A 144179-nucleotide genomic window follows, 5' to 3' on the forward strand; every position below is an offset into this window, starting at 1 on the left:
GTGTGACAGTTATCTAACTACAGCATTTGGAAAGGGAGAGTCATGTTGGTGTTAGAGGAGAATGGGATCTAGGAGTTTTCATATCAGACTCAAACTCCTACTGATGCAACACTAATGGCCACCCATAAGAAGGATGTGAAATCCAAGTGGATTATCTTCGACAAAGTGAAGGATCACATTGTTCATCATGTGTCCGAGAAGAAATCCATCAGAGAAATGTGGGGGGATTTGACCAAGCTATATCAAAGTGACAAACAGAATGAGAAAATGGTGTTGGGAGAGCCTTTGGAGACTGAGATAGTTTCTTTTTATCTCACTCATATATCTCAAGTATGAGATGAGTTTGTTGTAGTATGGGAGATAGTGTCAGACTCAGAAATGGTAAGGAAAACTCTAAACAGGTTCACAGAGTGATGGGATACCTTCGTTAATGGAGTAATGGCACCAGAGCATCTCCCAGCCTGGGATAGGTTGTGGGATAACTTCACCAAGGAGGAGACTCGTGAGGAGGCTCTGCATGGAAACTAGGTAAAAGGTGAAGAGTATGAGAAGAATGTTGCTCTTTTAGGTCATGCAAGAAAGACAAGGGAACTCCCAAAATAAAAAAGGAAGGGGAAGAATCCTCCCATGATGGGAAGAAGAAGGACATGAGAAATTTCAAGTTCTTTAAATGTCACCAGCTACGACATTATGTAATCCAGTGTCCAAACAAAAAGAAAGACAAAGGGAAAACACGTTGCAGCATCAACAGAGATTGATGAGTTTGTAGCAAAATTTGGAGAGTTCTCATTGGTGGTTGTTTATCTTTCTGACACTATTGCTAGAAGTGCCCGCTTTATTAACAGTAATGCATGGTTCGTGGATATTAGAGCATCTCACCATGAGGGGAATGAGGGAAATTTTCCTTAGTGTTTCAAAGGCAGATTCAATCATGCATGTGAAAAATTGTATGAGTGCCATAAAAGCAGTGAAAGGGTTTGGAACAATGTTATTCCAGCTAGAATCAGGAGGATCTTTAGAGGTGGCAGAGGTATTATATACCCCAGAGTTGAAGAAAAAATCTCTTAGTCTCATCTCTAGAGGATGAAGGGTATGATGTTGTGTTTCAAAAAGGAAAAGTATTCATACATTCAGAGGGAGCTACCTAGGACATAACATTAAGGCTTGGTGTCATGAAGGGTAAGTTATACATCTTGCAAGGCCAACCTATAGGTAGATTTAAGGGGATCTTGGATCAAGGATCAATGTTAGTGAAAAATAATGAGCGAGAAGCTCTAAAGATTGAGTTGAGATTGGGGACTCAATTTTCTAATCTGGAAAATGGGTAGGATTCCTCTTCCAGATCTGTTAAAACCAGTGGGTATGAGATAACATTGATGGATGCTCAAGAGTAGGTTAAGACTCATAGGAGGATGGTTTGGCGAAACAAGTCTTCAGTACATATTTCAAAGCAAGTAGCGAGAAATTCTTCTAGTTCAGAGGGAGTATTTATAGCAATGGATGACATGGTGGGAATGGAGACAAATCTAGGACAGGTACTTCTACAGTGGATTTGTGTCTAACATGTGGAAGTGTTTGAAAAGGTACTCTCTAGATATTATATTTATTGTATAATGTTAAAGTGATTTAATTACTTTATGATGACTAAAAGGTGGCTTAAGTTGTGTCAATGAGAGATTAAGTCACAACCATTGATCTCAAGTGATCAACATTAGATCTTAATTGTCAATCACTTTAGAGATAGGGTTTTCATCATTGGAAAGTTATAAAAGCCAATCTAAGGAGAGGAAGAGATTCACATTGTATAAACAAGTGATGGCTTGGGCTAAAGAGGAACACGGAAAAATATTACAGTAGGAAAAAATTATAGGGGCAGCGAGGAGGAAGAGTTAGGGCATTCATTTCAAGGCAACCGTACAAAGATTTTGGGAAAAAAGTTCTAAGCAGTGCAGAATAATTTTTAGGTAGCAAGCAGCAAAATATTATTGTATTGTATCATATGGATATGTATAGTTCATACATTCATACAAACATGCCATATAGGCCTCAAAAACTACAATGTGAATAGTTGTTTTAGCACATAGTTCGAGGCAAATTTATGTGGGTGAACTTCCCATATTTTTGGGCCAAGTATAGGTTCATAAATTGGTGTAATAATTTATAGATTTATTTCCTTTATGGGATAAAATAAAAGAATCAATTGTTTATTGGTTTTCCCCACTAGGGTTTCTAGGGCAAATCATTCTGTCAAATTTTTTGTGTAAATGGTTTCTGTTTTCGTTGCATTTTAAAGTTAGTGAACTCAATGTATTACTATTCATAAAATTATATCTGGAAAATATTTTATTTTCTGAGTTTAAATTTTGGGTATAAATTTTTATTGGAATAGTATATCGGATCCGGGTTTAGGGGAAAAAACTAAGAACTTTGAGGTAGAAAGCAACAAATAAGAATCTTCTTGTCCTTCCAATAGGAATCAACAAATAATTGAAGAACAGTGATATGAGGAGAGCCTTGATGTCAAGATATTTCAGTAACCCACACTCCCTCCTCCAAATGAAAACATTAGTTTAACAAGTTATCTCCCTTTCCAAGTAATTGATCTTCATGATACATCTACTAGTGACTTGGAGGAAGAGGATTCAATACATAGGCCTATTAATGAAGAAGAAGGGGTGCACAAAGAATCTAAGTCTATTAATGAATTCCTTAATTTTAACAAATGTAAATGTGACTTGAGTTATTTTTTCTCAAAGGTGATCCTACCTATGACAAACACTAAAGAATGCCATATTATTGAATGTTGGTTGCATGAGAAACCACGTTATTCCATTGATATGAGCAGCCATATCAACTCATACAGGAGTTGACATATGTACATGTATAGAAAGGATACTTCTACATGTTAGCTACAAAGAATACTTTTCATTAGTGGATAGGAAGGGCATTAAACTTGCATCAGGTGTATGAAGATCAATTTGATATCAGGTGTATGAAGATCAATTTGATAGGAAGGGAATTAAACTTGCAGTGCTCGGAAAACCATAGCATTTCAAATTCAAACACACTTTAGAATCTTTCAACATCCCTTTCTGAAACAGTGAATTGTAAGTTGTGGGTTTCAAGATATTTTGGATTTTTCCTGTTGAAATGTAACTAGTATCGGTCTTCATAATTGTACTTGAGTCATGACTTGATGTAATTATTAATGTACTTTTCAAAAGGAAAAAGAAAAAAAGTAAATTTATTTGTAAAAATAAAAGATTATTTTACTGAAATGGGTTCCTTGCCCATCATGTTGTGGTCCTAGGTCAAAGCACCCATTACATGATCTAGAGGTCTTGTTGACAAGTCAATAGGTCAAGGTCACGATGTACCATCCTTCGAGGGCTCATGTAACAAAATAAGGAAAATTAATAATGTAATATTTCATGTCTAGAAGCCTCCAAATGATGAGTTGGCTTGCCGCCTTGAAGTGGGCCTAGGGAGGCCTAATTCTCTCTCATGAAGGCTTATATAAAGGAAAAACCTCACCTCATTTGATATATACATCGATCAAGAAGTGATATATGAGCCTAACGAAGAGAAGAGAATTCGGATCCAACGAAATAGTGTGAGAAGGAAAACAAAATTGTTGGGAGGCCAATGAATTTGCAGAAGGAAGCAAAACTCGGTCTTTGTTGCTTACACATGTGAGTTTGAAGGAAGAACTAGGGTCTCTTCAGTTTGGTTTTTGTAGAGACATCTGGTGGGGTTTGGTTGGCTCATCATTTGGAGGTTTGATCAAGGTCAAGGTCAAGGTCTTGGAAGTCTTCATTGAACAGATTCTATAAGAAGAGATTTTGTGGGTTTTCCTCTCTAGGAGAGGTTTTGGCCCTGACTTGCAATGTAATTCTGGTGTTCTTGTGTTTGCATTATGATCTTCTATTGGCATTTGTCTTGATGATAAAATAGAACTAAATAACAATGCTAAATTCTCTAAGTTAACTCACAAGAAAATGTCAGGAATCGTTGAGAAATGAAGTAATAAATTCTATAACTATTTACCCTAGATTTCTCAACATTTCCAAATCGACTTATCATATTTGTTTGCATGTGATTGGGGGTGGATAGGAAGGACAACAGTGTTTGCACAGGTTCCAGTTGGAGCAGCCATCACAACATCCCTTACTTAAACATTAATGAGTGACTTTATTCATGCGATGAAAAATGTCATCATATTAGTTCTATCAAGTTGTGGATCAAAGAAGCTTGCAATAACACAAGGAAACCTTGGTTCTTCTTTGATTTCCTTCCGCAAGACAAAGATTCCCTTGCAAGTTTGGAACAAATCTTGAAAATTTTCCAACATAACATTCGTTATGTTTGATGTTTCACTGTTTTGGTTAGCAAACAAACACAAAATTAAAATCAATGGTATGAATAAAATTCATTTTTTGATTGCATTGTTTATATGATTTCATCTAACATGTTTTTTTTTAAGAAGTATGAATAAGCTATTAGCATAAGCATTAGATTAGATTAAATATTGAGTAGTTTCAACTTGTACTTGTGTGATTTCATTTCATTGATGTGATGTTTTTATATATTTTTGTCTTGTCATATTTCCATTACTGCTCTATATTCATTATTTAGACGTTATTTCATTTCCTATATTAGTTTTCATTTCAGTTTGATTTTTATTACCATCTAAGGAAATGATAGGACTTTGATCCAATTGTATCCCTCCATTTGATGTTGTATTAGAGAGCTTTCAAGTGACAGATGGAAGATTCTAAGGTTCTCACATCCTCCTAAGTACAGAACATGTACACAGTGGGAGTCAATTATTACCCTACATGTTAGCAAGGGTGAATAAATATCAGTGCAACATTTTTCATCACCATTGTAAGCCCAAGGTCACAAGTCAAAATTGATGTAAGAACCATGTGAGGCCCTGTATTAGGAGTCCTATGCGTATGTCTTCATCATTGAGTCTGTGTTTTGTTATCTTGGCCAAACAATGCCCTATCACTTGAATTTCCACTTAGGGTCACTCTCATCCTATACATGATTAGAGGGATTTAGGTGAATTCCCTTGACGAATTATATTTTTATGGGAGTCTACAATTGTAGGGGTGATCATCAGTGTAGGGGTCAATTCATCCCATGTCAAAGTTTGTCTATGTGTTATGAAACCAGCTGACAAAAAGATAGAAAAGATAGATCAACGCCTTAGAAATAAGCCTCTTCGAGGGGGAAACCTCCTTTACATTACACAAATGAACTATTCTTAGATGATTCAAATGACAAAACCTCCTTTATATATATAGAGGATTCTAAGGGGTCACAATATAATCAAAGTCGACCTAACAATAATAATATAAAGGCACAAAAATAACAATAGTGGGATTCTAAGGGGCATAATAATAACAATATGGGGACAATAGGGGCATAACCATAACAATAAGGGATACAACGATAATAGTAATGGGGGAATAACTAGTATTATAGGGATGTAACATGCCCCTCTCCTTCAAAAAAGTGTTGTCCTCAACGCTTGAGTAGTTTTATATGCTTCTGTATAAAATTTTCATCCTTCCATGTGGAATCTTCAACTGGTAAGTTCTTCCACTTGATGAGATACTTTGAAATTGATCGATTTCATAGCTGTCGAGTTCTTGTTTCTTTGACTGCTTTAGGTTCCAATATGATTTTTCCTTCCTCATCAATTTCTGGTAATATTGTTTGAACTAGAAGCTTGTCACCTATAACCTTCTTTAAGCATGAAACATGGAAAATTGGGTGCACTTAGGAAGCTACAGGAAGCTCCAATTTGTAAGCCATAATACCTATCTTTTGCAACACCTTGTACAGACCATAATACTTTGGTGATAATTTATTATCCTTCTTAGCTTGCTTGAGGGAAATTTGTTTGTATGGTTGTAGCCATAGGAATACCCAATCACCTACATCAAAACTTCTTTCGTTGCGATGTTGATCTGCCTGTTGTTTCATTCTATTTTGTGCCAAGGTGAGGTTATCCTTTAAGAGTTGGAGAACTTGTTGTTGATGCTCAATGTGATCTTCTACTGCTTGAACCTTAGAATTTTCTCTTAAATATGATGTGATGGATGGTGGATGATATCCATAAAGTGCCATAAATAGGGTCATTTTTGTTGCAGTATGGAAGGAAGTGTTATACCACCATTCAGCTAGAGGCAACCATTTGACCCATTGTGTTTGTTTATCAGATACAAAGCAACGAAGATATCCTTCCAAACATTTATTTACTATCTCAATTTGCCCATCAAATTGAGGATGATAAGATAAGCTATGAGCTAACTGAGTACCAAGACAAGAAAATAATTTTGTCCAAAAAATTCCAATGAAAATGCGATCTCTGTTGCTTACAATAATCTTTGGGTTTCCATGTAGCTTTTGAATTATTTCCATAAATGCAATAGAAACTATAATTGCTTTAAATGGATGAGATGATGCACAAAAGTGTGCATACTTGGTAAGTTTGTGAACTACCACCATGATAACACTCTTTTCTTCGGACTTGGGTAAACCTGTGATAAAATCCATTGAAACCTCCTCCCAACGTTGGCTTGGAATGGATAAAGGTTGTAATATTCTTGGGGTCTTAATTGTTTCAACTTTATTTTGTTGGCAAACCAAACATTCCGCCACAAACTTTTGAATATCCGATTTAAGGCCATCCCAAAAAAAATCCTTCTTAACCTTGTGGCAGGTTTTTATAAATCCTAAGTACCCTCCTAAGGGAGAGGTGTGAAATTCCATAAGAATCTTTTGTTTGAGCTGGGAAATCTTACATAGGTATAACCGATCATTGTACCATAACGAATCATTTTTCCAGCTAAATGTATCAGATGTACTGGGATCTTGTTGCATCTTTTGAATGAGTGCCCACACTTCCTCATCATTCTTCCATTCATCCCTTGCTTCGTTTATCCAATCTGGTTGGATAATAGAAATGGCACAAAGAAATGCTTCCACATCCTCATCCTTTCTTGAGAGTGCATCTGCCACAACATTTTGCTTCCCTTTTTTTAGATGATTTCAAAGTCATAACCCAACATCTTTGTGACCCATTTTTGTTGCTCTTCTGAAGATAATCTTTGTTCTAAAAAGTATTTAAGACTATCATGATCTTTTTTTACCTTGAAGTGTCTTCCCATTAGGTAGGGTCGCCATTTCTTAAGTGCATGTCGTCTTGCTAACATTTCCTTCTCATAAATAGCTTTGTGTAAATACTTTCCTTTGATTGGATGACTTTCGAAAGCAATGGGTCTTTCTTCTTGCATTAAAACAGCACCAATTCCATTTCCTGAGGCATCACATTCCACAATAAAGGTTTTTGTGAAGTCCGGTGCAGCTAACACTGATGCTTGGCACATTGCCTCTTTAAGATGTTCAAAGGCCTTCGTTGCTTTTGGAGTCCATGAAAATGTATCTTTCTTCAATAATGTTGTTATAGGTGCTGTTATTCTCCCATAATTCTTAAAAAACTTGCAATAATAACCTGTGAACCCGAGAAATCCTCGTAGATTCTTTATGGATGTGGAAATTTTCCATTCCTTAATGGTTTTAATTTTGCTAGGATCTACCTTAACACCTTCATGAGATACAATATGACCCAAATATTCCACCTCTTGTACTCCAAAGAAACATTTGGAGGTTTTTGCATATAATTGTTTCTCCTCCAATAGTTTGAGCACCATGTCAACATGTTGGACATTATCCTTCCAAGACTTGTTGTAGATTAATATACCATCAAAAATACTAACACAAATTTTCTAAGGAAGGGTTTGAAAATGGAATTCATTAAACCTTGAAATGTAGAAGGTGCATTAGTAAGGCCAAAAGGCATGACCAAAAATTCATAATGACCCTCATGAGTTCTAAATGTTGTTTTGGGAATGTCTTCAATCTTCAATTTGATTTGATGATATATTGAATGAAGATCCAACTTGGTGAAGTAAATTGATCCATGCAATTCATCCAATAATTCATCAATGACATGAATGGGAAATTTATCTTTAATAGTGAACTTGTTGAGCTCCCTATAATCTGGACACATGCACCATGATCCATCCTTCTTGTGAACCAATACTACCGGAGCAGAGAAATAACTTTGACTAGGTTGAACTATACCAGCCTCTAGCATTTCTGCAACCATACGTTCAATTTCACTCTTTTGGACATAGGGATATTTGTAAGGCTTGATGTTTGCAGGAACACTTCCCAGAATCAAATTAATAGCATGATCATGATCATGAATAGGTGGGAGGCCTTTGGGAGTCTCAAATACCTTGGAATCATTGTCCAAGACTTTTTGGAGATATGGAGAAATGGATGATTTCGATGTGGGAACCTCTAGTGAACATAATTGTGCAATTATGCCTCGTTGTTCTTTCTTTAGAAGCTTTGTCATTCCGTTAGAGTTGATTATCTTTCCCGGTTTCCCTACGATACCCCTTAATTCAACTTCATTTCCTTATGAAGAGAATTTCATGAAAAGTTCTTGAAAATTAAAATCTATTGTACCCAAGGGTTGTAGCCATTGGACTCGTAGTACAACATCAGCACCACCCATTGGAATGGAAAGCATTGGGCTATTCAATACATATTCTCCCATGGATAGCTTGATATTATGGCACTTTCCTCAGCAATTTATGGTTCCTCCACTTGCAACCATCACTTGACATTCTGGTGCTGGATATAGGAAGCAATTAAATTCCTTGGCTATCTTACAATGAATAAAATTATGGGTACTTCCCGAATCAATCAACACTATTACCTTTTTCTTCTTGATATGCCATTCTATATTGATAGTTTAAGGAGTGGTAATTCCAGCCAATGCATTACAATATATGGTCGGATTCATTTCTTCTTTTTCTAGGGTTTGTTCCTGGTGTATATCCTCTTCTTTTGATGTTTTTTGTTCCTTTTCTTCCTCCTCTTCACAATCTATGTAAAATAATTTCTTCTTGACACACTTATGACCTTTAGTGTATTTGCTATCACAACTGTAACAAAGCCATTTTTCTCTTTTTTCTTCCAATTGTTGTGGTTTCAACCTTGTAGGTTGTGGATGGTTAGGGGCAGCAACACTTCCATCTTTATGATTGTGAGTGGCAGGCTTCCTTGTTGCCATAATTTTGCTTTCCGTTTTTCTTTCCAACCTGAATGCCTTCTCCAATGAATCTAGTTCCCAAAGGTGAAACTCATGTTGGATGTTATCTTTTAAAGTCCCTATGAACACGTCAATCCTATGCTCCTCTGGAATATCTTTTACCCTTATATTCAATTTTTGGAAGTCCTCAATGTGCTCCATCATTGAACCCTTTTGTTTGAGATTTATCAATTGGCTAAAAGAAGTGTTGCTTTTTGTATCCTCATAATGTGCTATCATTTCATCCGTAAAAATAGCCCAAGTGACAATTTGTTTACGAGAGCAAAGCCATCGATACCATACAAACTGATTTGGTTCCAAATATAAAGTTGCAATGTGTAACTTTTGTGTGTTTTGCACATTATGGAGATCGAAAAGTTGCTCCATCTGTAGTATCCATGTTCCGGGATCCTTTCCATCAAACTTCCTCATATCGATCTTTGGAACATGTTGGTTCTTCGATCCAACGTTAGAGTCTATGAAATCATGATTAACATTTAATTTTTTCTCATCATGAGTTTCCTTTACTACCCTTTTGCCATTAGTGAGAATTTCTTGTAGAAACTTTTTCAAATCTGTCTTCAAATCTTCCATCCCTTTATTTAAATCATCCATCTTAGCTTCCACGCCATCCATATTAGCTTCCACGTCGCCCATCTTAGATTCCATGTCATGCATCTTATCTTCTACGCCTTTCTTTAAACCATCCATCTTAGCTTCCACGTCATACATCTTAGCTTCCACGTCATACATCTTAGCTTCTACATCTTTCTTTAAACCATCCATCTTAGCTTCTGTTACTTTTTGTGCGAGTGAAATTTGTTGCACTTGGTCTCGTAATTTTGATATATCATGTTGCATTTCTTCCTCTTCTTCATGAATCATGCTAGAGCTTTCAGGTTGCTTACTAAGTGTTTCCATTTTCTTTCTTCGGGGCATCAATTACCGATAATAATGTTTCACTATGCCCTTTGAATTCCTTCAAACTAATTTTTCAAACCAAGCTTATGCAAAAATTTAAAAAACTACACACATTTTTTCACTTTGCAGTAGCTCGATATTGAATCTGATGTATCTCTGTAATTTTGGATCTCCAAGGTCTGAAATTTCTTCCTGTGGTAACCCTCTGAGTAATCTTTCTAACCCCGCAAGTCTGATCAAGATTGGATTCTCCAATGAAGAGTTATGCCAAATCTCCCACAATGACCTAAGTATACACTGGTTCAGTAGAGAAAACTTGTACGACATGCCACAGGTCTCTGTTTCAACCTTAGGTTCTGAAAATGCTACCCAAAAAACTACAGTCCGTCCTCTTTCTGTAACTTCTTATGAAAATTCAATCTGATGCTCAGAGCGAAAGTTATGACGATTTTCCCAAGGTCACCTATTTGGAATGTAATTTGGGGGTCTGCAAAAACCCTAACTTCCTCAGATTATATCTCCGAAAATATAGCGATACAAGATCTGACATTCGAGCCCGAGGTTCAAACCAATTCCATCTCAAATGGGTTTCTTTTTTATCTTCTGAAACTTTGTAGCAAAAAAGTTATAGCGAAATGCCACGATGACCTGTTTGGAGTAGCGAAACCCTAGAATCCAAAGCTCTGTTGAACTAGGTTGTCATTGATGTCAATATGGCAATATTCTGGATACTAGAGGATGACATGAAGCCAAGGGGATGCAGAGCAGATTCATGAAGAGACAGGAGCAAAGGCCATCAGGATAGCCGAGCCATATATATATATATATATATATATATATATATATATATATATATATATATATATATATATATATCATATATATATGCGGAAACAAACATATATGCAAGGAGGTGGTCTTTGAAAGACATTGCCAAGCCAAGAGGAGTAGATGGAGACGAGAGGAGCAGACAGAGCCACCAAGCCATCGGAGAGCCATGTCAAAGCAAGAGGAACGCTGCCTGTAAAACAGGCATATCGGAGCAAATGGAGCAAATGGACCGAGAGGAGCAGATGGAGCAAGAGGAGCCAAGAGGAGCAATATATATAGAGCCATCGGTATATGCCAAAGAGGAGGTGCACACAGAGCCATCGGAGGAGCTACAGGAGCAAGAGGAGCCATCGGAGGAGCTATCGGAGCCATACTTATAGACCATACATATATGCCAAAGAAGAGGAGCAATGGAGCAGACAGAGTTAGCGGAGCTACAGGAGCAAACAGAGCAAATGGAACAGAGCATATATATATGCCATATCGAAGGAGTGTCAGAGCAGAGGAGCCATATCGAAGACAATACTTCATATATATATAGTTGTGTTTAAAGCCAAACTTTCATCAAAGCGGGAGAATACATAGGAGCCGTTTGATCTGCCAGATCAATGGTCAAGAAGAAATCGCAGAGGAGCAGAGAATCCTTATCGCATCAGTGAAATCCGGAGCCGAAACTCTTATTAAGCAAAATAGAAAGCATATCGGGTCCGCGAAGGACTTGTATCATTTTGGAGGTAGTGATCAGCGAAATCGCCGAAGAGCCCGGAACCGAAATTAAGTTAGGAAGGAGTTTAAGGAGGTGTCGGGTCCGCGTTCCTTGTAGGAGAACGGAGCAACAGTGTAGTGGACGCGATATGCGACTTAGCGCTGACCGTCCGATCTAAAGGAATAATGGACGGCGGAGATCTAATCGGCAATCGGCATATCGGAGCGATCACGTCGGAAGGATCAGGGGAAGCGATATGTGACATCGCTTATAATTGGAGCCGAAATATTATAAAACAGATCCTAAAGGTGCGTCGAGTCCGCAGACCCTTTGTATTACAAAACTGCCGATGCGAACCTGCCGAAAAGCCAGACCCGAAATCATTAAGAAGCAGAGTATAGAGGGTTGTCGGGTCCGCAGAACTATCGCATCGCAAGAGGCCGATATAACCCCGACATCCCGGACCCGAAGTCATTTTATGAAGGGATGTAATCGGCATATCGGGTCCACAAGGGCGACGGAGGTCGGAGTTAAGGGATTAATTGGGATCGCCGAAATCCGGACCCGCCGATAATTATAAAGGCGGGCGGATAAGATTTGAAATCCGTGAATGTTCATATTGAGCAGAATTACATGGGTTCCCGTGTATTAAAATATATGTGACCGCGGGGTTTTATAGTGTTGGCCATATATTTGTATATGTGCATTTTCGTGGGGCTTTAAAGCTTAGCCCGATAGTTAACACGCGGTTGGGCGATGGCTTCCGATGGGTGATTAAAAGCGCCGATAAAAAGGTGGCTCTGATTCTAAGTAAGTCCAAGGTTTATAGAAGGCACATAGCCTAAGGAAAGCTTTCGATAGACATAAAAGCGGTGATAAAAGGGTGGCTCCGATTCTTAAGTGTGGAGGCGAAAATACTGTGAGGAACAGTCCCGATAGTGCGGGAGACCAAATCATGGAAATTATGATTATGATAAGGACGTGGTTGTCCGTTAAAAAATGCCATCCCTGTGTATGCCCACAATCATTGGCAAAGCAGCGCTGTTACAAGTTTTTGAACTTGTGTTCTCTACGGATGACTCGATCCTTGCTCATTGATTCAACGTGTCCTGTGAAAACGAATGGACAGAGGAAGCTACAGCGACAAACAAGCCAACAAGTGAGGAAGCTGAAGTAGGCGAGAAGGAAGCCAAAGAGCCAACAAGAAAGAGGAAACGAATGGACAAAGACAGGTATGCATAAAACAGTAAACAGAGGACTACATGGTGTGATGGTTGTTGCAAACAAACCAGAATATGAGGTAGCAGAAGCAGCAGAGGTGGTGGAGCATTGTTTGAATTTGCTAGTGAACACTACTGCGACTGTTGAACACTGTTGGAGCTGCTGTGGGGGTGAAGAACCAGAGTGTGAGGTAGTAAAAGTAGCGGAGGCTGTAGAGGCTGCAGAAGCAGCGGAGCTTATAGAGGCAGCAGCAGCAGAAAAGGCTATTGGAGACTATGCGTGGGCAATGTGCAGAGTTGTGAAGACTCATCCATAAGAAGACATGGTTGTCATTGATACTGTAGTTTCGAGACTACAGTGAACCTGTAAATAGACAGAACTCAGCAGAGAAGAGTTCTAAGAGCAGAAGGATTGGAGTCCTTGGGGTTGGAGCCTTAAAAGTGAGAAGGATGAGAGTCCTTGAGGCTGGTGCCTCAGAAGTGAGATTGGATTGGAGTCCTTGGGGTTAGTGCCTCAAAAGTAGGAAGGATTGAAGTCCTTGGGAGTTGGTGCTCTTAAGTCCAAGATTGGTGTCTTGGGAAAATAGAGTTGGTGCTTTGGAGGTTGGAGCCTCACCAAAGTCCAAGTTGGAGCTTGGCAACCGATTGTGACCATCTATATATTGTATTTATTTTACTGCACAGTTATATTAATAAAAGCATTTATTCTTGCTATTCATATTGTGTTCTGAATATATATGTTTTAACTGGTAAAACAATAGTGGGAAAAAGAAATACTGATTCACCCCCCCTCTCAGTATTTCCAACAAGCTCTGATACCAAATGTTATGAAACCAGCTCACAAAAAGATAGATAAATGCCTTAGAGATAAGCCTCTTCGAGGAGGAAACCTCATTTACATTACACAAATGAACTATTCTTAGATGATTCAAATGACAAAACCTCCTTTCTATATATAAGAGTCTAAGGGGTCACAATATAACCAAAGCCGACCTAACAATAATAATATAAAGGCACAAAAATAATGTTGAGATTGCAACAAGATGATGGAGCTTAGTGAAAAGAGTCACCTTCACTAAGTGGGCCCGCAGGCAAATTATGGCGCAAGTTCTATTTTTGATCACAGTGTGGATGATCACAGTGTGGATGATCACAGTGTGGGTGATCACAGTGTGAGTGATCACAATGTGGGTGACCAAAGTGTGGGTGATCAAAGTCTATTTTTAGACTGGCTGTCAAAAATAGAAAAGTCAAATATTATTGTCTCATAATAATATTTGGACTATAAACTTGATCTTATTCTCTTGGAGCACTTCAGTTTGAGCTACAGATGTGGCCCATGCAGCTGTCAGAAGGAAGTACACTTTTCTTATGAGTCAGTTGAGTTTTTGCATGCATGACTTCAGTTAGAACTCAATCAGTTGAGTTTGGTGGAGTTGATTGTGGAGTTGATGGAGTTGTGTTCAGTTTGACTTGGTTAAACTAGTTGTAGTTAGTCTAACTGCAGATAGACTAATGATGAGTTGTTAAACTAATTATTAACTCATAATACAACTATAGAATACATCAGTTAACTCAGTTGCATGTCAGTGCATGTTCAGTTCAGCAGGGACAGGTGTTAGAGAATCAGATTGCTATCAGTTGTGACTATAGTTGTGCATTAGATCTTGCACAATCAAAGGATTGAGTATGCCAATGAGTTTGCTCATGTATTTGCCCAGTTTGTAGCTTCTGCTCACGTCTTACACATTGTGAGTGATTCTTTGGAGGTGAAATACGAGTTTGGTAGACCATTCTCATTCATTCTTGAGCAGGTATTGAGCAGTGGAGGCAGGCAAGCAGTGGAATAGATTTGGAGATCAGATCTTAGCTGTATTGTGTGTAACAGGTGGAGCTGGTACTGGATTGCTTGTGATAAGCATTGTACTTTGTAATGTTACATGGTCTCAATCATTAATATACAGATAGTGTGGGGTTTTTAGCGAGATGCTTTCCCCGGGTTACATACTGTGTTAATGTGTGAATGCTCTTGATGTTTTATTGTTATTGATGCTGCTATATTGATGATCAACGTAGAGGAGCTTATGTATTGTGTATGTATTCCGCAATAGTACATGATCAGGATAATCTTTGTTGAATATGTGTTAAATTATTCAAAATTTCTACATGGTATCAGAGCAGCTTGATTTGTAGAAGAGATTTTTACAGGATATCAAGCGAGGATTGATCATCAGATCTACTATTCAGGAAGTGTTTACATTCTATTTCTTCAGGCAGAGTCTGTAATCGGGCCAGGTAGCCTCTGGATTCATCCTTCCTTTGGAAGGTGAGATATCCGGTGAATGCCCATACAGTCAATCTCTGTACGAGAAATATTGTGTTCTCACGAATTCTAGATCGGAGGCAGTTGAGTTTGGAGCTGGTGGAAAATCGAATTCGCAGCAGTGTTGTTGAAATGTCTTTCAACGGATTACAAATGTTATTCCAAAGCAAGAGCGACCTGGCACTCAAGGATAAACTCAGAAACAATAAAGGTGAGAATGGATCTTCATCAAAGGTATCTAATGAAGAGAATTGTGCTTTGGCTGCCAAAGCAAAGAAAGGGAAGAGCAAGAAAGCTTCTCAGTCTGGTGCGAAAGGAAAGAAGCAGGATATGTCCAAGGTGAAGTGTTTTCACTGTCACCAGCACGGACACTATGCCACTAATTGTCCGCAGAAGAAGAAGAACAAGCAGGTTGTTGGATCTTCAGCAGGAGAGGCTCTAGCCTCATAGTTTGATCTTGATTTTTCATTGATCGCATGTTTGGTTTCAAGTGTGATGGGATCAGTGTGGTTCTTGGACAATGGTGCGTCTTTTCACATGACGGGAGATAGAGATTTGTTCTCTGATCTGGAGGACAAAGATCTTGGAGTGCACATCGAGATGGGCGATGATGGTAGATACAGTGCGACAAGTATCGGTACCATTTCCTTTGAGAGGGAGTCTGGTAAACCCTTCGTATTGAAGGAAGTCATGCATGTTCCAGGATTGACGAAGAATCTCATCTCAGTGGCGATGTTAGAAGACAAGGGGTATGATGTTGTTTTCAGCGAGGGAAAGGCTTTCCTGCGCAGCAAGACAACTGGTGAGACCCGGAAGATAGGGGTTCGAGTGAGGAACCTTTATCAGTTGCATGTAGATGGATGCGCAGCAATGGCGGGCAAGGTAGAAGGATTGGTGAGCCGGGATGATGGCGAGTTGTGGCACAGGAGATTGGGTCACCTTCACCATGGAGCCTTGAAGATACTGCAGCAGATCACTACAGGACTTCCTAAAGGCACACTTGCACAAGCAGATCAGTGCAAGGGGTGTACTTTGGGGAAGTTTATGAAAGCCACCTTTCATGAGAAGGATAGTCGCGCCACGACGATCCTTGAGAGAATTCACACAGACGTGTGTGGACCTTTCTCAGTTGCTTCAACAGCAAAACACAGGTATTATGTGATTTTTGTTGATGATTTCTCTCGTAAGTGCTGGATCTTCTTCATGCAAAAGAAGAGCGAGACATATTCAAAGTTCTGTGAATTCAAAGCACTGGTCGAGAAGGAGTCGGGGAAGAAGGTGAAGGCTCTTAGGAGCGATAATGGTGGTGAATACATCTCGGACGAGTTCAAGGATTTCTGCAAGGCAGAAGGGATTCGTAGAGAGCTCATAGCTCCCCATAACCCACAGCAGAACGGGGTAGCTGAGCGGAAGAACAGAACGATTGTGGGTGCTGCACGGGCAATGTTGCATGATCAGGGCCTACCCCTTCACTTGTGGGCGAAAACATGCAATACAGCAGTTTATGTGCAGAACCGTTGTCCTCATAGGATACTTGGCATGAGTACAACTGAGGAGACTTATTCTAGTAAGAAGCCTGATCTTTCTCATTTGAGGATTTTTGGTGCTAACGTTTACATGCATGTGACGAAGGATGCCAAGAAGAAGTTGGAGCCGACCGCAGAGGTTGGGATATTTGTGGGGTACACTGATACGCCCCACAACTATCGTGTGTATTTTCCAGATAGTGGTAAAACTGTTGTGCGACGGGATATAAAATTTCAGGAGGAGAAAGCCATGAAGTGTTCGCTTGAGAGGGAGCTACACTTGCATGCAGATGAGGAGCTATTAGTTCCTAAGGATGAGCTTCAGGACATGGATCAGCCACAGGACGCGGTTCATGGAGTGGAAGAGACCACTCATGCAACGCCAACCATCAGAGGGCAAAAGCGCTTGACAGAAGCTGAGCGACTGGCTCAAGATGCAGAGAAAGTTGTAGGACCACCTACAGCCCAACGCAGGCAGAGACAGTCACCTGATCGGTACACTGGATACATGGCTCTGATGAGCAAGTGTGTTGTGACTGAGCCATCCTCTTTCGAGGAAGCTGTGGAGGATCCCGCATGGGTAGACGCCATGGTGGAAGAGTATGATTCTATTGTCAGAAACAGTGCATGGGAGATTGTTCCTAGACCGGAATGGAAATCAGTGGTGGGTTCGAGATGGATCTACAAGGTCAAGCAGGCAGCTGATGGGAGTGTGGAGAAGTACAAGGCAAGATTTGTTGCCCGAGGCTTTTCACAGATAGAGGGGATCGATTATGAGGAGACCTTTGCACCTGTCGCAAGGTATTCTTCCATACGGACGATTCTTGCTCTCTCAACACAGATGGGATGGCACATTCATCAGATGGATGTGAAGACTGCGTTCCTCAATGGAATCATTGAGGAGGAGGTGTACATTGAGCAACCCAAAGGCTTTGAGGTCTTCAACAGCGAGTCGCATGTGTGCAGGCTCAAGAGAGCGCTGTATGGGTTGAAGCAAGCACCACGTGCTTGGTACACACGGATAGACAGCTATTTCACAGGACTTGGATTCTCCAAGAGCGAGGCGGATCCTAACCTATACCAGATTGTGGTGGAGGGTAAGTTGCTTATCATTGTACTATATGTTGATGATTTGATTCTAACGGGTGATGAGCTGTTGATACTGTCATGCAAGAAGGATCTTGCTATAGAGTTTGAGATGAAGGACTTGGGCCTCCTTCACTATTTCCCAGGATTGGAAATATGGCAGTGCAGTGGTGGACTGTTTGTTTCTCAGGGCAAGTATGCTCGGGAGATACTGGAGAAGTTCAACATGCATGGCTGCAAGCCTGTTGATACTCCTCTTCCTGGAGGTTGGAGGAAGGAGGATGCCACTTCGGGAGAAGAAGTGGATGCCACTGTTTATCGACAATTGGTGGGGTCGCTGATGTATTTGGTCAATACACGACCTGATATATGCTATGCAGTTAACTAGCTTTCACAAGCTATGGTTAAGCCTACCAAGCTCTTCTGGAAGGCGGGCAAGCATGTATTGCGCTACTTGAGAGGCACATCGGGATATGGTTTGTGGTACAGACAAGAGGATGAGGTGAAGCTATGTGGCTTCACGGATGCAGATTGGGCAGGGAGCCCAACAGACAGAAAGAGCACATCAGGAGGGGTCTTTAGTATTGGATCGACAACAGTTTCTTGGTACAGTAGGAAGCAGAGATCCGTGGCACTCAGTTCAGCGGAGGCCGAGTATATGGCAGCAAGTTTGGCTGCATGCGAGGCTATATGGATGAGGAAGATCCTGGTTGGTTTGTTCGGTTCTCATTTGGATCCTACTGTGATTTACTGTGATAACCAGAGTTGCATTAAACTCTCGGCTAATCTTGTATTTCATGATAGATCTAAGCATATTGACATCAGGTACCATCATATCAGAGATTGTGTGCAGCGGAGGATCATGTTGTTTTCATACATTCCAACGGAGGATCAGGATGCTGATATTCTGACGAAGGCTCTCACCAGGAGCAAATTCGAGTACCACCGAGGCAGGATAGGGGTTGCTGATAATCCATATCTTGTCGAGAGGGAGTGTTGAGATTGCAACAAGATGATGGAGCTTAGTGAAAAGAGTCGCCTTCACTAAGTGGGCCCGTAGGCAAATTATGGCGCAAGTTCTATTTTTGATCACAGTGTGGATGATCACAGTGTGGGTGATCACAGTGTGGGTGATCACAGTGTGGGTGATCACAGTGTGAGTGATCACAATGTGGGTGACCAAAGTGTGGGTGACCAAAGTGTGGGTGATCAAAGTCTATTTTTAGACTGGCTGTCAAAAATAGAAAAGTCAAATATTATTGTCTCATAATAATATTTGGACTATAAACTTGATCTTATTCTCTTGGAGCACTTCAGTTTGAGCTACAGATGTGTCCCATGCAGCTGTCAGAAGGAAGTACGCTTTTCTTATGAGTCAGTTGAGTTGTTTCATGCATGACTTCAGTTAGAACTCAATCAGTTGAGTTTGGTGGAGTTGATTGTGGAGTTGATGGAGTTGTGTTCAGTTTGACTTGGTTAAACTAGTTGTAGTTAGTCTAACTGCAGATAGACTAATGATGAGTTGTTAAACTAATTATTAACTCATAATACAACTATAGAATACATCAGTTAACTCAGTTGCATGTCAGTGCATGTTCAGTTCAGCAGGGACAGGTGTTAAAGAATCAGATTGCTATCAGTTGTGACTATAGTTGTGCATTAGATCTTGCACAATCAAAGGATTGAGTATGCCAATGAGTTTGCTCATGTATTTGCCCAGTTTGTAGCTTTTGCTCACGTCTTACACATTGTGAGTGATTCTTTGGAGGTGAAATACGAGTTTGGTAGACCATTCTCATTCATTCTTGAGCAGGTATTGAGCAGTGGAGGCAGGCAAGCAGTGGAATAGATTTGGAGATCAGATCTTAGCTGTATTGTGTGTTACAGGTGGAGCTGGTACTGGATTGCTTGTGATAAGCATTGTACTTTGTAATGTTACATGGTCTCAATCATTAATATACAGATAGTGTGGGGTTTTTAGCGAGATGCTTTCCCCGGGTTACATACTGTGTTAGTGTGTGAATGCTCTTGATGTTTTATTGTTATTGATGCTGCTATATTGATGATCAACGTAGAGGAGCTTATGTATTGTGTATGTATTCCGCAATAGTACATGATCAGGATAATCTCTGTTGAATATGTGTTAAATTATTCAAAATTTCTACAAATAACAATAGTGGGATTCTATGGGGCACAATAATAACAATGTGCGGACAATAGGGGCACAACCATAAAAATAAGGGATACAGCGACAATAGTAATGGGAGAATCACTAGTATTATAGGGACCTAACACTATGTCATTCCACATGGTTATGGTCTATAGAGTTTGTAGGTGACCTTGGCTTTGGTGCAATATTTTCAAACAATTCTCAGAGCATGGCAGTCTCATTTGACAACTTTTCATATTTCTCAAGGCAATTCACAATTCCAAAAGCAAAGTGATTATGATGGTTAGAAAGTCAACTTAGTCTCAAAATGTATAGTTTGAAGAGAGGAATCCATGCCACCTCATTTTTTTTCAAATGGAGGTGGTTAGTTACAGCTTGGTCAAACTTAATGAACATGTCAAAATAGGCTTCTAGGTGATAGAACAGAGGCCGGAATAGGTTGTTTGTGACATGCATTTTTTAAAACTTGGTCTACTCAATGAGGAAAAAAACTCATGTTTCGGATTTTGAAAATCCTCAAGGGCATTAGAGATCATCCACTTTGGTGTGATGATGTGCTAGGACAGGTTTTAAGAGGCTAAACATGGGTAAATCTTGACATAATTTAACATGTAATATGTCAAAATTGGTCTACAAAATGATAGGAATAAAACCCATGTCTCAATTTCTACAGATTCCCAAGGGCGTTATAACTCCAACAAGGCATGATGACATGGTAAGTAAATGATGATGTGGCAACACTAGGCAAGATATGAAGATTTCAAGAGTTACTCAACTTAGATCCAATTTGGTTCCAGCATACCTAGATGATGAAATTGTCTGAACGTCAAAGACATTGGAGATCTAACTTCTATGTGGCTAAGTCAAATTACTAAAAGGAAAAGTCAAGTCAAAATTAGATGTTAGTGGAGTCAACTACCGATTAGAGGGTCTAACTAGCCATGAGAGACCCAATGGACCAATTAGTTGAGCAATGAACCAAGAAAGTAGTAGTTACAAGATGAATTTCTCCTCCAAGGGACAAAGTTGAGTTTTTCAAGGGTGACCATGTGGAATGTTGAACTATTATTGTTATTATTTTGACTATTGACCATCATGGACCATGAGCAAAGGGAATCTTGAGCTAAATTGTCGAAATTTGTCCAATTCGACCCCTTGTGGACGATTAAATAAATTGCTCATATCCTATGAATTAATTTACTAAGTCTCTAACATGTGGATGGCTAGTAAAACATTCTATTGAGTGAGAGCCCAACTAGCCATTAGCTAGGCGTTTTCTAGCTCATATAATTTTCCCTACAATGGCTAGCCTCCCCTCATTGTATTGTTGTCGTTGTCAGTTGAGACAAATGCTATCATAATAAAGAGTTCATTTTGCAAACCCTTGTGTAATTTTTTTATGAATTATGTGGAATGAATTTTGTTTTCACTCTTTTTCTTGATATTGCTTTGAGGTTTATTTTAATCTAACTATTTTTTGTGAATAATAAAATTACACATCTTCTCCAGATTGTATTATGCAAACCATTAAGGTCTTGAAGGGTTAATTAATAGATGGTATAATCAATTAAATAAAGATGATATATTTCTAATAATCTCTAGGTGATTCGATATCCATGGTATCTATTTCCTGGGGGGTTCGAGGTAGTCTCTAATATGTGGATGGCTAGTAAAACATTTTATTGAGTGAGAGTCCAACTAGCCACTAGTTAGGCATTTTCTAGCTCTTATAATTTTCCCTGTAATGGTTAGCCTCCCCTCATTGTATTATTATCGTTGTCAGTTCAGACAAATGCTATCATAATAAAGAGTTCATTTTGCAAACCCTTGCATAATTGTTTTTATGAATTTTGCTTTCACTCTTTTTCTTGATACTGTTTTGAGGTTTATTTTAATCTAACTATTTTTTTTTAATTATAAAACTACGCATCTTCTCCATATTGTATTCTGCAAACCATTGAGGTCTTGAAGGGTTCATTAATAGATGGTACAATCAATTAAATAAAGCTAATATATTTCTGATAATATCTAGGTGATTCGATATCCAGGGTATCTCTGTCCTAGGGGGTTTGGGGTAGTCTCTGACATGTGGATGGCTAGTAAAACATTTTAGTGAGTGAGAGTCCAACTAGCCATTAGCTAGGTGTTTTCTAGTTCTTGTAATTTTCCATATAATGGTTGGCCTTCCCTCATTGTATTGTTGTCGTTGTCAGTTGAGACAAATGCTATCATAATAAAGAGTTCATTTTGCAAACCCTTGTGTAATTTTTTTTATGAATTTTGTTTTCACTCTTTTTCTTGATATTGTTTAGAGGTTTATTTTAATCTAACTATTTTTTGTGAATAATAAAATTATGCATCTTCTCCAAATTGTATTCCGCAAGCCACTAAGGTCTTGAAGGCTTAATTAATAGATGGTACAATCAATTAAATAAAGCTAAAATATTTTTGATAATCTCTAGGTGATTCGATACCCAAGGTATCTTTGTCCTAGGGGGTTCGGGGTTCTCCCCAATGCTAAGGCTAACAAATTTTTCCATTAAGGAGCTATCTAGTCACGTGGAAAGGGCCAACTAGGGGGAAAACCCACTTGAGTTCTTTTGTTTTGTAGGGAAATTGATACAAGCAATTGGACCATCTCTTATGGGGAGTTTCTACTTGTGTAGGATCTTGTTAAAATTGGAAACTAGGGCCAAACTCCATATGGATCACATTATTTATGGCATCTGATATTTTTCTTGGATTCCTCTCTTCGAGAGGTGTAGGAATGATCTAAAGATCATCCGATTCTGACATGTATATATGGAGATATGAATTTAGTTGTATTATTGACAATATGTCAAGGTCAGCTAGCAAACAAAACAGGCATTTTCACCCCCAGCTCAACCTCAACGTTGCATATAAAAGGAGGAGACATAAACTCATTATTCCATCATCTCATATTCTCTCGTCTATCTCTCCTCACTTGATTGGGTACGTAGGTTGGGGTAGCATCTCTCACATGTGCGAAGAAAGGAGACAGATTTATGTTTAAGGTTGCGTTGACCGAAGCTGCAGGGAGACTATTTTGGACAGTGATGACCAGTATTGACCTCTCCTTGACTGCGGATTGGGTGAGGCTGCTTCTCCTTGGCAGGCCACAGATTTGGGAATGCAAACCGAGGTGATATGACCTCTAGTTTGACCAGCGTTGACTACCCTAGTTGGTTGTAGGTTGACTTTTTTTTACTAGTGTTTCACTGATTTTTCAGACTGTTTTGGGTTGTTTCATCCTGTTGTTGGAGGCCGAGTTGATTGATCTTCAACCGAGCTATTTGGAGGTCAAATCTAACATGTTTGACCAGCGTTGACTTTGTTGGTTAGGGTTTACCACTGTTGTCATAAATTATTAGATTTGTAAATTTTGTACTATCTCTCTCTACTTAACTATTGAAGAATATAAGAAGAATTGATCAAGGGTTTCCCAAAATTGGGGTTTGTTCCTCGCTGGTGCCACATCTTGTGTCCTCTTGTCTTGGAGTCTTCTACTGTTTATGTTTATGTTCTATCTGCATTTTATTATCATGCTGATGCGATTGCTAAACTGGATATTGATATTAGGCTAATTAAGAAATTGAAGTAAATTGCTCTTAAGCATAGAACATACCAAAAATTAACATGGTATCAGAGTTGAGGTGAAGATAAAGCCCAAGCAAGAGTGAAAGAGAAATCACCGAAGACATTTGGACAACGACAAAGGCTCAATGGGTTCCTCATCCCACTTCCCGGCTAAAGACAAGCTCCGTGAGAATTCTGACTATCATGGATGGAAGATGTCTCTTGATCTAACATTAGAAGAACAAGAAGTGTTGGACTATGTGAGGGGTAAAATCCTTGTGCCTCCTTCAAATGCACTGGTTGCTACAAAGAACAAGTACAACAAGGCTGAAGTCAAAGAAAAGAATATTATCAAAGATTCCATTGACAAGCGTCTAGTGGCCTACATCTCCGATCTAAACACCTCCCAGGAAATCTATGACAGGTTGGTCAACGTGTTCAAGGTTAGTGATGAAAATCAAATTTTATTTCTCAAAAATAAATTGAAGGACATTAAGAAGGGAAAGGACGAGGATATCCAATCCTACGTATTAAGGATCATTGAGATCAAGAATGATCTTCTATCGATTGGAGAAGTCATTCATGATCGGGAACTTACTATCACTACCCTTGGAGGACTCCCACCTGAGTGATATATATTTAGAACCATTATTCTCAATAATGATCGAATTTCAGGATTTGAAGAATTGATGTCGAGATGCATTCAAGAACTGACAAGAATGGTGGAGAAAGAAATGCCTTCTAATAGAGGAAACCCCACTGCTTTCTCCGCTTATGCCAAAAGGAGAAATAATGCAAGGTCTAAAGGTCATTTCAATGGAAATCCCAGATCTAAAGGTGGAAGGAAGGGCAGGTGCTTTGTTTGCAATAAGTTTGGCCACGATGCGAGGGAGTGTCCAAATATAAGGGACACATCACATGATGATGATCACAAACACTCCCGGGGAAACTTCAACAACAATAATCAAAGGAATGGCAGGTTCAATGGCAAAGGAAAAAGGAATGTGGGACATCAAGGAAATGGTCAACCCTCCAAGAAAGCAAGGAACTCCATGTATGAATAATCGAATCTTGTTAACAATAATCAAAATGAACACTATCTTATATCGGTCCTCTCCACTACCTCTCCTTCGGACACTTTGGGGAATTGGATAATTGATAGTGGTGCTTCAAGGCACTTCACCAGGTACAAGGAAGCTCTCTCTAAACTGATAGAGAAGGAGACAAACTTGGAAATTATTCTTGGAGACGATGCCACCTATCCCATGAAGGGAAGTAGGGAATGTTACCCTTCAATTGAATCAGGGTAACACGATTCATTTACAAGAAGTTCTATATGTACTTGATCTCAAGAAGAACTTGGTGTCCATTTCGGCAATGGAAGACAAAGGATACAAGGTGGCATTCATCGATGGAAAGGTCCATGTTTGGAAAAGGAATTTTAAATATTCTTTTACTCTTTGACACTTTGTATCAAGTTGGAGGAACTCCATTGGGAGCCATGTCTTGCGACACATCTCTACAATCCGAACTATGGCACCGAAGGTTTGCCCATCTTCATTATAAGGCTCTTCCCGATGTGAGACAAATGGTGACAAGTATGCCTGAGTTCAAAGTAGAGCATGAAGGTATATGTCCAGGATGTGCCGAAGGAAAACTTACAAGGGGAACATTCCCCTCAAGTAATACTAAGACCACCGATATATTGCAGTTGATCCACTCCGACATATCTGGTATGATACATGTAAACTCTTTGGGAGGATACTTGTATTATCTCACTTTTGCAGATAATTATTCTCGCAAGACTTGGATCTACTTCTTGAAAAGGAAGGATGAAGTGTTCACCTAGTTCCTTCACTTCAAAGACATGATTGAAAATCAATCCGATAATGGGACCGAGTATGAATCCAATGAATTCCATGACTATTGCGAAGAAATTGGCATTAAGTGGGAGACCACAACACCATATACTCCCGAGCAGAATGGTGTGGCTGAAAGGAAGAATCGTACTATTATGGAAGTTGTTCATGCCATGCTTCATGATCAAAGGCTTCCAAAGTTTCTATGGCCCAAAGCTGCAAATACCGATGTGTATGTTCAAAACTGATGCCCTCATCAAGCATTGGACTCCAAGACTCCCGAAGAAATGTTCACTGGTAAGAAACCCGATGTCTCTCATTTTAGAATTTTTGGAAGTCTTGTATATTTTCATGTGTCGAAAGAGAAAAGAAGCAAATTGGGCGCATCAGGGAAGAAGGGAATCTTCGTGGGCTACAATGAAAATTCTAAGGGCTATAGAATTTATGTGGTTGGTCAAAGGGAAGTTGAAATAAGTCATGATGTCACCTTTGACGAAGATATGGCTCTCAGCAAGATCAACAACCTTCCTATCCCGAGGAAGGACAAAGAAGCCGACACGGGGAAACAAGGTGCAAAAGAGGATGAGATGGTGTCAGATGTTGATGAACCTATGGATCCTATTGATCCTCCTCCCCAAGAGCCTCCTCCAAGAGGAGACCCTCATGGCTTAGGGAGACTCTCGAAGATTCCGAGAGACATATTGCACCGAGGGGGACTTTCTGTGAGAGCAAGCAGCAAAACAAGTATCAAGGATACTTGACTGCCATGAGCACTATCATTCAAAATGAACCTTCATAATTTGAAGAAGTCATGAAGCAACAAGTTTGGAAGGATGCTATGAATGAAGAGTACGAGTCTAATATGAAGAATGATGTATGGGATGTGGTCCCTAAACCCTCGGACAAATCGGTTGTCACCTCAAAGTGGCTCTACAAAATCAAGCATGGAGCTGATGGAAGTGCAGAAAAGTTCAAGGCTCGCTTTGTTGCCCGGGGCTTCTCTCAAAAGGATGGTGTAGATTATGATGTATTTGCACCTGTTTCCCGATACACCACCATCCGCTCGATCATATCCCTTTCTACCTCACAAGGATGGAACCTACATCAGATGGATGTCAAGACCGCTTTCTTGCATCGTTCGATCAAAGAGGAAGTCTATGTGGAACAACCTGAGGAGTTTAAGGTTCATGATCGAGAATCTCATATATGCAGGTTGAAGAAGGCTCTTTATGGCTTGAAGCAAGCACCCCGAACTTGGTATGAGAGGATTGATAGCTATTTGATGAAGTTGAGATTCACTAGGAGTGAAGTCGATCCGAAAATTTATTTTAAGGTTGAAAATGATAAACCTCTCATACTGGTACTTTATGTGGACGACCTCTTTCTGACAGATGTAGATCCTCTCATTCACAAATGTAAGAGGGAGTTGGCTTCCGAATTTGAGATGAAGGAGGTAGGACTAATGCACTACTTCCTAGGGTTGGAGGTCTAGCAAAAGCTAGGAGAAATTTTCCTATCTCAAGGAAAATATGTTGTGAAGATATTGGAAAGATTTGGATGGTGGACTGCAAACCTGTGACTACCCCTATGGAACTTAACTTCAAGAAGTTATGTGGTAGTGTTGCCAGACATGTATTGGGAAATGCTTTTGATCGTCGTCAACTCATAGGAGCATTGATGTTCTTGGTGAACTATCATTTGGATATATGTTTTGTAGTTAATACATTGAGCCAATATATGGTTGAGCCTCATCACACACATTGGATTGGTGCCAAGAATCTTCTGAGATATCTTCGGGGCACAATCACTCATGGATTGAGATACGCTGCCGAAGATGTGAGGTTGCATGGTAATTCTGATGTTGATTGGGCTGGCAGTGTGGTGGATTGCAAGAGCACTTCTGGGTGTTGTTTCTCTTTGGGTTTTGCTTCCATATCCTGGATGAGCAGGAAGCAGAAGTCGGTTTCTTTGAGCACCATTGAGGCTGAATATATAACTGCGAGTATGGCCTCCTATGAAGTTGTCTGGTTGAGGAAGCTCTTCAGTGAGCTGTTTAGACATGTGTTGGATACCACTGTGATCCTCTGTGACAACTAGAGTGGGATCTGATTATTAGAGAATCCTGCATTTCATGATCGCTCCAAGCACATCGATATCAGGTACCACTTTATCCGAGATATGGTACAACAAGGAGCAATAAGGCTTCATCACATTGGGACTGATGAGCAGGTTGTCGACATTCTGACAAAGCCCCTGGGAAAGGTCAAATTCTTGACTTTCCGAGAACGACTAGGAGTCGTGGAGAGACCCTCTTATGAGGATCCTATATGATATGGACATTGAGCTCTAGGAGCTCCAGGGGGCTTGGGGTACTTCTTGGAGCGATGACAAACCATAGGGTGAGTGGTCCAACCTTCCCCTGTGATACATGGCGACATGTAGGCAGGATGAGTGGTTCATCCTTCTCCTGCTGAGACGTCCAACCCATGCAGTATGGGACTCATGGGAAGTACCTCTCATCTGGACAATGAGGATAGAGACCATAGTACTACCGATGGACGCATCATGTACTACCGTACTCCCTATGCTAGGATGATATTGATCTGGGATCAATTGGAACTGACTTTGGGTCAGTAAGAGTGGTATGACACACTCTTTATTGGAACTAACTTCGAGTCAGTAAGAGTGGTATGGGACACTCTCTTTTATATGGGACTGACTTTGGGTCAGTAGAGAATGGTATGATACATTCTCGATCACTTCTTCTTCTTCATAGTTCAACGAAACAAAGTAGAAAAGTGCATTGATGGCAGAGATAGTACCAACTGTCAAATGGATTAGCAGATGGAGTTCTCCCTAATTGAGAGGGAGTGTTAATATTGGAAAATAGGGCCAAACTCCATATGGGTCACCTCATTTATGGCAACTGATATTTTTCTTGGATTCCTCTCTTTGAGAGGTGTAGGATTTATCTAAAGATCATATGATTCTGACCTGTATATATGGAGATATGAATTTATTTGTATTATTGACAAATTGTCAAGGTTGGCGAGAAAGCAAAATAGGGATTTTCACCACCAGCTCAACCTCAACGTTGCATATAAAAGGAGTAGACCTAAACTCATTATTCCATCATCTCATCTTCTCTCATCTATCTCTCCTCACTTGATTGGGTACACAGGTTGGGGCAGCATCTCTCACACGTGCAAAGGAAGGAGACAGATTTTTGTTTAGGGTTGCGCTAACCAGGTTTGACCGAAGCCACAGGGAGACTATTTTGGACAACGTTGACCAGCAATGACATCTCCTTGACTGCGGATTGGGTGAGGCTGGTTCTTCTTGGCAAGCCACAGATTTGGGCACAAAAGCCGAGGTGATCTTACCTCTACTTTGACCAATGTTGACTGCCCTAGTTGTTGGTTGTAGGTTGACTTTTGTTGACCATCATTTGACTGATTTTTCGAACTGTTTTGGGTTGTTTCATCCTATTGTTGGAGGCCAAGTTGACTGAGCTTTGACTGAGCTGATTTGGAGGTCAAATCTGACCTGTTTAACCAGTGTTGACTTTGCTGGTTAAGGTTTACTGCTACTGTCATAAATTATCATATTTGTAAATTTTGTATTATCTCTCTCTACTAAACTATTGAAGAATATAAGAAGAATTGATCAAGGGTTTCCCCACATTGGGGTTGGTGCCACATCTTGTGTCCTCTTGTCTTGGCTTGTCTTCTACTGTTTATGTTTATGTTATATCTACATTTTACTATCATGTTGATGTGATTGCTAAACTGGATATAGATATTGGGCTAGTTAAGAAATTGAAGTAAATTGCTCTTAAGCATAGAACATACCAAAAATTAACAGATCTCGTATCTATCGCACACAAAAATTGAAGGTTAGTGTCACACAAAAATTGAAGGTTGGAGACACCACTTTAAAGAGAAGTTGCTTCTAAGCAAATTCAATAGTCACGAAGAAGGTTAAGCAATAGTGGAGGTGATTTCTTCCAAGACCAAACCCACTATTGAATTCAATTGCCAATATTGACTTAAAATGGAGTTAACTTTGCATTGTCACAAAGGTGAGGCAAGTAAAGGGCACCGGTATTATACAACAACCATCTCTATATTTAAAATCAAATCTTTTATTTTTCTGCAACTAGTTTAGGTTATTAAGCTTATTGATTTTTCATTCTTATCATTGTAAAAAGCATTTTACTTGGAGATCTTACAGTTTATTGTTAAATCTAACCAAAGATAAGTACAAGTTTTATTTCAAAATAATTTTACACTTGAATCTAGCTATTTGGCACTGCAAATCTGAAAATTAGATTGTCGTACCAAGCTAGATTTGCAAATTTCAAAGTCTTTCAATCATACAAGTAAATCCATCCAAAAACCTTCTCCTTCACTCTATAGTGCTTAAAATAAATATTGTGTACAAGAGAAATTTTCAAGTCATTTTCAGCAACTTTAAAGCTTATAAATATATCTAAAAAAATTATAAGTGAATTAAACAAGAAGGTTTCCACCCAGAATTCTGAAAAAAATAAAAATAAAAATAAAAATAAAATTACAGCTTGTTAGAAATTTACTTTTCAATTAAATTTTGGTTGAGCAGAGGCTCCAAAAGCCTCAATATTGACCCTCACGCTCCTTCCTCCCCTAAACTAATAATTTGGAAGTGCTAAGATACTTGTAAGGTGGCTATCATAATCAAATCATATTGTTCTCCCTGCATTTTTTTTTGGCAAATTTAACACCTTGTTACACAAGCAACAAGTTGTTTTGACTCACAACTCTCTAACTAACAACTTTAATTACAGAATAATTACATATTTGGTTAGAGCTTTTCATGTAGACAAAAATTCATGTTATATGACATTTTTAGTGATTTGATACTATTTGTTTTGCTATCTATTTTTCTTTTGTTACAATCATATATTTTACAACTAGACAATTCCTAAAGTGAACACCCCCACTCTAGGTGACTCCATACATTGATTTCATTTTGAAATTACTTGGGGCTATATTAGGGGCTCCTACATTGGCCATTCAAGGAGTGTTGGACCTAAATAGCAAGGGCTTGGACTAAAGTGACAATGGATTCCTACTCGATGTATTCCCATCCAACGAGTTGTCAAGACCTTAGCAACACTGCTCCACAGATTAGTAATAGGGCCATGCATAATTGGTCTATAATCATCAGAGTCTAGACCACTTGTGATCAGCAAACTCCAAGGAACAAGCAACATTTTCTATGTTATAGCTTCTAAATATTGAATCTGTAAGGAAAATTCCGCCAACAAATACATTGAATACTACCCAATGCAATTGTTATTAAATTAAATCCACATATATGGATGTAAGTAGTTAGTGAGTCCATTTGCTTTTTCACTCCCTTTTTCACATTTTGTTATTCTCCAACTTTTATTTCTCACAATGAGGTTTTAGCCTTCTCTGGGAAAATACAATATCAATAAGATGCATACTTGTCTCCTTATATTGTCTCCTTATATTGATATTGGCATTTGTCCATTCCATGTATTCAAAAGAAATTTATAGATCAGTGAAAAAAATATAGTATTAGTAATATTATTAATTGTGTTGATAAGCGTGTCTATTTTGGAATAAGGTTTTCAAATCAAATGAGTTGTCATTTTTTAGGCATGTGCTATTGATAATCTCAGATATTGGCCGGCCCATGGTATTGTAACAAAGCCTATTTACAAATTAAAAATCTTCATGGTAAAGTGGAGATGAATCTCCATGGTTAAAAATCTTGTTACATTTTTTTTTTTAACAAGAACGGTTGATTTTTATTAAGAAGTAAGGTTGGGCCTAAGCCAAACAACCCCTATTACATTAGGCTTTAGCTGTATGATTCCTGGCGATTCAGAATTGTCAAAATCCGGTTTTATCCATTGGGCCTTCACTGATACAATTGATTTACTTAGAGTTCCTTGATTAGCGCTTCGGGACCTAAGTATACAGGGGAGACATCTAAGGATCCTGTTCAACTTTTCTCTGGCAGGATAAGGCGAGCCTAACATTGCCAAAATCGATTCCAACAGCTCAACAAACTGAATCCTCTACTTATGAAAACGTTGTTGAGTCGATTCATTATCTCACTGTTTGAGAGTTATATGCTTAAGTGATGATCGCACTAGTTGTGTCTAGCCTGTTGTAAGGTTCTTTTTATGTTGTTGTAGCAGCGATGAGTCATTGTCATGCATCGTCTGCGATCATCATCATTTAACCAACGTTTGTCAACATGTAACAGGGCCATGGATCAGCATCGGTCTTCAGCGTTCAGATGAGTTTCAGATGTATGTTGCCTATGCCAAGCTTTGGGCATTCATGGAGACAGAGACATTGCATAGGGAGAGCGAAACATTGGCTGCCCTGACCTTGCACTGTTGGTCTTCTCTGTTAAGGGATTGGATGCCTTTCTATTGCTTCATCATTCTTTGACAGAAAGCCTTGAGCTAATAGACATCCCTTATTTGCCATTATGTCAGCTTCCTTGTTCAGAGTTCGAAGGATATGGTAGAATGAACAGTTAGTGAAATTCTGAAGCAGATTTCTTAGGCTTTCAAGGGTCTTGTTGAGCACTGAGCTATTGAGTTGATCGCCATTGTTTAGGATTTTTATCAAGATTTCCAAATCCCCAAAGACTTGAAGGTTTTCCCCTCTATTCCCCTGAGCAAGCTGACATGCTTTGAGCAGTCCTAGAATCTTGGCCTAGTTATTAGTGCTCTGTCTTAGGCCCCAACTAAAGTTGTCCTTTTTGTGCCCGTCTAAAGAGTAGATTACTCCCCCTACCCCTGATATCCCCGGGTTTCCTTTGGAGGCTCCATCGAAGAATATCGAAACTTTGCCCTGATTTTTCCACCACTTTTGAAAGTCCGACTCAGAGATTCGAAGCCGCCACTCTGGGTTGAGGCAAGGCCAAGAGGGGTTCTTTTTATTGTTGGCCCGCCCCAGGGACTCACCTAGCCAGCTGATCTCTTCGGGGAGGAGAGAATTGTCTGACTTATGAGGTCTATTTTCGTATGTTTCCAGCAGCAGAGCTTTTGCTTTGGCTGTCACTACATTGGTGGATTGTAATCTGTTGTTGAAGATGGCTTCATTCCTAGCTAACCAAATTCCCCAGCAGATGTATTTTGGAATTGCATTCCAGATTTTGGCCCATGTTGATTTGCTCTTCAGAGTGTGAGGATAACGCTCTTTCCATGAGACGAAGAGACTAACTACTGAAAGCTGCACTGGAATTTGGGCATTGAGCCCCAGCATTGCTTGCAACCATACTTCTTGAGTGAAGGGGCATTCGATGAATAGATGTTCAATCGTTTCCTGAGCCATGCAGCAGAGAGGGCATCTATGGGGACCTATAATTCCATGTTTCACTAAATTATCTCCAGTGAGGACCCTTCTGTGCATGAGAATCCAGCAGAAGAAATTGATTTTTGGGAGACCAAAGGGGTCCCAAACATGTTGCCAAAGCATTGTAGAGTGGATCTGAGGTTGTTGTTCTTGAAGAGCTGCAAAGCCCTGCAGTGCTGAGTAAGCTCCAGTCTTCCCCCAGCCCCACTTGTCCCTCGAATGGAGATGCACAGGAGCCAGACCAGAGAGCTTAGCTAGAAAGAGGTGAAGTTGAGGGAGCATCCAGTCAGGGGGGCGATGGAGAGCCCAATTGCTCCAGTTCCCTCCAGAGTCCCAAGAGCATATATCAGCAAGCTTGTGAATACCTTTCTGGATGAGCCATTCACGCAAATCTGCAATTTCAGGGGCAAATTTTAAGGGTTGGAGGCCCATGATCTTGTCTTCCCACAGCCCAATTCTTTTTCTGTTTCCTGGGATTCTGTAGAGATGGTCTTTAAAGAACTCCCAGCCTCGACTGCAAAGCTTCCATAGCGTGGTTCCTTTGTAGGAAGCTCCTTCATCCATATTATTTATTGAGAGTCCGTGCAGATACTTTTTAATTAGAACTTGGCTTACAGGATGTCTTTGATTTGTGAAGATTTTCCAGAGAATCTTGCCTCCCAAAGCCAGATTGGCCAACCTGGGATCTCTTACCTATAGTCTGCCTTCAAATATTGGCCTTTTCACTATGTCCCAGCTTACAAGGTGAAATTTTTTTTGGTTCCCCTTTCCTCCTTGCCATAGGAAATTTCGAATCAACTTAGATAGTTGTTCGGTGATCATTTTTGGAGCTAAAAGAAACGAAGCCTGGTAGATAGGAAGGGAGGAGAGAACAGATTTAACAAGAATGGGCTTCTCGACTATGGTAAGCCACTACCTGCCCCATGCAGTCATTTTTGCCTTGCTTTTGCTGATAATTTCCATCTAATGAGTAGCCTTGTTAGTTCCCAATGTTAAAGGCAGGCCTAGGTACTTGAATTTGTCCCAAGAGACGTAGCTTGTGAAGCCCAAGGCTTGGGAAATCCTGAGAATAGTTTGTTGGTCTACCGCCCAGCGATACACAACACTTTTCCTCTTGTTGACCATAGCTCCGGAGACTCTGCAAAAGCTTTGGATTACTTCATTGAAGGTCGTAGCAATTTTAATGGAGGCTCCTCCCATAAGGATGGAATCATCTGCGAATAAGGCATGATTAATTGGTGTTGCTCCATTTATCGCCCTGATACTTAGAAGTGACCCATTGAGCTTCTCTGTTGTAAGATTTCAGCTCAAGGAATCTGCCATCAGAATATACAGGAAGGGGGACAATGGGCAGCCTTGCCTAATGCCCCTCGAAGCTTTGAAGTGGTTTGTCGGCTTGCCATTTATTAAAGGGGTTATCCAAGGTTCTCCAATACATGCTTTAATCAATTTTATAAAATCAAGATTGAAACCAAATGCAGAAAGAACTTGGAGGAGGAAAGAGTGCCTTACTTGGTCAAAGGTGTTCGCCATGTCCATCTTAATGAGCATACCTTGCTCTTTGCATTGATGGCTGGAATGGATGACTTCCTACACAAGTATCACGTTGTCCAGGATATGTCTGCCTTTGACAAATCCTCCTTGGTTGGGAGAGATGAGTTTTTGCAGTGGCAACTTTATTCTAATTGCAAGTAACTTGGTGAGTATTTTGTAGGACGCATTACATAGCAAGATTGGCCTGAAGCGGTCAAACGCCACTGGGTTCGCTTCTTTAGGGATTAGAGCTAGGAAAGTGGAGTTTGTGCTTCCTCCCATTTTGGCTTTTTGGAGGAAGCCCTTGATCATTCGGTACAAACCAGCGTTGATGGTGTCCCAACAGATTCTATAAAAGTGGATGGAGAACCCATTGAGTCCTGGAGCTTTGTCTGGTTCCATCTTCCATATGACATTGTTGATTTCGTCTTCAGTGAAGGGCTTCAGGAGTATTGAGTTATCCTCCTCATTAACTAGTCTTGGAACATGCTTGAGGAAGTCTTGTGATTCCTCATCATCATACGCACCTTCTTCTTTGTACAGCTACTGGAAGTGAGAGGTTGCAGCCTCTTTTATCAGAGTTGTGCCTTTGAGAACAGCCCCATCCGGTGAGGTGATTTCCGAAATGTGATTTCTGGAAAGTTGAGTTCGGATTTGCTTGTGAAAGAAGGCTAAATTTTTGTCTCCAGACACAAGCCAGAGATTGCGTGATTTGAGTCTCAAGGATTCTTCCTCCTCTCTAAATGATCGGAGAGTGTTGAGTTGGAGTTCTTGATCGATCTGAATTTCTAAGCAAGTAATGTCTTGCAGCTCCAGGCCCCTTTGCAAATCAAGCAGCTGCTTTATATTCTGTTTTCTATGACTAGTGGGGGAGTCAGTGGGCCTTTTTATCCATTCTTTCAAGGTTGTTTTGGTGGCCTTTAGCTTTTGCTCCCACACATAGTTGGGTGATCCAAGAACATGGATGGACCAGGCCTTCTTGACTGTATCCATAAACCCTTCTCTATCTGCCCAGAGAGGGCTGAACCGGAAGGGGATTGGCCCCAAATTTTCCTCTTCTTCTAGCAGAAGAAGAATGGTTTTATGATCTGATGTCAAATTTCGCTGAATTTTTGTGGAGATGATCTTCTTTTCGGAGAGGAAGGTGCTCTGGAGAAGGAATCTATTCAACCGGGCTAAAATGTGCTCAGTCCCAACTCTGTTATTTGTCCATGTGTAAAGCCCTATTTTTGGCTTAAAGTCCAAAAGATCCCATTTTTGAATCAGGGCTTCCACGAAGGGAAGGAAGTGGTCCCTGTTGCTGATTCATCCTCTTTTTTCCTTTGGATCAAGGATTAGATTGAAGTCTCCTGCTACAATTATATTCTTGAGGGAGTAAGCTTCAAGGAAGTCGGTCAAGGTTTGCCAACAGTGTTTCTTTTTTGCATAGAGGATAGGTACATAAAGATTAAAGAGAGCAAAGATAATCTTACTTGTAAAGTGTCAGAGTTCAGTGTAAATCTAGTGCTGCGTCTGAAAGGAGCTCTCAAGTTGAAACTTGTCTTCCTCCTAGAGAGTGGCAAGCCCACCGCATGTACCCCTTGCACTTACTGTTTTTCCGGCTTTTGTTTTCCATTTTACTTTGTTGAGTTCTAGAAGGGCTTCCCCTTCTATTTTAGTCTCTTGGAGCATGAGGATCTCGGGAAATTCTGATTTTAATAGGTTCTTGACTGCTTCAGCTTTTGAGGGATTCCCCAGTCCTCTACAATTCCAAGAGACTAATCACATTATTTACTAGCAGAGGGAGGGGCAATACCTCCCTTGGGAGGCCTGGTTCTAGTATTTCTGTCGATGGACATCTCAATTGTGGGTTCGCTGCCTTGCATTTTTTGTCTCTCTGCCTCTTCTTCTCTGGCCTCTCTGTGAGATTTCCTCCCCAATCTTTTTGAAGGCCTCTCAGTTGTCTCATCTTCCGAGGATCCCGAGATCTCTAGAATCTTCTTCTTATCATATCTACATAGGTTGGGGAGCTGGGGACACCTTTTGGAATTCCGGTTTGGAGAGGGCTTGTTTCCTCCTGCCTTTTGTCTTCTTCCATGATGATGGCCTGTTGTTCAGCCTCTTTATCTACTAGATCTGGGTGTTTTTCTGGTGTACTGAGTATATCAAAGGGATTGGTGGGTATGTCGGCTCTTGGAGGGACTGTGCTCCCCTCCACTTGGACTATGGGAGGAGCACCACTCCCCGTGGACACTCCTTTCCCTTTGTTTCTGTTGTTTTGCTTAGCTGTTCCTGGTTTCTGGACCTGAGTCCATTGATCTCCTTTCGCATTCTCGACCCCCTCCTCTGATTTCTTTTTACAGTGCCTGGCAAAGTGCCCATAGCCATGGCAATGTCAGCATTTAAATGGGAGTTTCTCATAATCTAGCACTTGGATGTGAGACCAGTCAGCCACTATGAGTTTGATTGCTTCAAGGAGGCCTTCCTCCAGGTCAACTTCTACACAAATTCTCGCACAGGAGTACTAGTCCCTCCTTTTTGCTCGATCGATGTATTTGCCAAGTTTATTGCCTATGGTTTCTAAGGATTTGGGGTTCCAACAATGCAAAGGTAAATGAGGCAAGCGCACCCAAACAGGGACAACCAAGGGCACATCCTGTGTTAGATCGAAGTCTGGAGTCCATTGATTCAGGTACAAACCCTGAGGCCCCATGAAATACGGCCCATTTCTGAATATGAGGTTCCTGTCTTCTATCGCTTCAAATACGAATACAAAAAGCCTTACCGACGAAGTGACTTTTGATTCTTTCCTTGACAAGAGATCACCAGTTCCTTTGCACCCAAGCATCTACAGCGTTAGGTGAGGGCAATAGCCCAATGAACTGTCCAATAAGCCCTCTTTCTACTAGATTCAACACCGCTTTGCAGGGTTCTTCAGTGGGCAGACCAACTGTGGGGATGGATTCCATTCTTTTAACAAACTTCTATTGGTTTTCGGTTGCTTGTTGTTTATTGCTTGCCGCTACCAGTTCCCAAAACGCAGTTAGCTCAGGTGGAAGGGGAGGGTCCAATTCGCAGCCCCCTCCTAGGGCCATGGCGTTAGAGCTGCGCGCAGTCTCTCGCTGTGTCTGCTCCTCTCATACACACAGAGCTCTCCGCGCCTAGCAAATTGTACATATTTTTTAACATATATGTTTACTTGTATATTATTTTTTATAAATAATAATAATATAATTTAGTTAATTTTTATGATTTTTTTTATTTTAACCAATCAAGCTATTTAATGTATATGGTTTTGTTATTTAATGAATTTACCTATCCCAAGCTTTTAAAAGCAATTTATATTTCAACAAAAATAACACTTGGCTAAAATGCACATGATTAGAAGTAATGTGTTATACTCTTTCATAATAGGGGATGCACTCAAATTCATTTAATAATGACCCTCGAGATGTAGAGGTTGGAAATACTCTTTGAAGTAAAGAGAACAAGGATATCACATGATGTTCAAAATACATTTGGCATGAGGTAAATTCTATTATCGGTTTTTGTGATTTAATAGTCAAAATATATTATAATCATATTCAATAATGAATCTTGTTTTTATGTAGTGTTAAATAATCTTATTTTTATATTGTGTTAAATAATGTTTATAGTTTTTGTGACCTGTAATTAATATGTATTATAATCTTTGTTCATTTTGCAATAATGAATCTTAGTACTATAATAATAGATAAATAGGATTAAAAAAGACCTGAAGGAAATAGGCGGGAAAAAAGCTCTGCAACAATGGCGACCACTTTTCTTCAGTTTGCAGGGCCATTTCCCCTAGCACACTACATTGCGGTTGAGGGCTATTGTAGGCTAGCATGCGTCCCTTATCAGCTGGAAAAAGAATCACGTCCGGAAGGTGTATTATTACGTTTCTTTCTTCCGCTAAAAATATTTCTTTTTTCACTCCATTACTTGCAAACTCCTGGACTCCTCGGCCAAGTCAATAACCACCAGATCTATTTTCTCGGGCGTGAACCACAATCCTTCTCGCAGCCATTGGACGGTGAGGTGGTGGTTTGGGTTCCTGACTCACCTAGCAACATAGCCGACATATCATGGCCTGTATGGCCAACGACGCTCCATGGCAACAGAACTGCCACCTGCATGCAGAGACGAGTGTGGAAACGAGAAGCGGGGCCTGTAGTATCCTGGTTCTCAACTGGACAGGAGAAGCCCTGTGCAAATGCTAGGGGCCCGACTACAGCGGGCCCAAAAAACCTTAATGCAGTAACAGAGGACTCAAAAAATGACCCTTACAATCCAGTTTTGGAGGCACCATGGAGCGGTCAAAATAAAAAACTCAGAGGTGCTTTGGGGTTTACATAGATAATGCCCAAACCAACGGATCTTGGCTACAAAAATGCTGAATCTAATCGCTTGGGTGAAGAACTGATACAAATCTTCATCAAATTGACAAAGGGCAGCCATCATTGCACGAGGCTCAGAAAGGGGCTAAACATCCAAGATTTAAAGATGGAAATCCAAACCAACTTGGAATACCTACAAAATACCAAAACCCGATATGCACAGGACGTTGTCTACAGGTACTCCATACACTACAGGAATATGGTATCAGCAATGATTCAACCTATTTCTTAATCTGAGACTGCGTGGAGGATGCAATGGAGCCAGCTCAAAGAATCCAGGCTCCTTTCGAGACGCAATCAAGGGAAAATAAAAAATGCAGCACAAATCAGCACCAGCACCAGCACCAGAAGTACCAGGTCCCTATATAGTGGAACAAAAGCTGGATTCCCCAATGCTCCAAGTAACTCTGTCAGAGGTAACTGAACTATCCAAAAATGTTGTCATTTGTAGATTTAATGGATTCTGGCCAAAATCTGATGCTCTACATCAGTGGATTTACTCCTCATGGACACCTAACTGTGATGTACACCTATGCTCAAAAGGATTTTTCATAGTTAGTTTCAACACAGAACAAGAACGTGATAATATTATCAATCAGGGGCCTTGGTTTTGGGGCAATGTTGGCCTCTTCATCACTCCCTGGTTTGCTGATTTTGATGCAAATACTATGAAAATTACAACAATCCCTGTTTGGGTGAGGCTTCATAACCTCCCTCTACACTTTTGGCATCACATAGTCTTATCAGCCATTGGGAATTCCTTGGGGAAATTCCTAAAAATTGATGAAGACAGCGTTAGCAAGGAAATCTTCTCATTCACTAGAATATGCGTAGAAGTGGACCTGAGTCAAGGACTGTCTGATCACATTACATTGAACTACAACAATACACTGAGGACACAACCCCTCGACTATGAGAACACTGCATTCAGATGCCACAGCGGCATGCAAATAGGACACCTCCAATATACCTGCCCACTGGCCAGTAAGGACCCCAAAGGAAATAAGAAACAACAAAAAAAGCCCAAAGGGTGGCAGCATACAGATCTGATGGAAGAAGAGGACATGCAGACAAAACCTACAGGAAACCAAGCAAAATTTGATATATATATGGGACAGCGATGTACTCAGGGGGTAAATCCCACAGATTCTCATCTGGGGCCAAACAATATACATCGGCATCAAGAACCATAGCTGGAAGTCGGTGGCATAAAAAGATCTCATGGATCTGAAGGATCAGAATCCGACAAGGAACTTCCAATGAACACACAGGATATCCAGTTGGCCATCATTGCACCCTCTCCCGACTCTAAGGTTTGGCGAAGGGTGGAGTAGAAGAAGGGCAGAAAAGTTAGGACAGGCAACTGCTTATGCTTAAGCATCTACAACATGTAATTTTTCATTATGAATAAAATTACGTCATTTTTCCACGGGTTAAACCAAAAAAAAAAATAGATAAATAGGATACAGATTGCACAAAATAGGTGTTTGATGGTGAGACCCCTGATTTAATATGTACTATAAGTATAAATAAATAGGATTCATATTGCACAAAATAGGTGTTTGATGGTGAGACCCCTGATCTAATATGCACTATAATCTTTGTTCGTTTTGCAATAATGAATCTTATTACTATAATAATTAATAAACACGTAAGATTCAGATTGCACAAAATAGGTGCTTGATGGTAAGATTCCTGGTTTAGATTAGTTGTGCTTTGTGATGCTTATAATAAAATATTAAGTTATAAAAAAAATTGTAAGCTGATGTAGATAATACTTCAAACATGTATGTTTGAGAAAGAATAATATTATAATATAGTTTAACTATTATTGAAGTTAGTAGTGACTTGATTTGTTTGGAAAAAAGTGGTGAATAAATTAAGTTTCTAAGAAAAGGGGGATTGACAATAGGTTGCATAAAGTGTTAGTTATATCATCCACCATTATTAATTTGTTGGTCTATATGTAAGTAGCATTTCAAATTAGAAAAAATTTGAAGGTTAAAATGGGTCTTTCCAGGAAAATAATAAAACAAGGGTTGTATTTTTAAAAAAGATAATTAAAAAAAAAAAAACAAACAAACAAACTATTTTATCATAAATTCTACTTCTTTCCTTAAATCAAAAATACAATTAAAAAGGTATGTTTTCCTTTCCCCTTCAAAACCATTTACCCTGGTTGGCATCATCACCTTGAATCATATTGGTTCTTTTAAAGTTGATATTGATAGAATAATTTTATTGAGACCAATACTTTCCTTAAATCAAAAACAAAATTAAAAAGGTTTGTTTTCATTTCTGCTTCGAAACCATTTACCCTATAGTTGACATCATCATCTTGAATCATATTGATTCTTTTAAAGTTGATAGTGATAGGATATTTTTATTTTGAAACCAATTCTTTATCTTTAAATTTTTTTGGTGTCAACATTCAACTCTATTGCATGTGACGATATATTTATTCTAATGATTCTTTTCTCTGTCTACATGAATGCTCCATCTTCTCAACCTCCTAAAGTGAAACGCAATTTAGTTACTTATTATTCCAAGGTCACACCAAGATGTCGATCAAATGAAACACACCAGTACAAAAAAATCCACATGTTTTTCATGTGAACCATAACCCAAAAAATGCCCCGAGTGATGTCATTGTGTACAGCGAGATGACATTCCACATCATAAACCATAAAATATTCTTCTTTACAAAAAGCAGACGATGTCATGCTGCCAATAATTGGAAATCCTGTAAATCCTTACCTGGCAATAGCAGCTAGGTTACTCAATTGAGTTTCCACGCATTTAAAAGGCATTTTTTTAAACATTGCAATTAATTGAAATTTGAAAAGAGTAAGCAAAGAATGTTGGAGTATGTATGTACGGATATAAGAGATCTTCTCAAAGTGTTTAGACTAGTTTCACTTGCTATGCTACTTACCTATCTATTGAAGGTCCAAGTAATGAAGCAATACAATGTAAGATAAATGCAATGAGCTAGTATAAAGTTTGATAAATGCAATGAGCAGTATAAAGTTTGAAGATGCACAAATAAAAATTTGGGCAAGAGATAGGTTAACCATCAACGAACTATCAAGTTGTCAAACTACATAGTGGAGAAAAGTTGTTAAAGCTAGCGAAAAGCACCAAACAAAAGTCAAGATGAATTTTCAATGAAAGTAAGCTTAAATTATGCTTTCAAGCTATGTTTGTGATAGAAAGTCTAAAAAATTAAATTAGATATATTCCCATAGGTAAATCCTGTTGATGGTATTGTAATAACATCTAAATGTGTAAATATTGTAGTAGGAGCAAATGTCAATATTTCTTTGTTTGTTTTGCATATGATGTTAGAGTAATTGGAGATACATGAAGCCAAGGTGGCTCAAAGCTATAACTATCTCAAAACAGTCCCACTATTAAACAAGAAGTATCTTGCAAGCACAAAAGACAAAAAATAAAGCACCCGTTTCCAAAAAAAATTGACACAAAGCTATAGCATAGCCCACTCCTTGTTTTATTAAAAAAAACACAGACATGCTGTATAAATATATTTCACGCACAAACACAAAAAAACAGATATGTTGTACAAATATATTTTACGCACAAACAACACATATAGAACAGTAAAGCAAACATCTCTAGAAACAATGTTGTAGGCAATGGAGAATAGCGGCTAATGGTGGTGGTGAATGGTGAATGAATATCCATAAGTTAATTTGTACCAAAGAAGTAATTAATAATAGTTCATGCAGATTAATACAATTTGATCATATTTCATATTTTATTTTTTTTCAATTGTAGTTCACAGTGACCGAGTGGCCGCTACATCCACAGGTAATAATCTGGGCAGATCCACCCGAAGGGATCTACCCGTCAGCTAATCTGGTCGGACCTAACCCCAAGGGCGTCAAGGAGATTTGGCCTTGTGTCCTAATTGGCAAGGTACCTAGCAACGGGAACTCGACCAATTGAGCAATCCCTTGGGGCTATTGATCATATTGAGCATGAAATAATAAAATATTATACTATTTAATATTAATTAATATTATACTCCTAGGTTTTGGATTTGGATTGATAGTGAATGGGAATTTATTAAGACATTCCATAAGAAAAAGATCACCAGTTCAAATCCCTGTGAACGTTTACCCAAAGCAAAAAAATTATCAACCAATATTATGAAATTTGGATTAATATAAGTTTCTCAAAACACTATATAATGGAGAGCCCTTTTCCCATTACTTATCGTGAGGACGGCTAGTACAACCTACAACCAGGCATGGTCGGTTCTACCAGGGTAGTTGTACAACCAGGGATGGTCGGTTGTAAGTTTGAGCTTTACCCTTTGGGCTTTATATTTAGTTCAAGGATACTAATAATGCTTTGCACGATATTTGTCTAGATTAGTAACAATTATTCAATCCTTGATCTGGTCCCATGCAAAGATCTAAATTTGTATAAATGAGATGTGGAAGAGATTGAGAATGGCATTACTGATTACAACTAAAATCATCATGAATAGAGATTTGGCAAATTAATGACTACTTTACAGGACACGGCAGGATCATTTTGGAGTTAAAGTAAGTTTTTTTTGGAGTCCTGGATCTAGGTTTCTTTTGGTATTTTGTGGGAAGTTGCAGGTTATCTGATTTTTGAACAGAGAATTCAGTTCAAGAAATTTGTCTGTTTCCAAATTTATAGAGTTGATTACTCGGATTTTGAGGAGAACCTGCCTATTCTTTTTACCACCTATGTTGTAAAAAAATGAATGAACCGATAGTTGATAACTGTTTTATTTCAATTAATCCAGTGCGACTGAATAGAATTTCATCAAGGAAATATCACCCAAAGAAGATTATTGTGATAGAAAATTTATTCAATGAGGTGACCTCAAGACCGTGATCAAAAGAGAAAAATGATCCAGCAGAATAATGTCTACCAATGGGGATATAACAAGGCTCTTTTCTCATCAAATTAAGTATAAACAATTAAATAGTCATAGTTACAAAATTCACAAGACTGATAGTTACATTGCTGCTCTGTGGCTGGTACAACAGATCTTCTCCAGGGATAATGCCTTATTACATGCTTACTCCGCAGGATATAATATTTAAAAGCTCTCCGTACATCAGACAGTCTCCAAAGGGAAAAATCATTACATGGAGGGAAAGCCACGATGAAGAATCGCCTTCACCGCCAATACTCTTGGCTTTCATGTTTGATGTGTTACTAGTATGCCTATTAGTACAAAAATAGCACAAAACGATGATATGCTTGACCTACCCAATGATATAGAAAAAGCTCCTTTCAGAGTGTTGCCAGACTATCATTATAAATCAACAGAAGATTTACAGAAATCTTACAAGATCTTTGTTGACACTATATGCCTGTGAACTGTTCAGTGACTGTGCTCATCCCTGTTCCGATTTTTCAGCCTCACGAACTGGCTTCCAAATGATGTCCGCCAAATAGGCACAGAAATTTTTGTAGAACTGCATAATAACACAATATAAAAAGAGAAATACCTAGAATTCATTATGTGAAAAATACAATTTGGAAAAATAAAACAAAATTAAAAATAGAAGAAACTGTCTTTGATATCATGCTCAGAAGACCTTGTGATATTCCAGAGTGTCACCAACAGCTTGCGCACTTCAACCATGAAAACAGAAGGAGCAACCTCAAAAACCTATAAAAGAAAGTACTTATTTAGCCACCAAAAGACAATCCAGTAGGATGCATGCAAGAATAACAAACCAACGTAAAATGAGAAACTACCTCTAAAGCAACAGCAATTTGTCCAGTCTTGTTTGAAGTAAGCCCCTCCAGTCTCATCTACAAAGTAAAGACAGAATTTTGTAAAAGAAGAGATGATAAATTCATTTTTAATTATTTAAAGCTAACAATTCTGTTGATTTTTGTAGCTCGAATAGGTACTTCTCCACAGACCTCAGGCAGGTACTTTACTGAGGAAAAGTAAAGTTATTTACTTTAGTGATTTTGTTTTAATCTCAGCCATTGATCTCAAGTGAAGCAAGATCTAATCTCAGCTGTCAATCACTTTGGGGATTAAGGTTACATATTTGGCTCAATGTAAAGTTATCAAAGCAATGCTAAGGAGAGGGAGAAGGCACACCATACGGTGGCACTACCCTTAGGAGTAGTGTGATACTCCAGAGTGCTGGGTCCAAGGAGGTACAAGAGGAAGTCTAGATCCAGATCTGCCAAAGAGATCAACCAACAATCGAGGGCAGATCTGCTGGATCAGATCCAAGACATTTGTATTTGCTCAGTTGGGCCATTATCCCAAGACAAGAGCCCAAGTTCGTTCTAAGTCATTGTTAATGATGAACTGATTTGATTGGGCAGAATCTGTTTGTGTTATTGTGATTGAGATCAGTATATTTGCTTCCACTGAATGTTATTGTGTAGACACCTAGTTGTGCATTTAAATCAGTAGATTAATAACCAGGACGAGTCCAAGATATGTAATCCACGTTATTTGAACTGAAACTGCGTCCCTCTACTCCAGTTATCAAACAAAAAATCTCCTTACAGCAATCCATATCGTATAATACTATAATCCACAGGTTGCTTGCCAATTGATAATCAAGTGATAATATGTAAAAATGACCATTATACAAAATGCATGCCACATAACAAAAGAGGTCTTTATATAGACGTTATTTTCTTATCAATGTCCCCTGAAACATGTTATAAATGATCAATAAATAATACCACAAATACAGACATAACAAGAAAAAATCCGTATTTTAAAATAAAAGTAATGTTGTTAAGCTGCAAATCCATACAGGTTACGAAACTCACTTAACATATGTAACCATGTAAATTCACATTCAATTTCCCTTCACTGTTATTTCCCACCATTCTTATCACCTATCTCAAGAAGATAATGTTACCTTGTAATTGCGAGTCTGATTCCTGAAGCCCAGAGATGCTGCAGCAGATTCCATCTTGGATATAATAACTTTTGCCGGTTTTCTAGAGATGAACCGTGTTTGGCGCTTAACATAATCCTATAAATATAGAAATTGCATCAAGCATGCGTTAGAACCATTTCACTCATTAATCATCGGACTTTAACAGTCAATTCAACTACTACATATGTCAAGGCAACCTACAAAAATAAAAACAATAAAGGAGTCTGAATAAAAACAAAATACAGTTTTTAAAAACTTGTCTGAGCAACCTTTTGGACCATACAAATACAATAATTTGTTAAAATTACCGCAAGCATATTTCAACATTCACTACTGTCCGTAATGCTCCTTGCTTAATTCTATTTGGCATAGAATAAGGAGATTAACCATATATTTGTTGACGTGTTCATGGATTTTAACTGTATAGATGTGGTGGGTATCTATACTTGTGATATGTGGAATGGTTTCTATGTTGATTTTTATGTCATGTATTCCTAATTACCAAGAGTAGGTAGTTGTGTAACATAATGATGATGTGATTGCTTACTATGATGGATTAATGAATGGTAGCTTGGATATTTGGATGATATAATTTTATCATATGCTGATAGATGATTACTAATGCTATTAAGCAAAGTATGAACTAAGATAGGTTGACAGAACTTGCAAGATTTGTAGGTGGAGTTGACTGAATAAGAGGAAAGCTGCAGAAATCAAATAAATGCTACAGAAGATTAAAACCAATTGAATTGCATTCAAAATTATATTCAATTATAACTAATCTCTATGTGGATATGCTATAATATGATTTCTTTTGATTTAATGGGGAAGCTAATGGGTCCTTTGAAGGATGACACAAATGCATATGTCTGTCTGGAGGAACTCCAGGGTGAGATTCTGACAGTAAGAAACATATAGAATATAAAAATGATTGAAATTAATTTTGATTAGTACAGGGCTACAAATTATTCTGAGTAAACCTTGAGAGACTACGAAAGACCACTTGCAAAACTACAGACTTGTAGCTGGCATATCACTTGAAGTTGATTCAGTTATTTTATATTTTGATGTATTTGATATGCATGGGTGCATATTTGTGTAGAGTATAGGGTGAGCCTTGCCAACAGATGGGTGTGGACCATAACCAGTGAATCATCAACAGAGGTGTGGAACCTTTCTTTGAAGAATGTCTGATGATTATGGTTGGGGAGCAAGCAATGAGGTGGGATGACCTTACTTCCCAGTAGCAAATCCTTCTAGAATCTAGATGTGGAACTAAGCTAACGTAACCTAAAAGGAGTCGGGACCCCCTAGATAAATTAATCAAAAGGAGAATTAACTACTTGGAGTGGGTTTTTGATTATACTATTATACAAAATAGAATGAAGAGGAAAAATGCTTAATGTTGCATTAAAGGGTGAGGTAGCTAGCCTCACTAGGTCTATAATAAATGGAAGAATCCATAGCTTTGGGTGTCACCTAGAATGTCAGTAAATGCTGCCAAAATCCTGCTAGAGAACAAAACGCTGAACTCAGATGGTAAATGGGATTTGGAAAGAATAGGGTAATACTAATCTGGATGTTTACCATGGGACTTGGAAAGAATAGGATAATACTAATATGGATGTTTACCTGTGGATGTTAAAATTGCGTCTAAAACTGGTTATGAGCCCACACAGCTCGGGTCAAGACAAGAAGTTGATGGCCGGAGCAAATGCTGAAGCCTGAAACTGATGTTTTTGTAGTATAATGTATAATGTATTTGCTTAATAAATATTTTATTCGTCCATAGCTTTGGTTGTTTTGGTCCTTATAATGTAATGTTGCTAAACTGGCTCTTGGCATGACAGTTCTATCGTGTATTAGCTAAAATTCCTCTTAAGGATAAATATGGGCCTTAAAACGCATTGAAGAATCTGTTGGTATTTACCAAATGCAAAATGTAGAAGCAAGCTTTATTGTAGCATGCCCAACATGCAGAAAAAAGCCTTTGGAGTATTTTGGGTATTTTTCTACATTACAGGAAATGCTGGGCCTGAGCCCGTTTCTGGGCAGAAACGGTACGGAACCACGGAAATGCGTTTGGTACAGCCTGGAAACGTGTTTCACACCGTAATGCCACGTTTCACGTGGGGGAAACGTGGCCCAGTACAGTCTTCCAGGTCATACAGCCACGTTTCAGCGATAAAGCGACTTTTTCAGCATTTTTATTCATTTTTTTTTTTTTTTTGCTCCCTGCCAATTCAAGAGTGACAGAGGGAACTATTGAAGATTGGAAATAAAAAAAATTGAGTGAGGCAGGCTAATGTTCAAGCCTATGGCCTAAGTGTTGACATGCAGTTCATGGTAATCATAGTTTTAAAAACCGGAACCGGTAACTGGACTGGTCCACCTAATAAACCAGGTTTCAAACCGGAACCGGTCAAACTGGGACTGGTTAGATCTCAATGAACCGGTTTTAAAAAAACACATGAAATAATTAATTTTTAATGAAAAAAACAATTTTTAAGATTTAAAACCATGATTCCAAACCAATAGACACAAAATATGCAAAGTTTGCTCATATATATACCATGTAAAGGTGAATATATCAAAATGGTACCAAGTGTAATACATATCAGCGACAAAATCAATGAGGCTCTAAATGGCCTCTAGAGTTCAAAAACAAATCCTACAAACTATAGGGCCACTGGCCTACTACAAATCTACATATATGATATTAGTGATCAACATTATCACTTGAAACTTCTCATCATGATCAAACTCAGTTGGTTGAGTCTCGACTCCCAAACTTTGCAACTGCTTGAGTCACAAACTTCTCTATTGGTTCAGTGACTTGAGTCTCAAACTTTTGAAGGTATTCTTCCCTAATATGCCTTTATACTTCATTTGGTGCTCCACATGGCTTTACATGGCCTCTTATCCCAGCCAAGTGTTGCTTGAACCTGTTAATACCCCCTCTTGCAATAGATTTTTGGCAATATTTGCAGATCATTCTGCCATCAATCATATCACAATGAGCCCATGCAGTATCTTTAGCTTTTGGAGGCATGATGGCTACTACTTAGCTCAAACTTTCTGCTGTTCCACTACTCCAGCAAAAAATCAACACTCTCCATGCTCCCAATCGAACTCACCCAAAGTCCAAATGAGATATGTGAGGCAAATGAGGGGGGTGAGCTCCTTTTAAAAGGTTGGAGAGGGTGTTTTTGGAGGGAAACAAGCCTTACTTTCCCTCCAAAACACCCAAGAAGCTTCCTAAATGACGCCATGTGGGTCCGTCGCGGCCTTGGCAATTAACCGACCGGTATTTAAAACTATGATGGTAATCTTAAATTCTTAAAGTAAAGTGACATTCTCATCACTTTTACTTAACGTTACCATGAAATAACTCAAGATGTTTGAGAGTGGTTTTTTAGCCCTCATTCGATTTCATATGGAGAAAGTAGAATTTTAGATCTCAGTCAAAATCCAGCAGACTTGTCATTTTTTCAAGATTTCAGGATTTCAAGATTGTGGGGATTGCAATGTTTCCATTAGATTTTGTCATGTACTAGGGTATGGGACTTGTATTTAATCAAGAGAACCAAGCCCTCTATGCAAGGGAGATTCCCAATAATAAGAGCACCTAGGGCACTAGGGCAAGGAACTTGTATTTAATCAAGAGCACTAAGGTCGTTCAACATGCAGGAGGAGACTCACACGAGACATTGGATATTGCTATTTTCATTATGTGATCATTCATGAGTAAATTTGATGTAAATTTAGAGACTATAATTTATGCATTGACATTGGACAATTTAATCATAATGTGATAAATTATAATGTATCATGTATGCTTTATTATTGCACATATTTCTTAAATGTCCTATATATATATATATATATGTGTGTTTCCCCGTTTCCAAAATTTGGGGGGTCACATTTCATATTGGTGCCCGTTTCGGAAACTCGTACATGTTTCCCCTTATCGTGCAACTTAGGTATTTTTACATTTAATGTCATGTACTAGGGTATGGGACTTGTATTTAATCAAGAGAACCAAGCCCTCTATGCAAGGGAGATTCCCAATAATCAAGAGCACCTAGGGCACTAGGGCATGGAACTAGCACTAAGGTTGTTCAACTATGCAAGAGGAGACTCCACATCAAGCACGAGACAAGAAATTTGAAATTTATCTTGGCTGATTTTGGATATTGCTATTTTCATTATGTGATCATTCATGAGTAAATGTGATGTAAATTTAGAGACTATAATTTATGCATTGACATTGTGATGAATTATAATGTATCATGTATGCTTTATTATTGCACATATTTCTTAAATGTCCTATATATATATATATATATATATATATATATATATTTTGTTTCCCCATTTCCAAAATTTGGGGGGTCACATTTCGTACTCGTGCCCATTTTGGAAACTCGTACGTGTTTCCCCGTATCGTGCAACTTAGGTATTTTTACATTTAATTAAACTACTGCAGCCTTCTTTCATCATTAAGAATGTCATATATTTAGTTAAATTTCATATGCAGAATCAGAGGGTGTTTGCCAAGTGTTTGGCAGAATCCCTGAATGTAAACGTGGCTGTGATTTGGAGAAAAATTTTAAAAGAAGTTAGGAATTCTAAACTGTTTACTTAATTGTGAATTTAGGAGTGACTCTGTAGGAAATTATTGTTCACGAGTCATTATAAATCTTGATATGATATTTCCATGCATAATGGTACCTTAGAGTTTGGTGGCAAAGTTTTTGCAAATAAATCTCTGAATGAATGATATTATATTTACATGAATTATAAATCTTCATTGCAGCACATATATGATGGAATTGGATAAGGAAGCCATTCAACTACCATGGCAAATGAAACAAATTTGGGTTATTTTCCTCCATGTATGGCTGAAGGTTGGGGTTGCCTGCCAAATGTTTGACAGAATGCTTGAATGAGTTGTGTAATTCTAGGCAAACAAGGGTCTTTTATTGTGGTATAATTTATTTTTTTATCAATCTGATTATGTGGTTTTGGCCTGTAAGCACTCTGATGCAATTAGATTTAGCAACCTGTGTGTTGGTGTAACTTAATAAAATAAAAAGGATTAAGGGCGTTTTACTTTGGTTTTATACCCAACTTCAGGGGGCATCTATACCATTTGAACCTGTAACCCCCACTTTGAGTCCATCTGTGAGGTTTTCAAAGCTCAATTCCGTGAAATATTTCGAGAAGCACTGATTACCCTGTGGAGGTTTTTGCCTATAACCTCCAAAAAAATTCTAAGTTTCTAAGAAAAATATCTAAGAATCTTATACCCTAATTTTTTGTAGGTAGTTGTGTCAAAATTCTTCTATAAATGTTTGCACAAGTGTTTGACAACTTATCATCCAAGAAAATTATATTCATTAAATAACTCGGAAATGGTTGGGTATGAATGAAGAAAGAGCTGGTGATACTCAGTGTTAACACAAGTCTGAATATGGAATCAATCTAAATCTCTCTAAACTTGAGACATAAGACTTGCAAGCAATTGCCAGCAATATGTTTGACAAAATATTTCACTCAATCAATGGAGAGCGCAGGGAAAGGTGAGAGAGAGAGAGATGGATTTGGAGGGGGTGAGAGAGGGAGGGAAAAAAAAGACATAGAGGGATAAAGGTGGAGCGAGAGGGAGTGACAAGGGAGACATGGAGAGAGAGTGAGGGAGAAAGGAGAGAGGGAGGGAAGAGAGAGAGAGACAGAAAAGGGGTAGAGAGAGGGGGGAGAGAGAGATAGATATGGAGGGAGAGTGTGTATGTTTGAAGGGTGAGATAGAGAGACATGGAGAGAGAGTGAGGGAGAAAGAAGAGAGGGAGGGAAGAGAGAGAGAGACAGAAAAGGGGTAGAGAGAGGGGGGGAGAGAGATAGATATGGAGGGAGAGTGTGTATGTTTGAAGGGTGAGATAGAGAGAGGGAACAAGAAAGAGACACATATATACAAATATAGATATTAGATAGTATTATATAACCAGCCTTGATTACATACGCTGATTGTTACATGCTTGAGGAATTGGATGTGCCTGTTGTAATAAGGATTTCATTTGCATACTTAGGATCATGAACCAAAAGGATCATTTACAGACTTGTCTGAACTTTTGTTTCAGTTTCGTGGTTATTGTGCTAAGGGCACTACACTGTTACACGATGCTTTTCATATAAATATTGGCAAAGCCTTTATAAGATGAAACCAGAGAGAAAAACAAATCCATTCTTTTGTTAATAGAAACCTAATTCTCCAATCAGTAAATTCTCAAGGAAATGCCGTCTTATAATGATAAGAACTGATGTGCTCAATTTCACAGATAACAAGTGGTAATTCCAGAACAAGAGAAAACACAGCCTTATCTAACGAGAACCACTATACCCTGTCAGTTTTATTTGCATTAAGGGCCACGACCCATATCAAAAAATAAAAGATACTCGGGATGATACAATATCCCAAATTACTGATTACAATAAACCCATGCGTCAACAACTCATGGCAGGAAGGTTCAACTTCAGACTCAAAGATACTGACCAAATCTTATATCAACTAATCAAAAGTGTTGTATGGGCACTTCAACAGATTAAAAACCTCACATGTTATGTGACAAAATATTATCGGAAGGGGACAAATTTTTTTTCCGTTTATAATCAGTCATCTAAAACCAGAAGACAGGCAGAATCCTGTAAGACACTCTGGACAAAATATTATACATTGGAAATGGAAAGCCCACAACATTAAGTAGCAGGTTATGTTAAAGAACTTAGAACAGATTTTACAATTATATTTATCAAGGGAAATAAAGATTATGCTAATGGAAATCCTAATATTTAGAAGTACCTATTTTTTCTTCAGAATGAAGCTTGAAGGATTGTCTGTTTTTCTATAAATAAAATTACTAATAGAAAACAGGTGCCCAAATTAAAATAAGCTTTGGGAACAAAGGGAAATCTCTAATGCTATAGAAGAGGGAGGACTCAAAACATTATCAACACAGCTACATAGTCTCATCCTTCAGCAGCATATTTACTTCTTTATGACAACTATTAGAGGAGATGACTACATTTAGATTGCAAAATTGAGGATTAGAAAAGCTGGCCATGCACAAGAAAAAATAATGGATAAACTTGAAGAAACATAAGAAATGACATATTCACGTGCCCTCAGGCATTCCAGCAACAAAATCAAAAAATATGTTGCAACACCAAAATTATCATGGATAAGTAGTTCTTTGTAGCTAATATGCAATGTGTTTATTTCTTTAATTGCTTGATCTCACTCACTGGTGGAACCTATCACAAAGGGTACGTTAAAACAATAATATGCATAGCAGTTATCAATTCTGTAACTTTTAGCAAAAAGGACCCTTATCAATGTTAGAAGGTGTACAAGTGGCTAAAATATATACACCAGATAGCTGTGACCTAGCAATGGTGTGAAGCTTTGGAGTTGCAGTGGACCGCTCGGGCTCCCTCTACAGGTCCCTCTTGCTCGGGCTACAGCCCCTCTTGCCTAGCTCTCGTTTTGTTCATCGGGTGGGGAGTTTTGTTCTTTTTACGGGGAATTTGTCTGTCTGTTGAAGTCTTCACGAGGCTCATTCTTGCTCCTCATGGGTTGGGTTGGCCTCCTCAATGGCGAAGCCTGCCCGGCGGCGCCTCTGCTCACAGAAATTATGGCCTTCAACGTTTCGGTTGCACCGGCTGTGAAGTTCAATAGGCAGGGCAAGTCAAATTTTGTGAAGAGAGCAGAGAAGATCCCCAAGATAGAGATATGCACCCCTCAGGCCCACTCTTGAGCCCTGTGACTTGCAGACAAGGGTCTTATTGGCCAGTTTATGGGCCTTTGGCTGTCCCCTAGGACAGTTAAAGCCTGGATTGAGAAGAAATGGAAGCCTCTTATTAAAGGAGAGGTAATCTCCTCCTTCTGTGGCAAAGGATTTTATAATTTTTACTTTGAGAATAGGTTGGATAGAGATTTAGTGTTCAGGAGTGGTCCATACTTTATGGGGGCCCAGGGGTTGTATTTGGATCAATGGAGTCCTAGCTTCAATCCAAAATGTGATGTTCCATCCTTGGTTCCTGTCTGAGTGAAGTTGCCTTACCTCCCCCTTCAATGTTGGAATGATGCAGCTTTCAGGCTCATAGGGAACTCCCTGGGGGAAGGACATTGATTTTTCGGAGCCAAAAGATGGCCTCTTCTCTTGTGCTAGGATCTATGTGGAAGTGGACCTAGAGAAAGGCCTCCTAGCAGTTGTCAATCTATGTATGGATAGTTGGACGCATATGCAGGAAGTTGACTATGACCAACTGCCTTTTAAATGCAAGTTGTGCCATGAGTATGGGCACTTTGCTAAGGCTACCCAAAAAGTTTGGATGTCTCGGACAATCAGTCAAGGGATCCTAAAGAGCATTGGCAGCAAGTTAAAAGAAAGAAGCACTCAAAGCATTTGCTCAACGAGGAAACCCCATGCTCCATTCTAGTCTCCAAGGATATTGTCCCTGTTCAATCCCCTCCCTAAGGCACCCAGTGGTTGGGGGTTCCAGTCTTGTATCAGAGATTCACTTTAGGGTTTTGGGCTCTACCCCTGGAGCTGAAAGTTCCATCCCCTCCCCCACTTCCTCCTCTCAGGAGGTCCTAGCCTCTCTATCAACCCCATAGGCTCTAGCCCCGAAAAGCCATAAGGTTGCAAGCTCTAGCCCGAACACTGACAGTAGCTCTGAAGAATCCTCGGAAGAGGATGAGGACGATGATGGTTTCCTTACATCAAAGGAAGGTCCTGGGCCATCTGCGCAGCAGAGTTCTGCAAATGAGGAACCAGAAAGTACAAGGACAAAGAAGCCAAAAAGAAAAGGGAAAAAAGCAGGAAGAAAGGCAAACAAGTAAGGAGGGAAAAAACCGAAAAAGACAAAGAGTTCGGAGTCCAACACACATCCCTCGTCAACTAGCAGGAGCAGGGAATAAAGGAGGGGGGAAGGAAATAATACAGGCCCAAGTAAGGGGGCGAGAAATACAAAAAAGTGATTAATGAATAATCAAATCTCCTAGAACTGTAGGGGACTGGGATCAATAAAAGAATAATGGAAGTGAAATCCCTAATCCAAAAGGAAAGACCAGATGTCACCTCCCTCCAGGAGGGGATGGGATTCTCATCAAACCTGAAGGAAACATCAAAGACAAATATGCTTAGGGCCTGGGTAGGAAGACAAACAATCAAGTTGAGGCTTATGGTTTGTTTCTAAGACTTTCATTGGCTCAAAAAAAGGGCATCAGAAAGATCCAAGTCTTAGGAGACTCAACGTTGAATATAAAACATATGAAATATAATTCATCAGCAAACAACATGAATCTAAATCAAATCATTCATAAATCCCATGGTAAGATTCCTCTCTTTGATCTGGTGTCATTCTTTCACATCCTAAGAGGGAATAACCAGGAAGCAGATAAGCAAGAAAATTTAGCCTGCCAATTGAATGCAAAAAGAAGTATAGTGAATGAGATAGAGGAAACACTATACATTCCCTAATCATGATCAAGGTTTTCAATCATTGGACTAGGGTAGGCACTCTTGGCTTGACCAAGAGATTAGGAAATCAAAGCAATATGGAAAACTTCGGGTCTTCTCCTCCTCCCCTCATCTCCCATTTCTCTTCTCCTCCCTAACCCACGACACCCTTCTCCATCCCATTCCGATAAGCCTCCATTCCATTTCGTTATTCCTCCATTCCATTATGATATGCCTCCGTTCTCCATTCCATTTCATCTCCCACTCCTCAGTCCTTGTCTCATCGGCCTTTACTCGGCCCGACCCATCTTCCAGCATCGCGGCATTGATAAGCTCGCCTCGCTGCAACAACGTGGTTGCTCCCATCACATATGTACTACACATGGTTCCAGGAGGTCTCACAGCATGAGAACCCAGCCCCCACGGCATAGAAACTGTTGCAATGGTCGACAATCCAGCACAGGAGAAGGTAAGATAATGGGAGAGCATGAGAAACATTTAATCCCTCTGCTTCGAATTGCTCAGACCATGCGTGGGAGGAAGGTGTGGGTAAGGATGAAGGACGAAGTGAAAAGATGGGAAATTATGGTGGAGCATTGGGATCTCAGCTTCATGAGTACCAACTTCCAGTCCTGCATCAAAATCCAGACCTGCACCTTCTATAAATGGGGTAACGGTTTGATCTTTTGTCATGGTTTCTGGTTAATTTATGCTCAAGTGGTCTCTGTGAAGGCCCAGCAGCTGAGGCTGGGGTCATTGAGCAATTGATGGGGGTTTCAGGCCAGGGTGTTGGCCATAAGGGTGGTCTCTGGTGGTGTATGTAGTCGCAAGGGGAAGTTGGGTGCTTACAAGCTACGTGTTGGTATGCCAAGCGCTGGAAAGCTGGGTGATAATAAGCTGAGTTGGGGGGGAGTTTGGGCAGCATAACAAGGGCTTTGGGTTGATTGCCTCGAACAATCCTGAGTGGGGGTCCGCGGTATCTTGGAAATTAGGCACTCTGGTAGCTCCCTAGTGGAGAAAATGAGCATGCAAAGTAACTCGATGGAGGAAGGATCTCTGTCCGATTGTTGGGGCCGTCGCCGACCTAGGACAGGGGGGCAAGGGAGGGCAGAGCTCGGGAAGGTGGCAGCAATATGCATACCTGTAAGGACTGTGTGCAAGAGCATTTGGAATTCAAGGAGGGTCTAGCTATTTTGCAGAGGTGTATCCATCAACAGCAAAAGGAGGCACTGGTTATGCAAGAGCAACAGCTCGAAAAGAAGCGCATCCGACAACTGGAGGACGAGGTGGACACACTGAGACAACAAATTGAGCATCTGAAGCTCAAAATGGAAGAGAACAGCCCGAGGACTGAAGAAGAATATACTGGACTCGATCTTAAGTTTTAACAGTGCAGCATCGATGAAGGAGTAAATTGTTCTCTCTCAGTTTAAAAATGCTTTTTATGGCAAACTATACATGTGAATATTTACTATATCAGTATTGTAGAATGTATAGCCACAGGCTACCAGTTATGGGATATTTTTGTTGGAATTATGGGGAAATTTCTCAGGGAAGGGATGGGGAACAAATGAATTTTCAGAAGCCCTTAGCAGGCTAAAAGAATTTGATGTAAAATCCATATTTTGAACGCAAACAGGCGTGATTTATATATAAATATACTACTCTTTCTGGTTTAAAAAAAATCCTGTATCTAACATGAACAGTAGTCTGACATGAATAATCCAAGGGCCAACATACAGATTCAGAACGACTTTTAAAAGCATGTAATAAGAGCAGCTTATATAATAAATCCTATAATAGCACGGAATTTTTGTATTGTTTGTAGAGCCATACTACAATAAAAAATAAACAATTTACAATTTACAATTTGTATATATGCAGACCAGTTTACTAGAATGTTTACAAATGCTATACTTGCAATTGGTCATTGCATACTTGCATAAACATCTTTCTATCTAGCAAGTGTATTGTCCCGATAAAACAAGAAAAATGGGAACAAAAGTAAACGAAGGTTTAAGAATCACACCTGTCGCCTGTCAAACAATGCTGACAAATTAAGCCCTTGGGATAATGTTATCAACTCGAATGCATTCATCATCAATGGACCTGTGTCTTTTTCCTCTATTTGCTCACTTACATATTGCTCCTGCAAAATCTCAAATACCAGTTCATTCCTCCCCAAGTATGACACAGATGGAATAGCAGTAAGACTTGTAGCTGTGAATGAAATCCACTAATTTGCTTTGGAACTTGAGCATGCAAAACTTAAATCATTGACAAACAAATATTCCTTCAACATATCTCCAGCATATTAGGATCATATCATATCTAACGAAATATATTTTTCCAATGCTTCAAAACACAAAGCAGTTTGCTTAGACTGGACCCTGGCACAAGGAAGCAACCACAGTGCTCTACGATGGAATAAGCTCAAATTTGACAATCAACATCCATTATGTTCTAATCATAAACAGGGCTCTTTAATCTAGATTTAACAATGTGTACTACTATTAATTTCATTAGCTTCCCTCAGCAGAATATCAGCAATAAGTTATAACCAAACTCAAACAGCCCAAAGTAGCCGACAGGAGTAAAGTCTGGCAGCAATCAACAAGTTGATTGGACTTGTATTAACACTGAGACTTGGGTTCAAAATCCCCCAAGTGAGTGCCAATGAGGCCAGGTACAAGTCCTGGGTGATTTTTACAACATGGATACATCCCTCATAGCATGGCAACTTAGCTTTCTATGAACAGTATTTCACAAAAAGAGCCCAAGTAAGCTATCCAACATGTAAAGTTTTGTACAGAAGCCTAAATCAACAACAAAAACAGTGTTTACCAACCTCTGCATCATTAAAAACTGCAAGTACATCATCCAGGTTGATGTTTTCATCTTCATAAAGTTTCACTGGTATATAATTCTTCTTAAACCACTCATTTGCCCGGATTTCTCTGATTTTTATGCGCTGTAACAAATCAGTAACACTGTACTCATTGAAACAATCATAGAAGGGCACAAATACATGGATATAAGAAAAAAAACAAAACAATGACTTAATCAGGAAAATATCCAACATAAGAACAAAACTTACTGTCTGGGGATCTGGATCAAGAATTCTAGATATTAGGGACCGAGCATCAGCAGAGAACCAGTTTGGGCAAGAAAAGTCTGCCGCGTTGATCTACAACATTTGCCCATACAACAATGTGTAAAATTAATAGTACAGGTCCCTTTGAAAATATAATAAAATATCTCATCCCTTGGAAGTTGGGAGTCTCTACACAATTCAAAGCATTGAAATATGGTTGCAACAATTATAAATACTCATCTTGTAGATAAGTTAGCTAAAAAGCTGAACCCTTTTAATCACAACACTTGAACAAAGTGAAAGACCAAGCACACGTCCCAAAGGAAAGTTCTTGGAACACTCAATCACTAACAGGCTATTCTCTTTAATCTTACTATCATTAAGATAGAGTCCAGACTTTAGACAACATTATGAATCAGTACATACCTTTCTATATAGGCTCGTAAGATCAGCCTCATCAAATGGAAGATATCCCGCCATTAACACATAAAGTATTACTCCACAAGACCAGATATCTGCTGCTGCACCATCATAGCCATTGCGCCCAAGAACCTACACCAAACAGAACAAATATAATATTTAGTATAGAAGAAATAATAACACAAAAATAAAAACATCTAAGCCTGCATAGGTTTTCAAACAGAAACATGAGCCATTCAAGTCCATGTCAATTATTTCCAGCTAGTATCTCTAAATTGGTAAAAGATGTGCCAGATCTGAAACACATATCTTGTAACCAGTTATTACTAAAATGATTCAAGTACTCTTAACAGTTCTTCCTGAAGGAGGAAAAGTCCTTAATTATTTGACATGAATTAAAATACACTATGCTATATTGTTTAAGGCCATGGAACATATTCCAAATTCCATGCTAATCATGCCCATTAACATACTGAAGTTAAATGTTGAAACTTGAAACTATCCTGTTGTATCCTGCTAATTTTTAGCAGGATATTGCGTAGGATGCCAAGACAGAGCGGATTGTGAATAAATGTAATATCTTTTGGAAGTTGCAAGGAAGGTAAACAAATGCTTGAAGTAACACTTGTTATTACCAAATGCACTATACATGGATCCCCCAACCAAGTTATGTTCTTTGGTACAGAGGCAGCATCTAGACTTGAGCATAAGAACTTTTCAATGGATAGCCGAATTGAAAAGGGACAATATGGGCCGCAGGCTTGCAGGTATCGGCAGCGATTTCACCCCTTTTTCTCCTGTTTTTTTCTAGTTTCTATGGGGTTTTCAATAACTGCTTTTTTCTCATGGAATTGTGTTAAAATTGGCAACTAGGGACAATTCCACTTTGGACAGCTCCTTTGGGAAACATAATTGCAGCATTGTATTCCTCTTTTCGAGAGGACCAAAATCAATCTAAAGATCATCAAATTTGGACAAGTAGAAGTGGGATTTTGAATTTAAATTATCAAGGTTGGCCTTATCTCTAAGTCAGCTCAATAAGTCCAAAAGACACGTCTCTTCAACCCCATCGACTAGTATTTATTGAGGTGCCCTCAACCTCATTTCACACATCCATATCTCATTATTCTCTCTGCAATAGCCGCAGAAGAAGAAGATATCCAGCGAACGTTACTAAGGAATTTCTTTTGGGCAGAACTCCTCAGGCAGGAGGCCAAGGTCAGTATGGAGAAACTCTGGACTTATCTGTGGCTCATTTGTCATCAACTTCAGGACCGAGCTAGAGGCAGCTTGAGGCAAGGAGGGCGAGCATAATCTTGGGTGCAGATTTGTTGTAAAAAGAAGCCGCAGGCCTAGGGTTATTTAGGGCTGCTTCTACTGTGATTAAGTGCGGCTTTCTTATCAGAACAGGCCGATAGACTGAAGGTGAGTTTGAGGTCTATTTTCATGTGTTCTTATACAGAGCTACATCAGTTGGTTGGATGCACTTGTGGAGAGCCTTAATAGCCTAATTTAAGTCCTCTTCCTCAGCCGCTGTCAAGGAGAGAAGGCCACAGTAAAATCAGAGGTCATTACTCTTGTTTGTAGGCAGTTTCAAGATTCTGTTGGTTCTGAGCAGCTGGCAAGAGGCCAAGGTCATGAGTTGGGCCGCTGGAAATGCTACTACAGCAGTCCACTGTTGGAAGCATTTGTGGAGAGTCTTAATAGCCTAATTTAAGTCCTCTTCCTCAGCCGCTGTCAAGGAAAGAAGGCTGCAGTAAAATCAGTGGTCATTACTCTTGTTTGTAGGCAGTTTCATGATTCTGTTCATTCTGAGCAGCTGTAGTGTGCCTCAACAAGAAGCCTCAAGTCCTTGTTCATTGTTGGATGCCTGGAAGAGGTCAGCTATGGGATCAGCTCAGTGAGAAGGATGATCAGTAACTTCTTGGATGCCTGGAAGAGGTCAGCTATGGGAGCAGCTCATTGAGAAGGATGATCAGTAACTTCTCAGAACCCTAACAAGGCTGTAAGCTCTGCCGACCTTACAGAACAGAGTTTTGGCAAGGCTATTTTGATTCATATTATTGTACTCTCTCGCTCTGCTGATCATATGATAATAATAAGAAGAAGAATTGATCAAGGGTTTTCCCCATTTTGGGATTTTTCCCTGGCTTGAGCCATATCATTGTGTTCCCTTGTCTTGGCTTGTCTTCTGCAATTACATTTAATGTTCTTTCGTTAGCTACTGTCATATGGTGATGTTAAAGTGATTGCTTATGGTCAAATAGAATTGATAATGGGCTAATGAAGTAACTAACCTAAGGAAAGAACATGTTAACTTAAAATTAACAAATTGCTAGGGAGATATGAGTGTTTTTTCAGCCATACACGTTTATTTTAGTGGAGAAGCTTTCCCAACGGTGCCCAATGTCCTTCAGTGAAGAGGGTTTTCCTTCCTCAAATTACTTTAGGACTGTAGATCTATAGTGAGGTAAACTACTAAATTTTAATATTTAAAATTTATTTTTCAAATGCTTTATATTTTGAATCTTCATTCAATTTTTATAGATGCTAGTTTTTAATTTTTTTTCCAACAACAAAAAAATTGCTCCTTATGTTCAAAGTTCAATCATTACATTGAAGAAAAAATGCTGAAGCATTTGGACCATATGTGGAAATATGGTGAACCTGAGGGGGGCTTCGGTAGACATTTTGAATTGCAAGTTGTGTGGGAAGCATATGCTAGGGGGCATCAACCAATTGAAATACCCCCTGGAGAAAATTCTAAGACAAAATATAGAACTTTTCCCAAATGCAAGTCTAGAAATCATTCGTAAGGCCATCAAATCATTGCAAGATAAAGATGAAGCCAAAGATAATAGGGCAGCTATGAGAAGTCAAATTGCAAGGGGAGGAGTGGGGACAAGTGAGAGTGCTTCTTCAGCGTCACCTTCCACATCCACAGTGCCCAACCCCTCAGCTGCCTCATCATTTTTTGTTCCTGGAACCACACCAGGTGCACAACCTTCTATTAGGTCAACACTTAAAAAAAAGAAAGGAAAAGGAAAAAACTGACACGCTGGTGGGTAGGTGGTTTCTATGGAATGACATTCATTTCAACATTGCCAAGAACAATCCATTCTACCATCCTATGTTTGATGTTGTTGATATTATTGGCCCAAGGTACATAGCCCCGTCCTATGATGAGTTGGGGGCCTATTCTTCAAAATGAAAAGGTTGTTTACACTGCTAGATTGGAGGAGTTGAAGGCATCATGGGAACACACTAGATGCACTGTTATGTTCGATGGTTGGACTGATTAGAAGGGTAGGACCAATGTTGCAAGAAGCATCACCACCCCCCCCCAAACAGATCAGAAGTCGGAACCCTATACCACAAACAAAACCACGCACCCAAATTTCAAAACCACACTTTGCTTGGAAAATCACAGTTCTTGGAGCTATGGAAACCATGACGGTTCTGTCTATGGTTCCACGGGCCACCCCACGATTTCGGAATGGTTCCATCACAGTTTCCACCCAATTCTGAAAAGAACACGCAAAGCTCCACGAGGCTCTTTTTTTCTTTTGCTTAACTTGTGGTTTAAGTGGGGCCTAGGGTGAGTTAAGGGTGAGTTTAGAGAAAGGGGGGATAAAGTGGCGGTGGGGCCAAGTGGACAATTTCGTAAGCATTATTATTTGGTCATGTTGACAATTGCTAACTTGCTAGACAAGTTATTGGAATGTTTTATCTTCTAAATGCCTACTTTCTATTATATAATTAAAATTTTGATACTTTATGTTGAAATTTGGCAGCTCAAGGAGAAATTCCCTCCTTTGGGAAGCTTTCCTCACCCTAAGAAGTCCCTACTAGCCCTTGGAAGAATTTAATTTGAACATGCGAAAATTATTATTTTAATGTTGGACCATGTCACATCAAAATGTTGGAGCTGATAAATTATGGTATGTTCTATGCTTAGAGAAGTTTACTTCTTTTCTTCTTGTTAGCCAATGATTAGTAATCACATATACATTAAGTAAAGTGCAGATAGAACATTAAACGATCGACAAAAAAAGGCCAAGACGAGAGACACAAGATGTGGTGGCTAGCAAGGGACAAACCCTAATGCGAGGAAACCCTTTGATCAAATCTTCTTTTATCTTTAATAGTTCAGCAGAGAGAAATAGTACAAAATCATAATTCTGTAATTTTATATCAGCAGCAGCAAACCCTAGATCAACAAAGTCAAACTTAGTCAAACGAGATGAAATTGACCTCCAATATGCTTGGTCAATTTCCCAGTCATCTAGTCCTCGAACAGCCTGAAGAAGCAGCCCATAAACAGCCCCAAAAACACAATCAAACTGTTGTTGACTGAAGTCAACCTGCTGCCCCAAACTAGGGCAGTCAACGTTGGTCAAACTAGAGGTCAGATTGCCTCGGTTTGCATGCCAAAATCTGCGGCCTGCCTAGGAGAGGCAGCCACACCAAAACTGCACTCTTGAATGGTCAACGCTTGGTCAACGCTGGTCAAAGAGATGACCTGCAGCTTCTACGTCTTCCTTGCCCTATTGCATCCTCCTTCCCACGTGTGAGCTGCTCCTTGTGTAACCCAAAGCTAAGGGAAGAGAGAGAAGAATGAGTGAGATGAGATGAGTTGATAATGAATCAACCTCACCTGTACTTATATGATTTGCTGGGCATGTGTGCCACACATTTAGCTGTTGGTCGACCTTGACAATTTGTCAAGTAAATACAATCAAAATTCATATTGGCCCACAGGGCTTTGGATTGACGGTGATTGGGTGCACTGTTAAGGCACTCCTTGCGATAGCTCACTGGTTCAAATCCCCTGTGGGTGCTTACCTACCAAAAAAATAAATTCATATCTCCATAAATACTTGTCGGAATCAGATGATCTTTAGATCAATCCTACACCTCTTGAGTCCTTGACAAGAGGAATCTAGCAAAAATATCAGCTGCCATAAATAAGATGACCCACATGGAGTTTGGCCCTAGTTGCCAATTTTAACACTCCCTCTCAACTAGGGAGAACTCCATCTGCTAATATGTCTGACCGTCAGTACTGTTCCAGCCAATGTTTTAAGACTCCGACTCCGACTCCAACTCGGCCGAGGATCGACTCCGACTCTGTGACTCCGAAACGGTAATGACTCGGCCGGCTCGATTTCAATGACTCGGTCATTGTAAAAAATACATTAAATATTTATTTTTTTTATAAAAAAACATAATTTTAAAGATTTTAAACATAATTTTAGAGATTTTCATTCATGTTTCCAAACACACCTACAACTGGAGTCCTTGCTGGCTGTGACACTGAGGATGGTGGATTGGGATCTACATTCAACTGAACAGCATGTTCAAGTTCAATTGATGTCTCGAATCCTCGATATCTAAATCTAAATCAAGATCCTCATCAATATCAAACTCTGCTGGACGACTCTCCACTACCCAATCTCATGTTGGATCAATGTCTTCCAACACAATGGGATCTGAATCAGGTCTTTTGTTCAGCAAATGGTTTCATCTGAGCCGGAGGTTGTATTGGACATAAACTAGATCATTTAACCGTTTTTGATCCAAACAGTTTCTCTTCTTTGTGTTACTTGGGAGCAAGAGTGAAAATGGGAGCGGGAGCGACATTTTCAGAAGCTCCTGGTTTGGGAGCGAATCCCAGAGGAGTTCGACAACCAATGTCACTAACATCAAGGTACATAGAGGGATTGGTGCTCTTGATTAAATAAGAGTTCCATACCCTAATACATGACAAAATTCAATGGAAACAATGCAATCCTCCAATCCTGAAATCCTAAAAAACTGATAAGTCTGCTGGATTTTGAATGAAATCTAAAATTCTACTTTCTCCATATGAAATCCAATGAGGCCGAAACCACTCTCAAACATCCTGAGTCATTTCATGGTAATGTTAAAAATTTAAGTAAAAGGATGAAAATGAAGATTAAGGAGAATGTCACTTTTACTTTAAGAATTTAACATTACCATGAAATTTGAATAGCATATCAATAGTAGAGAGCATTTGAGTGTGTTAAATAGGGTTTGGGAGGGGGAATGGACCCCAAATGACATTTATCAAATTCATATAACACCTTGGAATCCAAACCAATCAGAAATCACCTTAAAAATCCATTAAAAAAATATTAAATTGATGTTTAACGTGTTCTGGGCTGCCTTTTTGTGACTCGGCCGAGTCATAACAGAAACGGCCGAGTTGGCCGAGTCATGGCTGACTCGGCCAAACGTACTGTTTCAAAGGCCGAGTCATGGCTGAGGGTATCGGCTCGGATCAACTCGGCCGTTTCGGTATCGAAACGGCCGTTTTTTAAAACAATGGTTCCAGCCATCAAATGCACTACCCGGCTCTGCTCTGTTGAAATATGAAGAAGAAGAGATGATCGAGGATGTATCATACCATCCTCCACTGATCCGAAGTCAGTCTTAGAATGTGTCAACCACTCTCACTGATCCCAAATCAATGGAGGTCATCCTAGCATAGGGAGTACAGTAGATACAACGATGCATCCATAGATAGTACTACTAATGGTCCCTAACCCCATTTCCCTACTCATTGATCAGATGAGAGGTACTTCCCATGAGTCCCACACTGCATGGGTAGGATGCCTCGACAGGAGAACTAATCATCCTGTCCACAGGAGAACGAATCATCCTGTCCAACAGTCGCCACAGGAGAACTAATCATCCTGGCCCACAGTCACCATGGGAGAACTAATCTTCCTGGACCACAGGAGAACTAATCATCCTATCCCACAGTCGCCACGGGGTGTCACAGGGGAAGGTTGAATCTTTCACCCTGTACATAGTGCACCACCAGGGGATGGTGAGTCGCCCTGTGAACGCATGTCACTCCAAGAAGTACCTCGCGACCCCCTGGAGCTCCCAGAGCTCAATATATGCATGATACACGACCGTCATAAGAGGGTCTCTCAACGACACCAAGTTGTTCTCGAAAAGTCAAGAATTTGACCTTTCCTAGGGGCTTCGTCAAAATGTCGGCGCCCTGTTCATCTGTACCAATATGTTGGAGCCTTATTTCTCCCCAATGTACCATAACCCGGATATAGTGGTACCTGATATCGATGTGCTTAGAGCAATCATGAAATACGGGATTCTCTGATAAACGAATCCCGCTCTGGTTGTCACACAGGATCATGGTAGTATCCAATGTGAATCCAAACAGCTCACTAAAGAGCTTCTGCAACCAGACTGCCTCACAAGAGGCCATACTAGCAGCAATGTATTCTACCTCAGCAATGCTCAAAGCCACCGACTTCTGCTCCCTGCTCATCTAGGATATCGAGACAGATCACAAAGAGAAACAGCACCTGGAAATGCTCTTTCGGTCCACCATACTGCTTGCCCAATCAGCATTGATATATCCATGTAGTCTCACATCTCCAGCAGTGTATCTCAAACCATGTGTGATTATGCCACGAAGATATCTCAACAGATTCTTGGCACCAATCCAATGTGTTGTGAGGCTCAACCATATGTTGACTCAACGTGTTGACTGCAAAGCATATATCCGGACGGGAGTTCACCAAGAACATCAATGCTCCGATGAGTTGATGATACTCGGTAGCATTTTGTAAAACAGGTCCGGTAGCACTACCGCTTAACTTCTTGAAGTCAAGCTCCATTGAGGTAGTCACGGGCTTGCAATCTACCATACCGGACCTTTCCAATATCTTCACCACATATTTTCGTTGAGATAGGAAAATCTCCCCTGGTTTCTGCCAGGCTTCCAGTCCTAGGAAATAATGCATCAGTCCTAGGTCCTTCATCTCAAACTTAGAAGCGTTAGAAAGAGGTCGTCAACGTACAACACCAATATGAGAGATTTGTCATCTTCAACCTTAAAGTAAAGGTTAGGGTCGGCTTCACTCCTAGTGAATCCCAGCTTCATCAGGTAGCTATCGATCCTCTCATACCACGCTCGGGGTGCCTGCTTCAACCCATAGAGGGCTTTCTTCAACCTGCACACGTGAGATTCCCGATCATGAATCTCAAATCCTTCGGGTTGTTCCACATAGACTTCCTCTTTGATCGAACCATGCAAGAACGCGGTCTTGACATCCATCTGATGTAGGTTCCATCCTTGCAAAGCAGCAAGGGCTATGATCGAGCGGATGGTGGTATATCGGGCAATAGGTGCAAATATCTCGTCATAGTCTATACCTTCCTTCTGAGAGAAGCCACGAGCGACAAAACGAGCCTTATACTTTTCAGCACTTCCATCAACTGCATGCTTTATCTTGTAAAGCCATTTCGAAGTGACAACTGCTTTGTCCTGGGGTCTGGGGACCACATCCCAGACATCGTTTTTCATGATGGACTCATATTCCTTAGTCATAGCATCCTTCCATACTTGATGCTTGACAGCCTCTGCAAATGATGAAGGCTCATTTTGGATGATCGTGCTCATGATGGTCAAGTATTCCTGATACCTGGCCAACTTCTTACTTTCTCGAAAAGTCCCTCTGGATGCAATGTGTCTTTCAGCATCATCAAGTGTCCCCCTAAGCCATGAAGGCCTTTTCTTAGAAGAGGAAGGCTCTTGCGAAGGGGGATCAATAGGATCCATACGTTCTTCCACATCGGGCATCGTCTCATCTTCCTTTTCCTCAGTTCCCTGGTTTCAACTTCTTTAGATCCCCTTTGAGTAGGAAGATTGTCAACTTTGCTAAGAGCAATATCTTCGTCAAAGGTGACATCATGGCTAATCTCGATTTCCCTTTGACTAGCCACATAGATTCTATAACCCTTAGTATTTTCGCTATAACCCACGAAGATTCCTTTCTTTCCAGATGCAGCCAACTTATTCCTTTTCTCCTTCGGCACATGAAAATATACAAGACTTCCAAAAATTCTAAAATGAGATACGTCAGGTTTCTTATCAGTGAACATCTCTTCGGGAACCTTAGAACCCAATGCTTGATGAGGGCATTGGTTTTGCACATATACGGCGGTATTCGCAGCTTCGGCCCATAGAAACTTCGAAAGTCTTTAATCATGAAGCATAGCACAGACAACTTCCACAATAGTACAATTATTCCTTTCCGCCACACCATTTTGCTCAGGAGTATATGGTGTTGTAGTCTCCCTCTTAATGCCAGCCTCTTTGCAAAAGTCGTGGAACTCATTGGATTCATACTCAGTCCCATTATCAGTCCTTAAGATCTTGATCTTCTTTTCGGTCTGATTCTCGATTAAGGCTTTGAAGTGACAAAACCAAGTGAACACTTCATCCTTATTTTTCAAGAAGTATATCCAAGTCTTGCAAGAATAATCATCTGTAAAAGTGAAGTAATATAAATATCCTCCCAAGGAGTTCACAGGCATCATACCAAATATGTTTGAGTGAACCAACTGCAATATATCGGAGGTCTTGCTTTGGCTTGAGGGGAATGGTCCCCTTTTAAGCTTCCCTTTAGCACATCCAAGACATACACCTTCTTTCTCTACTCGGAACTCAGGCATCCCTATCACCATTTGTCTTGCATTGGGTAGAGCTTTATAATGAAGGTGAGCAAACCTCCGATGCCATAGTTCGAACTGAAGTGATGTGTCACAAGACATGACACCCAACGGACTTCCTCCGACCTGATATAATGAATCGACTCGAAACCCAAGAGTGAAAGCTTCTTTAAAATTCTTTTTCCATACACGTACCTTGCCATCGATGAAGGTCACCTTGTAGCCTTTGTCTTCCATTGCCGAAACGAACACCAAGTTCTTTTTTAGATCAGGTACATATAGGACTTCTTGCAAATGAATTGTATTACCCTGATTCAATTGAAGAGTGACATTCCCTACGCCTTTCACGGGATATTTTGCATTGTCCCCAAGAACAATTTCCAGGTTGGTCTCCTTCTCTATCAGATTAGAGAGAGCTTCTTTGTAACCAGTGAAGTGCCTTGAGGCACCACTATCAATAAGTCAATTTCCCAGCGAGTTCGGGGGAGCAGTAGTAGAGAGGGCCGTTGGTAGACAATATTCATCTTGTTTATTGTTAACAACGTTAGATTCATACGTTGAGTTTCTTGCCTTCTTGAAGGGTTGTCCTCTTCCTTGATTTCCAGGAATTCTTTTACCTCTGCCATTGGACCTGCCATTCCTTTGGTTGCCTTGAGAGTGATTTTGGTTATCGTCATGGTGTGAGTCCCTTTTATCAGGGCACTCCCTCGCATAGTGGCCCACTTTGTTGCAATTGTAACATCGTCCTTTTCTTCCACCCTTCAATCCAGCCTTTCCTTTGGATTTAGCCCCAGAATTGTTTCTTCTTTTAGCATGAGAAGAAAAGGCAGAGGGATTGCCTTTAAGTGCCGACATTTCTTTCTCTTCCATCCTTATTTCTTCTTGAATACATCTAGCCATCAAATCCTCAAATCCTGGGATGACATTATTGTTGAGAAGAGTAGTCCTAAAAATATACCATTCAGGTGGCAGTCCTCCAAGAGTTGTGATAGTCATTTCCCTGTCAGGAACTACTTCCCCAATAGATAGGAGATCATTCTTGATCTCGATGATCCTTAAGAAATATGCTTGCATACTCTCATCTTTGCCCTTCTTAATTTCCTTCAGCTTATTTCTAGGGAACAAAACTTGATTTGCATCATTAACTTTAAATAAACTCACCAGTCTATCGTAGATTTCCTTGGAGGTGGTCAGCAGCTCGGAGACATAGGCCACCAGGTGCTTGAAGATAGAGTCCCAGATGATCTTCTTTGCTTTGACTTCTCCCTTGGTCCACTTGCTTCTGGCAGCAGTGGATGCATTTGATGGAGGCGCAACAATATTGCCTCTCACATGGTCCAACACTTCCTGATCTTCTAAAGTCAGATCAAGAGACATCTTCCATCCGTGATAGTCAGACTTCTCATGGAGCTTGTCTTCAGCGGGGAAGAGTGTTGAGGATCCCATGAAGTTTTTAGGATAGCCTTGCCAACCTTCGGTGATTGCTCTTGCTTGGGCTTTGTCTTCACCTCGGCTCTGATACCATGTTAAATTATGGTATGTTCTATGCTTAGAGCAGTTTACTTCTTTTCTTCTTATTAGCCACTGATTCGCAATCACATATACATTAAGTAAAGTGCAGATAGATAATTAAACGATCAACAAAAACAAGCCAAGACAAGAGACACAAGATGTGGCAACTAGCCAGGGACAAACCCCAATGCGAGGAAACCCTTTGATCAAATCTTCTTTTATCTTCAATAGTTCAGCAGAGAGAAATAGTACAAAATCAAAATTCTATAATTTTATATCAGCAACAGCAAACCCTAGATCAGCATAGTCAAACTTAGTCAAACGAGATGAAATTGACCTCCAATATGCTTGGTCAATTTCCCAATCATCTAGTCCTCGAACAGCTTGAAGAAGCAGCCCATAAACAACGCCAAAAACACAGTCAAAATCCTGTTAACCAAAGTCAACCTGCTGCCCCAAACTAGGGCATTCAACACTGCTCAAACCAGAGGTCAAATTGCCTCGATTTGCGTGCCAAAATCTGCAGCCTACCTAGGAGAGGCAGCCACACCAAAACCCCACTCTTGAATGGTCAACATTGGCCAAAGAGATGACCTACAGCTTCTGCATCTTTCTTTTTGCATCTTCCTTGTCCTACTGCGTCCTCCTCCTTCCCACGTGTGAGCTGCTCCTTGTGTAACCAAAAGCTAAGGAGAGAGAGAGAAGAATGAGTGAGACGAGATGAGTTGATAATGAATCAACCTCACCTGTACTTGTATGATTTGTTGGGCATGTGTGCCACATATTTAGCTATTGGCCGACCTTGATAATTTGTCAAGTAAATACAATTAAATTCATATCTCCATAAATACTTGTCGGAATCGGATGATCTTTAGATCAATCCTACACCTCTCGACAAGAGGAATCTAGGAAAAATATCAGCTGCCATAAATAAGATGACCCACATGGAGTTTGGCCCTAGTTGCCAATTTTAACAGGAGCAAATTCCACCCCCATAATCTCATATAAACAGACATCACTTGGATTCATCTCATCACAAATTCATCGTTCTTCATTTGGTTCGAATAGCTTTGAAAATTGTAGGTCCAAGCTCATGTGCAAAGAGGAGAGGGAGTGTTTTGTTGACTACATTGACTTTTCATTTGGCACCTTTCAACCAGCATTGACTTTTGGCTTTTTAGACTTGGTTTGATTTGGGATTTGGATATGTTCTTGGAGGTCAAATTCAAAGGGAGAGAAGGCCGAGATTTTCTAGGCACTTTGACCATAGTTGACCGCAGATCTAAAGCAAGTTTGACCGTAGGTTGACTTGGTGTGTTGACCAACTTTGAAGTCGAATTTTGTGACTGTTTTAACCAAGTTTGACTAAGGGAAGGAGACCGAATTCTTTGCTGCCTTGACCGAACTTTTTTGGAGGACTTTGACCATTGACCGTTTACCAGTTAGGGAAACATTAACTACTATTGATTTTGCCCAAAAATTGCATATTTGACTTTTGACCTCATTTGATTGGATATTGGAATGGTGTTTGGAATAGTCAAGGCTTTCACCTTTGACTCATTGTTGATGTACTTGGACTATGTATCTCTCTATTGAACATTTGATGACAATCTAACAGAAGAAGAATTTGGAAAGGGTTTTTCCCTGGTCTTTGACCAAATCTTATGTCTCTATTGTTCTTGGTTGTCTTCTATTGTGCATATAGTTTATTGTTTTATCTACACTTGCTCGTTGTCATTGGATAATTGATTGTTATTGGAAGAAGAATTGTTATAAGTGATTGTTACAGCATAGAACAGTGGAAAATTAACATCGTACAGAGTTGAGGTGAAAACAAGCCCAAGGAGACAAGAGCAATCATCCCATTGAAGGAATCTTATTTTTGAAGATGCACATTAGACTTGGTCAAGATGTCTAGCTCATTCTTCAAGATTGAAGAGAAGTTGAATGACTTATCTAAATATCTATTTGAAGAACCAGGTTGGATGTGACCTTGTGTTAAAATTGGCAACTAGGGCCAAACTCCATGTGGGTCATCTTATTAATGGCAGCTGATATTTTTCTTGGATCTCTCTCGTCGAGAGGTGTAGGATTGATCTAAAGATCATCCGATTCCGATAAGTATTCATGGAGATATGAATTTATTTGTGTTATGGGACAATTCGTCAAGGTCGGCCAGCAACCAAATAAACCCCACATGTGCTCAATGTTTTAGTATAAATAGAGGTGCCTTGAAAATCATTTGGACACACTCACTTGGGATCTCTTCCTCTCTACTTGTCTTTGGGTTTTAGTAGGAGGAGAGATCCTAAGGGATAACGCTACCCTAATGGAGATCTATGCTGCCCTAATGAAGAAGCCCTAAACGCACGAAGGAAGGGAGATCTAGCATGGTGAAGGAGGCCTAACAGCAAACCCTAATGCAGTCCTATTATGCCCTAATATATACGCTGTCCTGAAAGGGTTTTAGACAGCCTTAGACGCAGCAAAAGGGATACCCTAACAGCAATAAGGAGCCTCCCATTCGCTGCCCTAACCTGCCCTCATACGCTGTCCAAAGGAGCCCTTATACGCTGCCCTAACCTGCCCTCATACACTGTCCAAAGGAGCCCTTATACGCTGCCCTAAAGAGATTTGGCCGCAGTCAAAGGAGAGCTCTAGCAGCATTAAGGAGGAGATAATCCGCAGTCCAATAAAGGTGCCCTAGCCACAGCATTTGAATTGCAGATTTGGTGCGGATTCTCTGTGGAAGAAGGCTGCAGCTCTAAGCAGCTAGGAAGGTGCTTAAGGGCAGATTTATGGGCAGTGTATGTATGTTTTCTTAGTCAAATCAGGCCGCAGCAAATCAGAGGTAAGTTGAAGTATTTATGTGTGGGTTATCTATGTCACACGACCACTGAATAGGGCTGTTGCTACAGCTGCATGGGAGGACCTTTTTGTGAGGGCCGAAAGGCTATTTGAGGCTCTCTCTCTAGGCCACATGCCCAGGACAAAGCGCAGTAGGACAGAGGTTCTTCCTTATTGTCTGGGGCTATTTTATGTTGCTAGTTGGTACAGGTTGGCTGTAGGATACGTGGAGGAGGAGCCTCATACTCTACAGCAGATTTGGATGACTATCATTGGACAGCAAATCCTTGATGTAGCAAATCCGAGATCTGTAGGGTGCCTTGAGGTGATTGGGACAGCTAGTACATGGCAGCAAGGTACATCATGTCTGATTGGGACAGCTAGTACATGGTGCAGCAATAGGACAGCAATGAAGCTTGGTGAAGCATGGACAGCAGCAGCATGGTAAAGCATGGACAGCTGCAAGCATGGTGATGCATGGAGCAACAATGAAGCTTGATGGAGCAAGTAAATGAGACAGCAGTACAGCATGATGCAATACATGGACAGCAGTACATGAAACAATAGATGGGACAGCTAGTACATGGTACAGCAAAGTGCAGTATGGTACATGGGACAGCAGTGGCAGCATAAGGTGCAACATGATGATGTGTACAACATGGTCATGAGGTCCAGCAATGTGGTGATGGGTGCAGCATGGTGCAGCACGGTGAGGTGCAGCATGATGACAAGATGTAGCACAATGAAAGGTGAAGGAGTCACCTTGGAGAATCAGTTGAAGCAGCATGTCTTCAACTGATCTCATGTAGAGATGATTTATTCTTTTATCTAGAAAGTCTAAGAGTTGACTTCTGTTGTAAATGTACTCTGTGTGTGTGTGTGCGCGCGCGCTAAACTAATGAAGAACATATAAGAAGAATTGATCAAGGGTTTCCCCACATTGGAGTTTGTCCCTGACTAGCGCGACATCTTGTGTCCTCTTGTCTTGGCTTGTCTTCTGCAATTTATGTTTATGTTCTATCTGCAGTTTACTTTAATGCTGATGTGATTGGTAATCTGGAAAAAATATTGAGCTAACTGTGAAAATTGAATTAAATTGCTCTTAGCATAGAACATACCTAAAATTTAACACATTGGATGAGAACAATGTCTTGGAGGTCAAAGCTAAGAAAATTATCACTGATTCATTAAGAGACCATTTGATTACTTATATTTCAAAGTTGAAAAAGTCCAAGGAAATGTATGATAAGTTGGTTGGGATGTATGAAGTCAACAACTTGAGCCACATCCTTTCTTTGAAGAATCAACTCAAGGATATTAAGTTGAACAAGGGAGAGACTATGCAGTCATACTTCATGAGGATATCCCAACTCATGGATCAATTGTTATTTATTGGAGAAGTTACATCTAATAGAGAGTTGGTACTCATTGCACTTGGAGGTCTTCCTCCGATTTGGGAGACATTTATCACAACTACAAGCAACAATGACAAGTTCCCTTCATTTGATGAACTAGTAGGCAAGTGGACTGAAGAGGAGACCAAGATGATTTCTAGAGGGTGAATTCAAAAGCATGAAGAAGGAGAACCCTCTGCGTTTGTTGCTCAAGACAAGAAAGGTTTAGGAAGAGAAGGACCATCTAACTCAAGAAAGCCTGCTCCAACATCCATGGACTCTAATAGAAGAACAAAAATGGACAAAGACCTATCACATATTTAATGTTTCAATTGCCATAAGTGACATCACCATGCCCGAGATTGCCCAAAGAAGAATGATGCTCCTAGACCCTACAGCAATAATCATGACTACAACAACAACAGATCTAGTTATAGAATAACTTAATAAGAAGAGATGTTCTTGCTGATCATGATGAATGCCACTATCCTCAAAAGAGATCAAGGATCTTAAGATATGAAAATAATGCAGCTGCTACACAGTTATAATATTTTCTTATTTCTGCTCTTTCTAGTTCCTCTCCTCTGAATTCGTTTGATAGCTAGTTGGTAGATAGTGGGGCCTCTAGACACTTCACTAGTTATCGTGAAGTCCTCTCAAACCTGGTTGAGAGGGAGACAAATTTGAAGATCATTCTTGGGGACAATTCTACCTATCTTGTGAAGGGCTTTGGTTCTGTTTCATTTCATTTGGATTATGGTGAGAGTCGAGACTATACTTCTATAGGATGTTCTATATGTGTCGGAATTGAAAAAGAATCTAGTGCCTATATTTGCCTTAGAGGACAAAGGAATGAAGGTTGCTTTTATAAATGGATGCCTTCACTTTGGGATCAAGAATCGAAGACCTGTCTAAAGTTAATGGAGGACCAATCCAAGCATTAGTTCATGATAGCAATAATCAATGTGAATTGTGGCACCGAAGATTCGCTCACCTTCACTATGATGCCTTGCCCAAGGCGACGAAGATAGTTTCTGGAATGCTTGAAGTTCAAGCAAGTCATGATGGAGTGTGTCCAGGATGTTCTAGTGGAAAAAAGACGAGGGGACCATCCCCTTCTAGTAGACACAAGACCAATGGAATTCTACAACCCATTCATTATGATCTATGTGGACCCATGTCAGTGACATCTCTTGATGGCTACCTACTATGTCACAGGGTTCGCCAAACTTGAAGGTTCAGGTTCGAAATTCGGCGAACCTCAAAAAAAATTTGAAATTCGTTCAGGTTCGCCGAACCTGAAATTCGAACCTGAAGTCGAACCTAATCGAACTCGAACCTGAACGCGAATTTAATCAAATTTTTTTAAGGTTCGATTTAGGGTTCGCCGGTTTTTTTGACGGTTTTATTTGGCTGTTTATGAAAAAAACCAGGGGCCGCATACCGCTTTTCTGCAACGCTTCCCGCCAAATATTTCTTTATAAACGATGGCTCTCTAACGTTTTGGCACAAGCTGTCGGGAGTATTGAGTGAGCGTTTGTATTGAGCAGGCTGCAGAGCTGTGTATTTGCTAACAGTCTTTTGTCATACCTCGTGGGCCAATTTGGCCTGTGTTTTATATCTATGCTGCAAATGCCAAAATTGACCAAAAAAATCTGGCTGGAAAGGAGCCAAAAAATGACCTCATTAAACTACTGCGTTTAAATTTATCAATTTTGAAAGCAACATCACCACATTAGCTTGACAGACGGCCTTTCCAACACTGCACAGGGTATTTTTGTGTGAAATCAAAACAAATCACTATTGTTATAGGTATCCAACCACCATTCCAGGTAGAAATTGCCAAAATCCACAACTATCACAAATTTTTGCCCTCGAGAATGGTAAAATCCAAACTAGGAATGCTTCTCCAAAGTGTTAAATGTCAAATCCAACAAAAAAGAGTCAAAAAAGAAACCTGCTACTATCAGTTTTCAACCACCAAATTTCCAACACATACAAATGGTCTTCAGAACGTACTGTTTTGGTTTCAGGTTTCTGTTAGTATTTAAACATTAAAACGATGTGATTTTTTAAAAGATTACTAGTATTTGACATTCATTTAAATTTTGAAGACTGAAAATTATGTCATTTCTTTTTGCAAACTACTATTGTGTATGTTTACATTTACGAGATGTTAGAATGATTACATTATTCATATATGTTTACTAATAAGAATTTGTATTCATGTGTTTATGGATGGATTTTGAATTTTCTATTATTTTGTCATATATAGATATATATATAAATATATATATATTGAAAAATATGTAATATGTATAGTCGAACCTAATGTCGAACCTCATTCCAACCTGATCAGAAAATTCGAATTCGAATCGAACTTAATCGTTGTCGAACTCGAATTCGAACAAAAACTGTGTGACATTGGCAACCTATACTATATAATCTTTGTGGATGACTTCTCTCGCAAAACTTGGATATTCTTCTTGAAGCACAAGGACAAGGAATTTGATATGTTCAAGGACTTCAAGGCACTGATAGAAAATCAATGATGGTGGAGAATTCATTTCAAATGAGTTCATTGTCTTTTGTAAGAATGCAGAAATCAAGAAGGAGACCATTGTACCTAACAACCCCAAAAAAATGGAGTAGTTGAAAGATAGAACAGGACAATCATCGAAGTTACCCGAGCTATGTTGCACGATCAAAAGTTGCCAAAGTTTCTATGGGGTGAAGTTGCTAACACAATGGTCTATGTCCAAAACAGGACTCCTCATCAAACCTTAGGTGACAGGACTCTCGACGAAGTAGGTGTAAAGCCCGATGTTGGACACTTGACGATTTTTCACTACCCCATTTACTTTCATGTGTCAAAAGACAATAGGAACAAGCTGGAAGATTCACGGAAGAAAGGTACATTTGTTGGCTATTGTGAAAATTCTAAAGCTTATAGAATATATGTACCTAGTAAAAGAAATATAGAGTTTAGCAAAGATGTGACATTTGATGAAGATGTTGTCCTTGGGAAAGCAAGGGATACTCCTCCCCCTGCCAATGTTGAGAAAAAGGATGATGCCATGGATATTCTAGAAGGCCCTTTTGTGCCTGGGCCTAAGTATGATCTTGCTAATGATCCCATGGAACCCATGAACTGTTTGGATCCCCTCCATGTGATCCTCCTGCCAAGAAGAGACCATTTTGGCTTTGAGATACCTTACAAGATGCCGAGAGACAAGCTCATGCTAGAGGGAGCTTCAAGGAAAGCAAGAAGCCATGTCAATATCAGGGATATATTATGGCTATGAGCAACATCATATAGGATGAACCACACACCTTTGAAGAAGCAGTGAAAGGACAGGTATGGAAAGATGTTATGGCCGAGGAATATGAATCTATCATGAAGAACGATGTGTGGGAAGTGGTTTCGAGACCTAAAAGGAAGTCTGTTGTGACTTCTAAATGGTTGTACAAGATCAAGCATGGTGCAGATGGAAGTATCGAGAAATTTAAGGCGAGGTTCGTGGCTAGAGGTTTCTCCCAATAAGAGGGAGAAGACTATGACGACATTTTTTGTTAATTTTAGCCAAGATGGTATGTTCTATGCTTTAGAGCAATTTTACTTCAATTTCTTTAATAGCCCAGTATCAATATTCAGATTAGAAATCACATCAGTATGATAGTAAAATGCAGATAGAACATAAATATAAACAGTAGAAGACAAGCCAAGACAAGAGGACACAAGATGTGGCACCAGCCAGGGACAAACCCCAATGTGGGGAAACCCTTGATCAAATCTTCTTATAGTCTTCAATAGTTCAACAGAGAGAGATAGTACAATTTACAAATCTGATATTTTGTAACAGCAGTAAAAGAGCCCTAACCAGAAAAGTCAACACTGGTCAACAGGGCAGATTTGACCCTCAACAATTTGGTCAACTTCAGTCAACTTCGGCCTCCAAACAACAAGATGAATCAGCCCTCAGAACAGCCCAAAATAGTCCAGTCAAACAACAAACCCTGCGGTCATCCCTAGTTACAGTCAACGTTGGTCAAAGTGTCAAAAAATTCAGTCTTCTGACATTTCAGCCTCCTGAAATTTCAGACGTGTGGAGAGAGAGAGAGGCCCAGAAATCCGCACCCAATCAATGAGGAGAGAGAGAGAGAAGTGTGAAAATGAGTGTGTCCAAATGAGGCTAAGGAATCATGTATTTATAGCAAACATTGAGGATGAATAGACGTGACTATTGGGCTTCTGAGCCTAAATAAGTTTGTTGGCCGACCTTGATAATTTGTCCATAATCAAAATAAATTCATAACTTCATTTGTACATGTAGGAATCGGATGATCTCTAGATCAATCCTACACCTCTCGGAGAGAGGAATCCAAGAAAAATATCAGCTGTCCTAAATAAGATGACTAATGTGGAGTTTGGCCCTAGTTGGCAACTTTAACACTCCCTCCCAACTAAGGAGAACTCCATCTGCCAATCTGTACTATCTCTGCCATCAATGCACTACTCTGCACTGCTCTGCTGAACTATGAAGAAGAAGTGATCAAGAATGTATCATACCATTCTCTACTGATCAAAAGTCAGTCCCAAATAAAAGAGTGTCTCATACCTCTTACTGACCCGAAGTCAATTCCAATCAAAAGAGAATGTCTCATATCACACTTATTGACTCGAAGTCAGTTCCATTGATCCCAAATCAACATCGGTCATCCTAGCATAGGGAGTATGGTAACACGATGCGTCCATCGGTAGTACTATGGTCCCTATCCTCATTTCCCTACTCATTGGCCAGATGAGAGGTACTTCCCATAAGTCCCAGACTACATGGGTAGGATGTCTCAGCAGGCGAAGGATGAGCCACTCATCCTGCCTACATGTTGCCAAGGGGTATCACAGGGGAAGGTTGAACCCCTCACCCTGTACACAGCGAACCACTAGGGGGACGCTGAACCACTCACCCTATGGTTGCTCATCACTCCAAGAAGTACCCCAAGCCCCCCCAAAGCTCCCAGTGCTCAATGTCCATATCACACAGGACCCTCATAAGAGGATCTCTCCACGACTCCAAGTCGTTCTCGGAAGGCCAAGAACTTTACCTTCCCTAGGGGCTTTGTCAGAATATCGGTGACCTGCTCATCAATCCCAATGTGATGGAGCCTTATTGCTCCTCGTTGTACCATATCCTGGATAAAGTGGTATGTGATATCTATATGCTTAGAGCAATCATGAAACACGGGATTCTCTGATAATTGGATCCCACTTTGGTTGTCGCAGAGGATCACGGTGGTATCCAGCACACGTCCAAACAGCGCACTTAAGAGCTTTCTCAACCAAACAACTTCACAGGAGGCCATACTAGCAGTTATGTATTCGGCCTCAGCGGTGCTCAAGGCAACCGATTTCTGCTTCCTGCTCATCCAAGATATCGAAGCAGAACCCAAAGAAAAACAGCATCCAGAAGTGCTCTTGCGATCCACCACACTGCCAGCCCAATCAGCATCAGAATAACCATGCAACCTCACATCTCCGGTAGTGTATCTCAGTCCATGAGTGATTGTGCCCCGAAGATATCTCAGAAGATTCTTGGCACCAATCCAATGTATATGATGAGGCTCAACCATATATTAGCTCAATGTGTTAACTGCAAAACATATGTCCGGACGGGAGTTCACCAAGAACATCAATGCTCCTATGAGTTGACGATAATCAGAACCATTTCCCAATTCAAGTCCAACAGCACTACCACATAACTTCTTAAAGTTAAGTTCCATCGGGGTAGTCACAGGCTTGCAGTCCACCATCCCAAATATTTCCAATACCTTCACAACATATTTTCCTTGAGATAGGAAAATTTCTTCTGGCTTTTGCTAGACCTCCAACCCTAGAAAGTAGTGCATCGGTCCTAGGTCCATCTCAAATTCAAAAAACAATTCCCTCTTACATTTGTGAATGAAAGGGTCTGCACCTGTCAAATAGAGGTCGTCCACATAAAGTACCGGAATAAGAGGTTTATCATTTTCAGCCTTAAAGTAAAGGTTTGGAACGACTTCAATTCTAGTGAATCTCAACTTCATCAGATAGCTATCAACCCTCTCATACCAAGCCCGAGGTGCTTGCCTCAATCCATAGAGAGCTTTCTTCAACCTGCATACATGAGATTCTCGATCATGAACCTCAAGCCCCTCGAGTTGTTCCACAAGACTTCCTCTTTGATCGAACCATGCAAGAAAGCGGCCTTGACATCCATCTAATGTAGGTTCCATCCTTGCGAGGCAGCAAGGGCTATGATCAAGCGAATGGTGGTGTATCAAGCAACAGGTGCAAATATCACATCGTAATCTACACCTTCCTTTTGAGAGAAGCCTCGAGCAACAAAGCGAACCTTGAACTTTTATGCACTTCCATCAACTCCATGCTTGATTTTGTAGAGCCACTTAGACGTCACAACCGATTTGTCCTGGGGTCTAGGGACCACAGGGCAAACATCATTCATAGCATCCTTCCACACTTGTTGCTTCACGACTTCTTCAAATGATGAAGGCTCATTTTGAATGATAGTGTTCATGACAGTCAAGTATCCTTGATACTTGTTCAGCTTCTTGCTTTCACGGAAGGTCCCCCTTGGTGCAATATGTCTCTCAGCATCTTCGAGAGTCTCCCTAAGCCATGAGGGTCTCCTCTTGGAGGAGGAGGATCAATAGGATCCATAGGTTCATCAACATCTGGCATTGTTTCATCTTCTTTTGCACCCTGTTTTCCGGTGTCAGCTTCTTTGTCCTTCCTTGGGATAGGAAGGTTGTTGATCTTCCTGAGGGCCATATCTTCGTCGAAGGTGACATCATGACTTATCTCAACTTCCCTTTGACCAGCCACATAAATTCTATATCCCTTAGAATTTTCAGTATAGCCTATAAAGATTCCTTTCTTCCCAGATGCACCCAATTTGCTTCTTTTCTCTTTCAGCACATGAAAATATACGGGGCTTCCAAAAATTCTAAAATGAGAGACATTAAGTTTCTTACCAATGAACATTTCTTCGAGAGTCTTCGAGTCCAATGCTTGATGAGGGCATCGGTTTTGAACATACACAGTAGTATTTACAGCTTCAGTGCATAGGAACTTCGGAAGCCCTTGATCATGAAGCATCGCACAAACAGCTTCTACAATAGTGCTATTCTTCCATTCAGCCACACCATTCTGCTCAGGAGTGTATGGTGTTGTAGTCTCCCTCTTAATGCCAGCTTCTCTGCAATAATCTTGAAATTCATTGGATTCGTACTCGATCCCATTATCAGTCCTCAATATCTTGATTTTCTTCTCGGATTGGTTTTTAATAAAGGCTTTGAAGTTTCGGAACCAGGTGAACACTTCATCCTTCTTCTTCAAGAAGTAGATCCAGGTTTCACGAGAATAATCATCCGTAAAGGTGAGATAATATAAATATCCTCCCAAAGAGTTTATGGGCATCATACCAGATATGTCGAAGTGGATCAACTGCAATATGTTTATGGTCTTGCTATTACTTGAGGGGAATGGTCCCCTTGTAAGATTTCCTTCGGCACATCCTGGACATACACCTTCATGCTCACCTTTGAATTCGGGCATACCTGTCACCATCTGTCTCACATCGGATAGAGCCTTATAATGAAGATGGGCAAACCTTTGGTGCCATAGTTCAGATTGTAGAGATGTGTCGCAAGACATGGCTCCCAATGAACTTCCTTCAACTTGATACAAAGGTCAACCCTAAACCCAAGAGTAAAAGCATATTTAAAAATTATTTTCCAAACACATACCTTTCCATTGATAAAAGCCACATTGAATCCTTTATCTTCCATTGCCAAAATGGACACCTGGTTCTTCTTGAGATCGGTTACATATAGTACTTCTTGCAAATGAATAGTGTTACCTTGATTCAATTGAAGAGTAACATTCCCCTACTCCCTTCACGGGATAGGTGGCATCGTCTCCAAGGATGATCTCCAAGTTTGTCTCCTTTTCTATCAGATTAGAGAGGGCTTCCTTGTATCCAGTGAAGTGCCTTGAGGCACCACTATCAATCAGCCAATTTCCCAAAGTGTCTGGATGAGAGGCAGTGGAGAGGGATGATATAAGATAGTACTCTTTTTGCTTATTGTTAACAACACTGGATTCTTCATAACTGGAGTTCCTTGATCTCTTGGAGGGTCGACCATTTCCTTGATGTCCCGCATTTCTTTTTCCCTTGCCATTGGACCTGTCATTCCTTTGATCGTTGTTGTTGAAGTTACCCTTGGAATGATTGTGATCATCATCATGTGATGTGTCCCTTCTATTTGGACACTCCCTTGCATAGTGGTCAAACTTATTGCAAACAAAGCACCTGCCCTTCCTTCCTCCCTTAGATCCAAGCTTTCCATGGAAATGGCCTTTAGACCCTGCATTATTTCTCCTTTTGGCATGAGCAGAGAATGCAGTGGGGTTACTTATAATAGAAGGCATTTCTTGCTCCACCATTCTTGTTTCATCTTGAATGCATCTCAACATCAATTCTCCAAACCTTGGAATTCGATCATTGTTGAGTATAGTGGTTCTAAATACATACCACTCAGGTGGGAGTCCTCCAAGGGTGTTGAGAGTAAGTTCCTTGTCAGAAATGACTTCTCCAATCGAAAGTAGATCATTCTTGATCTTAGTGATCCTTAAGAAGTAGGATTGAATATCCTCGTCCTTCCCCTTCTTAATATCTTTCAACTTATTCTTGAGAAATAGAATTTGATTAGCGTTACTAACCTTGAACATGTTGATCAGCCTGTCGTAGATCTCCTTGGAAATCTTCAATTCGGAGATGTAGGCCACCAGACGCTTGTCAATGGAATCCCTGATAATCTTCTTTGCTTTAACTTCAGTGTTGTTGCACTTGGTCTTCACAGCAGCCGGTGCATTTGAAGGAGGCTCAGAGATTTTACCCTGCACATAATCCATCACTTCTTGTCCTTCCAAGGTCAAATCAAGAGACATCTTCCATCCATGATAGTTAGATTTATCATGGAGCTTGTCTTCAGCTGGGAAGTGGAATGAGGAACCCATTTAGCCTTTTGTCCTTGTCCAACTGTCTATAGCGATCGCAAAATGGTATGTTCTATGCTTTAGAGCAATTTTACTTCAATTTCTTTAATAGCCCAGTATCAATATTTAGATTAGCAATCACATCAACATGATAGTAAAATGCGGATAGAACATAAATATAAACAGTAGAAGACAAGCCAAGACAAGAGGTCACAAGATGTGGCACCAGCCAATGACAAACCCCAATGTGGGGAAACCCTTTATCAAATCTTCTTATAGTCTTCAATAGTTCAACAGAGAGAGATAGTACAATTTACAAAACTGATATTTTGTAACAACAGTAAAAGAGCTCTAACCCGAAAAGTCAACACTGGTCAACAGGTCAGATTTGACCCTCAAAAATTTGGTCAACTTCAGTCAACTCTGGCCTCCAAACATCAAGATGAATCAGCGCAAAATAGTCTCGTCAAACCTGGTCAAACAGCCAACCCTGTGGTCAGCCCTAGCTATAGTCAACGTTGGTCAAAGTGTCTAAAAATTCGGTCTCCTGAAATTTCGGCCTCCTGAAATTTCAGCCTCCTAAAATTTCGGCCTCCTGAAATTTCGAACGTGTGGAGAGAGAGGCCTAGAAATCCGCACCCAATCAATGAGGAGAGAGAGAGAGAAGTGTGAAGATGAGTGTGTCCAAATGAGGCTAAGGCATCATATATTTATAGCAAACGTTGAGGATGAATAAACATGATTGTTGGGCTTCTGAGCCTACATAAGTTTGTTCGCTGACCTTGATAATTTGTCCATAATCAAAATAAATTCATAACTTCATTTGTACATGTCAGAATCGGATGTTCTCTAGATCAATCCTACATCTCATAAAGAGGAATCTAAGAAAGATATCAGATGTCATAAATAAGATGACCCATGTGGAGTTTGGCCCTAGTTACCATTTTTAACATTTTTGCTCTGGTTTCCCGCTACACTACCATTCAGCCTATCGTTGCTCTAGCTACTTGCCCAGGATGGACTCTTCACCAAATGGATATGAAGACCATGTTTCTACATAGCATTCTCCATGAAGAAGTTTATGTTGAGCAACCACAGGTCTTTGAAGCAGTGTTGATAATATCGGTATCGGCAAAATATCGACGAGGGTCCAGAAAACATCTTATCAGCAATATCGACAAAAATATCGACAATATCAACAAAAATATCGGCAAAATATCAGCAAATATCGGCAAGCATAAAAATTCAATTTTTTCATATTTTTAAACATAGCCGATATTTTCAAAGTATGGCGATATTTTGCCGATATTTTCAAAATATCATGATAATTTCTCGGCGATATATCGTTTTGCCGAAAATATCGCGATATTTTTGAATATCGCCGATATTATCAACAGTGCTTTGAAGTACATGACAGGAAAACTCATGGATTGAAGCAAGCCCCCAAGGTTTGGCATGCCTGCATTGATAGCTACATGATGAAACTTGGATTCATAAGGAGTTGTGCTAACCCAAACCTCTACTTCAAAGTTGTCCATGGTATATCCCTGATTTTGGTATTATATGTTGATGAATTATTCTTGACAAGTGGAGAGCCTCTTATTCTCAAGTGTAACAGGGTGTTGGCCTCTGAATTCGAGATGAAATACCTTGGATGAATCCACTTCCTAGGCTTGGAGGTATGGCAAAAGCGTGGTGAGATTTTCCTTTCACAAGGGAAATGTTGTGAAACTACTAGAGAGATTTGGTATGGTGGAATGTAACTCTATGGCCACAGCGATGGAGATGAACTTCAAAAAGTTATGTGGAGAAGCTACAGGACCTGACTTGGCAAATCCCTCTGAATATCAAGAACTGATTGAGGCACTGATTTTCCTTGTGAACACTCACCTAGACATATGTTTTGCAATTAACACTCCAAGTCAATTTATGACCGAGCCTTTGTATGCGCATTGGGTTACTGCTAAGCATGTGTTCAGATACTTACATGGGACTATCAATCTTGGACTAAAATATACTGCCAGAGATGTGAGGCTACATGGATACACTGATGTTGACTGGGCCAAAAATATTGTTGACAAGAAGAGCACATTAGGGTGTTGTTTTAGCCTAGGATCTGCCATGATATCTTGGATGAGCAAGAAGCAGAAGTTTGTTGCTCTTAGCACGATCAAGGTTGAGTATATTTTTGCGAGCATGGCTAGTTGAGAGGCAATATGGTTGAGGAAGCTCTTTGGAGATTTGTTTGAGAAAGTACTGATATGACAGTGATATATTCCGAAAACAAGAGTGGGATTCGACTTTCGTAGAATCCCATGTTCCACGACAAGTCCAAGCACATTGAGATTAGATATCACTATATCCAGGATATGGTGCAAATAGGAGCCATAAGACTCCAAATTTCAACTGATGAGCAAATAGCCAATATTCTTACCAAGCCCTTCCCGAAAGGGAAGCTCTTGGTCTTCAGAGAGCAACTTGGACTAGTGGATGTGACCCTACTGGGTACCGGTCACGGTAGAACGAGAACACTGAGCTCCCAAGGAGGGAATTGAGCCAGAGAGCTCTTGGGGTTGAGGGATCTCTGGACAATAAGTGTGTGTGATCCCTACCCTTTGTGGTCGGCTCGATATCTCGTCTATTGTCACTGTAGGGGGTGTGTGATCCTTGTCTTTTATGGCAAGTTGGGTATCTCCCCCATCAAGTCTGGCAAAGTATACCCCAGTGTGCATCCTACCCTCAAGCTAGGCTCGTAGGGATTGCCACCCATTTGGCCAATGGGTGAGGGTACTTGGGTGTATGTGATCCTTTTATGGTAAGTGGTACCTCTCCCAAGTGACGAGATGCAAGTGTTCTACCACTTGACTCTTGAGGGTCAAGGTGGGAAGATCAGCGAACAATAGGGTGGTTGTAATCCTTACCTCTTATGGGAAGTGGTATCTCGCCTAGTGTTTTAAAAACCAACTGGCTTGAACCAAAAACCGATCAAACCAGCCGCTTCATAGGCTGACCGAATCAAACTGATACAAAAATCGGTCTATGCCTCCTCTACGCCCGAAATTCACAAAAATCGGTCCTAACTAACCAGTTTAGGACAGAACTGACCAGTTTATGGTCAAACAAAAACCGGTCTATTCAATGCCAAGGCCGCAACAGACCCACACGGCGTCATTTAGGAAGCTTCCTGGGTGTTTTGGAGGGAAAGTAAGTGTTGTTTGCCTCCAAAAACACCCTCTCCAACTCTTTAAAAGGAGCTCACCCCCCCTCATTTGCATCACACATCTCATTTGGAGTTTGTGAGCTTGATTGGGAGCTTAGAGAGTGTTGAGCTTTTGTTGGAGTAGTAGAACAACAGAGAGTTTGAGCTAAGTAGTAGTCACCATACCTCCAAAAGCCAAGGATACTGCATGGGCTCATTGTGATATAATTGATGGAAAAATGGTCTACAAATATTGCCAAAAAATCTATTGAAGGAGGGGGTATTAACAAGTTCAAGCAACACTTGGCTGGGATAGGAGGCCATGTGAAGCCATGCAGAGCACCAAATGAAGTAATAGGGCATATTAGGGCAGAATAACTTCAGAGGTTTGAGGCTAAAGTCACTAAACCAATAGAGAAGTTTGCGACTCAATCAGTTGCAAAGTTTGGGAGCCAAGACTCAACCAACTGAGTTTGACCATGATGAGAAGTTTCATGTGATAATGTTGATCACTAATATCATATATGTAGACTTGTAAGTTGTAGTAGGCTAGTGGTCCCATAGTTTGTAGGCCATTTAAAGCCTCATTGATTATATATTTTGTTGTTGATATGTATTGCACTTAGTGCCATTTTGATATATCACTTTACATGGTATATATATGAGCAAATTTTACATATTGTGTCTATTGGTTTGGAATCATGGTTTTAAATCTTAAAAATAGTTTTTTCATTAAAAAATAATTATTTCATGTGTTTTTTTTAAATTGGTTCATTGAGATCTAACCAGTCCCTGTTTGACCGGTTCTTGTTTGAAACCTAGTTTATTAGGTGGATCGGTCCGATCACCAGTTCCAGTTTTTAAAACTATCATCTCGCCTATTGTCATTGGACAATGGGATAGTTGTGATCCTTACCTCTCATGGTAAGTTGAATCTCGCCCATTGTCATTGGATATAGGGTGGTAGATGGATCTCCCCTATGATGATTCTTTTTCTCTAGATCAAGAGTGTTCAGCAGATGAGCAAAGATGAGATATGCTATGGCACAGCGATGATGACAAGACATCTAAGATGAGATTTATGATGCAGTTGAAAATTTCTCCCTAGCTGAGTGGGAGTGTTGAAATTTGCCAACTCAAGGAGAAATTCCCTCCTTTGGGAAGTCTTCCTCACCCTAAGAATACCCTACTAGCCCTTGAAAGAATTTAATTTGCACATGGGAAAATTAATATTTTAATGCTAGACCATATCACACCAAAATGTTCAAGTCAGCCTAGAGGAGGAAATTCGACCCCCACAACCTCATATAAATAGACATCATTTGTCATCACTTGGAAGCATCTCATCACACATTCATCCTTCTTCATTTGGTTCAAATAGCTCTGAATTGCGGGTCCGAGCTCATACATGCGAACAAGGGAGAGAGCATTTTGTTGACTGCGTTGACTTTCTGTTTTGGCACCTTTCGACCAATGTTGACATTTGGATTTTGGGGCTTGGTTTGACTTGGTTTGACTTGGGATTTGCATATGTTCCTAGAGGCTGAATTCAAGAGAGAGAACACTGAGATTTTCTGGGCACTTTTACCACAATTGATAGCAAATTTGAGGCAAGTTTGGCCGCAAGTTGACTTGGTGTATTGAACAACTTTGAAGGCAAATTTTGTGATTGTTTTCACTGAGTTTGACTGAGGGACAGAGGCCATATTATTTGGACTAAACTTTTTTGGAGGACTTTGACCATTGGCCATTGACTAGTTAGGGCAACATTGACTACTGTTGACTTCTACCAAAATTTGCAAATTTGACTTTTGAGCTCATATTTGATTGGATATTGGATTGGTGTTTGGGATAGTCAAGGCTTTGACCTTTGAATCATTGTTGATTTACTTGGACTATGTATCTCTTTGTTGAACATTTGATGACAATCTAATAGAAGAAGAATTTGGAAAGGGTTTTCCCCCTTGTGGGGTTTTTCCTTGATCTTTGACCAAATCTTGTGTCTCTATTGTTCTTGATTGCCTTCTATTGTGCATATGGTTTACTGTTCTATCTACAATTGCTTACTGTCATTGGATAATTGAAATTGAATTAGATAATTAATTGCTATTGGAAGAAGAATTGTTATAAGTGATTGTTACAGCATAGAACAGTGGAAAATTAACACTTTCTACCTTCTATTATCTGTGATATGCTTAAAAATTTGATGTCTATTTGTAATTGCTAGAATCTAGATGGTTGATGCTCAAATAATTAATCATTGATGTACTATAGATGCCATATCTATCGGGTTATGTACAAATATGCATGTTTTCATATCTTCTCCAACTAATTTGGCATTTTGGATGTTTTTTAATATAAATGCAAAAAAATATATAACTATATAGATAGACACTTCTCAGATGCTTCACTTCCGAAGATTTTTGGAAAATCACACTTTTGACGCTTCGCTTCCAAAAAACATCCCGCTTTGTGCAACAATGGATAGGACCCTTAACTTCTTGGCTAGTTGTCCAAAGGGGTCAATGTTTATGGAATCTATTGATGCATCTATACAATTATTATGTGAGTTGTTCATTCAAGAGGTGTGTCCACAAAATGTTGTCCAAGCCATAATGGAAAACATTGCAAATTATGTTGTTGATGGCAAGTTACTTATGGAGATGTATCCTAACTTGTTTTGGACACCTTGTGTTGCACATTTTATTGACTTCATGTTAGAGAATAAAGGGAATATTTTTTGCAAGGGACACTGTTGAATCATCCAAGAACATAACAAGATTTATATATAGTCATGCATCTATGCTTAGCTTGATGAGAAGATTCACCAATAACAAGGACTTAGTGTGTATTGCTATTACATTGTTTGCCACTAGTTTCATATCTCTTGAATTCTATGTGGGATGTGAAGACCATGTTTCTTTCACCTAAGTGGCGTGCTTTATCTTTTAGTAGCAAACTGGAGGGAGAGGCCATAATCAAGAGATCTTTTGGGTAGGAGTGGAGGAGGTGTGTGTCAATTCCAAGCCTTTGGTAAAGGATCTTTGAGTGGCTGGAGATAAGCCCATAACGAGCTACTCATATGAGGCCATGGATAGGGCCAAAGAAACCATCTCTGCGTATTATGAGAATAAAGGGAATGAGAGGTTTGAGAAACAATAGTTGATATGGAGAGTGATTGATGTGCGATGGAACAATACTCTCCATCACCCCATTCCTGTTGCCTCAACAGCACATTTTCTTACTCTTGTGGTTTCAAATTTGATGTCAAGGTGATGGATGGATTCCTCAATTGTGTTGAGAGGATGGTGCCATCTAAGCAAGCACATGAAAATATTTCAAAAGAAATGGAGATATATAGGTTGGCAAGTGGCACATTGAGTTTTAACATGGCTAATTAAGGATAGTTAGACCAAAATGCCAAGTAAGCTTCAGTCTATTTCAAATTTCATTGTCTCTTCATAATTTGCTTCAAGTTTCAAATTTCAATTATCTTTTCTTATGTTTCTCTTATTTGTTTTAACATTTAGATGCTTGGTGGACAAACTATGGTGGCAGAGTACCCAATCTCCAAAAGCTACCATTTGAGTGTTCAGCCAAACATGTAGTTGCTCTGAATGCAAGCGTAACTAGAGTGTATTTGAAAATACACACCAAGAAGCGCAACATGTTAAAAAAAAATCAAATAAATTTTCTGAATTCATTATAAATTATAATTTATTATTTTTAATATTTAAATCTTATAGTTATTAATTTGAGTTGGAGTCTCAATGACTTAATAACATGGTCTACATCTCTACTACAATACTCGATTGTGGGTGAGGCAATTTCAAAAAACCCTTGACATGGATGCCAACTCATTGGAATTTGGATCAGATTGACACCATCACTGCTTGGAGGGTTGAGACCAAGAGGCCTATCATGGAATCAGTCCCTGTTTGGTTAGAAGAGGAGGCATCGAAGGAGGTAGCAGCCGCAGAAGAGAAAGAGGTAGAGGTGGAGGAGGAGTTGGAGTAGGAGGAGGTAACACCACCTAGCATGGTCACCAGCAGCAGACATCAGAGGCTACCTCCTATTTCTTCTTCTTGAGGACATCAGAGTCCAATTCCAGCCTCCGGGGCCTTCTTCCTCTAGAAGGAAAAGCCATTACCTTTTCCCGTAAAAAGGGCAAAGGGACTCACTAGTTTATGTTCCTAATTTAGATGACTCATGATGATAAGATACATTTATTATAATTTTTGTTGACATTTTGACTCTTAAGGCTGAGTCAAGACTCGGGATTCAAGACATAATTCGTTGCTGATATGTGATGTAGCACTACGCTTCTTATACATCTTATATATTAGTTTTTCTTTTCATATTTATATGGCAATGCATTTATCTACTGTTTTGGATACTTTAAAGTTTAGATGCTAAAAAAATGAATATTTTTGTAATTTTTTAGTTTTGCCAATTTTTTGTTGATTTTTTTCCCAACTTTTACAACTTCAAAAATAAAGCCAGGCAAGTATTATGAATGTTCTCGACTAAAAACCTGCTGAGCTAAGTTGCATAATGCATGGGTTAGTGAGATAGGTAAATAGAATGCAAAGTGGCCAATTAAATGAAAGATTACAGAATGGATACTTAGGCCCATTGGCTGGAACACACTATAGAGGAAAGGTGGGCTGAGGTGGCCGATGGTCACTTAGACAGGAAAATCTGGAGCCAAGTCAGCTCTGACTGAAATGTTTTGATGGCCATATTAATGGTGAACCGTGCTATCAAGATTTCAAGAGGGGATCATAGCTCTAGGACTATGCATTGCAGGACTCCAGCAATTGTCAATGAAAGCTGGCAATACTGCCTCGTATTCTTTAGTCTCCACTTGCTTGGGACTCAGAAGTTGGGCAAATTTAGATGAATTTTCAGGAGAGTTCTGCTCAGATTACCAGTTTTTCTACTTTTGAGTAAGCTTGATCAGACTGAGAAGAACCAAAGGAAAGACTCCAGGTCACTGCCATGCAAGGAGGTAAACTGCTCTGTAGCTGGGAAGAGTCGAGCCAAGGAAGGAGGAAAGGAGGATGAGAAGGGAGGAGAGGAGGCGCAGTAGGGAGGAAACAAGGCAATAGGGCTCAAGCCTCATCCTCTCACCATAGATGGAGGAAGAAAAAGAAAAATTCCAGGCTAAGGCATCCCAGCTCTGTTTGTGATCAGTTAGTGGCCTGGCAGAGGAAAGGGATGCCTCAGTATTGGGAATGAGGCTGGGCCTTCCAAGACACAAAGAACACAAGCAGTAAAAGATGTTTTAGCTGACTTTGTGGAGGCATTAATCATAACCTGGAAACTCTGTGATATGGTTTACTCTACAAAGGCTCAGATAGTGGATGAGAATCATGAAGTTAGAAATGCTGAAATGGAGAGAATCTTTTCCAAACTGAATCCTTTATCAGACACTGAAATTTGTAATTTACTAATTTTTTGGCAGGAATTCAACTTGTATTTCTATTATGTACAAAAATACATGTATTTCTCAAAATAAATAAATTGAAAAAAAAAAAAGAATATGGTATTACTTTTATCTTCAACCCCTTATGTGTAATTGAAATTATGATTGAATAGACTGCATTTATATTTTGCCAACAAAAGTTTAATATATAAAGTTTTAAACATCAGCCATACCTCAGGTGCTACATAATTTGGTGTTCCACAGGTTGTGTGCAACAATTCATCTCTCTGCATATTTCATTCAATTAATATAAGTGTACTGAAGGTATTCTGACCGACTGCCGCTAAATGCCCATTCCAAAAAACCAAGTAATTTTCCTATCAACCTATGACAGAGAAAAATGATATAACCTTACTTGCTGAGGCAAGGCACTCAATCCAAAATCTGAAATTTTCAAGTTTCCCCGATAGTCCAGGAGAAGATTTTCAGGCTGCACCAAAAAGCCATTATCATTAAAAAGTCTGTTATAATATCTCAGAAAAACTCGTAGAAGTGTCAAAATACACTTCATACTGAGCAAACAGTAAAACAAACTATATGCTCGCCAATTATAGAATTACCTTCAAATCTCTATGATAAACACCCTTGATGTGACAATAATCAACAGCATCTATAAGTTGTTGAAAATATCTCCGTGAATCATTCTCGTTGAGCCTTCCTTGATGTGCCTTAGAAGACAAGGAAATGAATCAGATTAGAATAGAACTCAATACATTAAAGGAAGAAGAGTGGGAAAACAAAGAGCGCTGAACCAAGAAGACAAGTGAAACCTGTGCTGAGTCAATCCTTTTAGAATGTTCCTTTATATTTCAGGTGAAAATAGGAGCAAATAAGAATTCAGAAGTCCATACTTCAGTTCCCTTGAACTTATTTTATCTAGGACCATGGCCTTCATTTCTTGTCTGTCCCACCTTGCCCGGTGCTGCTGCAAAGTCACTTGCATATTTCCATGCCATGCTGTCTCCTCCTTAAGCTATGGTCATAAGGTGTATACACTATAAGGTTATCGAGTATATAAAATTCATAAGCACCCTCCCTCTTTCTCTGCTTGCTCTCACTGTAATGATGTGTATATTAGCTCATCATAACAGACTGTTTATATAAGCTGTAGGCGAGAAAATATTTGGCACCAAAGCCTTAGAAAGAATAAATTCCTCAGCCAAAATCATGACCCAACCATTGAATAAGTCGTGAATATGATCTGCTATTGCCAAGAGTTTTCAATCTCTAATATACTACATCAACATATAAACTGCACACTTAGATGATAGATGTTTTAAAAATGCGAAAATTTGATGTTTACTGCAGTGCAGGCTTCTTCAGTGAATGAGGAAGTGTGGGATATCTCCAAAATGGGAATGGAGAGTATGAATTGGATATTTAAATTAAAGTAGAATTCCACTCCATTTGAAGCCTACTTATTATTACCTTGAGAAAAGAAATATCCTATGAACAAAGAACCAACTAAAGCTTGCCTCAATTCTTTCAGCAAATTCAGAAATTTACCCTTTTACAGGATCCATAAAACTTGACCCAAGCCCAACTATGAGGATCATAAACAGCAAACTTTTTTATAACTACTGAGTAGTACTTGTTAAGATTCACAAGTAAAAGCAGGATAATCGAATGGAGAAAATAAGAGTGCTGCCTCAGAAAAACCTGCCAATAGCAGCCAAGATGACAACATACCACAGTGCTAGAGATGATCCAAAGGAGCGCTAGAGCAAAATAAAGCCATACACAAGAAAGTGAAAAAATAAACAAACAAGTGAATGCCAAAGATATATATTCCCTTTGGCATAAAACATTTTATAAAGGAATTATGACTATTTAGGTGTGTTATTTATACACGACCCAAAAGGTGGGGCACCTGCCCAGAGAGAGGTTATGGACCCACATATATGTTGACTAGATCGGACTTAACCATAACCTAATATATAATGAAGGATTACATTAATATTGACCAGATGCATTAATAACACAATATGAGTTGACCGCAGCCAAATTTGAGGATTAGATTCTCAACACCCCTAGACAGGAGGCTACAGAGAGAAATGATGAAATACAAATGAGTGGGTTTATGGATACCCAACTCAAAATTCAACTAAGAGTGGGCTTATAAATACCCGACTCAGAACATGTGAAAGTGGGCTTATTACGAGTCACAACCCAGCTTAATACATATGAGTGTGGCCAGGTCAATACAGTGGACCCAGGTCAATAGAAATACAATAAATATTTAATACCCAATATCTAGCTCAAATACAAAAGTAAGTGGGTATATGGATACCCAGCATGAATAGAGGTTGGCCCTAGCCAAGATACAAAAGTGAGTCGGTTTATGGTTACCCAACTCAAAATCAGGTCAAACTAATTCTCAACTTCCACCCTTAAATATGAATGGGAGGCCTTGGAGAAGGCACTGCATCAGAACTTGCCCCTTAGTACTAAATGTGGGCATATACTGAAGATGCAATCCTGATTCCTGCCTAACCATCACATCTCCCACATCAACATGGTTCCATACACTAGTGAAGGTGGCCTCTACTAGAGATACGTTAAAAGGAACCACTAAAGAATGTCGGTCAACAAAATATAGTACATCCAAAATGGGTCAACATCATAATACGTAAGGAAGAGATCCATCGAAATATGTTGAGAGTAATTCATGGAATCATTCAATCATCATAAAAAAGTGGCTCTGGTCCTACAGACCTATAAATAAAAAATTGAATTCAAAAAGGTGAAGTATGTAGCTTCCCTGTGAACAAACAGGTCATAGGCCCACAAATGTCACTATGAACCAATAGTTGAGAATCAGATGCTGCATCACAATAAACCAAGGCATCCACTGTAAGACCACCAACTCCTAGAACTTAAAGAATCATTCATAGAAGAATCCTTATCAAACAATCCTAGTGGAGCGTGGATAGAAACCTCACCAAAGAGAGCACTTGTACTAAGAGGATCATATAGACGATATAGTGACATATGGCTCATGCTTAAACCCTGAAATACTTTGATCAAGGGTTTGTCAAAGCAGGTTAAACCCATAAAGCGCATAACCTGAAATACTTTGATCAAGGGTTTGTCACGGCAGGTTAAACCCATGTCCACTATAAACCGTTTGAGCAGTATCATCAAAATTATCCCTATCATAACTTTACTCTTGTCACCTTGATTAGCCCAAAGAAGAAAAATTGTACTAGCTTCTTCCAAAAAATCTGTAGTATGCAGAAACTACGCTAGGAATTGCAAGCTTTAGCAAAAGAGAAGAGCCCAAAGAGATCAAATTTGCTGCAAAAATGAACAATAAGGATAGCATTAGGCTTGAAAGAGGGTTTTTAAACCCAAAAGAAGGTGTGATACAAAACCCAAGTTTCACAGCTCCTAGGACAATGCCACTAGCCAAAAAATCTCTGATCTATTGCTGGGAATAAGAATGAAAAGGAAGATCTAAAAACCTAGTTCAGCAGTCACCAAAAATAGCGATGCCACCAATTCATAACCACGAATCAGCTCAAGAAATTATCACTGAAATAAATCGACAGGTAAACTCTGATGCTGGGTACTCCAAGAGCCCAATCTATGGACAAGAACTCCAAACATAACACAAACAAAAGGCTTAAACATCCCTAAATAAGGTGCTCAATTTTCGCCAACACAATCACCAAGAAACAGCACCAATATTCTGTAAGTTACACACATTCTTCTGCTGCAAATTCTGGTTCCTAAAAAAACAGCCAAGATGAAACTCCAACCAACAGTAAAAAGGACAAGAAAGGTTCACACCTGCACCAAATCCATGTTGAGATTCATAAATGAAAATGTAAGAATCAAACCGACCCACCAGCAAATCCTAAAGCATGCAGTAAATGGAGAAAATAGCAGTGCTGCCCCAGATAAACATGCCAATAACAGCCAATGCAACACCAAATAATAGCACTAGATCTGGTCCATAGGAGAACTAGAAAAAAATAAGCCCATGCACAGGAGAGAAAGAAAATGCCCAAGCGCAAATGAACACCAAGCATAGGATACCTTTAGGCATGAACACTATAAAAAGTGATGCCCGTAGGCTAAAGAACAATCAAGAAGATCACAAGATGATGATATACAAATGATTCTTAAGTGTGTATTTATACACACATCAAAAGGTAGGGCTCCCTCCCCAAGAGGTGTTATGGGCCTTAACTATAACCTAGTATTATAGTAAAATATTACATTAATGCATTAGCAAATGCGCTAATGACACAACAAAATTGTTCAAACATAGCAAAAGACAATGTCAAGTGAACAGCAAAATAATCTATCCGCAAGATTAAGAGACTTGGGTCGGGGTTAAAGAACCATAACTGACCAGAGCCTTCAGTATCTAAACCTAAAAGAGACATGAAAAACTCTGCCAACGAGATCCTATCCAACCTTGACGAGATTCCCTCAATAATTGTCAGAGAAGGAGAAGGTGTGGCACCTCATTAAGTTTTAGTTTCAATCAAAGATTATTTCCAGACACTTGTTTGACATGAATTCTTAGCATATCATATCTACAAATTGAACTTCTCTCTAGCTAATAAGTGACCATTTAGCTACCCAAAACACTATAAAATAGAGAAATGAAGATGGCCTACTAATAGAGTTTGGGGCTGGCAATGTATTATTGACACAAAAATTCGAATTACAAATACTTATCCAAGTCTTTCATAAACAATGCATGTCATTTTTCTCAATTTTGTACCTATCATCTGAATTTCATACCCACAATAAATTATAAGTTTAAGTTATGCAATGCACTTGCATTCAGCAGTTATCTTTCTATTTCATGTTTGCAAATAGAGATCAGATATTCCACTCGTTATAGCACATTCAAGAGTATAAGCCTATGCTACTGGATACGTGACACATCTGCATGAAAGAGTGAATACACCATGTCCCATATCCAAAATGTATTATGGATACAGGGGACATACAACTTCAATACAGCCAGGATACATATCCAACGATATGACTGGGATTGATAACGGATATGAACAACATGGATCCCACACCACATACAAAAGAGACTCTACCAGCCTCCATCACAAGGGGGTGCTTCTGCGGACTTGTACATCCCCTGTAACAATTCTATGATACAAGACCATCCCAGCAACAAAACTCTGTTATAGGGGCAAAGTTCTCAATAAGAGTCTGATTGAGAACTTTCCTTTGTTCTGATGTTCCAATTTGATGATTAAGGAAATGAAGCTTGGGAGGGAAACAAAGGACTATGAAGTACGTTAAAGCAAATTTAAGAGGGTTGAGACACAGAGGATGTTGCCTAAATGTGGCCATGCATATCATCCGGACTGCATTGATACGTGGTTGTTTTCACCAAGTGGCCACTCTGTTGATCTTGTCTTCTTCCCAAATTCAATGATGTAACTATGGAAAGCCAGTATCAAAGTAGACCGTGACAAGCAGTGGAGCAAGTGGAGGCCACAATAACCCCAATAACAGAGATCTGTTACAGGAACAACATTTAACAAAAGAACCCTGTAGTTCTTAAGTTGAGGCATTCCCCTTTGGAATAAGTCTGTCTAGGAAAACCATGTCCCAATCGGGTAAGAGAACAATTTTCTGTTATATTTTCAGCACATGGTAAGTAGATCTGCACTCTTAAAACAAACCCTAAGCTAGGAATCAAACTTTGATTCATCACCTATAAAACAGCAGATAAAGGAATGCTAGATCTACAAAGTTCATACACATCAACTTGAAAACCAGAACAGAAAGCTTAATGTGCAGCAGCACTCAATTACAGGTGTATTCAAATTTCACTGATCTATCTGTTTTACGTTAGAGCCCTCAAGGGGTGCATATTTTCATATTTTCAAATCTAGTTCCAGATTTCAGATTTTTTCAAATTTAAATTGTTATAACAGAATTTTGGGCTGGCTCATAACAATGGCATCAGAACCCTGATTGATATGAGATTCATATCAGATTTTCAATTTTAGTTCAGATTATAAATTAGGTTCTTAATATATCTAGTGTTGATCTAGTAATGGAAAACGGAAGTCTCACAATTTTATCAAATAATTCGCCTCCTGTCACAAACTCCAAGATAATATATATCTTCGTCCGACTTGCTAAAACCTGCAAGATTATGCAATGTCCTCTACTCAGAGACAAACCATATCGCAGTATGTAAAAATGCATGTTAGTTTGAATAACGACAATAAAGCATATGCTATTATTACTATGATGACAAACAATAAAAAAAAGTGCAAAATGTTACTCTAAGCTTCAAACAATGAGCTCAAAAGAAGAAGAAAAATTCCTTTACCTCACGCAAGCAAACAATATTCGGATGCCTCACAATCTTCATTATAGATATTTCCCGTTTAATCTGAAAAGATAAAAACAAAAATAAAAATAAGAAATTATCACGAAGATGGAAACGCATAATTGCATGGAATTCATATTTTACATCAATAGAAAATAGAAGACAAACAGCAGAAAGCGGGCTACCATAAGTAGTTAAAATTTAGAATAACTACCACTGGATAAATCAAGATGTTTGTGAAGGCACACAATGGGAAAAACGTAAGGGTTTTGTCTGAGAAAATGTGAAGTCTTAATGCAAGCACACTTTCTTTACTTAATATGAAGAACATCTAGCATTCCAAAGTTGATACAACTGGGAAATCTTGACTTGTGATGTTCAATCACAATCGAATCTTTGATAAAAATCCAAGACCTTTACATTTAAATTTTCATAGACAGCTTGAGACCTATATTGAACCTCCATAAGGCCTGAACCAATAAAATTGCTCGAGGAATGAGAACATCTTTACATTTAAATTTTCATAGACAGCTTGAGAACTATATTGAACCTCCATAAGGCTTGAGAACTATATTGAACCTTCATAGAAATGGAAATTTTTCAGTACAATGTAATTTTATCTAATAAGATACATTGAGTATTGCCAATTGGGGATCCTGGGGTTTATGCAGGCACCTGGCCTTGAGGAGATTTTGAATGTGATAAATCCCAACCCCAAAGCATTGGACAACATGATATGGGAAGATAAAGTTTTGTCAGAAGCAATCAGCCATTAGATAGTGGGACTATTATTACGTCTGCAAATAAACCCTCTTACGTATTTATGGGATATTTAATCTGAATTAATAAATTGACAAGGATTGAAGTCTTCACTGCTGCTCACAGCTTTGCAGGAGGAGAAGTCTATAGGCCTACAAACCTAAATTTTAATGAAAGTGCCCTTTGCTCATGTTTTGAAGAACAAGTAGCAGTCATACTTACAGGCTAAACACCCATGATTGCTTGTCTGCACCTAATTTATATACATCATGTATATGGTTTTATAGTTCCATTGGATTGTGACCTTTTCTACATTCTTTTAGAAAACATGTTTATCACTTATAAGGATAAACTCTGACTAAAATGTACGCGGACCATCGTTTTTTCTCCCAAATTTAATCACAATTGTGTATACAAAGACTCTATGCACAAACAGTAAATCCCCAGGCCTTAAACATTTTGAATGATGTTCAAGGGCATTGCCAAAAAGTAAATTCCGATCATCCGAAAAAAATATTTATTTACATGGTCATTTAAGAGATTTCCAAACATGACAAGAATACTCAAAAATATCCCGAAATAGGGTCATAAACGGAAGAAGAACAAAGAAATTATTTTAACGTCCACAAGGCTAAAGATGGCCTATGGGATAGATTGTTTCTTCATCTGGTTGTTGTATTCGGCCTTTTTTTTGTAAGGAGCCTCACAATAAATGCTCCCAGCTTCTCGACAAACTCCTCGCTGAATAGATTATCCCAAGAACTAGCTGCCAAAGCATTTGCATAACTTTCCCTGATGTCTTTGATGTCTTATGACTCGCACCATAGTAATTGTTTCAATAGGACCAGCCCCTGTTTCACTTAACAAGATAGCATAGACTACACTTCTAATTTTGAATTTGTTTGTAATCAAACGCTTTTGCATTTTCTCAGTTTGTTTCCGCTGCATGTTAGATGTACTGCTGGCCCACAGTTCACAACCATAGAGAATCACCGGACTCACTAGAAGCCCAAAAAGAGTTTGAGTGGTTTTCTCTGCCTCTCTACACCTATTTTGAAAAACATACAATGTTTTCCAACCCCCCAAAGTTCTTTTCTTTCTACAACCATCTCAGCTTAGATTTCTATTGAAGTCAATTCTGAGGTATTTGTAATCCGCAGCTTCTTCCAAAATGTTGCCTTCAAAGTAGAACTTAGGCTGGTCATGTTTTTTTTAGAGAAAACCACTGTATTCGTTTTGATAATATTGACTTGCATCCCCACCCTTTTACAAAAATGCTCAAGGGAAAGGATAATAACTGCTCTTGCAAACCAAAAGCAGATTTAGCAATTAAAATAAGGTCATTTGCATACAAAAAAAGCCTTATAACAAACTTTCCCAAATGGATACCATCACCCCTTGCGAATTTAGCCACTTCTCAGACTTCTTGATATATAAACCAAAAAAGATAAAAAACAACGAGCAACCTTACTTAAACCCGATATAACCCAACCAAATAACCCGTCATAGTGCAACAACAGCTTTCAGTTAGGTACTATAAAAAACATACAAACTATAAACCGAACAAATATATTAAATGTATTCTAATAGCCGAAGAACAGCCGTAACTTGTTATAACCAGCATTTCCAAAGAAACGTGTAAACCATCAACCGAAAAAATATATAAAATGGATTCTAAGAACCAAAGAAAAGCTGTAAGTTACTATTAGCAGCATTTCCAAAAAAACGTGCAAACTATCAACCGCACATATATATGATATGAATTAAAAAACCAATTGTAGGGAACTGTGATAGCAAATAAAATCTGGTGGATCATTTTGTTGTGAAAAACAGAGATTACGAAGAGTTACCTGGTCTACCATTCTATTCCTAAGTATGGTGCCTTTGTCGAGCACTTTCATGGCCACGCTCTCTCCGGTCTCCATATTCTGCGCAAATTTCACCTTCGCAAAGGTGCCCTCGCCAATTGTCCTCCCCACCTCATACCTTCCGACCTTTCGTGTCACCGTCTTCCTCGACTTCATCTCAGCTTTTTCCTTCGACGGCGAATGGGGGCGTGGTTCAGCGGTGAAGGCAGTGACGTATCAAGCAATCCACCAAGGTTCGATTCGATTGGAAGCACGAATAAACGATGGGAACCACAGGCATATATGGTGTCCCTCGGACCGGCCCAGGTGTAACGTTTGTGGAATTCAAAAGAAGCGCTTGATAAAAACAAAGATAAATCTCCTTCAATCGCCAATCCAACGGATCTCAATTAACTGTAAATCGGCCCAGGTGTAACGTTTGTGGAATTCAAAAGAAGCGCTTGATAAAAACAAAAATAAATCTCCTTCAATCGCCAATCCTCGGACCGGCCCAGGTGTAACGTTTGTGGAATTCAAAAGAAGCGCTTGATAAAAACAAAGATAAATCTCCTTCAATCGCCAATCCAACGGATCTCAATTAACTGTAAATCGGCCCAGGTGTAACGTTTGTGGAATTCAAAAGAAGCGCTTGATAAAAACAAAAATAAATCTCCTTCAATCGCCAATCCAACGGATCTCAATTAACTGTAAATGATTGGAATCCCGGATTAAAGAACCCAAAGTCGGAGTTATCAGCAAAATTCTTCAAAATTAAGAAATTTCGGATAGCGAATTATATCCAAACCCTTCTCTGTGGGAACATCAGCTCGCGCAACGAAATACTGGCAAATCGGCCACCGCCAGATACCGGACAAAACGCAGAATCCGAAAATCTTCTCCAGAACCTTTTCCCGATGACGATACTGCTCAAATACAGTAAATATCTAGTGCTCCTTCACATGCTGTGCTCTGCACAACCCCGATCGAAGAAGCACGCTCGCTTGGCTTCCGGGCTCATCGATATTTATCACGTTCATGGTTCCTCTTAAATTTTCCGCTAGTTCGCGAAATTCGACGGCTGTGGTTGTCCAAAGACTTCCACGGGGCTTGGTGATCGTTGGATGAAAGGAAGCGGCTAGGCTTCGGGTTTAAAAATTCCGGTTTCCATACGCTACTAAAGCTACTTTAGGCAATCCTTTTGGCGCAGTGTGGTTTTCAACTTTTTAACTTCGTGGGATAATTTATTTGTTTTAAATTCAACTTTGTGGAATAATTGATATATTTTAAATCCAACTTTATGGAAAACATGGAGTCCCCATCACTATTTTTTTATTTTTTCTAAATTGAGAACCATTATATTGCAAAAATTCAAAAAAATTGGACGCAAGAAGCAATCACTGTTTTTTATTTTTTCTAATTTGAGAACAGTTATATTACAAAAATTAGATGCCAAGAAACAATCACATATTTTTAAATGTTTTTTTTACTTAAATTATTAATTAGCAATTGTACTAAATGTTACACAGGAAAAGTCTTAAGGTAATGGCATATAGTAGTAACTAATGTTTTTTTGACAACTATTGAAAACCAGAAAAATATTGAAGGCAAGGACTATGCTACAATGGAATCTTACTGCAATACTGCTTCCTTGAGTCTTACAAATCATGAGGCCTATGTTGAAGTTAAAGACCTTGTCTGATTATGCCACCATGAATATCTCGTAAATAAAGAAATAGATTGTGGTTTGCTACCTTCAAAATCAGAGGTCGTTTTGGTACAATTCCTCCATATTTCTTATTTATCACTTCCCCCTGCTATAGACAACCTTAATGAGTACAAAGCAAATTTTTTATAGCTTGAGACAGGTGTCTACAAAGGACTATAACGATTTTGCAAATAAATTTTGAATTTATATGTGAATTAAGATCTACCCTTGAATAAAAATGCACATATCTCCAATCTGGAAATTGAACCCAAGAATAGCATCAACTACATCTCTTCTTGAGAAAATTGCTTGTGTTTCTTTTTTGAATGTTGACTCACCTCTATATTATTTCTTTCATGATCCTTGAAAGAATTCAAAAGATGGCATTGCTCTTTACCACTAATCTCCTTTGTGTATGGCATGTTCTTGTTTTAATCTAATAGATTATGCTGGAGTAAATCTAACCCATGTCATGCAGTTGAAAATAATGTAGAGATCATTCAACAACATTTAAACCATTTTATCTTGAAAATCAAGCAAGTGTGGTCCATAAGCACCACAATGAAAATATTGTTTTTTACATCAAAATACCACACCTCACCTTGGTTTTAAAATAATGGCCCCAAAATTTATTCAAATCTTCATCTTTTATTAATTTTTCGTCCTTCCTAATATACAATACATCACAAGAGCACGTCACAGTGATCTCTCTTAACATGCATTTGAAAGAATTTATAGACTTAATACGAAGGACCCTTGATTATCCTTGACAATGACATGCTTGGGAGATTTCGGTATCATGATACAAGCTTCCCAGCTCCAAAATCATTTGCCCAAAACTTCAGCACTTTTGTTCAATCACAATCGAATCTTTGATAAAAATCCAAGACCTTTACATTTAAATTTTCGTAGACAGCTTGAGACCTATATTGAACCTCCATAAGGCCTGAACCAATGAAATTGCTTGAGGAATGAGAACATATTTACATTTAAATTTTCATAGACAGCTTGAGAACTATATTGAACCTCCATAAGGCCTGAACCAATGAAATTGCTTGAGGAATGAGGGCATACCCCTTAAGGCTTAGCCTAAACATTTTCTGTACTTCATGGAAATGGAAATTTTTCAGTACAATGTAATTTTATCTAATAAGATACATTGAGTATCGCCAATTGGGGATCCTGGGGTTTATGCAGGCACCTGGCTTCGAGGAGATTTTGAATGATCAATGATAAATCCCAACCCCAAAGCATTGGACAACATGCTATGGGAAGATAAAGTTTTGTCAGAAGCAATCAGCCATTAGATAGTGCGACTATTATTACGTCTACAAATAAACCCTCTTACGTATTTAAGGGATATTTAATCTGAATTAATAAAATGACAAGGATTGAAGTCTTCACTGCTGCTTACAGCTTTGCAGGAGGAGAAGTCTATAGGCCTACAAACCTAAATTTTAATGAAAGTGTCCTTTGCTCATGTTTTGAAGAACAAGTAGCAGTCATACTTACAGGCTAAACACCCATGATTGCTTGTCTGCACCTAATTTATATACATCATGTACATGGTTTTATAGTTCCATTGGATCGTGACCTTTTCTACATTCTTTTAGAAAACATGTTTATCATTTATAAAGATAAACTCTGACTAAAATGTACGCGGACCATCGTTTTCTCTCCCAAATTTAATCACAATTGTGTATACAAAGACTCTATGCACAAACAGTGAATCCCCAGGCCTTAAACATTTTGAATGATGTTCAAGGGCATTGCCAAAAAATAAATTCCGATCCTCTGAAAAAATATTTATTTACATGGTCATTTAAGAGATTTCCAAACATGACAAGAAATGGAAGAAGAACGAAGAAATTATTTTAACGTCCACGAGGCTAAAGATAGCCTATAGGACAGATTGTTTTCTTCATCCGGTTGTTGTATTCGACCCTTTTTTTGTGAAGCCTCGCAACAAACGCTCCCAGCTTCTCGACAAACCCCTCGCTGAATAGATTACCCCAAGAGCTAGTTGCCAAAACATTTGCATAACTTTCCCTGATGCCTTTGAAGGCCTTGCATTCCGAAATGAAATGTTTTTCTGTTTCCACTTTTCCAAGAGAACAAAAAAACATTCTTTCCTCACACTCTTATCCCAAGTACGCTTGTGGAACTTATCTATAACCAAAGTTTTTATCTCTTTACTATTTATGGGACACATGTTCAAGCAAATAACCCATTTACTAAACCATTTATTTTGCCGCATCCAAGTCTTCTTTCTTTTGCACAATATGTTATTAAAGACACCATCTGCCCTCTTCCATTTGCTTAATTTTTTTTTAAATATCTTATGACTCGCACCATAGTAATTGCTTCAATAGGACCAGCCCATGTTTCACTTAACAAGACTTTCTTTTGCACAATATGTAATTAAGACACCATCTGCCCTCTTCCATTTGCTCAATTTTTTTTAAATACCTTATGACTCGCACCATAGTAATTGCTTCAATAGGACCAGCCCCTGTTTCACTTAACAAGATAGCATAGACTACACTTCTAATTTTGAATTTGTTTGTAATCAAACGCTTTTGAATTTTCTCAATTTGTTTCCGCTGCATGTCAAATGTACTGCTGGCCCACAGTTCACAACCATAGAGAATCACCGGACTCACTAGAAGCCCAAAAAGAGTTTGAGTGGTTTTCTTGTCCCATAACTCTGCCTCTCTACACCTATTTTGAAAAGCATAAAATGTTTTCCAACCCCCCCAAGTTCTTATCTTTCTACAGCCATCTCAACTTAGATTTTTATTGAAATCAATTCCGAGGTATTTGTAATCCGCAACTTCTTCCAAAATGTTGTCTTCAAAGTAGAACTTAGGTTGGTCATGTTTTTTTATTTTTAGAGAAAACCACTGTATTCGTTTTGATAATATTGACTTGCATCCCACCCTTCTACAAAAATGCTCAAGGGAAGGGATAGTAACTGCTCTTGCAAACCAAAAGCAGATTTAGCAATTACAATAAAGTCATTTGCATACAAAAGAAGTCTTATAAGAAACTTTCCCAAATAGATACCATCACCCCTTGCGAATAACCACTCCTCAAACTTGTTGATATATAAACCGAAAAAGATAGAAAACAATAAGCAACCTTGCTTAAACCAGATATAAGCCCACAAAATAACCCCTCAAAATAACCCCTCATAGTGCAACAACAGCTTTCAACAGCTTTCAGTTAGGTACTATAAACAACATTAAAAAACATACAAACTATAAACCGAACAAATATATTAAATGTATTCTAATAGCCGAAGAACAGCTGTAACTTGTTATAATCAGCATTACCAAAGAAACGTGTAAACCATCAACCGAAAAAATATATAAAATGGATTCTAAGAACCAAAGAAAAGCCGTAAGTTACTATTAGCAGCATTTCCAAAAAAATGTGCAAACTATCAACCGCACAAATATATGACATGAATTAAAAAACCAATTGTAGGGAACTGTGATCGCAAATAAAATGTGGTGGATCATTTTGTTGTGAAAAAACAGAGATTACGAAGAGTTACCTGGTCTACCATTCTATTCCTAAGTATGGTGCCTTTGTCGAGCACTTTCATGGCCACACTCTCTCCGGTCTCCATATTCTGCGCAAATTTCACCTTCGCAAAGGTGCCCTCACCAATTGTCCTCCCCACCTCATACCTTCCGACCTTCCGTGTCACCGTCTTCGTCGACTTCATCTCAGCTTTTTCTTTGACGGCGAATGGGGGCGTGGTTCAGCGGTGAAGGCAGTGACGTATCAAGCAATCCACCAAGGTTCGATTCGATTGGAAGCACGAATAAACGATGGGAACCATAGGCATAAATGGTTTCCCTCGGACCTGCATATAGTGCCGGGCCAGGTGAAACGTTTGTGGAATTCAAAAGAAGCGCTTGATAAAAACAAAATAAATCTCCTTCAATCGCCAATCCAACGGATCTCAATTAACTGTAAATGATTGGAATTCCGGATTAAAGAACCCAAAGTCCGAGATATCAGCGAAATTCTTCAAAATTAAGAAATTTCGGATAGCGAATTATACCCAGACCCTTCTCTGTGGGAACATCAGCTCGCCAACGAAATACTGGCAAATCGGCCACCGCCAGATACCGGACAAAACGCAGAATCCGAAAATCTTGTGCGGAACCTTTTCCCGATGACGATACTGCTCAAATACAGTAAATATCTAGTGCTCCTTCACATGCTGTGCTCTGCACAACCCCGATCGAAGAAGCACGCTCGCTTAGCTTCCGGGCTCATCGATATTTATAATGTTCATGGTTCCTCTTTTGTCCGCTAGTTCGCGAAATTAGACGGCTGTGGTTGTCCAAAATCTTCCACGGGGCTTGGTGATCGTTGGATGAAAGGAAGCGGCTACGCTTCGGGTTTAAAAATTCCGGTTTCCATACGCTACTAAAACTACTTTTGGCGCAGTGTGGTTTTCAACTCTTTTTTAGCTTCGTGGGATAATTTATTTATTTTAAATTCAACTTTCTGGGATAATTGATTTATTTTAAATCCAACTTTATGGAAAACATGGAGTCCCATCACTATTTTTTTATTTTTTCTAAATTGAGAACCATTATACTGCAAAAATTCAAAAAATTTGGACGCAAGAAGCAATCACTGTTTTTAACTTTTTAATTTTTTCTAATTTGAGAACAGGTATGTTATGAAAAAATTTAAAAATTTAAATGGCAAGAAACAATATATTTTTAAATGATTTTTTTATTTAAATTATTAATTAACAATTGTACCAGGAAAAGTCCTAAAGCAATGACATATAGTAGTAATTAATGCTTTTTTGACAACTATTGAAAACTATTAACAAAAGGCAAGGACCATGTTACAATGGAATCTTACTGCAATACTGCTTCCTTGAATCTTACAAATCATGAGGCCTATGTTGAAGTTAAAGGCCTTGTTTGATTATGCCACCATGAATATCTCGTAAATAAAGAAATAGATTGTGGTTTGCTACCTTCAAAACTAGAGGTCGTTTTGGTACAATTCCTCCATATTTCTTCTTTTCCCCCCTGCTATAGACAACCTTAATGAGTACAAAACAAAATTTTTATAGCTTGAGACATGTGTCTACAAAGGACTATAACGATTTTGCAAATAAATTTTGAATTTATATGTGAATTAAGATCTACCCTTGAATAAAAATACACATATCTTCAACCTGGAAATTGAACCCAAGAATAGCATCAACTACATCTCTTCTTCAGAAAATTCCCTGTGTTTCTTTTTTGAATGTTGTCTCACCTCTGTATTATTTCTTTCATGATCCTTGAAAGAATTCAAAAGATGGCATTTCTCTTTACCACTAATCTCCTTTGTGTATGTCATGTTCTTGTTTTAATCTAATAGATTATGCTGGAGTAAATCTAACCCATGTCATGCAGTTGAAAATAATGTAGAGATCATTCAACAACATTTAAACCATATTATCTTGAAAATCAAGCAAGTTTGGTCCAAAAGCACCACAATGAAAATGTTGTTTTTTACATCAAAATACCACACCTCACCTTGGTTTAAAATAATGGCCTCAAAATTTATTCAAAACTTCATCTTTTATTAATTTTTTGTCCTTCCTGATATACAATACATCACAAGATCACGTCATAGTGGTCTCTCTGAGCATGCATTTGAAAGAATTTATAGACTTAATATGGAGGACCCTTGATTATCCTTGACAATGACACGCTTGGGAGATTTCGGTATCATGATACAAGCTTCCTAGCTCCAAAATCATTTGCCCAAAACTTCAGCACTTCTGCCAACAATGTTGTGTACCAAGGACTAGTTACCAATGAGATTGCTCCCAATCCTGTATATGCTACATATGTATATGTTACTGCTGAGGAGATGGCTATAGCCAATGTAACAAACCACAATTTCAACCAAAATTTCAATATTGTGTGGTGCTTTACTGTGGAACCAAACTACCAATACTTCATTTGGATGCACTTTTGTGATATTGTGAGTACCGAATTGAATGAGCTATACTTCAATGTATATATCAACAATGATAATGTTATCAATGATTTTGATCTATCTAGTGTAACACAAAATACCTTGGCCACTGCTTATTACACCGATTTTGTAGTAGTACCTGCTGTAACGAAGAAATAAAAAAAATATCAAAGTTGGACCTGCATCAAATATGACGAATGTTGTTCCCAATGCCATACTAAATGGGTTGGAGGTCATGAAGATCAACAACTCTAAAAGAAGTCTTGATGGATCTTTCTCACCAAATAGTTCTATTAGATCAAAGAGCAATAGCAAGGTTGGTCCAATAGTTGGATTAGTTGTAGGAATTTTTGTTGCTATTGGGTTGTTAACAGTGATCTACTTTTTATGTTGTTGTTGTAGATCTCATACAAAATTGTCTATTATAACTTGGTTGCCTCTTCCACTACATGGAGGACATTCTGAAACTAAAGAAAGCAAGGGAAACAAGGTACCAGTAGATACGTTGCTTCTTCTGGAGCTTCAAATGTAGGCCAACACTTGACATTTGCAGAGATAGTAGAAGCTACCAAAAGCTTTGATGAGGGAAGTCCCATATGGATTAATTTTCCTAGATTTTCGTCCTTATTTTTAAGGTTTGAAATCCTACCTTACAAATATGTATTGTTGAGTGGTATTTCTTGTGTACTAGAAGGCTTTGGCTTTTTCAATTATTAGAAGTTACCCTTGGCTTAAGATTAAGATTTTTCTATCAGATTAAGTTATGATTCAATTATTAGAAGCTACCCTTGGCTTAAGATTAAGATTTTTCTATCAAATTAAGTTATGAAATAATGATCTGTTGGGAGTCATGCTTCTTCTGGAGCTTCAAATGTAGATCGACACTTGACATTTACAGAGATAGTAGAAGCTACCAAAAGATTTGATGAGGGAAGTCCCATATGGATTAATTTTCCTAGATTTTCATCCTTATTTTTAAGGTTTGAAATTCTACCTTACAAATATGTACTATTGAGTGGTATTTCTTGTGTACTGGAACACTTTGGCTTTTTCAATTATTAAAAGCTACCCTTGGCTTAAGATTAAGATTTTTTTTATAAGATTAAGATATGAAATAATGTAAGATTTTTTTATAAAATTAAGATATGAAATAATGATCACGACGTGGTGAGAAATTAACAATGCTTTATATATATATATATATATATATATATATATATATATATATATATATATGAAAACACAATATTCTCCTAGCCAAAGACAAGGCAATGAGAAAGAAGCTCATCTTTCACTTCATTTCCTTCCCTCGAGCTCAAGTACAAGCCTTCGACGAGGACGAGAAAGGAAGCAGTTTGATTGATTTCAGTCTCTGACTCTCCTCTTTATTTCAGTCTGTACTAATCAATTCTATTATGATAGCCTTTTTCTTGGCTTGATTTGGAATTTGAATCTATTTATTCCACCGAGTTCAGAGTTAGCTCCGGGATTTTGATCGATATAAAGCAAGATGCTTTATTTTTTCTCTTTGAGCTTTCCTTTTTGGCTAAGAGTAGCATAGGATAAATCCAACTCATAGAGCTTCGAAAGTGCTCTTCCCCTATGGAGTGGAATCAATGTTGAATTCTCAAGATATTTGCAAGCCTGAAGTTTCAAAACCTAATGAATATGCAAGGGAGCAAAATGATGTTAAATTTTGTGACAAAAAGGTACTCAATGATAGGTTGGGAACTCGCAAAAATGTATAAAAAAAAACTAAGAGTGTTAACTTAAAGTCTCTTAAGTAACTTTTAATTGGAGACAAGAATCAATAATTAACTATAAATTTTTTAAGAATATGTAAAACAAATCTAAAAATGCTAAATTAATCTAAAAGTGCCAAATGGAAAAGTCTTTGTAGAGCCAACATTGCCTTCGCCCAATGAGATACAACAAAACTTTTAATTAGAGACAAGAACCAATAATTAGGTATAAATTTGTAAAAAAAAAAATTAAAACAAATCTAAAAATGCCAAATTGAAAAGTCTTTGTAGAGCCAACAACCCCTTGGCCTAATGAGATACAACAAAACTTTTAATTAACAATTAGCTATAAATTTGTCAAGAGTATGTAAAACAAATCTAAAACCGCCCCATAATCTAAAAGTGCCAAATTGAAAAGACGCTGTAGAACCAACCGCCCCTTGGCCAATAAGATACAGCTCAGCCATCAACATTATTACACCGATTTTGTAGTAGTAAAGACAGCTAATGCATCCAAAAATCTTTGTACAAATTAAAATAAACTAACTATAGATAAATAAATAAACTAACTATACATAAGTAAATAAATTACCTTTAAATTTTATTAGCGGGGATTCATACCACCTGCCTTATTAAAAAGAGTATGTACGGCCCACGGAAACAGGTGCCTTTTTTCTTTGCCGTCCAGCTGGCGAGCATGAATTTCGTCAAAACGACGTAGAAAGTAACAAAAAAGATTTAGAAGTTTAAATTTAGAGTATATAGGAAGTTTAAATTTAGAGAATATAGGACATTTGTTCTTGACCATCGGGGGACACAAAAAGGAATCAAACGGCTTTAAAAATGCATAAATTTATTTGCAGATTCCGAACATTACTCCGTACGCAAGCCATTGTAGCGGGCCAGAGCTAACTAGCCTGTCATTGTGTATTAAATACTTGTTTAGTTGTAAGTTAATTAACCATATATAACACACACGTGTGGTGACTTTCTGAACACTCCATCTTTATCGAAAATTATATGGCTATCGAGCTTGCAGCTAAGCGGGCAAGTTAATTAACCATATATAACACACACGTGTGGTGACTTTCTGAACACTCCATCTTTATCGAAAATTATATGGCTATCGAGCTTGCATCTAAGCGGGCATTTAATGCCCTATGACAGGCTCATTAGCTCTTGCCCAACAACGAAAGAAACTTGGAGTGCAATCAAAATTTAAATTTTGGCTTATTTTATACTCATTTATATGTTATATGTAGAATTTTTATATATGTTTAAGGCCTTCAGGATTTTGAATGAATTAAAAATAAAAAAACTTGACTTTAACTACAGATATAGAAACACACAAAATAATAGACATATAGTAACACACAAAATAATAGACATATAGTAGCAATTAAAAACCATTATGGGCAAAGTCTCGATGGAGCCATCTAAACACACAAGAGGAAATCCTTATTTGCATCAATGAGATAAGAAGTATTATGTTTAAATATAAAACTTAAGTTATGAAATATTTTTTGATTTACTCAATTTTATTTCAAATTTTACAGGAGATGTTGTAAGCTCAAATTTATTGATCATTAAGAATATTTTGAGAACGTTGAAAAATATTTTTTTCAACGCTTAATACTAAATTTCGAACATTTTTGCATTTGTTTTCATGATTATGATAAGATTTCCAAATGTCCATGACTTTGTTACTTTCTTACAAACGAGGTGGTTTTAATTTAAATGACAATTGAATTTGATGCCTAATTATTTGTAAGATTGGATCTCTTTAAAAGTCTTGTGACTTGGAGAATAAATTATTTTATATGATTGAAGAATAATAAGTATAATTAATAGTGATAATTATTAATAAAACATTTTAACTTGGTTAACTCACATAAAACTAAAAATAAAATTAAAAAAAAAAGAACATAAATTAATAATTATATTTATAATTATAATTAATGATTAAACTAGCATAGATTCATCTTAAATATGGATCTACCAACCGCCGAGAGGGATCAAAATTCTTGAGATGCAAACCTCTTTTAGAGTAAAAAGAGATTTGATTCCTCTTGACGCTTTGTAGATCCAAAGTTAAGATGGATCTAGGTTGGTCTTATAGAAAGGTGGTTTTAATTTAAATGACATTTGAAATCGATACCTAACTATTTGTCAGTTTGGACCTCTTTAAAGGTGTTGCAACCACATATAATTGGAGGATACATTATTTTATTTTATTTTATTATCATATGATGATTAAATAAAATAAAATAATTTATCCTCCAATTATATATGGTTGTAACAAATTTAAAGAAATATAATTAAAATAGTTACGTATTGATTTCAATTGTCATTTAAATTAAAACCACCTCTTCTATAAGAAAATCATTGCCATTTGGAATTCTTATCATAGTGATGAAAACAAATGCAAAAATGTTGAAATTGGGAATTTGGATAAGAAAAAAATCATTTTCAATACTTTCAACATATTCTTTATGATCGTAAAATTTAAGCTTACAACATCTCTTGTGAGACTTGAAATAAAACTGAGTAAATCTAAAAATATTTCGTAACTTAAATTATATATTTAAACATAATAATTATTATCAACATTAATTGTAAGTTAGGGTCATGATGGAAATCCTAAAGAATTCATCTAACACCTTGTCTCTAGGGGATTTTTAGCTTCAATATTCTTCCCTTCATTCAGAGCTCCCTCATTATGTCACCATCACTGCAAATCCATTAAATCGTGAGGAATTTTTTGCAACAAGGCTCTTTCCTCCTTCAAGGTGATGTGATCACTTCAGATCACTTGATATTTTTAGTCTTCGTGAAGTCACACTCAAGGGCACCCTCTGTTTGCAAGTGAGAGTCATCGACTTTGTCTCTACACTCACAGCCAAAATGCAAGATCAAACAAGAATCCCTTCCAACTCAATGCGACTCTTACATGGAGGTAGGCAAGTTCAAGAGGGTTTGCTCAAATATTATGGTATAGCCAAGGATGCCTTAATCCTCTTAGTATCAATACTGAACAGAGGAGCCAAAGTTTGGGGTGCACCCTCTTTCTCTCAACCACGGTCCTTTAAGGATGCTTTAAAGTCGAGGATCTCACAACTGACTCCCAATGATCTCTTAGGGCTGACCTTCATTGTAGAACAAGTGAAATATATTACATAACTAGAGGTGGAAGACCCTTCATCTAACCTTTTTAGATTATCCAATGAGTGAAAGGACATAATTTACCATTTTAATGGGCTCTTGTCATCGACATCAGTGCTTTGGGAGTGGGAGCATAAAACCTGGTCCTCGAATATGGATCTGTATTTCTAATTGAAGGGCTTCTTTGTGGTTTATTTCAAAAATTCAAAGGATCATCAAAGAGTTTTTAATCAAGGACCTTTGGTTTTGGGGACGCTCTAGGGTCTCCTTTAAGCAATGGTTTCCTAATTTCAACCCTTTATCCATGATAACTTTGGCTACTCCAATTTGGGTAAGAATTCCTAATATGCCCATTCATTTGTTAACTCTTAATATCTTAGCTTTGGAAGGAAACTTTCTAGATCACTTTATTAAGATAGATACAAAGCTGATTAAGAGGAGTATTGTAGCCTTTACACACATTTGTGTCGAAATAGATCTTAACAAAGGGTTGCCTGAGAGGATCCTTATCAATTGGAATGGCATAACCTTTTTGCAACCAGTGGATTGCAAAAACACAACTTTTGGTTGTAGGTCCTATCAATAGTTGGGTTATCTCTAGAATGCTTTCCCTTTTTATCATTAGAATTCTCATCTCCTTGATGCCAAGAAAAAGAATTGAGGATGGAAAAACTCAAAAGGATACAAGAATTCCTCAGCTCACAAGCAAGATAACATGCAACAACAAAATCCCGGATGCGGGTGTTTTCAATGGTTGATGCGATGGTGGAGATACGGGCTGGCAAGTGGCGTAGCCACATGGTCGCCCGTAATCTCACACACCGCGCCATAAAAATGTCTTACAGCCCTTCATAAATGCGCTTCAATGCTGCACTCACACCAATTTACCACCGCCATCCTGCCTCGGCTCTTCATTATGGAGACCTCAGGCACTCTTCGGCCCGCATCCTCGTCTGTTTATGCTCCTCTGCCTCTGAAATGTAAGTGCCCCCTGGCTGTCGTGGAGCCAAGCACTCGCACGACAACAGGCAGGAGATGCCAAATTCTCTGTTGTACAGAGTTCGGGAAGGGCAACCACTATTTGCAGAGCCTGTTATGTAACTTGACCCTCGCTTCTGAGCCTTCTGCCTCTGATAACGCCACCCTAAGTGACCATTTCTACTCCGTGCCTACTCCTCACAGTCAGTCCCTTTCTCCCTATGAAATTATGCCTCAGTTGTGTCAGCGAATGCATTGCAGGAGGGGCAGCAGTAGAGGTAGAATACTCCATTCTTCGCCCTCAACTATCTCTGACTCCTCCTCCCCCTCGTCAAATCATTTCTCGACTCGTTATCCTGATACATGCAGTGGCAGGGGTCGCACTCACATTGTTAGCTCCCAGCCTTTGCAAACCTGTCCATCAGCTACTGCTCTCCCTTCCAGCTCTCAGCATTCCAGTTATACAGCTCACTTCACATACCAATGCTCTCTAGATTGACCTCTTATCAAGGCCACCATAACAATTACGTTTCAGGAGGAGCCTTTCATTGCTGAAGGACGTCCCACTAGCGCAATGGAGAAGAACGACACTGCTCAGGGCGAGCCTTTTGCTTTCAATTCTGATAGCAGTGGAGTAGAATCGAGAAAATCTGGACCACCCCATGGTCAGCAAGAGTGAGAAGGAAGACACGGGTGAACTGAAAAAAGAAGAGGATGACCTCAATGCCTACAGGTGCCTAATTCTTGAAGAACACCCATCGACACGAAATGACAACTAAACCAACACGTTTCTTCAGGTTTTAGGTTCCCGGCACCCAGTCCTATGGGTTTATTTCTGAATTTTTGAGAAAAATAGTTAGTTTTGAAGCTGTTTTCAAAAGAATATCACACTATGTTTAGATGTTGGTTTTCCCTGCAAAGGCAACAAATCTATTTTGGACTGGACTGGTTTCCCTCTTCTGGGCAGTCTTCATTTTGTTTGGTTGCAGTATGCCATGAACTTTGGCTAAGAACTGCAGAGGCCAGTGCCTCCATGTATCATTTTGTTATAGTAATAGATTTTAGACATATTTAAAAAAAAAAACAAAAACAAAAACAAAAACAAAAAACAAAAATAAAAACAAAAACAAAAAACAAAAAACAAAAAACAAAAAACAAAAAACAAAAAGCAAAAAAGCAAAAAGCAAAAAGCAAAAAGCAAAAAACAAAAAACAAAAAACAAAAAACAAAAACAAAAACAAAAAACAAAAAACAAAAAACAAAAAACAAAAAACAAAAAACAAAAAACAAAAAACAAAAAACAAAAAACAAAAAACAAAAAACAAAAACAAAAACAAAAACAACAAAAAATAACAATAGCCAAATCTAGTCCTTTGGCCTCAGCTCAACTCTCTACAACACCAAATTGTCCCACAGACTCTGTGATCCCTCCTCCTTCACCATCTCCCACTTTCATTTGGAACCCTTAGATGGAGAAGAGAGAGATATAACCATGATCTCATCTTCGTCCACGAATAGACATAAACATCTTCATGAATCTAATCACTCGGATAGTGATAAGGAAGCAACCATTGTTGTAGATCCTCTAAAAATGGAAATGCATCAAGGAAATGTAGTAATTGTCTCCATGTCATCTGCTCCTGATAACTTATCGGGATGGATATTCATAAGCAAAAGGAAGAAAATATCTTTGAACAACTAAGCGATCAAATTTTGTCTCTTTTTGGTTGTCTCCGCCTAAGTGGGGTAGCAAAAGGTTTTGGTTTCTATTTTTCATGGAATCTCCTCTAATTTTGCAAGTTCTTGATTCTCTACTTTACTACCTTTGGTTTAGTTTACAAGATGGCAGGTCAAAGACAGTAATTTTGCTAAATTAATGTCAATCTTTTCTATTGTAATACAAAGATAACTTACAAAAAAAATATTAATTGTAAGTTGTCCAAGGGGTTGGATCCAATGGTGAAATAGAACACATTTTCACCATTGGGAAAAGTTCAATTCTCGTGATGGCCACTTACCTTAGAAGCCATAGGGACAACTTGAGGTAGTGTTTGAATGTGTAATTGCACCCAGAGAGATTATATTAATGGCCTTGTAACCGTGCACACATAAGTGGATCAAATTTCATTGCATGTCCTTCTTTTGAGGGCCCCCATTGTGTAGGTCAGTTGGTGGTAGAGTGTGCTCTTAAGGCACTCCTTGTGATGTCAATAGCTCAAACCCCAACTAGCTCTATGACCCAATTGGGGCCTAGTGGGCACACCTAGAGGTTATAGTGGTAGCTAATGAAATCAAATCTTATGTCAGGCAAGAAACCAATCAAGCTTATCCTAGTTTCCAATGCTACCAGTTTATATATATATAAAAGAAGGAGCCCGTTTATCTAAAGGATTCCCTCCTCTTCTAAAAATTGCTTAATTTTATGAATATAGATATGAAATAAATAATTCATCCTTACTTATATCAATATTACAATTATTACATAGGCCATTCAAAGGACAGCAACTGAGCATTTTCGAGACCTTCTAACAGAAACCAAAGATCAGGAGGATTACAATGAGCTTCTACAACATCTGCCTGTGGGGATTAGCAAACAAATAAATGACAGTTTAACCAAAGAGATTGACGAGGAAGAAGTCAGAAGATCGGTTTGGGCTCTTCAACCTGATAAAGCCCCAGGTCTAGATGGCTTCCCCATATGTTTTTACCAAACGTTCTGGGGAATCATTAAAAGAGATCTGATAAAAATGTTAAAGTGGACCCAACGAAAGTGCAAAGTAGGGGGATTCACCAACGCCACACATCTGGCCCTTATTCCCAAAGAAAATAGACCCTCCTCATTTACCAGATTCCGCCCAATATCTCTTTGTAATTCTTCCTACAAAATTCTGTCCAAAGTCATCGCCTCCCGCCTCAAACCCTTTCTCCCATCCCTCATCTCTGAAAACCAAGGGGGGTTTATAGCAAACCGCCACATAACTGACTCCATCCTTCTAGTACAAGAAGCCATTCATTCGAGCCAATCCAGGAATGAGAAAGGATTTGTTCTCAAACTAGATTTGGCCAACGCTTTTGATAGAGTGAGGCACTCCTATCTCTTTGCAGTCCTGAAGAAGATGGGATTTGACGTAGGCTTTCTGAACCTCATCAAAGCCTGTATTACCGGACCTTGGATCACCCCTCTTGTCAATGGCAGACCAGGAGAAGCTTTCCAATCCACCCGTGGCCTTAGACAAGGATGCCCTCTCTCACCCTACCTTTTCATTCTGATGGCTAAATCATTTAGCAAATTGTTGGACTTCCATCGGAGAGTTGGTCTTGTCAGGCCAGGAGTAACTCCAGTTTGGCAGAAAACTCAGAAAATTGATTCGATTTATTACATTAGGTAGCTATTGTTATATACAAGAATGTGACTGCTCAGTTCATCTTCTGATGACTGTTCACATTCCAGGTTCACCCAACCGCAGAGGATTAGGTGTCAACATTCCCCCCTTAATCTGAAGGGATGTTGGTGAGTCCAAGCATCATTCTGAATCTTTCAAGCTTTTCTCTTCCAAGCGCTTTGGTGAAGATGTCTGCAATTTGCTCATTTGTGGAACAATGACGGAGATGGATTGTTTTGGCCTCAACATGATGTCGGATCAGATGATATTTAGTATTGATGTGCTTTGTACGATCATGGAACTTTGGATTCTTGGCCAACTTTATTGCAGAGGTGTTGTCAATCATGAGTGGAGTTGATTGTACTTGTTTTACCTGCAAATCTTCAAGAATTTTCCTGAGCCACACAATTTCTTTCGTTGCTTCAGCTGCTGCCACGTATTCTGCTTCTGTTGTGGAATCTGTTGGAACTGATTGTTTGCGTGATCTCCAAGAGACAGCTCCTGATCCAAGACTCATAGCATATCCTGAAGTAGATACCCCAGTTTCTTTGTCTCCATCGAAGTCTGAATCAGAGTATCCAATCAAGCTGAAGTCGTCCACCTGTGTATACTTGATTCCAAGGTCTTGAGTTCCCTTCAAGTACCTTAGAACTCTTTTTGCAGCAGACCAATGTCCCTCACAAGGCTTTTGCATAAACCTGGAGAGGATTCCAACAGCAAATGAAATGTCTGGTCTGGTAGTAGTGAGGTAGATGAGACTTCCTACAAGCTGTTTATACTTTGTTGCATCCTCAAATTCCTTTCCTTCAATAGATGTGAGCTTTAAGTTTTGTTCCATTGGAGTAGAAAGAGGATTGCACTCAGTCATGCCAAATCTGTTTAACAAATCTCCAATGTATTTCTTTTGAGAAAGAAATATGGATTTTGGATGTTGGGTTACTTCAATGCCAAGATAGTAATGAACATAGCCCAAATCAGTCATTTCAAAACTTTTCCCCAATTCCTTCTTTATGGATGCAATGTAGCTTTCATTGTTCCCTGTCATTAAAAGATCATCTACATATACCACAAGATATACAACTGTTTTGCCAACTTTCTTGACAAATAAAGTTGCATCATCAAGATCAAAATGATTGAAGTTGAGTTTCAGAAGATGCTCAGTTAGTTTTTCATACCAGGCTCGCGGTGCTTGTTTGAGGCCATACAAGGATTTCACAAGTTTGCATACTTTTTGTTCATGTCCTTTCACAGCAAATCCTTCAGGCTGGGACATAAAAACATTCTCTTTTAGGTCTCCATTCAAGAAGGCAGTTTTTACATCCATTTGATGGACTTTCCAACCGTTCTGAGCTGCTAGTGCAAAGAGTGTCCGGATGGTGGCCCATTTTGCTGTGGGGGCAAAAGTTTCCTCATAATCGACCCCTTCCTTCTGTGCAAAACCTTTTGCCACAAGCCTAGCTTTGTGCTTGTCAAGTGAGCCGTCAGCTTTGTACTTGTTCTTGTAGACCCACTTGCAGCCAATTGGTTTGGTTCCAAATGGAGGATCAACCAGCTTCCAAGTGCCATTCTTTATGAGGGCATCATACTCCTTTTGCATCGCTTCTTTCCATTCATCATGAGAAGTTGCTTCTTTGAAGGAAGTTGGTTCAAAATCTGTAGACAAGTTCAATTCACAATCATAAGAAACATCCATATCAACAGGTGAATTAGAGTCATCTACATCACCTCCATTTTGTCGGTTTGCATTTATGGTTCCTGTTTTTCCAATTTCATCAGGATGAACACTTTCAAGTGTCTTTGTCAACCACTTTGGGGGACCTTTCTGAGATGGTCCAGGTTGCTCTGTTGATTGAGTTGGGACTGAATCAAGATTGAGTCTCCCAATTCTATCAATTACATCACTTAAAGCATTATCCGTTGTTGGAGTTTCATGCAGAGGAGATTGTTCTTCAGAAGAAGATTCCACATGTTGTTCTAGTATAGGAATCCCCCCTTCAAGATGTGGAATCTGATTATCAAATTCTTGAAATGATTTCGTTTTTGCGAATCTATCCAAGCGATCAAGTTGCCGCTCAACAACATTGTCAGATTTGGATGATTCAAGAAAAATGACATCTCTAGATACAACAAACTTTTTATTTGCTTCATCATAGAGGCGGTATGCTTTGGAGGTGTTTGAATACCCCAGGAAGATACACTTACGACTTCTAGCACCAAGTTTGTTTCTATGTACCTTTGGTATCAAAGCATAACAGGTGGAACCAAAGATTCTGAGATGTTTTACCGAAGGAACGTGTCCATACCACAATTCATAAGGAGTCTTGTTTCTTATAGCATTAGATGGACATCTATTCTTTATATATGCAGCACATAGAACAGCATCAGCCCAAAACATTATATTTACATTTTTGAAGAAAAGCATGGATCGTACCATATTCAAGATTGTTCTATTCATTCTTTCAGCTACACCATTCTGTTGGGGATTATAAGGCACAGTTGTTTGATGTTTGATCCCATGTTGGCGAAGATAGTTTTCAAATTCATTTGATGTATATTCTTTTCCATTATCAGTGCGAATAGACCCAATATGAGATTGTGCATCATTTTCAATCCATTTATGAAAATTCTTGAATGTTTGAAAAGCATCAGATTTGTTCTTCAATAAATAAACCCAACACATTCTGGTGTAATCATCAATAAATGTCATGATATATTTATTTCCATTTGCAGAAGGAACAGGCATTGGACCACATAAATCTGAATGAATGAGTTGAAGCTTCCTATGTGCTCTTGAATGTGAATCATGAAAAGACTGTTTGTTATGCTTTCCTAGAATGCAAGCATCACATTGCTTATGTTTCCTAGGAATTGTAGGCAAGCCAGCAACACCATTTTTCTTCAATAAGCGGAGACTGTCATAGTTTAAATGTCCAAATCTAGCATGCCATAATAAACTTGATGGAAGTGTACCTTCTTCATGATGAGAAATATATGCGAAATGTTGTGCATGAGCAGAGGTTCCTTGCAGTTTGAGAAGCCTTTCTTCTTCTATTCCCCTCATGACAAGTGAGTGGTCAGATGCTTTTCTTACCTCAAGCTTGCCACCAAACATATGAATGGAGTGACCTTGCTGGCGGATGTGGACCAAGGACAGCAAGTTTCTCTTGAGCTGTGGGAGATATAGAACATGATCCAGAAGAAAGTCTGGAAGACCAGGCAGTTTAAGCCTGATTGTGCCAAGCCCTGATGGCTTGATTTTTGACTGATCTGCAAAGTATACTGCTCCATCAACATTGTCAATGAAATCTTCAAAAAAATCTTTTCTATGAGTCATGTGACAGGTTGCTCCTGAATCAAGCAACCAATCATTTTTTGAAGAAGCAAGTGAAGCATTAAACAAATCTTCATTTACTCCAATGTTACATTGTGCCTCAATATAGTGAGCGGATTCAGGTGCTTTACCTTTGTCTGTATCATCAGTTTTACCTTTCTGATGGTTTCTTTTCTGCTCAATTTTGTCCCATGGTAGCTTGCATGTAGAAGCATCATGTGATCCATCTCATTTGCAGCGAATGCAATGCAGATCTGCCTTTTCTCCTTGAGAATGTCTGCCCCCCCTGCCTCTGAAGTATCTTCCTCTTCCTCTTCGTCCACCTCTTCCTCTTGTAGAATCTTGAGCAAGATGCTTTTCTTTATGAGCAAGGCAAACAGTCTCTTCAGAAGATTCAGGGACTGTCTTCTTTCCATAGGCTTTCTCTCTTTCAGCAAACTTTTTCACAAGAGAGTCAAAGGTTATATCTTTAAGATTTCCATTTGCTTGTAAAGACTCAAGATAATTGGAGTAGGTAGGATAGAGTGCCTTGAGAAAAGCAATAAGAGGGATATCCAGCTCAAACTTAGTGGATTTAATATCATGCATTATAGACTTTACTTCAGATGCGAGAGCAAGAGGATCATTATTTTTTAGTTGAAGAGTGAAGAGTTTAATCATGAGCTGAACAACTTCAAGTGCAGAATGTGAGTCATAGAGTTCTTTCAGCTTTTGTAAAGCTTCAAAGGTAGTTGAATATGATGAAATATGGCGACTTACTTCTTCATTTACAGATGCTGCGATTAATGCATAGGCTTTGCTGTTCTTGTTTTCCCAAATGACGAGCTCTTTCTCTGATGTAGGCTGCACTGGGTCATTGTCTCCTTCTCCGACACACACTCCTTTCCACAACTCATTGAAGATGAGGGTGTGTTTTATCATCCGGGACCATTCAGGATAGTTCTCCTTGCCAGTGAGAACTATTCCTACCATATAGATGATTGAATGCATTCTTAAGATGCTCGGGCGCCGTTGCTGTAATGTCTGAAACTTGGTTTCATCGTCGTCATCAGTACAACAGTAATTTTTCAGTCGATACAACTGTAGACCCGGATTCGGTGTCATGTTATTTGCAGAGAATTGATGAAGACAACAATATATTGCTGAGGGAGGAGGAGGTTGACAAATTGGCGGATGCTTTCATAGCCAAATTTCATGAACAGATGAAATTGGAAAAGCAGCAGTCGTACAGAAATTATGAAGAGATGCTTGCCCGAAGCATTTGCCTATCTAGAATTGCAATAGGAACGGGCACCCTCCTCTACGTTTAAAGCATAGAAGGCTGAGCCGTATCTGAGCCTGTTTAAGAATGGGAATCATTGTTTCATGCTGCCAAAAATCGTCACTCAAGTCACAGGTTCAAAATAATTTGCTCGGTATTGGGTCCAGAATCCGTGGGCTAAAGTCTTTAAAACGGCTTCGGCTTGGGCTTCGCAGAAGACTCAAGATTCCAGGTCAGTGGAGAAAGTTTGCCCAGAAAGAGCTACTGGCAAAGAGCGTCGAATTCTGTAATACGTCCAACTCAGAGTTCGAAGGCAATGGCTTAAGTATTTTTCCAGGATTGCCAAATGATTTAGGATTACAATGTCTAGCAAGGGTTCCTCGTTTCTATCATTCTAGTCTTCGTGCGGTATCCAGAGCATGGCGCCATTCAATTGATAGCTGCGAGTTCTTGGAGGCAGAGCAGCGCTCAGGACAGAGTAATCAGGTGAATGCAATGCAATGGAGGCAGAGCAGCGCTCAGGACAGAGGCAGTGGAAAAAATGAAGGGAGTTACAACTATTTTTAGGACTGGCTCTGATACCATGTCAGGCCAGGAGTAACTCCAGTTTGGCAGAAAATTCAGAAAACTTATTCGATTTATTACATTAGGTAGCTATTGTTATATACAAGAATGTGACTGCTCAGTTCATCTTCTGATGACTGTTCACATTCCAGGTTCACCCAACCGCAGAGGATTAGGTGTCAACAGGTCTAATAACAGGAATAAAATTTGGGAATGGAGTCAAGAATATCAATCATTCGCAATTTGCTGACGATACCATACTAATTGGGGGAGCCTCCATCACAATAGCTAGGCGCTTCAAAGTCCTTCTGGACAAATTCATGGATTACTCTGGCGGCCTGGTTAACCAGCAAAAAAGTTGTGTTTATGGCTGGAACACATCAGTGCAGGTCCTCCACAATATAGCAGCAACATTTGGGGTCTCATGCAAATATGACTGGTCCCATTTTTCATATCTGGGCATTCCTGTAAGTGCAGGGCACTTAAGGGCAGAAGTTTGGGATACTATAATCGATAAGATGAAAAGGAAAGTCCAGCAGTGGGGCTCAATGTGGCTGAACCCAGCTGGCCGCCTCATCCTTCTCAAATCTGGTATATCCTCTTTGCCTCTATACCATTTCACTCTTCTCCAAGCCCCAGCCTCCTTTCACCACAAAATGGAAGGCATCCTTCGACATTTTTTATGGCAAGGAGGGAAGCAGGAAAAAAAAAAATTCAATCTGATCAGATGGACGCAGGTAATTCAGCCCCAGGACCGAGGTGGTCTGGGCATCAGATCCCCTAGATTTCTCAACTTAGCTTTTGGAGGCAAAATTGTTTGGAGACTCATAACTGGTCTTCCTGCTTGGTGGAAAAGGGTCCTGGAAATCAAATATTTAAATTATCCAAGGCATCAGCTCCTCGATCAAGACATCCCCAACAGAGATTCCACCAAAATCTGGCGCTTATGTAAGAAAGCAATTCCCATAATCGCTCAAAATACCTCCAAAATTCCTAAGGGAGGAGCCAGCATTAACATTGGAGTGGACAAAATCATGGGGCAGCAACCCATCAATATGCAAGCAGGAGTCAACCCCATCCTCTCATTTTTCGAAAGATCTGGTATCCACCATTTGAATCAGATCTCTCAGTGGGATCCTTCAACCCATCTTTGGGTTGGATGGTCCTTTCCAGCTATTCCCAACAATCTCAAAGTCAGCTTGTCAGCTCTTCAATCTCACCTGCATAGCATAGCTCCTGTAAAAAAAAATGACTTAGATGGCTTCAGCTGGGACCCTACCGGATCTTCATACACCATTAAGGCTGCTCACCATCTCCTCTGCAGCAGCAACCACCCGATGCCGATCTGGAATCATTGGAAGGCTGTTTGGAAGTCCGAGGCTCTTCCAAAAATCAAATTTTTTATGTGGACTCTACTTAAAGGCAAGACTCTCACCGCTGAAAATCTGCAAAGGAGGGGCATCATCGGCCCTTCTCGCTGCCCCAATTGTATGGCTGCAGAGGAAACCATTCCTCACCTTTTTATTGGCTGCCCCTTTGCTACAGAATGTTGGGGAAACTTATATCAGAGCAACCAGATTTCTTGGACCAGCCAAACCACCATAGGCGAAATCTTGCACAAATGGAAAAAGAATTTCCCCTGGCAGAGAAGGAAGAACAGCATAGCGAAGAGGGTATGGGACCTTCTCCCTTATACCATGTTATGGAATCTATGGTTGGCCCGCAACTGAAAAATTTTTAAGGACAAGGGATCGAATGCTAGAAGCCTTTGCAGTAAAGCAAGGGGTCTCGCCCTTGAAATCATATCGGCCAAAAATCAGAGGGGAATAGACATCACCGAGCTCAGTGTGGAAGAACGAAGTTTCATTGGCCCCTTGTTGGACAAACACAACAGCAGGCACACAGGTAGCATAGCCAGCAACAGACAAAACGCTGTCCCTCAGAACTGGAAAATAAGGCTCAAAGAAAATGAGTTTGCTGCCTGGATTCAACATTCCAAAAGGTACAGTCTTTTTTTTTACGGAGCTTCAAAGTCGAATCCAGGGGTTGCAGGGGCTGGAGGAGTGATCCTCGATGAAAATGGAGAAACTGTTTTATCATATGAATGGGGTTTAGGACATATTTCCAATAACAGGGCAGAAGCCCTGGCACTATATCAGGGTCTTCTTCAGCTTGGGAAGCTAGGCATCAAAGCAGCCTCCATCTTTGGAGATTCAGCAATGGTCATCAGTTCCATGGCCCAGAAGAGAGAACCCCTCAATGTGCGCCTTCAGCAGACTTTAAGCCGCTGTCAAAGTCTAGCTCACCATATGAAAGATCTTCGTTTCCATCATGTTTTACGCAGCTTAAACAAAGATGCAGATAACCAGGCTAATAAGGCGTGTGCCAGATCGCAGGGCTGCTTAGTTTGCAACGGAGTGGAGACTATCCAATATTTGCCATGACTGTTTACAACATCTCTCTCAATCAGCTTTGCACCAAACCAATAAGGACAGACGCAGCGGAAGGATCAAAGAACCTTAACTCTCTCATTGTGAATAAGACAGACAAAGGATTCAGGAGCGCTCAAAAAATCAAGGGAACGAGATTCCAGCTAGGCGGTCGCCCCACCAGAACCCACCGCTTCAGCATTCTCGACACAGTCCCACCTTTCTCTTACTCTGCTCAAAATAACGCTCAGTGTATGCACCCCTCCCGCATGGATTCTCTACTCGAGCAACATCCTTCAATTACAGAGCATCAAGGGCAGAGTTCCCACGACATCGCAGCAGGATCAAGCCTCGGTCCACTCAGGAATTGTTCTCTTTTCCAGTTTTGTTGCAGATCAACCAGAATCTACAATTAAACAATCAGGCTCCTCCTCTTCATTAGTGCGGAGCAGTCAGGCATATCATTTTGGCAAATCAGGCTTCTTCTTATCTATCAAAGTCAGGCATAACAATCACCTTATTATTAAGTGAAAATGTTCTGCAATTGTCGCTTTTTAGTTTTTCAATTTGTCAGGATATACAGTAGCTTAGCTTTCATCTTAAAGCCTAAGTGGCGGGAATCAGGAGGATGTTGTAAATCTTTCACTCCCAGCACCACTCGGCGAATAATCATGTATTGCAGGAGAGCAGTCTCATTTTCTCCTCTTTTTTTCGAAACGTAATATAGCAACCGATGATGTTAAAAAAAAAATATTACAATTATTACATACCATCTAATCGTCCTGAAGATGAACTACATTAGCTGGTTTGAAACACATCACAATCTAAAAAATTTATGCGATGGATCCGAATGACAAATCTCTAAATAACTCTACTCACAAAAACCTCCTTTTAGATATTAAGTCAAAAAATAAAAAAGAAAACTATTATCTTACACATTTACCTATAAAATATTTCAAATTTCAAAAATTTAAAATAAAATATATATATATATATATATATATATATATATATTTAAATATATCTAAATATATATATTAGATTGTAATATTAATCTTAACCTACCTTTCCTCTTTATTTTAACTTTTAAAATAAAATTTAAAGTTTTATAAATAATAAATTCGAAAATAAACTTGACCCATCTTCACATCCGTAACTTAAAAATAAAATTGTTAATTCTTATCAACTTCATATGATACTTCAACGGAAAGCTTAATTACCCATATTTTTATTATAATAATGTTACTTTTCAACAAAATAAAATATATTATGGGTTTAGAGTATGCCCTAAAACTATTTTTGTTCGGTTAAGAGTTTGTTTTTCTCGGACTTAAGGAAACATGTTTACGACCCAAGACCCAGAGGCATCTAGCAGGAGTGAAACCCTGCCCCCTTACGAATTACCAGTCAATTATTCCAGATAGTGTAATTTTCCTTGAATAACGATGATGAATCAACTTACACTCCCATTAACATCTAAAAATAATTATCCTCAAAGCTAATTTAACAACTAAATTATAATAAATTTTCCCACCCTAAAAAACAAAATCCCCTAAATAAATAAATCCATACAAGTTGTTACACTTTAACATCGTTACCGCAAATTATTCATTTTACCTCACATGATAACGTACACCTCATAGTTAGATCTCATGGTCACGTCACAAAAGATTTGGTACAACTCATAGTTAGATATCATAGTTACGTCACAAAAGACTTGGTGATGATATTGCAATAGAAGAATGATGACGTATCATAAACTTTAAGAACCTTATCACATTTCTTGGTGGGCTAAAAAGCTATAAGGTAATTTACTCTATCATGAATATTTTGTAGGGTTGTTTTGTTTTGTTTTTTTTTTTGTTTTTTTGGTTTTTTTTTTTCGGAATTTCAAATGTTTTTTAATACTTATTTTGTTTTTTAATACTTATTTTGTTGCAGGGTTGTTTTGTTTTGTTTTTTGTTTTTTTGATTTTTTTTTTCGGAATTCCAAATGTTTTTTAATACTTATTTTGTTGCAGACATTTTGGACAATCGAAAATTTTAATTGTATTTTAATATTATAACATTGCGTAGATGTTGACTAATTTATATATATATATATATATATTTTAATAATAATATTATTGATGATTTTGATTTTTTGTTATTTGTTTTTATTAGAAGAACGTATATTACTATTGTGATATTGTGATTTTACTGCACTATTGTGTTTATATATTATGAATAATGTTTTTATATGTATAATGATGGTTTGTATTTATATATTTGTTATAAATAAAAAATTCATATTGTCATCCCAAAAAAGTTTACATGACACTTTTTTTTATATCAAAAATATTTTTCAATTTGAAAAATTAATTTCGAGATCTAAAAACACATATTGATATGATAACATGCATGTTCATTATGAAATGTTAAAGTCTATACAAAGCGTTTTGGTGAAAATTAAATGTCGTGCCTTTGGATTGTCTTTTTATATATATTTATTATTTATGTGATGTTGTAAATTGTCTTTAACACAACGATATTATCCCTATCATTATCATTGCTCATATTGTTATGTATGTTATAATTGATCTCACATGAATAATATTTGCAAGAGATACATGGTTTATATGACATATTAAGAGTTCTATTAATTTAAAATATCATTTTAAGATGGGAGTCCATGGTCTTGTTGTGATAACATCATTTGTTATTTAGAAATTAAAATTGTCCATAATATAATATACTTAGTAGGCAATTTTTTTTGCTTATAGTTGTTGTGTTATTTTTACAATAATGAAATGTTTTCATATTTGTGTTTTAGGACACATTAAATTTGTTAATATAGATGTTCAAGATGCAAATTCTCATATTAATATGATGGCATTTTCTTTTATTTTAATATTAAATTTTATAATATTATATAAATTATTTTTAATTAATGATTTTTATTTATTTAATATTATAAAATATTTAATTTTTTTATATTTATGTTGAAATTTTGTTTAGTATTTTTTGAAAAATCAATGATAATTATTTTTACTATTTTTTACACTTATGTAGACTTCTTTCTTTTTGAAGGTCAAATTTTATATAAAAATTTAATTTAATTTTAATTGAATAGGCGATTTGAACATATGATCAAAGGATATGAAATTTTAAGATGCTAAAAGATAAATGTATTCAATCATTATTTCATACACATAACTCATTTACAACATGTCATGTATCCCCTTAATTACGCTTAAATTATTCTTAAATTTTAAGGGACACCCACATTAAATAATGGCGTGCATATGTCTTTAAATAGATATATGTGTATGTGTGTTACGATAAATATATTATTTAGACATAATGATAATTTTTGTATGGTTTATGCTAGTAAGATAAGGATTTTTATACAAACATATATGGGTACATAATGTTAATTAAGTTACAATTTTGATTAGTACAAATGATCTCTACATCAACATACACAATTTTAACCACATTCACTTATATGAAAATTTCTATATAACAAGCATCATTATATATGATATATCCACAATCAAAGAGATCAATCAAATTTTAACCATTATGAATACATCAGACCTTTTTATTTGTGGAACAATGACTTATTTTTGACAGCGTTTTGACTACTTAAGTTTATAGAGGTGAACATGCCCTAGCCTATTACAAACCAAACCTATGACCTTTTCAAAAGAAATACATACTCTTAACCACTAAACCATTCAAATTAAAAAATAATAAATATTTTTAAACTAAAATACATTTAAATTTCCTTAACTAAAAAATAATTGGTAAACATATAATAGATGTCCCTAGACTAAATAATAGTTGATGTTTTCTAAGGTGAAAGTAAATCATAGATATAAACAAGGAGCCACTGTAGTGGCGCTAGTCCCTGCCGGTTGAGATTTAACTTGTGTTTAATTTGCATTATCATTAGAGCGGGTTTGCATTACTAGTATGTTTTAGGCATGTTTACTTGTATTAAGGTTTAGTGAATTGAATAGCGAATTGTTGTATGGACTTTTTGACTTTATGCAAAGAGTAAAATATAATGAACTTTGCGTTTGTTAAATAAGAATTGTGATAAATGTAAGATTAGTTTTAGATGTAATATTCCAATGTGTCATGATTTAGAAAATGTGTAGATTAATAATTAAAATGTAATAAAATTTAAGATTGAATCATGGAAACTTTGACGGGAAAAAACTATAAAAGGTAATAATGATGCATTATAATGTATGAAGAATTAAAGAGTGTTAAAGTAAGTTATGTATTTTAATGGTGCATAAAAGATAGAATTTTGTTATTTTTTTACATTTGAATATTATGGAAATATTTATAAAATGATAATGACCAAATAAACATTATTATGAATATAAATTTGATAATTAAATCCGTGGTGGAGAGTGTTCAATATTTAGATAAACGATTGTTGGAAGTCAAAGAAGAACTTAAGCATTTAAAAATTATGGAGTCTTGGACCCATGATTGAAAGATTAGATATCTAGTAACATGTTTGGACATAAGCGATACCATTCAGGTTAATGTCAATGATTGGCGAATTATTTCATGGTCAAAAGAACAAAAGATATATTTATTTTAAAATATTGTTTATCATAACTTTAGTGTGAATTTTAAATTTCTCCAATTACAAATTAGCAAAGAAAATAAACCCTGTATCTAATTTCTAATTAGTAATTTGTTGCATTTAATTAATAATTTGTTGTGATGCAAAAGGACATGACTTTTGGTCTTTTTTATAGCTTTGGGTTAGCAAATATTGGATCTAAGTACAATAGCAAAGCAATTTTGATAAGTTTATTTTATAAATTAAAAACTAAAATAAACAAATCATGATCTGCAAGAAAATATTCATTATCTTTTGGTGTTGTGAAAGGACTTACATCACAGATAAACAGAGGCCATTAAACATAGTTGTGTTTCTATTTTGTGATTATCTTAATAAGGGGGCATAGTTCAATATAATTCATTTATTTGGCATAGCATAGGCATAGGAGGTATGATGACATATAGAATGACGAAAATTGGGATAATTGAAAATAATAAAAAAATGGAGATTGACTATAGCACTTCAAATTACTCTATTTTTTAGTTAGAAATAATGTTTTGGCAGCTTGATTTTATAAAAGTTATTATGTTATTAAACTTTATACGTGGTGACAAGAAAGGCTTGCGTTGAGATAAGCTAATTAGTGCAGGTTAACACAACTAGGAGAAATGATATTACATGTTATAAATTATGAAAGTCATATTCAATTAATAGTGTTTTAAAAAATAGATAAGAGTTCATTTCAATGTGGGAATCTTTTTATTCAAGGAATTTTATTTCTTTGTGATTGGAAGTGTAATTTTTGCATTATGAATACTGAATAATAAAAATATTATACGAAATTTATAGTTAGTTAAAACTATAAATAGTTTAATAGTTATAATTAAATATGAATGGATAAGCAGTATTTAATATTATATGGCTAATTTAAATTATAAAATGCATTATTTGTTTAAACATTAAAGATAGAGTGTGATATTATAATTAAATAAAAATAAATAATAACAATATTTTTATATTGGCTGAGAGATATTGAAATTTAATTATAATTGACATGTGTATCATGATTAATAATAGTAAAAAGTGTTTATCATAATTAACATTGTTGTGATGCTAAGGCATGGGCCAATGTAGTTAACAAATATAAAAAATAAACAAACCCAATTATTAAAGAAATGAGTTCAAGTAACTAAATCAAATTGAATTATAACATTGGTTTTCTGCATAAAATCAAATATATAACAGATAAAGATGCCAATTTATTAAACATTAGCATACTGAATCAAGAGCCATAGAGACAAAATAAAAACTGCCAATGCCAATTTTTATCAACTAATAATTAATGCATTAAACATTAGCATAATGAGTCAACAGTCATAGAGACAAAATAAAAATTGGCAATGCCAATTTTTATCAACTAATAATTAATACAACATGTGACTAGATGAATGTTCAGATACAAGATGATCATTTAAGAACATAGGATTTGTGCTGTAACATTTTGTCATTCTGTCAATACAATCTCATTTTGTCAGCAATGACAGCACTTCATTCCAAGTTTGCATGTTTCAAAAATTTCAGTTGAAGGGGATGCCAAGGAATTTGCAGAAATTTATGCTTCTTTATACTAGCTTAACTGCTGAATTTTAACAAGATCATTTCCGGACTTTCCTAGAATGGCTGCAACTGTGCATTCAGATGTTACAACTTCAACTATAGTTGTTGTGATAAGCTGACCAGTTGCTGTTACACTGTCAAAGGTGATATACAATGCCAAGGACATTAGTACAGAAATAGTGATCAGCAAAACCATTATGATAGCAGCAATTGACAAAATTTTGCAAATGTTGTGTACCTTTCACGAGTGAGATCATCATCATGCTCTGTCACGAATTGCACTTTATATCATCAACTGCACTTGCTGATGCATATAAACTTGTTGAGTCAAAACAGTAGTCAAATTATGCAAGACTGAAATAACATGGAAGTGTAACCTAAAACATCTCAACTCAATTTTGCATTTAATAATATCTTGATCAATAAATGAAACAAAGATGTCTGGATATGGTATTTGCAAAAAAACCTGAAATAGTTGCAAACAGAAAGAACCATCAAATAGTTGCAGATTGTACTTGCCTTTTGTGAGGAGGGAACAACACAATTTCAAGGCCAGCATGTTTCTGCATTTTGTAATCTGTAAAAGAAACAGTTGGTTAGAATAAAATGGTAACATTGTAAATTGAACATAGGACATATTTGAGAGGAAACATGTTAAGGAGTTATGTGAACTAAGGCTTTTTCTGCAATACTTATGGCTGTATAAGAGTAAAACAGATCTGTAATACCTGAACCAACTGATTACTTTCGAAAGCACAGTGAGCAAGGCGTTTTCTTGGTAATATTCTAATATTGGCAGCTGTTGTGTGCTTCATTTCAGAAGTCATTGCAACAGTCCTGCTAATTAGACAACAAGATTTCAAAATAATGTCAAGCTAAACAAGCAGAACAGGAACTCCACCAACAACAAACACAAATTCCATATTCATGCTAACTAGTTAAACATGGCATTGCACAAGGAGAGATCAAAAGCATGAAGCTACAAAGCCATAGACTTCTGAAATAAGGTTTCGACTTCAAATAATGTAAAAAATGAAATGGGTTCAGATAAACTTACTCATTTGAATTTCAGCATTGAGTCCGAGCAAGAATACCAATGGAATGAGTGGAAGCTACCAGAAATGTACATTAGCCATTGTGTCCTTTGTGCGTTGTAGATTGGAAACCATGTGAGCATTGTTCAGATTGTAAACTGCAAATCATGTCAGCAGTCTCCAGATATATGGCATATTCAGATGGTCTGTGGGATAAATTGTTTCCTCGTAATGTTACCAGATTTTATGCAAAGCAGTTATCCTGTAGCATTTGTTTTGAAAATATAACTCTACATTTGACTTTGAATCAGATGTGTTTAGCAACATGGAAAAAATTTAAGCAAATTGTAGAGCTAACAGTAAACAGAAACATAGGTAATATAAAACAAAACCTTTCGAGCCCAAAAATTTCATTTGGCTTAAGGTTATAATGCTATTATAATGAAAAATCATGCATATCAAGCAACAGTTAGCAATTGATCGATTGCATATAGTCCCAGGTAAGGAGTAATAATTCCAAATGCATTATGCCATTATTGCATTTTCAAACAACATATATTCATTTTAAAGTGCATATAGTTTGATGCTATTTATAAAGTCTAGCTTCAAGCATGTTGTAGAATGCCTTCGATCTCAAATACAAGACAGAAACAGAAACAATACAAATAGACATGTATAAAGACTTTCTAGGCCTGTTTCCTGAACGGTTAGCTACACTATGCAAGAAACAAAAACTAACATAGCATTCAGCCATAACATACGAGCAGACAGAAATGACTAGCCGATTCAATATACGATTTGTCATTTAATCAATCTATGGAATCTTTGCTGTTTGCAGTCAGCAGCTGTAGATACAAAATTATTGCTCAACTGATGTTGCATTTGCTATATTCAATGATATAGTTTAAACCAAACATGGCAGTTTTTAAGATGCGACAAAAATATACATACAAAAGCTGACAAGACAATCTCTCGTTGTCAAGCTTGAAGCATGATGCAGAATGTGTTCCATTTGAGATAGAGAACAGAAACAGAAACATTACAAACACATATGGATAAAGACTTTGTAGCCTTTTTTGAGATAGAGAACAGAAACAGAAACATTACAAACACATATGGATAAAGACTTTGTAGCCTTTTTTGATCAACTGTTGCGTTACATAATCTTTGTAAATGACTCAAAATTGCAAGTCAAATACTTGTATTATCGTGAGACCATAATATGAAGAAACATGTCCATATTACTTTTGCATTTGTTATGGATCTGAAGGCTGCCATGCTCCTGGATTTTGTAATCTGTATATCAAATGGTTAGTTAGAACAAAAAGATAACACTGTAAATTGAAGAGAGGACATATTTGAGAGAAAACATGTTAAGGCATATGTTGATATACCTTCCATTTGTTAGTTGACATGTAATAGTTCACTATCTTCATTGAGTGTGAACTTGCTCTGAATTTTGAAGTCACGTAAAATGTAAACAGTGGTAGCTTTCTGTTGCAAATATGTCTCATATGACATTGATTTTAAATCAGGAAGCAAGTCATGTAATAAGGGCTCCCTGATAATGCACTGGACAAAGTTATTTGTAATGGATTCTATTACAGCATTTATACAATGCTTGTAGACGAAAGGGCAATTATCATTGCATTGTGAACAGAAAATTGTTGCATTGGATATTGCTATGGATGAATTCACTGGGCAGTTACAAATTCCACAAACAGGTTCGAAAGGAGTTGAATATGGATTTGTTGTGGTCAGAATACCTTCGACCTGTTTATAAAACATTCAAACGTTAATTTTCATTATTACATGCCAAATGCAAATGCAGCAAAAACATTATTATTGGTATACTTACAACATAGGTAGATGTAGTTAGTTTTGTGAGATTGTTGAGTGCATCTGTGTTCAGTTCAGTCATGAACGTTGACTTCGATGCTCTGAATATTGTTTCTGTTGTGTTTACCTTTTTTGTTAAATTTTTGAAAAGAATAAGCGGAAAGTGTCCTTTTTGCAATTGTTTTTCGATTGAGACGAAAAATTGTTCATATGTGTCAAAGAGTTGCAACTGCAGAACATAAATTGCTATGTATTGAAAAATACAAAAAGTAATATGCAACTACATTGTTCGTATGCATTGAAAGATTGCAATTGCAGAAGACAAATTACAAAAACTATGGACAAATTAGAACAACTATCTATTGAAGTGATGCATGTTATTTACTGACAATTAGGAATAAGTAACATCTGAATACATACAGTTGCATTGTCGTCTTCAGAATCTCCGTCTTTGATATGCAGTATGTAATGCAATCCAACTCGTTTGGCAAGTGTTACGGCAGCAGCGATTGTTCCAATTGGGTACATTTCTTTTTTGTTTGCAAATTGCCTAATGGTCGTATTGGGAATGAAATGATATTCTTTGCAAACTTCAGGTACAGTTTCTATGATACTTGATTCAGTAAGCAATATTATTTTGTCACAGTCACCACGATCATAAACACTTTTAGGCAATATACTGAAGTTTGTAATTGAGATGCTGTTGCCTTGCAAAATTTTGTGTTCATGTCGCTCGACCAAATGTGCAGGTACACTCAACGTTATAGTCATCATTCCTTGATCATCTGTCAAATCAGCTCGCAATACTTAACGTGATTTGTTTGCTTTATCAAGGAATGCACTATAGACAACCATTATGTCTCCAACAAATAGCTGCCCAGTTTTACGACTATTGAGATCTTCAATTGATACTTTAATTGGCAGTATCTGTTTTTGCCTATTAAAATTGCCTAGTTAGAAATTGCTATAAACATTTGTAGAATACTATGTTTCTCCTAAAGACTGAATAACTAGAAATAGATTAGAGTATTGTGTTTGATATGCATACCTTTTTGATGTATCATTTTGCACGTTTGTTGAATGAGGTTTGGCTCCGATTGTTTGAGTTGGACTAACACAAGCAAACGCATGGTTCAATATGGTGTGGATATTATGACATGTATTTTGTGATAAGCAATCAATAAAGAAATTGTGATATGTAACCTGTACATGTCTTCTTGCTGCATTGTTTGGGGGAACTTACTACTAGTGCTTTCTTCACTCGTCCAAGATTTTCTAATTTATATACATTTAAATATAGATATGTAAAAAGAGAAGATATATATAGTAAACACTAATCTGACATATATACATTTAAATATAGATATGTAAAAAGAGGAGATATATATAGTAAACATTAATATTTTAAATAGAAAATAGCATATTTGTATAGTTGTCATACATACCTTTTCAAAGCAAGTGGTTGGTTTGCCTTTCCTAATTGACTTATGTGGTCTATTTCTTCAGTTTTTTGTTTTCCTTTTTCAGCATTTATGCTATGTTATAGAATAGGAACATATATTTAGTTCTTCAGCATTTATGCTATGTTATAGAATAGGAACATATATTTAGTTCAATTTCAAAGAGCATATAGAAGTAAACAGTTAACAAGGAACATTAAAAGCATAGAACCATACATATGTAAAGATAGAATGGATATATACTAAACATTAACATTGTAAATACAAATTGGCATATTTGTATAGTTGTCATAAACATGCCTTGCTGAACATTATTATTCTAAATACAAATCAGCATATTTGTATAGTTGTCATAGACATACCTTTGCAAAACAAGTGGTTGGCTTGCCCTTTCTAATTGCGTTATGCATTCTATTTCTTCAATTGTTTCGTTTCGTCTCTGAAGATTTAGGCTATGTTATAGAATAGTAACATATATTTAGTGCAAACTAGAAGTAAAAACTGAACAAGAACATTAAAACCATAGAACCATACATATGTAAAAACTAAAAATAGAATGCATATATACTAGACATTAATATTCTAAATATAGATTACCATTTTTGTGTGGTTCTCATAGACATACCTTTGGAAAACAAGTGGTTCGTTTGCACTTTCTAATTGGCTTATGCATTCTATTTCTTCAATTGTTTCATTTCCTTTTTCAAGATTTATGCTATGTTATAGAATAGCAAGACATATTTAGTACAAGTCAAAAGAACATATAAAAGTAAACTTGAACAAAAAGACAAGATCCATAGAAGAGGAAAGGCAAAAAGAATATACTCTGTTTGTTTATGTTGCATGTTGTTGTTCTTTTTTCTTGGTCGTTCTGTTCAATTGAAAAGGGTTTTACAAGCAGAATCTGCGTGCATAAATAGATGAGCTCATATCTGCAAATTTATGGTAGGATAGTTGTGTTGGTTAATTGAAAAGGTTGTCTTTGGAACAAGTTGCATTGATCAATACAGAATGCCATATATCTAAATGTAGAATAGAATGCATAGTATGTATGCTGTTATCACTTCGTTTACCACAAAAAGATATTGTAGTTTGCTTTAGTAAAATAGATATGGTAAAACCAATGAGGTATTGCAAAAATGCCAAAATTTGGAATTTTGTAAACTGTTTCATGTGTCTATCATAGGTCAAGGACAAGAGATATTACATCATGGTCAGACCAATATGCATCCAATACGAAAATTCTATACTTTATATTGCCTAGATTTGCCCAAACATGGTCAATCAATGATTTGTGCATGCTATTAGTTTTGTCAACTAGGAAATGAAGATTGTGACCGTCTATGTCCCCATTGTCTGATTTGTGCAAATGCAATTCTCAATGACACAAGTCTTTCTTCTAGGTTTGAAAGTATATTTACAGTTGGCAATGAAATGTTATGTCTTATTTGTTCGGGTGCTGCAAATTGTGGTAGCTTTCCATTGTCAAGTGCTTTCTTGCAAGAAACACATATGTTTTCATTGCTAAAGGTCCTATTGTTCAACGTCAAATCCATATGCTTTTCTTGCAAATCTGTAGTGAAGAACCTAATATTTTTTGCAAAATGCAATTTGTTGCAAACTGCACATATATTCCTAGGCGTGTCTTCGACTTTTTCGATATAAATTTGTATTGCATTTTTCTTTTTTGACTTCTTATTAGAAAATGGTTTTTTGCATTTGTCATTGCATTTGCGTTTTGCACGTATGAATTGCTTTAGCTTGTGATAATTCAGCCTACAATCCTTAGTTGGTTGCATTTGCTCTAAATGACATGCTATCTCAAATGCAATATTATTGCTAAAATGTACTTGAGATATACATTGCTCTTTTTCTAGTACATGCCCATGATGCAATTGATTACAAACATCATTTGCTTCCATGGACAATTGTTGAGAATTGTGAACATATTCTTGTATCATTGCATGATAGTGAATATGCGATGTATTTGTCATGAATGACAAGATGTTAACAATATCATTGCATCTTGAATAAGCGCAACTGTAGTTGACAAAGCTATTAGTAACAGAGGACCATACTTGGATATTGACTTTGAATATGACAGATATCCATTGCAGGCAAAATGGTCCGCCTTCCACTTGTCCTTTTTCATATGGCATTGCCATGTTTATAAGATATTGTTGCCAATTGCTATTCATTGTATAGTGTATCGCATCAACTACCAGGTATTGCTGTAAACAATGCAATGCCTCTTGATTCTTATGCATAACTGCATTGCAAAAAGATTGCACAATGTAAAGTCGCAAAGACTCTGCATTGAATTCTGTTGCTACCAAATAGCAAATTGCATTAAAGAGACTGTCACCACAGTTATATGTCACTTGCTTTGCAATTGTGAGTCCATTTAAAAGCATATTATTTGCAATGTGCATCCAATTGCTTTCAACATCTTTGCAAATAGGTGATAGGTAGATATTAGACTCATTGCAAATGCAAATTGGAAACTTTTGGTAAACCAATGGTTCATAATGACCACTAACAGGATTTGCATCATGAAAGAGAATGCAATATGGAATTGCATTTTCATGTTGATTGAAAAGCAAATATCTCGTTTTTCTTGTCAATGACCAAACTGCAATTGATATATCTAGCCATTTAGCTAACCAACGTATGCAAAAGGTATCACCCCATAAACCTCGTTCATATTCCTTTATATTTGTAGATGTAGAATAATGCATGTTATGAAGATATGTACCAATATCATTAACACCATGTAACTCGTATAGGAACTCAGGTGCTAGTTCATATTGATATGACTGTATTGCTTCAACGTCATTGTTCTTTAAGAAAAAAAGAAAGTGGTCTATTAACCCATTTCGCAATTCATTTGAAGTATAACGAAAATGTAGAAGCATTTCGAACGAGTCAAATAGACAATCTCCTACAGTATATGAAAATGCATTTAGTCTAAAAAGACCATTTCTTTTTAATACAATATCAATGTTCTCAGGCAAAATGCATTGCAATCTGAAATTGTAATTGTCAACATCTATTATTTGTTCCATCATTTGCAATTGCTTACCAGAGCTAGCTTTTGCAATTGTCTTGTACAGCTTTGCAAAAAAAATTAATGAAGTTAGCAAAAACTGAATGTGATTGTTTTGAACAAAATGTATGTATATTTAAAAAATACGCTATTGCATTATCTTGGTAAACAAATATCAAATTTCTAGCAGCAAGCCATATTTGTAAATAACAAAGAAATTGGAAATGCAAACAATGCAAAAACATAATGAAAAGAATGGAGCATAATTCTAAGAATATTTCTGCAAGTAAACAAAAGGGAACAATCGAAACACAAAATGAAGTTAACAAAAGGAAGCAATGCAAAGACAAAATGAACAAATGCAACAGAACTTTAAGAATATTTCTGAAAGCTAACACCATTGTCAATTGCATTTGTCAAATAAATTGACCATGAGCCTATTTATGAGTTTTACATAAGTGGTGCACCAATTCAACTGTCAAAATATAAAAATTATTGTCTCTGATTTATGCTAGGTTGCAACTCTAACATATACCAAGGTAAAAAGTTTCCTGCTATTCGTTATCAGCCTATCAGAATGACCATGACAGGGCCGCCATATTGACATTTTTGAAAACTGGTTATGAAGCAACATATCTTCTCAGCCATACTTTTATCACTTCCTATGCTTAAGCATATCTCTATATCTATATTTTTTCATGGGACTGTTTATGGACATATCTAGCAGCTAATTTCTTATTAGACAAAACTCGCTTCAAAGCTCCCATATATGCTAGAATGACTATGATAGGGCTGTCATATTGACATTTTTGGAAACTGAACCAGATACGAGTAGTGCATAAGCATACTTCCATAACGCTTCTCAACAAGATCCATCATTATCGGACACTGCAGGTACAATCCATATAAATGATGAACATGTAATATGTTCAAAGAAGGGCTTTGGCAAACACAGCAACAATCTGCCTAAGCAAATTGTCGCAAGACTGTTGGCAATTGTGGCATGTGAAAGAAGATGCGCAAAAATTACAGATCTTTGATGATTCACAAACTATCGTGAATCGGATGAATGGAACAAATCGATTGGATAATTATAAACTTCAACCTATATTTCAGGAGATTCGACTTGCTTAAACAGAGTATTTAACAGATCATGTTTGAACATGTTTACAAAGACAGGAACATGCAAACTGATGGACTGTCAAAAGCAAGATTATACTTGGTACCATGAGCTTGGCCCATTCAACAGAGAGTGGAAGGAGAGCTGATCGAATGTCTTTTAAATGTCAATATCTATATCTATAATTTTTTATGGCACTGTTTATGAACATATCCAGGACCTAATTCTTTATGAGACAAAACTGGTTTCAAACCTGTGATGTATGTCAGAATGACCATGATAGGGCTGTCATATTGACATTTTTGAAAACTGGTTATCAAGCAACATATCTTCTCACTCATACTTTTATCAGTTCCTATGCTTAAGCATATCTCTATATCTATATTTTTTTATGGGATTGTTTATGGACATATCTAGCAGCTAATTTCCTATGAGATAAAACTCGTTTCAAAGCTCCGATATATGTTAGAATGACTATGACAGGGCTGTCATATTGACATTTTTGGAAACTGTTTATGAAACAAGATATGTTACTAGCAATACTTTTATCACTTCCTATGCTTAAGGATATCTGTGAAATGCAGAAACATATATAATAAATGTAATTTTGTTTTCATAATAAAACAATTTTTTCTCTCTAAGGAGAACAAGGTAGTTAAACATCATATCAGAACCAATCTGGTTATAACTAGCTAACATGACATTTTAATCTAAGGTTTAACTTATTGACAAAAAGTAATTAGTAGAATAACACCGTACCTGCAACGAAGCCGAGCGTTCAAATTCCTTCTCGTCCAGACCATACGCATGCACAAGCCAGCCTATGCCAGTACCATGAGAAAATGTGCAAATGACGAAATTCGTTAACGAAGTCTGCACACAAAATCCTCAGTATTCAACCAGAATGCCATTAACTCATAATGCTCAAATAACCATGGACTGTTGCATGCAGCTAACAGAAACCCTCAGTATTTAACCAGAATGCCATTAACTTATAATGCAGTACCCAAACTTAACCTCTAAACAATACGACCAAGAATCACAGTTTCACGCAGACATTTACCCAAATTTCTATAAAACCCATGCAACTAAGACAAACCCTCAGTATTCAACCAGAATGCCATTAACTTATAATGCTCAAATAACCATGGAATCTTGCATGCAAGTAACAGAAACACTCAGTATTTAACCAGAATGCCATTAACTTATAATGCAGTGGCCGAACTTATCAAAGCGACAGCACAAAGTTGCGGGATACAAGCCGCACCTGGAACAACAGAACCGCAACCAAACCTTTGTGACAGAGTTAACCGAGCACGCAGCAACCTCATTGTGTTTTCACGGCAGACAATACAACAAATACAAAGGAAAAATCGCAGACACCGTAGAGCTAAACAACCAAGTAACAATAATAATCCAAATGCGATTAACTTATAATGCAATAGCCGAACTTAATCTCTAAACAATACAACTAAGAATCACAGCTTCACGCAGACATTTACCGAAATTTCCATAAAACGCATGCACCTAAGACAAGTCCTCAGTATTCAACCAGAATTCCATTAACTTATAATGCTCAAATAACCATAGACTCTTGCATGCAGGTAACAGCAACCCTCAGAACAGGCAGGAACCGCATTCTGTTTTCACCGCAGACAATACAACAAATAGAAAGGAAGAATCGCACAAACCGCAGAGCCAAAGAACCAAGTAACAATAACAACCCAAAGGCCGTGAACAGGGTAAAACCCAAATAACCATGAACTCTTGCATGCACGTAATAGAAATTCTTAGTATTTAACCAGAATGCCATACAGGCGAACTCACCAAAGCCACACCGAGCAGGCAGGAACCCCACCGCAGACGAAAAATCGCACAGACTGCACAGCTAAACAAGCAAGGAACAATACCCGAGCAGCCAGCAACCCCACCGCAGACGAAAAATCGCACAGACTGCAGAGCTAAAGAAGCAAGGAACAATACCCGAGCAGCCGGCCGCGAAGAAAGTAAAACCCAAAAAGCGCGAAGACACTAAATCCCAAGCCGAACTTTCCAGCATTTCGAGGAGCAACAGCTGGTTGCCGATCAGACCACCACAGTGCATGCCGACCACAGCTAAAACAAACCCTCAGTATTCAACCAGAATGCCATTAACTTATAATGCTCAAATAACCATGGGCTCTTGCATGCACGTAAGAGAAAACCTCAGTATTCAACCAGAAGACAAACCCTCAGTATTCACAATAATAATCCAAATGCCATTAATTTATAATGCAGTAGCCGAACTTATCCTCTAAACAATACAACTAACAATCATAGCTTTCCGCAGACATTTACGCAAATTTGCATAAAACCCATGCAGCTAAGACAAACCCCCAGAATTCAACCAGAATGCCATTAACTTATAATGCTCAAATGACCATGGACTCTTGCATGCAGGTAACACAACACGCAGCAACCGCATTGTGTTTTCACCGCAGACAATAGAACAAATAGAAAGGAAAAATCGCACAGACCGCACTGCTAAACAACCAAGCAATCATAATAACCCAAAGGTCGCGAACAGGGTAAAACCCAAATAACAATGGACTCTTGCATGCAGGTAACAGAAACCCTCAATATTTAACCAGAATGCCATACAGTAGCCGAACTTACCAAAGTCACACCGAGCAGACAGGAACCCCACCGCAGCCGAAAAATCGCACAGACTGCAGAGCTAAACAAGCAAGTAACAACACCCGAGCAGGCAGGAACTCCACCGCAGACGAAAAATTGCACAGACTGCAGAGTTAAACAAGCAAGTAACAATACCAACCCAAAGGCCGCGAAGACAGTAAAACCCAAGCCGAACTTTCCAGCATCTCGAAGAGGAACAGCTGGCCGCCGATGAGATCACCACAGTGCATGTCGACCACAGTTAAGACAAACCCTCAGTATTCAACCAGAATGCCATTAACTTATAATGATCAAATAACCATGGACTCTTGCATGCAGGTAAGAGAAACTCTCAGTATTTAACCAGAACACACACCCTCAGTATTCAACCAGAATGCCATTAACTTAGCCGAACTTACCAAACGCACACCCAGCAGGCAGGAACTCCACCGCAGACGAAAAATCGCACAGACTGCAAATAACAATACCCGGGCGCAACTCTACCGCAGACCAAACATCGCACAGACTGCACAGCCAAACAAGCAAGTAACAATACCAACCCAAATGCCGCGAAGACAGTAAAACACAGACGGAACATTCCCCAATCTCGAGGACGGACACCTGGTGAGCAATCAGACCACCAGAGCGCATGCAACCACGTGCCCCTCACGCGCGCCACCTGCCATTCGCCTCGATCCATGCGAAGCGCGTAATAAGACCCCCATTCGCTTCCGCCCCGTAAACCTTAGTCCGACTTAGGAAAACCATGAAATATTTCCAAATATCGCCGCGGTCAACCCAAAGTCAGCGATCTATCGATCGCTTATAGTCCCCGGCAGGGACTAATAAGGTATACATGCCATTAATTTTAATGGACCATCTTTATGCTTACATTTATATTGTGAAGTTAAACATTATTAACACATAGAGATATTTATATTTGTATGTGTTAAGATATTTTTCTTTAGACTATTAAGCCCAAGGAAAACCACAAATCCTTGAGGATGGTATCTATGATAAATCCTAGAATCTTTAGGGTACAAGATCAGTCAATAATATTATTGGAAGTCATTACAATAATATACTCAATATGAGTTCAACATGTCACTTGTGAGAAAGAACTTACATGAGGAGGATAACAATTATTCCTCCTAATCAACCTTGAATATTAAATTGAAAATATTGTAAATGTAACAATAATAACAATTCCTCCGATCTTAAAACTTTTGTTTACTATTTTTTTATATCTGTAACTCTACCTTTTAAAATAGCTGGACTTTAAACTTTATATTTTTTAATAAACAAATTCTCCCTTTATAAATATATTTTATATATTATCCTATTAAAAAAATTATAAATCTTTTTAAAATAAAAACCAAATTTCTTAAAAAACAATAAAAAAAAATACTATTTTCTTTAATTTTCCTCTTAAAACTTATCTCACATAATAACCATGCAGAAGCAAACCCTGACCCAGACTCATAGCCAGGCTGGCCCATATCTAAATTCAATGGTTCTTCTGTAACAAAATTCTCTGCAAACTCGATGTTAGTTGACTTAATAAATGAAGCCAAATATTTCTTCCTCATACGTAACTTCACTCGCAACAGACGACCTCCAT

The 144179-nt window shown here is 38.3% G+C and overlaps 1 protein-coding gene across 1 annotated transcript; it reads right to left on the reverse strand.

Annotated features, from left to right (window-relative positions):
* Nucleotides 1–43839: 43839 nt before the first annotated feature.
* LOC149230352 (CBL-interacting serine/threonine-protein kinase 24-like) lies at nt 43840–101646 on the reverse strand. Its single transcript, XM_089378950.1, is given in 15 exon segments — nt 43840–44224; nt 44348–44376; nt 44379–44421; nt 44511–44567; nt 45653–45769; nt 57224–57343; nt 58043–58165; nt 58292–58381; nt 58715–58840; nt 91893–91946; nt 92075–92149; nt 92280–92387; nt 97783–97854; nt 98045–98107; nt 100654–101646. Coding segments are annotated over 15 exon segments (1332 nt in total). The 5' UTR covers nt 100828–101646; the 3' UTR covers nt 43840–44143.
* Nucleotides 101647–144179: the final 42533 nt, after the last annotated feature.

This window comes from Pinus tabuliformis, chromosome J, assembly GCF_031772625.1.
Source record: "Pinus tabuliformis cultivar Carrire ecotype Pingquan chromosome J, CPIR1, whole genome shotgun sequence".
Lineage (NCBI taxonomy): Eukaryota > Viridiplantae > Streptophyta > Pinopsida > Pinales > Pinaceae > Pinus > Pinus tabuliformis.